General features: G+C 56.1%; 9 protein-coding genes and 2 long non-coding RNA genes across 38 annotated transcripts; 5 read left to right on the top strand and 6 right to left on the bottom strand.

Moving 5' to 3' along the window:
- The first annotated feature begins 15,500 nt into the window (after positions 1-15,500).
- GP1BA (glycoprotein Ib platelet subunit alpha) lies at positions 15,501-17,875 on the top strand. Of its 2 annotated transcripts, XM_089318267.1 has the most exons (2): positions 15,501-16,688; positions 16,911-17,875. In XM_089318267.1, the coding sequence occupies exons 1-2, from the start codon at positions 15,501-15,503 to the stop codon at positions 17,742-17,744; spliced, it is 2,022 nt and encodes a 673-aa protein (XP_089174393.1). In that variant the 3' UTR covers positions 17,745-17,875. The 2 variants fall into 2 exon arrangements, with proteins under 2 accessions (XP_089174393.1, XP_051681879.3); XM_051825919.3 differs by having other exon boundaries at positions 15,501-17,875.
- A 1,869-nt stretch (positions 17,876-19,744) lies between these two features.
- SLC25A11 (solute carrier family 25 member 11) lies at positions 19,745-22,883 on the bottom strand. Its single transcript, XM_002718828.6, has 8 exons — positions 22,659-22,883; positions 21,941-22,093; positions 21,648-21,854; positions 21,062-21,152; positions 20,891-20,981; positions 20,699-20,798; positions 20,569-20,620; positions 19,745-20,444 (listed from the first exon to the last, which is right to left on the bottom strand). Exons 1-8 carry the CDS (start codon positions 22,751-22,753, stop codon positions 20,289-20,291), a joined length of 945 nt encoding a protein of 314 aa, XP_002718874.1. The 5' UTR covers positions 22,754-22,883; the 3' UTR covers positions 19,745-20,288.
- Positions 22,884-23,181: 298 nt separating this feature from the next.
- Positions 23,182-27,116, top strand: RNF167 (ring finger protein 167). 6 transcript variants are annotated; one of them, XM_089318269.1, is made up of 10 exons: positions 23,182-23,214; positions 23,353-23,854; positions 23,939-24,019; positions 24,821-24,894; positions 25,057-25,144; positions 25,328-25,418; positions 25,579-25,684; positions 25,808-25,901; positions 26,455-26,535; positions 26,618-27,116. In XM_089318269.1, the coding sequence occupies exons 5-10, from the start codon at positions 25,129-25,131 to the stop codon at positions 26,929-26,931; spliced, it is 702 nt and encodes a 233-aa protein (XP_089174395.1). In that variant the 5' UTR covers positions 23,182-23,214; positions 23,353-23,854; positions 23,939-24,019; positions 24,821-24,894; positions 25,057-25,128; the 3' UTR covers positions 26,932-27,116. The 6 variants fall into 6 exon arrangements, with proteins under 6 accessions (XP_089174395.1, XP_002718877.1, XP_089174396.1 ...); XM_002718831.6 differs by having other exon boundaries at positions 24,821-24,946; XM_089318270.1 differs by lacking the exon at positions 23,353-23,854.
- A 386-nt stretch (positions 27,117-27,502) lies between these two features.
- On the bottom strand, positions 27,503-30,358 carry PFN1 (profilin 1). The gene is made up of 3 exons (XM_070061276.2): positions 30,063-30,358; positions 28,451-28,643; positions 27,503-27,855 (listed from the first exon to the last, which is right to left on the bottom strand). Exons 1-3 carry the CDS (start codon positions 30,192-30,194, stop codon positions 27,758-27,760), a joined length of 423 nt encoding a protein of 140 aa, XP_069917377.1. The 5' UTR covers positions 30,195-30,358; the 3' UTR covers positions 27,503-27,757.
- Positions 30,359-30,808: 450 nt separating this feature from the next.
- On the top strand, positions 30,809-32,950 carry LOC149121229 (uncharacterized). Its single transcript, XR_016224253.1, has 2 exons — positions 30,809-31,794; positions 32,736-32,950. It is a non-coding gene; the product is annotated as an uncharacterized LOC149121229 (long non-coding RNA).
- Positions 32,951-39,919: 6,969 nt separating this feature from the next.
- ENO3 (enolase 3) lies at positions 39,920-44,732 on the top strand. The gene is given in 12 exon segments (NM_001082085.1): positions 39,920-39,963; positions 40,503-40,589; positions 40,848-40,943; positions 41,056-41,114; positions 41,241-41,310; positions 41,652-41,785; positions 42,938-43,160; positions 43,246-43,443; positions 43,595-43,796; positions 44,204-44,312; positions 44,437-44,495; positions 44,580-44,732. Coding segments are annotated over 11 exon segments (1,305 nt in total). The 5' UTR covers positions 39,920-39,963; positions 40,503-40,504; the 3' UTR covers positions 44,650-44,732.
- A 208-nt stretch (positions 44,733-44,940) lies between these two features.
- Positions 44,941-45,402, bottom strand: LOC138846194 (uncharacterized). Its single transcript, XR_011383638.2, has 2 exons — positions 45,273-45,402; positions 44,941-45,159 (listed from the first exon to the last, which is right to left on the bottom strand). It is a non-coding gene; the product is annotated as an uncharacterized LOC138846194 (long non-coding RNA).
- Positions 45,403-45,747: 345 nt separating this feature from the next.
- On the bottom strand, positions 45,748-49,909 carry SPAG7 (sperm associated antigen 7). 2 transcript variants are annotated; one of them, XM_002718833.6, is made up of 7 exons: positions 49,816-49,909; positions 47,235-47,302; positions 46,979-47,067; positions 46,769-46,853; positions 46,565-46,654; positions 46,315-46,471; positions 45,748-46,182 (listed from the first exon to the last, which is right to left on the bottom strand). In XM_002718833.6, the coding sequence occupies exons 1-7, from the start codon at positions 49,898-49,900 to the stop codon at positions 46,073-46,075; spliced, it is 684 nt and encodes a 227-aa protein (XP_002718879.1). In that variant the 5' UTR covers positions 49,901-49,909; the 3' UTR covers positions 45,748-46,072. The 2 variants fall into 2 exon arrangements, with proteins under 2 accessions (XP_002718879.1, XP_089174401.1); XM_089318275.1 differs by lacking the exon at positions 49,816-49,909 and adding an exon at positions 47,432-49,560.
- Positions 49,910-50,030: 121 nt separating this feature from the next.
- On the bottom strand, positions 50,031-67,041 carry CAMTA2 (calmodulin binding transcription activator 2). 15 transcript variants are annotated; one of them, XM_008270835.5, is made up of 23 exons: positions 66,905-67,041; positions 65,490-65,584; positions 65,251-65,399; positions 64,113-64,180; positions 63,896-64,031; positions 63,315-63,401; positions 62,942-63,095; positions 62,283-62,417; positions 60,763-61,712; positions 59,587-59,713; positions 57,156-57,290; positions 55,352-55,467; positions 54,547-54,731; positions 54,175-54,253; positions 53,797-54,019; positions 53,313-53,605; positions 52,170-52,366; positions 51,774-51,957; positions 51,535-51,606; positions 51,405-51,425; positions 51,111-51,280; positions 50,951-51,025; positions 50,031-50,871 (listed from the first exon to the last, which is right to left on the bottom strand). In XM_008270835.5, the coding sequence occupies exons 2-23, from the start codon at positions 65,518-65,520 to the stop codon at positions 50,808-50,810; spliced, it is 3,651 nt and encodes a 1,216-aa protein (XP_008269057.1). In that variant the 5' UTR covers positions 65,521-65,584; positions 66,905-67,041; the 3' UTR covers positions 50,031-50,807. The 15 variants fall into 15 exon arrangements, with proteins under 15 accessions (XP_008269057.1, XP_008269058.1, XP_008269061.1 ...); XM_008270836.5 differs by having other exon boundaries at positions 63,315-63,386; XM_008270839.5 differs by having other exon boundaries at positions 65,251-65,354.
- Positions 67,042-67,395: 354 nt separating this feature from the next.
- On the bottom strand, positions 67,396-80,244 carry INCA1 (inhibitor of CDK, cyclin A1 interacting protein 1). Of its 6 annotated transcripts, none has more exons than XM_051825308.3 (7): positions 80,106-80,244; positions 76,675-76,759; positions 71,258-71,383; positions 69,338-69,377; positions 68,806-68,999; positions 67,939-68,077; positions 67,396-67,736 (listed from the first exon to the last, which is right to left on the bottom strand). In XM_051825308.3, exons 2-7 carry the CDS (start codon positions 76,716-76,718, stop codon positions 67,590-67,592), a joined length of 690 nt encoding a protein of 229 aa, XP_051681268.3. In that variant the 5' UTR covers positions 76,719-76,759; positions 80,106-80,244; the 3' UTR covers positions 67,396-67,589. The 6 variants fall into 6 exon arrangements, with proteins under 6 accessions (XP_051681268.3, XP_051681270.3, XP_051681273.3 ...); XM_051825310.3 differs by having other exon boundaries at positions 76,675-76,762; positions 80,106-80,240; XM_051825313.3 differs by lacking the exon at positions 71,258-71,383.
- A 331-nt stretch (positions 80,245-80,575) lies between these two features.
- KIF1C (kinesin family member 1C) lies at positions 80,576-108,465 on the top strand. 2 transcript variants are annotated; one of them, XM_002718839.6, is made up of 23 exons: positions 80,576-80,783; positions 82,423-82,543; positions 82,788-82,920; positions 83,345-83,421; positions 83,788-83,967; positions 84,609-84,674; positions 85,785-85,963; positions 86,050-86,161; positions 86,477-86,554; positions 86,705-86,770; positions 86,859-86,934; positions 87,405-87,483; positions 87,645-87,793; positions 89,509-89,678; positions 89,840-89,919; positions 90,033-90,108; positions 94,653-94,732; positions 95,519-95,613; positions 99,915-99,998; positions 100,379-100,565; positions 100,707-100,779; positions 102,472-103,086; positions 105,704-108,465. In XM_002718839.6, the coding sequence occupies exons 3-23, from the start codon at positions 82,815-82,817 to the stop codon at positions 106,385-106,387; spliced, it is 3,312 nt and encodes a 1,103-aa protein (XP_002718885.3). In that variant the 5' UTR covers positions 80,576-80,783; positions 82,423-82,543; positions 82,788-82,814; the 3' UTR covers positions 106,388-108,465. The 2 variants fall into 2 exon arrangements, with proteins under 2 accessions (XP_002718885.3, XP_089174391.1); XM_089318265.1 differs by having other exon boundaries at positions 80,655-80,783; positions 82,437-82,543.
- The last annotated feature ends 13,524 nt before the right edge of the window (positions 108,466-121,989 follow it).

Raw genomic sequence — 121,989 nt, 5'->3', positions numbered from 1 at the left:
GGGAGTGAACCAGCGGATGGAGGATCTCTCTCTTCCTTTCCCCCTCTCCCCCTCTCCCTCCCTCTCCTTCCTGCTCCTCCCCCCTTTCTGTGTAACTCTGCCCTTCAAATAAATAAATATTAAAAAAAAAAAAAAGACACACTGCCTGGGGGCCACAAGCGATGGCTCAGTATTGGGTCCCTCCCACCCACACAGGAGGCCCCCGTGGAGTTCCAGCTCCTGGCCGCAGCCTGGTCTAGCTATGGGCGTTTGCAGAGTGAACCAGAGGATGGAAGAGAACACTGCCTTTCAAATAACTAAAAAAAATTAATGTATGGAAAATTAATAAAGTCTTTAATAAAAAGATCTCAAGTCAGCTTCTTGGGTCACAACTAGTAAGAACACAAGAAGACTAACAGGGCAGAGGAGTCTGCCAATCAGCAGGCACTCACCAACAGCTCTATGCACGTGGCCTTGGCCTTGGCCAATGAGAAGTTGAAGCAACTGGAGACGACCCCGGAGGATTCAGCCTGCACTTCAAGTCCAGGAGGAAGGCGGGGGTCACAGTCAGAAGCTGCTGGGAGCGGTCAGCTCCTACACGCTCGATGGGCATCCCCACGCACAGGACGCAAGCCGCAATCCAACTCTGCAAGAGCCCATCGCAATCTTCCCGGCTCTCCCTCAACGCTCACCAACCACACGTAATAGTCTTACGTTAACAGCAAAAGGCCATTGTTTTTAAGTAATCAGGAATTATAAAATGGACAACCATTTTGGAAAACCTGGTTACTTACAGGGTTAAACACGCATTTCCTCCATGACCCAGGAATTCTTTTCTTTAAAGTGTTTTCACGTACTTGAATGAACTCAATCCAAGTCTCCCAGGTGGGCACCAGGAGCCCAGTTACTTGAGGCATCACCGCTGCCTCCCAGGGTGGGCGTTGGAGTTGGGAGTCGAAGTCACGCATCAAACCCAGGCCCTCCTAGGTGGGCTGTGGGCCCCGCAACCAGAGCCTCAGCCTCCAGCTGACCACCTGCTCCACCTGTCTCCCACCCTTCCATTTCTCTTTGTAAGATTTTACCCCATACTGTGATGAGTTCACGAAAAAACTCTTCCTTTAAGTATTTCTTAAAGTGCAACTATTCATCATGAATATTTCTACTAATGCCATTTTTCAAGGTTCACTCATTTACTTGAAAGACAGAGTGACAGAAGGAGATCTCCCATCTGCTAGTTCATTCCCCAAATGCCAGCAACAGCCAAGACTGGGCAAGGCTGAAACCAAGAGCCAGGAACTCAGCCCAGGTGGCAGGGATGTCGGTATTGGAGTCAGGATCCGGGGCCCCTCAGGTGTGACTTAGCAGAAGTCGGAATCAGGGGCAGAGCTGGGCTGGAACCCGGGCGCTCCAGGCAGTGCCTTAACCACTTGGTCAAACACCCAGCCCCATAACATGTCCTAAACCAATGATGACAAAGCATCAAGGACTCAGCTAACTGTTACTAATTCTGATCTAGGGGGCTGATGTTGTGGTGCAGTGGATGAAAGCCCTGGCCTTCAGCGCTGGCATCCCATACGGGTGCGGGTTCGAGTCCCGGCTGTTCCACTGCCGATCAAGCTCCCTGCTGTGGCCTGGGTAAGCAGCAGAAGAGGCCCCAAGTGCTTGGGCCCCTGCACCCACGTGGGAGACCCAGAAGAAGCTCCTGGCTCCTGATTAGCTCAGCTCTGGCCTTTGTAGCCATTTGGGGAGTGAACCAGCAGATGGAAGACCCCTCTCTGTCTCTCCCTCTCTGTACCTCTTTCAAAAAAAAATCTTTCAAAAATCGTAATTCTGTTCTATTCTTTTTCATGCAAGCAACAGAAAGGTCACACAGACCCCTGTTAAGGTTGAGGACACTCTCACACCTTGGGACAGCGGTCTATACAAGGGTACTTCAAAAAGCTCATAAAAAAATGGAATTAAAAGGTAAGTTCATCTGGTACAAGAAACAAATCCAGGCATTTTCTTTCCATAACATTCGTTTTCCATGAGCTTTGTGAAGGCCCAGGAACGATGGGCGGCCCCACATTCCTCCTCCCCGCAGGGTTCAGGGCAGCATGGGTCCACCCCAGGCGATGAGTCACCATTGGCCACAGCATCCCTTCCTGCCTGCCAAGCACTCGCAGCGCCAGCCTGGCCGGCAAGCCATGGACGCCGTTCCCGACCAGCGACCCTGGGCTAAGTCGGCCGGGCCAGGGGGCTCCTGGGAAAGCTGACTCTGCGGATGGAAGCAGAGTTCCTTAAGGTAAACGGCTCCTGAAGCTGCCTCTGCACGTGGCAGCCATCTTGCAACCATGAGGCTGCCAGCATCATGAGGACAAAGAGCCAGTGTGCTGAGGGCGACAAGCTAGCAGGCCAGGCTCCACGTGCCGCTGATGCCAGTGAGCCACCAGACCCGCCCGTGGCGGCCCAGCTCTGGAGCTCTTGGTGAGCTCCACGATGCTCCTGCGACATGCAGCTGAGAACCTTTGTGCTCATTCAAATGGCTCCCATCAGCAAATCCACCAGCAGCATTAGCTGCATTCGTGGACTACAGAAAAATCAAGATTGTATGATTAGAGGTAGAAAAAAAAAATCTCACAGAAGACAATGCCTAACTTCAATGTTTAAAATCTGAGAACTACAAATGGAAACAAACTCTAACTCTAAAAAGAACATGTATTAAAAAGCTACCATGGGGGAGGGGGGGTTGGTGCTGTGGCGTACTGGGCTAAGCCTCCACCTGTAGTGCCGGCATCCCACATGGGCGCCGGTTCGAGTCCAGGCTGTTGCTCTTCTAACCCAGCTCTCTGCTGTGGCCTGGGAAAGCAGTAGAAGATGGCCCAAGTGCTTGGGCCCCTGCACCCCTGTGGGAGATCTGGAAGAAGCTCCTGGCTCCAGACTGGCTTAGCTCCAGCCACTGTGGCCATCTGGGGAGTGAACCAGCAGATGGAACACCTCTCTGTCTATAACTCTGCCTCTCAAATAAATAATAATCTTTAAAATACAAAAACAAAAAACCCTACAGTTGGAGGAAGATGTTAAGCCTAGCATTTACAATGTCCACGTCCCACATCAGAGCACCTGGGTTCGATCCTCACCCCAGCTCCCGGCTAATGCAGACCCTGGGAGGCAGCAGTGAAGGCCCCAGTACTTGGTTCCTGTCACCCACGTGGGAGACCTGGGTTGTGTTCCCGGTTCCCAGCTTTGCTCCTGTCCCAGTCCCAGCCAGGGTGGGAGGGAGCTGATGAATGGGAGCTTGTTCTCTCTCCCCTTCTCAAATTAGAAAGATAATAATAAATCTACAGTTAACATCTTTAACAATGCTCTCCCTGTAAGGATGACGATAAGGCAGGATCGCCAGCACGGCAGTGCCTGGGGTCTTGGCCGATGGACTGAGACAATGCAATACACAGTCTGGTGACCCGAAGGCAAAGATAAACCTGTGTTATCTGCAGATCATATGACCACCTGCACGGAAAATCAGCAGCAAGAGGCAAACTTTCAGAACCACCCAACAATCAGAAACTTTGCTGGTCGCCAGAAAAACAGATACTGATAACATCCCTTGCCCTGAAATAATCTGGAAACTATAGAAGATTAAATTTATAATAGCGGCCGGCGCCGCGGCTCACTAGGCTAATCCTCCGCCTAGCGGCGCCGGCACACCGGGTTCTAGTCCCGGTAGGGGCACCGGATTCTGTCCCGGTTGCCCCTCTTCCAGGCCAGCTCTCTGCTGTGGCCAGGGAGTGCAGTGGAGGATGGCCCAGGTGCTTGGGCCCTGCACCCCATGGGAGACCAGGAAAAGCACCTGGCTCCTGGCTCCTGCCATCGGATCAGCGCGGTGCGCTGGCCGCAGCGCACCGGCCACGGCGGCCATTGGAGGGTGAACCAACGGCAAAGGAAGACCTTTCTCTCTGTCTCTCTCTCTCACTGTCCACTCTGCCTGTCAAAAAATAAATAAATAAATAAAAATAAATAAATTTATAATAGCAACACATCTATAAAGTATTCAGAAGTTCAATTAACAAAGAAATGTCCTAAACTTTTACGGAGGAAAATTTGAAATGGTTAACATAGAAGTTCAGTATAAAGGGAGAGATTTATTCAGATGAGTCAACTTACTATGTCGTTTCTTCCCGGAGTAATCATTACATTTTGAGGGGCTTGATGAGCTTATTCTAAAATGCATAAGACAGGGGCTGGCCCTGTGGCTCAGTGGATTAAGCCACTGCCTGCAACACTAGCATCCCATATCAAAGTGCTGGTTCAAGTCCAGGCTGCTCTGCTTCTGGTCCAGCTTGCTGTTAATGCACCTGAGAAGGTAGCAGGTGATGGACCAAGAGCTTGGGCACCTACTACCTGTATTGTAGATTCAGATGGAGTCTCTGGCTCCTGACTTCAGCCTGACCCAGCCCTGGCCATTGCAGCCATTTGAACCAGTGGATGAAGATCTCCCTTCCTCTCTTAGTCCGCCTTTCAAATTAAGTAGATAATAAAATGTGTCTAACAGAACAAGGGTCTGTGAAGAGCCATGTCATCCCTGTAAAGTCAAAAGAGGGAAGAACCACACCGCCAGATCTTCTAAAGATCAAAGCCAAACAACAAACAGCAGGCGCAACAAGTGCCGTTTCGTAACTGACCAAACAAGGAACAGAGGAGGACACAGGACCAGCCACGTGCCCGTGGCAGCTTCATGTAGGATAAAGGTGGCAATGACATCAGTGGGAAAAGGTCAGCTCAGCAGGTGGAGTAATGCCTCACTGTGGGGAAAGGAAACAAAGCCTTGGCCAACGCTCTCCCGGGTCAGCGCCACTCCCCAGATAGCCTCAATGCCTAAGGGCTGGTTCAGGTCAAACCTAGGAGCTCCATCTGGGTCTCCTACGTGGGTGCACAGGCCTAAGGACTCGGGCCATCTTCCACTGCCTTCCCAGGAGCATTAGCAGGGAGCTGGATTGGAAGGGGAGCAGCCAGGACTCAAACCAGTGTCCACAGAGGATGTCGGCATTACTGGTAGCAGCTTAACCTATTACACCACAACACCGGTCCAACAAATCAATATTAGTAAGGGCAGGCATTCAACAGAGTGGTCAAATGTCAATCAGGTTGTCCAAATCGCACTTTGGAATACCTGCGTTTGGTACCAACTCTGGCTCCTGACTCCAGCTTCCTGCTAATGCAGGCCCTCTCTCTCTCCCTTGCCCTCCCCCTCCCCTTTCTCTGTTACTCTACCTTTAAAATAAGTAAATCTTGGGGCCCATGCTGTGGTGCAGTGGGTTAAAGCCCCAGCCTGGAGGGCCAGCCTCCCATATGGGCACCGGTTTGAGTCCTGGCTGCTCCACTTCCAATCCAGCTCCCTGCTATGGCCTGGGAAAGCAGTAGAAGATGGCCCAAGTGCTTGGGCCCCTGCACCCGGGTGGGAGACCCGGAAGAAGCTCCTGGCTTCGGATCAGCACAGCTCCAGCCATTGAAGCCATGGAGAGTAAACCATCGGATGGAATCTTTCTCTTTCTCTCTCTCTCTCTCTCTTTCTCTCTCTCTTTCTCTTTCTCTTTCTCTCTCTCTCTCTTTCTCTGCCTCTCTCTTTCTCTGCCTCTCTCTTTCTCTGCCTCTCCTCTGAGTAACTTTCAAATAAATAAATCTTTTAAAAAATTAATCACAATTAGCATACAGAGCATACAACTTCCACTTAGAAAAAAAAACAAAGAAAAATCATAACTTAGTAAAAAGCAAAACAGGAAAAAAATTATCAGCTGACAGGGTTTGAATAAACCCAAAGACACCCAAGAAAGCATCTCATGTCAGGCTAAATCCACGTGTTAAAGAGACGCACACTCAGACTGCACCTCAAGATCGTCCCGCTATCTGCTATTTTAAGACATCAAGGCCGGCGCTGCGGCTCACTAGGCTAGTCCTCGCCTTCAGTGCCGGCACACTGGGTTCTAGTCCTGGTTGGGGTGCTGGTTCTGTCCCAGTGGCTCCTTTTCCAGTCCAGCTCTCTGCTGTGGCCCGGGAGGGCCCAAGTCCTTGAGTCTCTGCACCGCATGGGAAACCGGGAGGAAGCACCTGGCTCCTGGCTTCGGATCGGCATAGCGCCGGCTGTAGCAGCCATTAGGGGAGTGAACCAATGGACGGAAGACCTTTCTCTCTAACTGTCTAACTCTGCCTGTCAAAAAATAAAAAAAATAAAAATAAAAATAGACACCAAAACCAATCTGGTAGAAATCTGGCAAACAGGAGACTACAACGATTGTGACATCAAACTTCTAACATACAGCAACATGAATGCCAGACAAAATAGAATTCAACACCGAAATAATTAAAAGGCAGCGGAGAGACAGATCATCATTATAAAGGTTATAATCCACCCAGAGGCTGTAATACTTGTAGTAGGCTAAAGATGCCTGCCCGAAAGATACGTCCATATCCTAATCCCCGGAACTCGGCAATGTCATTTGGAAAAGCTGTCTCCGAGATGGGAGTCAGTTAAGGATCTTGACAGAAGGCGACCATCCTGGATTACTCGAGGGGGTGCTGACCCTAATGACAGTGTCTGCAGAAGAGACGGGAGGGGAGGCACTGTGACGACAAGGAGAGGAGAGCAACTGCAGAGGAAGAGCCAGAAGCCGAGGGATACCCTTTCCTTGCCGCGGCTGCCGGGGCTGCAGGAACAAGGGGTTCTCTTCTGGAGCCACCAGGGACTCCGGGGCCCCGGGACACCCTGACTCCACACTCTGGCCTCCTGAACCAGAAGCAGGCAGAGTGACAGGGGCTGATGACAGAAAGTTCTGGCATCCTCTGGTTCACTCCCCAGATGCCCAGAACAGCCAGGGCTGGGCCAGGAAGTGCATCCTCCTCTCCCACGTGGGTGGCAGGAACCCGAGTACTGGAGCCAGCATCTGCCGCCTCCCGGGGGCACCAGAGCAGGAAGCTGCATTGGAAGCAGAGGTGGGACTGCATGTCAGGCTCTCGGATACGGGACACAGCTCTGGCTGCTCTGCTTCGGTCCAGTTTCTACTAACATATCTGGGAAGGCAGCGGAGGATGGCTCAAGTGCTTGGGCTCTTGCCCCTCGTGGGAGACCCAGAAAAAGCTCCTGGCTTGGGCCGTTGTGGCCATCGGGAAGTGACCCAGTGGATAGAAGACCTCTCTCTGTCTGTAACTTTGCCTTTCAAGTGAATCTTTAAAATAAATAAATCATTAGTCTTTAATAAATCTTTTTAGAAATTGTCCAAGTTCCTACCCAAAAAAAAAAAAATCATTCACCAAACCAAGAGCCATAATCATCTGAATGGATTGGTGGAGATATTAGCATTATCTGAAAAATATTTTAAAGCAGCCATTAGAGTCCTTTAATAAGAAATTATGAGTAGACTTCAAATATATGAAAAAATATGAAGCCACAGCAAAGAAACATAAGATACAAAGAAAAAACAAATGGAATAGAGAGAACAGAAAAAATAATCAGAACTGGATGGTACAAGAGAAATCACCCAACATAAACAACAGAGAATATAAGCTTTAAAATAAAGAGCCTTGGGCTTACACCATAGGTTAAAGCTACAGCCTGTAGCACCGGCATCCCAGGTGGGCGCTGGTTTGAGTCCTGGCTGCTCCACTTCTGACCTAGCTTCCTGCTAATGGCCTAGGAAAGCAGCAGAGGATGGCTCAAGTGCTTGGGCCCCTGCACCCACACGAGAGTCCCATAAGAAGCCCCTGGTGGGGCAGTAGATTAATCCTCTGCCTGCAGTGCCAGCATCCCATATGGGTGCCGGTTCTAGTCCCAGCTTTTCCTCTTCCAATCCTGTTCTCTGCTATGGCCTGAGAGAGCAGTAGAAGATGGCCCAGGTGCTTGGGCCCCTGCACCCACATGGGAGACTGGAAAGAAGCTCCTGGCTCCTGGCTTTAGATCGGCGCAGCTCCGGCCGTTGTGGCTACTTGGGGAGTGAACCACTGGAAGGAAGACCTTTCTGTCTCTCCCTCTCACTGTCTGTAACTCTACCTCTCAAATAAATAAAACCTTAAAAAACAAAGGAAAAAAAAAAAAAGGAGCTCCTGGGGGCTGGCGCTGTGGCATAGCGCTTGAAAGCCACCATCTCCATACAGGTGCCGGTTCGAGTCTCAACTGCTCCACTTCCAACCTAGCTCTCTGCTATGGCCTGGGAAAGCAGAAGAGGCTCAAGTGCTCGGGCCCCCACATCTGCACGAGAAGAAGCTCCTGGCTTCGAATCAGTTCAGCTCTGGCTGTTGCAGCCATCTGGGGAGTGAGCCAGCAGGTGCAAGTTCTCCCCATCTCTCCTTTCTCTCTGACTCTGCCTTTCAAATAAATCAATCTTTTAAAAAAGAATAGCTGAAAACTTAAACTAAGTAAACCCTAAACGGTATAAACCCAAAGAAATTCATGCCAAGACAAAACAGACCATAATCACATTTTTAAAAACTAAAGAACCTCAGGGCACACATTTGGTACAGCAATTGAGACTGCGTCGCCTGCATCCCATATCAGGTCTCCTGGTTTGAGTCCTGGTGTTACACTTCTGAGCCAGCTTCCTGCTAACGCACAGCCTAGAGGAGCAGGCACTAGCTGAAGTGCTTGGGTTTCAGACACCTGGGTGGGAGACTCGGACCAAGTTCCAGGCTCCAGGTTTCGGCCTGGCCCAGCCCCAGCTGTTGCAGGCATTTGAGGAGTGAAATCAGTAGACGGAAGGCCATTTTCTGTATTTGTCTCCCTCTCCCTGGCTTTCTGCCCTTCAAATAAAGTAAAGATGAAACATTGTGGGGGAGGGGGCAGGGCCCTCACTGTGCAGAGTGGGTACAGCCGCCTGGGATGCTGCCATCCCATATGGGCGCTGGTTCGAGTCCTGGCTGCTTCACTTGTGATCCAGCTCCCTGCTAATGTGCCTGGGAAAGCAGTGGAGGATGGCCTAAGTGTTGGGGCTACCCACACGGGACACCCACAAGAAGCTCCTGCCTCTGGCCTGGCCCCACATCAGCCATTGCAGCCATCAGGAGAATGAACCGGCAGATAGAAAAATCTCTGTCTATACCACAACCCCTCCCACCCCCAAATTTCTTTTTAAGTGAAAAATCTTAAAAGAAGCCAGGAGAAAATGATCCCTTACCAAGGGAGAAAGCCAATTTGAATGGCAGTGGACCCCTTTCCAGAAACCGTGGAGAACAAAGAAGTGGCATGATGGCTGCTCAGGACAGAAACAAAAGAACTGCTGAGCCCGCCTCCTATACCCAGCCCAAGTATCCTCCAGGACTGAGGGAAGTTAAAACCGTCTCAGGTGAAGGAAGCCAAGGATCTGTTCACCAGCAGACCTACATGAAAAAAAGAAAAAAAGGGGGGGGGGTAAGGAAGTTCTCTAAACAGAAAGCAAATAATAAAAGGAACACTGAAACATTAGGAAATATTTATGATTATGGATGAAGGTATATAAAGGAGTGTTGAGCAGGATAAAATCCCTTTACTTGAACTGGTAAAATGACAGCACAGACAGACTGATAATTTATGTATATAAATGCAGTAACTAAACCAAACATGTTATACAAAGAGATACATTCAAAAACAATAGGAATAAAATTGAATTCTAGGCAATATTCAAGAAACCCAGAAGAAAGCAGAGAAGTAGAGAAGAGAAAGTTATAATCTCATAGTTAAGCTCCAAACTATCACTAATTAATTATAAGTTGTCTAGGGGCCGGTGCTGTGGTGTAGCAGGTAAAGGCTGTGCCAGCATCCCATATAGGCACTGGTTCAAGTCTTGGCTGCTCCTCTTCTGATCCAGCTCTCTGCTATGGCCTGGGAAAGCAGTAGAAGATGGCCCAAGTCTTTGGGCTCCTGCACTCACATGGGAGATCTGGAAGAAGCTCCTGACTCCTGGCTTCAAATCGGTACAGCTCCAGCTATTGGGGCCATCTAGGGAGTGAACCAGTGAATGGAAGACCTCTCTTTCTGTCTCTACCTTTCTCTATAACTCTTTCAAATAAATAAAATAAATCTTTAAGAAAGAAAGAAAGAAAGAAAGATAGGTTTTGCATCTGCTGGTTCATTCCCCAAATGGCCATAACAACCAGAGCTATGCTGATCTGAAACCAGGAGCCAGGAGCTTCTTCCAGGTCTCCCACATGAGTGCAGGGTCCCAAGCACTTGGGCCATCTTCTACTGCTTTCTCGGGCCCTAATAAAGAGCTGGATCAGAAGAGGAGCAGCTGGGACTTGAACCGGCATCCATATGGGATGCCAGCACAGCAGGCAGAGGCTTAGCCTGCTATGCCAGTGCCACAATGTGTTTTTTTTATTTGCATTATTCTTTTACTATCATTCTGGGTTGATGTGCTCAGTTCTATTAAGAACTTCTGCATCTGAGCCAGAAAACAGGAGTGGGCTATGGAGTTGGGGGTGTCTTTGTTTTCTTTGGTGATCAGTATGATGCCAGCCGTGTTCTCTGAGACAGAGGTCACAGCCATTGTCTGGCCCACATTGGTTGATGAAATTCACCCGATGCCATTTGGGAGAGAACTCTTCAAATGCCTTTTTTTTTTTTTTTTGACAGGCAGAGTGGACAATAAGAGAGAGACAGAGAGAGAAAGGTCTTTCTTTTCCATTGGTTCACCCTCCAATGGCCGCTGCGGCCGGCGCGCAGCTGCCGGCGCATGGCGCTGATCCGAAGGCAGGAGCCAGGTGCTTCTCCTGGTCTCCCATGCGGGTGCAGGGCCCAAGTACTTGGGCCATTCTCCACTGCACTCCCTGGCCACAGCAGAGAGCTGGCCTGGAAGAGGGGCAACCGGGACAGAATCTGGCGCCCCGACTGGGACTAGAACCCGGTGTGCCGGCGCCGCAGGCAGAGGATTAGCCTAGTGAGCTGCAGCACTGGCCAAATGCTTTTCTAATTGCTACATTGGATGTTTCCACTTCTTGAGTCAGTGTCTATAATTTATTTTTTCTAATAAAATCATCGATTTCATGTAGAAGTCAAAATTTATTATAAGATTGATTATATTTTTATCACTTGTTTAAAATCTCTGTGTCTCGGGCCAGTGTTGTGGCATAGCAGATTAAACTGCCAACTGCAACACCAGTGTCCCAGATGAGTGCCGATTCAAATCCCAGCTGCTCCACTTCCAATCCAGCTCCCTGCTAATGCACCTGGAAGAGCAGGAGAGAATGGCCTGAGTGCTTGGGCCCCTGCACCCACCTGGGAGACCTGGGTGGACTTCTGGGTTTCTGGCTTTAGCCTGGCCTAGCTCCGGCCTTTGCTATCATTTGAGTGAACTCCTTCTGCCTTTCAAATAAATAAATCAATATTTAAAGAAAAATTTAAGATTAATGCACAATGACCACGCAGTGTTAATTCCACGGACTCAAAGGTCTTCAGTTTGAAATGTGTTAACATAATCCAGAAGATTAACATTTGAAGAGAGTAAAACATAGGATCACTCGGTGGGTGCCGGGGTGAGTCTCTCGTCTGTGTGTGGAAAACTCTCCCTCAGGAATCTTTGGGGAAGCTGAACACACTTCCTGTTACAGAAACTGCAAATGCCAGACACTCGCTTTCCCAGACTCCCTTGTGGCTTGGTCATAGGCTCAGGACGGATGAGAATGACGCAGGGACTTAGGAGCCGGCAGCACCAAGGGCTAGGGCTGGGCAGGGTTCCCGCTCCATGCACAGGAGGCGGTGGTGACTGGGTTGCTGGCTCCGCAGCTGGAGCCGGGCAAGCCTCAGTGAGCTGGCACGGCAGCAGGAACAGTGCTGCTACCAGACTGGTTCTGCAGCCTGCGTCCGGGCACTGCTCGGGGCTGCGCAGCTCATGTCTGCTTCTCTAGCCCCCAGCGAGAGGCCCGAGATGCAACCAATGTATTTTTATTTATTTATTTGAAAGGCAGAGTGACAAAGAGGGAGAGACAGAGACAGACAAAGATCTTCCAGCTGCTGGCTCACTCTCTGGCTGAAACTAGGAGCCAAGAACTTCATCCAGGTCTCCGACATGGGTTCTAGGGGCCCAAGTACGTGGGCCATCTTCTGCTGCCTTCCCTGGTACATTATCAGGGAGCTGGGTCAGAAGCAGAACAGCCGGGACTCGAACCAGCACTCCATGCATGCAGCACGGGAAGCAGAGACTTAACCCAAGGTGCCATAATGCCAGCCCCATTTTTTTTTTAAAAAAAGGATTTATTTCTTTATTTGAAAGGCAGAGTGACAGAGAGGGAGAGACAGAGAAAATGTGTTTGTAATAAATTCCTCTTTAGCCTAAACTAGCCAGAACATTTCTGTTGCTTACAAGTGGAAACTTTGGCAGCAATACAGTGAAAGCCAACCCTCGCTCAACAGCGCGGCTTCTCTCTCTGCTGTCTCCCTGACACTGCCACATTTTCTCCACATCTTCCAACGCTCCTTGCAGCTCGCAGCTTAAGTAAAAGGTGGCCCTGTGGGGCCGGTACCGTGGCTCACTAGGCTAATCTTCCGCCTGCGATGCCGGCACCCCGGGTTCTAGTCCTGGTCGGGGCGCCAGATTCTGTCCCGGTTGCCCCTCTTCCAGGCCAGCTCTCTGCTGTGGCCCGGGAGTGCAGTGGAGGATGGCCCAAGTGCTTGGGCCCTGCACCCCATGGGAGACCAGGAGAAGCACCTGGCTCCTGGCTTCGGATCGGTGCGGTGCACCAGCTGCAGCACGCCAGCTGGAGTGGCCATTGCGGGGTGAACCAACAGCAAAGGAAGACCTTTCTCTCTGTCTCTCTCACTGTCCACTCTGCCTGTTAAAAAAAAAAAAAAAAAAAAAAAAAAAAAAAAAAAAAAAAGGTGGGCCTGTGGCTTCCCTGCCTCTGACTCGGGCGTCTGCCCCTTGCGGGTCGCAAGTGGAAAGGAGGCAGAGGTGGGCTCACGTGGTTGCCTGGTGCCCCTCCTGGAGAGCAGAGCGGGGTGTTTCCATCATTGGGAGAGGCAGGGTGGCTGGCTCTCTGGAACAAGCACCCGGCCTGCTCTTTGGAAGTCATTAAAGGCTTTCCAGTGGGACAAACTCTGAGCTGCAACCTGCCAGGTACCCATGAGTTAGGCAGAAACGGGCAAGGGCTGAAGGGAGAGTTCAGGCACAGGAGAGGAAATGACAACCTGGCGGCCAGCGCTGTGGCATAGTAGGTTAAGCCTCTGCCTGTGATGCCAGAATCCCATAAGGGTGCCGGTTCAAGACCCAGCTGCTTCTCTTCTGATCCAGTTCCCTGCTAATATGCCTGGGAGAGCAGTAGAAGCTCTGGGCTTCTGGCTTCAAATCAACCCAACCCTAGTCATTGCAGCTAGTTTGGGCATGAACCAGCAGATGGAAGATCTGTCTCTCCCTCTCTCTCTGTCTTTATAATTCTGCCTTTCAAATAAATTAAAAAAAATAATTCTTAAAAAAAATTTGACGGGGCCGGCATTGTGGCATAGATGGGTTAAGCCTCTGCCTGTGGTGCTGGCATCCCATATGAGAACTGGTTCGAGTCCCAGCTGCTCTACTTCCGATCTAGCTGATGGCCTGGAAAAGCAGTGGAAGAAGGCGCAAGTGTTTGGGCCCCTGCACCAGCACGGGAGACCCGGAAGAAGCTCCTGGTTCCTGGCTTCAGATTGGCCCAGCTCTGGCCATGGTGGCCATTTGAGGAGTGAACCAGCAGATGGATGACCTCTCTGTCTCTCCTGTCTCTATCTCTAACTCTGCTTCGCAAGTAAATAAATAAATCTATTTTAAAAAAAAATTGACAAGCTGACCATGTCCCATTTCAGAGTGCCTGGGGTCAGATCCTGGCTCTGGCTCCGACTCCAGCTTCCTGCCAATGCAGACCCTCGGAGGTAGCGGTGATGGCTCAAGTCCTTGGGTTCCCACCACCCGCGTGTGAGACCTGGGTTGAATTTCCAGCTGACAGCTCTGGCCCCAGGCAGTTCAAGGAGATAAGGAGGCCTGCAGCTCTGAAAGACGGCTCTGTGGGGAACAGAGAGCAGCGGGCAGATGGGCAGATCGGGGCAGCGGGCAGTACGCTGCTACATGGAAGCGGTGGAGGGGACCGTGCTGTAGCTGGGGTCGGGTGGTGCTGGACGAGAGGCGGTGTGAGAGAGGCAGGGACGAGATCAGTGGCACTTGCAGATAGGCTGGACGTGGGGATGACAGAGAGGAGCCAGGGCTGCCTGTCAGGTGGGTGCCCGAGGGTAGGGCACTGTCATCCACCAGGTTGGACACAGGAGGACGCAGGAGAGAGATGATGAGTCCGGTTTGAGACTTCTTTATATATATATATATATATATTTGAAAGTCAGAGTTATATACACACACACAGAGAAAGAAAGAGAGAGAGAGAGAGAGGTCTTCCATCTGCTGGTTCACTCCCCAGATGGCCGCAATGGCCGGAGCTGTGCCGATCCGAAGCCAGGAGCCAGGAGCTTCTTCCGGGTCTCCCACGTGGGTGCAGGGGTCCAAGGGCTTGGGCCATCTTCCATTGCTTTCCCAGGCCATAGCAGAGAGCTGGATCGGAAGTGGAGCAGTTGGGTCTTGAACTGGCGCCCTTATGGGATGCCGGTGCTTCGGGCCAGGGCATTAACCCGCTGTGCCACAGCGCTGGCCCCGAGACATTTGTTTTAGTCCTCCACATCGGCAGTTGGCCAAAAGGGTTTGAGTCTTGGGGGATGGGTCTGGATTAGAGATAAGAATTTGAGGGACATGGGGCAGAAGTGGGGAAGAAAGAACAAGTGCTGGCCAGCGACTGCTCAGGAAGCGAGGAAAAGGGGCCCAGACAGGTAAGAGGAAAACCTGGAAAATCACTGGCAGGTGGCACCTGGGCTGAAGGGAAGCCCACAGCAGAGCGTGGCCATGCGTGTGTGCAGGTGCAGGGCCACAGAGGAGGGGCGCAGGCAGCCCTAGCGAGAGTGAAGTCAGTGGGGTGGCACAGGGAAGGCAACAGCCCAGAGTGAGGCGAGAGGGCGGTGGGGGATGAGGCGGGAGAATTCAATCAGGCAGCGTAGCTGTGAATGGGGAAGGGGTGGCAAGTGGAAAGATGCGGTGTAACAGGTGGCCAGGGTGGGGTTGTAGGAGTCCACCCTGGGCTCCCTGGTGGGTGTGGAAGGAAGGCGGGGGCGGGGGGTACACGGAGAGAGGGGCTGGAGGAAAGTGGTGGAGGGAGGTGATAAGTGCCTGTGTCCGCTCTCCGGGACACAGGGGTCCCTATCGGGCTGGGGTTTCCTCCCAATCCCCACCCTCTTCCTGCCTCTGCCCAGCCTTCCCTGGAGCTGCAAGAGAGAAGGAGCAAGTCACACCGTGGGTCGCACCCTGGATGTCGCCCTGTGCCTGCGGAGGGCTCTCTGCTTGCCTGTAAGCTGGGGTCGGCTGGGGGAGCACTGGGGTCTGGGGGTGGGAGTGGGGTTGCTAAGGGCCTGGGGCGAGGAGTAGGCCTGCGAGTCGTGGAAGGGGCCCTGGGAGCTGCAGGAGCAGGGCTAGGCTGGTGGCGCGGCCACTCAAGCCCCCCCTTGCCCACAGGTGCCCATGCTGCTCCTCCTCTTGCTGCTGCTGCTGCCCGGCCCCTCACACCTCCAGAACAACTGTGAGGTCTCCGAGGTGGCCAGCCAGGTGGAAGTGAACTGTGATCAGCGGAAGCTGAAGGCGCTGCCCCCGGGCCTGCCAGCGAACATGACCATCCTCCGGCTGGGGGAGAACCCCCTGGTCACCTTCTCCATGGACGCCCTGGTGTCCTTCTCTCGCCTCGTTCAGCTCTACCTGCATCAAAGCCAGCTGACGAGTTTGCAGGTGAAGGGGACGCTGCCCCTGCTGGACCAGCTGATTCTCTCCCACAATAAGCTCAAAACGCTGCCCCCGCTGGGGCCTGCGCTGCCCGCCCTCACCACGCTGGACGTCTCTTACAACCAGCTGGCCTCGCTGTCTGCCGGAGCCCTGGACGGCCTGAGCCAACTCCGGGAGCTCTGTTTGCAAGGCAATAAGCTGAAAGCTCTGCCCCCGGGGCTCCTGGCGCCCATGCGCCAGCTCAGGAAGCTCAATCTGGCTGAGAACCAGCTGCACGAACTGCCCCCCCAGCTCTTGGCTGGGCTGGGATATCTCAACACCCTCTACCTTCACCGGAACTGGCTGCGCAACATACCCAACGGCTTCTTTGGGAACCTCCTCCTGCCTTATGTTTTTCTCCACGACAACCCCTGGATCTGTGACTGTGATATCCTTTATTTGCGTAACTGGCTGGAGAAAAATCCCAATGCCTACCTGTGGGAGGCAGGTGTGGATGTCAAGAGCATGACCCGCGACCTGGACAGCGTGCGCTGTGGCAATCTGCACAACACACCGGTCCACGCCTACCCGGGCAAGGGCTGCCCTCCTGTTATCATTGCGGACGACTATGACGATTTCTACCCAGATGAAAAGAAATCTGCAGGTGACGTGCTTCCTGCCACGAGAGTGGTGGACGAGTTCTCTACTGGCACCACCGAAGCCCACACAGACCAGGGGGTCCTCCTCCACTCACAGTCTTCGGCTGCTATGTGGGGTCAAATGTCCTCCCTGCCGCCCACCCAAGAATCCACCAAGAAACACATCACATTCACAGTGAGGCGGGTCTTCCACTTCTCCACAGCCCCAGGCGCTGGAGAACCCACCCCATCCTCCACAGCTCTAACACCCATGGCTGAGCCCACCCCAGCCCCAACCACCCCTGGGCCCACCTTAGTCCCCAAAACCTCTGAGCACACCTCAGCCCCGACCACCCCAGCCCCAACCATCCCTGAGCCCACCACAGCCCCCCAAGCCCCTGAGCACATCTCAGCCCCCCAAGCCCCTGAGCATACCACAGCTCCCCAAACCCCTGAGCACACCACAGCCCCCCAAACCCCTGAGCACACCACAGCCCCCAAAACCCCTGAGCACACCACAGCCCCCCAAGCCCCTGAGCATACCACAGCCCCCAAAACCCCTGAGCACACCACAGCCCCCAAAACCCCTGAGCATACCACAGCCCCCCAAACCCCTGAGCTCACCTCAGCCCCAACCACCCCTGAACCCACCACAGCCCCCCAAACCCCTGAGCCCACCTCAGCCCCGACCATCCCTGAGCTCACCTCAGCCCCAACCACCCCTGAACCCACCACAGCCCCCAAAACCCCTGAGCTCACCTCAGCCCCCCAAACCCCTGAGCACACCACAGCTCTCAAAACCCCTGAGCCCACCACAGCCCTGACTACCTCAGGGCCCAGCTCAGCCCCGACCACCCCTGAGCCCACCACAGTCCTGATGGCCTCGCTCCCTACTGGCTTAGAATTCTCAGCTTTCCCAGTGGTCCATGAGGTGTCTCGAGGGAATTTCAAAAGCTCCAGAAGAGACCCTTTTCTCAACTCTGACTCCTGCTGCCTCCTATCCCTGGGCTTCTACATCTTGGGTCTCCTCTGGCTCCTGCTTGCCTCTCTGGTCCTTATCCTACTGCTGACCTGTGTCCGGCACGGGAAACCACAGGCCCTGGACGCTGGCCAGGCTGCTGCTCCAGCCACAGCCACGCAAATCACTCATCTGGAGCTGCAGAGGGGAAGGCAAGTGACCGTGCCCCGAGCTTGGCTGCTCTTCCTTCAAGGCTCACTCCCCACTTTCCGTTCCAGCCTCTTCCTGTGGGTACGGCCTAATGGCCGTGTGGGGCCCTTGGTAGCAGGCCGACGGCCCTCAGCCCGGAGTCAGGGACGTGGTGAGGACCTGCTGGGCACAGTGGGCATCAGGTATGCTGGCCACAGTCTCTGAGGGTGGGTAGTTTGGGAACCTTGAGAGAAGCTCCAAGGGGCTTTCCTGTCGGGGTCTAGCTGGGGTGGCTGGGTAAGGAGCACACGTTCTGGGGAAGTCATATTTCATCTGAAAACCCCTCTCCACACACAGGCACACTCGGCCCCCAGGTATCAGAAGGGAATGTGGGATGGAGGGCTTGAGCCAGGGCACGGAACAAACACCTGATGCGGGGGGGGGGGGGTAGACTTAAGTGGTTATTCCCAACATGTCGGGGAAGTTCATAGACGAAAGCAAATAAACAGAGCATGGCTCCTACCTGCCTCTGTTCCTAATATAGACAGCAATTTTATCACGATGTGGGCCCTGATTGTCTGGGTATTAGAAATAAGGGTAGTTTTCTTTTACTGTGTTTAGCATTTTCTAGTTTTAATACACAATGCCATCATTGTATATTGTTTATAAAAGAAAAAATGTTTATAGCTGAGTACCTGTCATGAGATGCTTCAAGGTCCGTCCCAATGGCCCCCCACCCTGGTCACAATGACTCAGAGCCAAAGCCTGCACCGCCCCAGGGTGACCACCCACCTGGCTGCCCCAAGCAGCAGATCCAGCTCAAGAACGCTAAGTCTCTCTGGAGTCTGGTGAGGCTGCTGCGGCCTATCTGCCTGCTGCACCTGCAGCTCTGTTCATGCACCTCTCCCCACTGCCCACAGAAGGGCGGGCCCAGGTATCGTGGGCCAGGCTAGGGGTTTGAGTGAATTATTTGGGTTTCCCCGCCTTCCACCCAGGATGTAGGTCCCATGGTTCCACATGCTGTGCCATTCCCTAAGCCACGCAGGTGAGGCTCATTCTGCTGCCTCCAGCCCAAGAGTACGGGACCTCAGACGCTGCCTAGCCGGCTCCATGGTGCCTCCATCCCTAGACGCCTTTGGAAAGATCTTCCCAAACTGAAACTCTGCCTGCATCTCCCTCTTCTGTAAGCCTCTGTGTATGTTCATTTCTATCTGAAAGCCAAAGAGGGGAAGATTTTCCATCCCCTGGTTTAATCCCCAAATACCTACCAGCAGCTGGGGCTGGGTCATGCTGAAGCCACGAGCCTGGGACCCAAGTACTCGAACCATCAACTGCTACTTCCCAGGGTGCAGATTAGCAGGAAGCCAGAAACCAGAGGGGCCCCAAGCAGTGTCTGAACTACTGCAGCAAAGGCCCACCCCTCGTGCTTTGTATTCGTCCCTAGGCCAGCCAGGGGAGCAAGTTCACACCAGCTTCCTCCCTCGTGACAGATGCTTCCATCTGTGCTGCAGTGACCATGAACATCCCACAGATCTGTTTCCCTGCTTCTCCTGCAGGCCGGAGTGCAGCACCCACTCCCCTTGCCAACAGCCCAACTTCTGCCGGGCACAGGTCCTTTCCTCCCAGGCTAAGCCAGGTGCCCCAAGCTCCCCTGCACGTCCATTGCTACACCCCATCTCCCACTGCTCCTGGGTCATCCAAGTAGCTACGACAGCCCAGGGCACCGTGTGCATGGAGGGGGCAGAGAGGCAGCGGCCGGGGAGCGAGGATGCTGGGCTTTCCACAAGGCTCTGCCCAGGGCCCAGCTCCCACCTGCTGCCTGCCTGTCCCCTGCCTGGCACCTGGCCCTCGGGCCTTTGGCTGCTCAGCGCTCCTCCCGGTTTGACCTTCCAATATCCTTTTATGCCTAAGGAGGTTTTCAGGCTCCTTCAGAGCAGGGCCTGGGAACCACACAGCTCCTCAAGAAAGGGACAAGGTAATCACTTCTCCAGCCTGCCGCCAGGCCAGGTCTCTGGAACCCTCCACCCCTCACTGGCCCCAGCCCACAAAGGCCACACTCAAGAATTTCTTTAGTACCCCACCACACGAGGCTGCAGAAGCAGTGACCCCAGAAGCTTTTCCTGGGGATTATGGGAGATGACGTGTGCACCTGCCACCTTGGGTCAGTGGCAGGGAAGCATCACTCAAGGCCTGGAGGCTTGGTGGCAGGAATGACTTACATAGTATTTGCATAAACCAGCAGGGGCTTTTTCTTTAATTAATAATTTGTTAAAAACTCCAGTTCCTGTTCCCCAGGGGCATCAGCCTCGTTGTCCAGTCTCCTTCCCTTCTTCACCTCCACAACTCTCTAGATTTGGGGGTGGTGTCGTCAAGCCAGTTTATTAAGTCCTCAGTGATGGAGGAAGAGGACCATGTCAGTCCAGCGCAGACCCTTGGCCATCTGGATGGCTTCTGCTGTCTCTTGATCCCCCCAACTCTGCCTGGAAGGCCCCCCACTGGGAAGGCGCTCTTCCACTGAAGCTAACACCCAAGAGGAGCCCAGAAATCGTCAGGGAGTTCCCCCAGCTCCTCCCGAGGAATGGGGTGGGTCACACGGAGCAGGGCAAGCTGGAGCAGGGGACAGAGCAGCCCAAAGTCCTTTACCACCGAGGAGAAGACCACTCTGCGGAGGGGAAATAAATAGAGGGGCCCCGGGCGGCAGAGTCCAGGCCCTCCACCTCGCCGGGGCGCAGCCACTGCAGGGGCCGCCGGCTCCAGCCCCCAGCCACCTCAGCCACTAAGGAAGAGGCGCTTGTAGGCCTTGTTCATCTGCTCCAAGAAGATGAAGGTGAGGACCGTGTGGGGACCCAGGCGGGCGTAGTACGGCGTGAAGCCCTTCCACAGGCTGAAGAAGCCCTCGTAGCGCACGACCTTCACCAGCACGTCCTAGGAAGACAAGCAGGCGGGGCGCTGGGGCCAGGACCTGGCCTGTAGGGCCCTGTGCCCCTGACCCATGGCCCTCCCGGGGCATCCGAACACTCCAGCCCAAGCCCCAAGTCCTGCTCCTCACCAGCCCGTTTCTGTACTCTGGCTTCCCATCAATCATGCGCATGTTCTGGATCCTAAAAGAGAAGCAGCAGGGGCATGAGCCACAGAGAGGGGGTCCTCCAGCCCCTCACCAGGTCCGGGCCTGCACGCACCGGGTCTTGACAATGTCCACGGGCATGGAGGCGGCAGTGGTGACGAGGCCACTGATCATGCTGGCGCAGAAGTGGCACAGGATGTTGTCAGAGAAGTAGCCTGGAGGGAGAGAGCCGGGGGAAGGGGATGACCGTCAGCCTGGACGTGGCTCGGGTCAGGCTGGCGGCCACGGGTCCGGCTCTGGGTCTCACCTGAGTCCAGCAAAAACTGCTTGGACTGGGAGTAGGAGGCGAGCTGGGCAGCATTGACGACGACAGCCCGGGCCATGGTGGGGACACAGCCCTGGAGGTGGGGAGTGTGGACAGTCAGAAAGGCCGGAGGCCTGACCCCACACCCGCGAGGTCTCCAGCCCCTTCACTCACCCGCCACAGAGTGAGGACCCCCTCTTCCCGGACGATTCGAACCAAGGCATTAAACACATTTTTGTAGCCACGGCGCTGGTCAGCCGGAAGCCTGGTGGGAAGGCAAAGAGAGGACAGGATCAGCAAGGCCCACCTGGCCCCGTGGGAGCACTGGACTGGAAGCCTGAACAGGTGAGCGCTCTGTTCCAGATCTGGGGTTAAAAAGTGGTCATTTGGGGGCAGGCGTCAAGGTGCAACAGGTTAAGCTGCCGCCTGCAACTCCTCTATCAGCGCCGGTTCAAGTTGCAGCTGCTCCACTTCTGATGCCCCTAGGAAAAGCAGTGGAAGACGGCCCAAGCCCTGGGGGCCCTGCCCCAATGTGGGACACCCGGTGAAGCTCCTGGCTCTGGCCTGGCCCAGCCCTGGCCATTGCAGCCATCTGGGGAGTGAACCAGCAGATGGAAGCTCTTGCTCTCCCTATCTTTCTCTCTCTCTCTGTAACTCTGCCTTTCAAATAAATAAGTCTTAAAAAGAAAAAGAAAAGCAAGTCATTTCATTCTAGATCCCGGGGATCGGGGCTGAGGTCAGGCTCCGAGTTGGAACTCACCGGCCATCGGCAGTCATGCGGATCAGAGCCACCTCCGCTGGTGTTCCCACAAAAGCACCAGTTGCACCTGCGGTCATGCCAATCACAGCCTTTAGCAGAAAGCCAGGGGGTGTCCCATCAGCCCCAGTCAGGCGCTCAAACAGCACGGTATAGATGCCAAGACGAGTAGTGGTGTAGGTGGCCTGGCGCAGCAGGCCAGCTGACAGCCTGGAGAGCAGAGGGGTCAGTGTGTGGGGCCAAGGCTTGCATCTGCCAAACCCACACCCTCCCCCCAACCTTGGAGGCCCCAGTACCCGGTGTAAATGCCCCTTATCCCTTCCGCCTTCAGGATGCTGGTAAGGGCATGGAAGCTGGTTTTGTACTCTTTGGTCTTGGCACCTTCCCCGCTCAGCTGCATCCGGTTCTTCACCAGGTCCAGGGGCTGCACAAAAACCGTAGCTCCCATCCTGGAGGAAGGTGGGAGCAGGGTCAAGGGCCACGTGTGCAAGATCTCCCGCTGCCTACTGCAGCCTAGCACAAGGGGTTACTAAGGTCAGGGCCTGCCTCGGATTAGGGATTAAGGAGGGCTGGTAGGCATGTGTCTGACAGTCTCTGTGTGTACCAACAGCAGCGGGTTCTGGAAAGTCCATTGTCCATTAGGGGTCATGCAATGAAACTACTCCAAGCAGATCCACGGGAGTCCATCGGTGGGCCCGGTGGGCCGGGACCGCATGCAGTGCGACCCAGGGAGCGGGCCAAGGGCGTATCCACGACCTGGGGCACTAAGTAGTCCCCTAGAGTCATGGAACCCTAAACAGCCCTGCGGAACCAAGCAACGGACTGGGGAGGTGCGGGGTGGGGGATCGTGCCAAGACCCTGCATGCAGTCAGGGGCAGCCCATCAGGAACCTCCCAACACGCTGGGGATCGCGCTGACCCTCAAGCAGGCTCAGTTCACTGAAACAGTCCCAGAGATGAACCGGGCCCGTCCGTCCCTTCCTCCTCCTTTCCCATCCCTGGGGCCTGAGCTTACCCGGCCAGGCCCCCAAACAGGAACTTGACGGACTTAGGGGAGGTACGGGGCTTCCCGTCCATCCCGCCGGCCCCGGGACTCGCCGTCGCCGCCATCGCCACTCAATGGCCCTGGCTCCGGGTCCCGAGAGCGCGCGGCCCCGCTCGCGCCCAAGGTGACACCGCGCGCGCAACAGGGCGAGGGCGCGCGCGCACGCCCCTCCGGCTCCCAGGTCCAGCACCAGCTGCAAGCCGGCGCCCGCGCAGGCGCAAAGCGCAAAGGCCGCCGGGAGTAAGGCGACCCTGAAGGAGGAGCTTAAAGGCTGCGTGCGGGAAGGGGCGTGGCTTGGTTGGAAACTGGCGTATAGGCACAGTCTTCACCGACTTGGAATCGCGGGAAACTAGACAAGCTGTTCGAGGTCTCGCGAGATCTAGTCAGTCCGGCTCCCAGAGTTAGGAGGGCTCTCGCGATATGTAGAGCAAGCTTTCGGCAGCCGTGGGGGCGGGGGAGTGGGCTGGTAAGCCTTCTCGCGAGACTTGCAGGTGCGGCGGCAGCGGCGGCCACAGGGAGCGGAGAGGTTTGTAAACAGGGAAGCCCCAGGTTCCCGGGCACTAAGGGGGAAATGATTCGCTCTTCTTCTGGGGGGCAGCCGTGCGCCCTCCGTTTCCACAGACAATCCCTCCATCTCTAATTTTTCTCTTAACCGGCCTTTCAGGACCGGAAGTCCTTCATCTTGAGCGGCCAATGCTGGAAGCGGCCTGACTCTTTGTCGGAAACCTTTTTCCCAGGGATAGGAAGACGGCCCACCTGGCCGGAAGTCCCACCTCCCGGGGCTCCCCCACCCTTCCAGAAGTTTTGCTGTCACCTGTGTTTCCTTCCGTCCCCTCTCCCCGTTTTGTCCCCAATCCAGAAAAGGGTCCATTTAGAGTCTCCGACCCAGCTCCGCTAAACGGGCTTGGGGCCTCGCTCCCCGGGTCGGGGTTCCTTCCCCGGCGCCCCCATGTAGCTGGGAAGTGGGACCTGGGGGTGGTTGGACCCCTGGGATCCTGAGGGAGCGGCGGGGAGGGCGCAGAGCCCCGCTTCTGCTTCTGCTCCCGGGCCGCGGCCTCCTCGGCCTCTCCCCGCCCGCTGCCATGCACCGCGCGGCCTTCCCGCTTCCTGTGGTTGTGGCCGCCGTGCTGTGGGGAGCAGCCCCCATCCGGGGCCTCATCCGAGCGGTGAGTCTGTGGGGCGGGTGGAGGAAGGGCGCCGGAGGGGGGCGTTGCGGGCCGGAGGGGAACGTGGACGTTTTGTGCCCCCAGACCTCGGAGCACAATGCCAGCATGGACTTTGCAGACCTGCCAGCTCTGTTTGGGGCCTCCCTGAGCCAGGAGGGACTCCAGGTGATTGGCGTTCTTTTTTTTTTTTTTTTCCCCTCCCCTCTTTGTCCAAATCCTCCATCCTGGGCGGGGTTGAGGAGCCATGCCCCGGGTCTGGCTGGGGATAGTTAGAGTCCGGTTAGGATCGAAGTGCGTGAACATGCGTGGAATCCAGAATCTAGGGGAAGAAGACAGTGCCCACTCTCCACTCTGGGCTTACCCGGAGACTGCAAAGGCGATGACTGGCGCTCAGCAGTAGGGTCCCCAGCCAGCTATTGGTCGCATGACCTTCGATATCATCTCTCTGAGCCTTTGATTACTGCGAAGTGGGGTGATCATGGAAGTTACTTCAGAGTTACCGTGATTACAATTAGATAAGTTAAATTAGTGACAATTGGATAAGCGGCGTTGCAGGACTTTATTGCCAGGGCTGCCACATAGCAGCTCTCGGTGGGCTGCAGATTTGGGTGTAGATGGGTAGTTGGGAAACTGACTGAAGGGAGGGCAGTGTGGACTGGAGCTGCGAATGTAAAACAATTTAGGAAAACGTGGCTGCGTAGAGAATGGAATTACAATCTGTGGGGAAGCTGAATCTGCGGGACTGCGTCAGTGTAGGTATGGCGTGCAGGCAGGCGACCTGGGACGGGAGAGGCAGCTGTTTGATGTGGCTGCACTTTCAGGAGGCTGAGGGAGGAGACAGACTCTGGTTTGGGTGGGGTGCCGAGACCCAGGAGTGAGAAGGAAGTGAGGACAGAGGCTGTGTGGTATGGGGGGGCCAGAACCTAGAGAGGAGAAACCTAACTGTCATCTGCCTCTCTCCCGCAGGGGTTCCTTGTGGAGGCTCACCCAGACAATGCCTGCAGCCCCATTGCCCCACCACCCCCAGCCCCGGTCAATGGGTCAGTCTTTATTGCACTGCTTCGAAGATTCGACTGCAACTTTGACCTCAAGGTTGCTGAACGTGGAGTGGGAGCTGGGAAGCTAAGGGTGAAAAAGAGTGGACCAGAAATGAAGCAAGGCAAGGCCCATGATGGCTCCCTACCCCTGCCTTGTTTCGCTAGGTCCTGAATGCACAGAAGGCCGGGTACGGGGCAGCCGTGGTGCACAACGTGAATTCCAACGAACTTCTGAACATGGTGTGGAACAGTGGTAAGTGGGTGGCTCTGCGAGGCGGGGTTTGTCGGAGAGCTGACAGAGCTGGTGGGAGGGCTGACGGCTCAGGCCAAAGCAGCCAGTATTTTGGGTGGGAGGGGACAGACGCGTCAGCCGGCAGGGCTCCCCGAGGGCCTGAGAAGTGGAGGGTGAGCCCCCCCAACAGCGTGCTCCTTGCAGAGGAAATCCAGCAGCAGATCTGGATCCCGTCAGTGTTCATCGGGGAGAGGAGCTCCGAGTACCTGCGCGCCCTCTTTGTCTATGAGAAGGGGTAGGACACGCGCCTCCCTCCCTCTCCTCCTGGCCCCCAGCACTCAGCTCAGGTCACTCCTGCCCCGCCCCGCCCCGTGGCCGCAGCACCAGTTACTCTGTCCTGTGTGCTTTGTCCTCCGGCCTTTCTTGCCCCTGTGACACTGTTGTCCCTTCCCTAGGGCTCGGGTGCTTCTGGTTCCAGACAACAGCTTCCCTCTGGGCTATTACCTCATCCCGTTCACCGGGATTGTGGGACTGCTGGTTTTGGCCATGGGAGCGGTGATGGTGAGTAGCTCAGGGGACATGATAGGAAGAGCTGGACTTAGGAACCCAGATTGGAACTGGAGGCAGAGTTCACACTTGTCCGGTTTTCTTCTGAGTCTGATCCGTCCACCTCCCTTCCCCCAGATAGTTCGTTGTATCCAGCACCGGAAACGGCTCCAGCGAAATCGACTCACCAAAGAGCAGCTGAGACAGATTCCTACGCATGATTATCAGAAGGGTAAGGGCCGAGGGGAGAGGAGAGCCATTTTCAGAGCTTACCTGGTTCTGAGTTTGACGTGGGCGATGAGGAGTGAAAAAGATGGCAGTGAGAGGGCCTCAACTGGAGGTGCCACCTTTCTCTTTACCCAGAAAATCAGTGGGGACGGGAGATGGGACGAAAAGGTGCTGGAGTGAGGCAGCTGGGGAGATAATGCAGGAATGGACTTTGCTTATGAGGGAGGAGGTGCAGAGGGCAGAAATATGGGAGTGGAGAAGATGCAGTCAGGGAACGAAGAACCAGGTAAGGAGAGGCCGGGTCTCCTGGCCCTGGAGCCTCCAGTGCCCATATAAGGCCATAACAGAAGCCCGGCCCCATTTCCGCTCCTCCTACCCCCCCCCCACCTCCTCCCTCAAACCCACTTCCCTTACCTCTGCTTCTCTGCTTGTCCTCTCTAACCCCGACTGGCCTCCCCCTGCCTGCTCGGGGCTCAGCTCTGCCAGACCCCCCAGCGTGTGTTCTTGTGAGCCACGGTTCAGAATCACTGTTCAGCACTAGGTCTCTCTCCCTCCAGGAGACCAGTATGATGTGTGTGCCATCTGTTTGGATGAATATGAGGACGGGGACAAGCTGCGGGTACTCCCCTGTGCTCATGGTAAGGCCATCACTGCCCGTGTCCACATGGTCAGCCCGTAGGCAGCAGGCACCAGCCACTTCACCTCATTTCCCCTCTACAGCCTATCACAGCCGCTGTGTGGACCCCTGGCTCACTCAGACGCGGAAGACGTGCCCCATCTGCAAGCAGCCTGTGCATCGGGGTCCTGGAGATGAAGAGCAGGAGGAAGAAACTCAAGGGCAAGAGGAGGGCGATGAGGAAGGGGAGCCAAGAGATCACCCTGCCTCAGAGCGGACCCCGCTCCTGGGCTCCAGCCCTACTCTGCCCACCTCCTTTGGTTCCCTAGCTCCAGCTCCCCTCATTTTTCCTGGGCCCTCAACAGATGCCCCACCGTCTCCCTCCTCCTCTTCCTCCTTGCCCGCCATCCTGGTCTAGTCTTTCCCCCTCCCAAACCTCTGGCGACCTATTTGCACAGGCCCTGTTCCCTCTGCTCTTCTAAATTGAGGGACAGGGGACTTCTCCATTCCGGGTTTCTCCCTTACCCAGCCTCATCCTTTGAGGGGGTAGGGGCGAGGGGACTGGATCTTCACTTCTTGGGTTAATAAAATTGTTTTTGTGGACCAAGGATAGATTATTGTCGCAGAGGTGAACTGTGAAGGGGGCAGGGAGCCTGGGAGGAGTAACCTGTAGTCATAGGGACAGCCCCAGCAGGCATCTGCTGTGACTCAGAGGGGGAGCCCCACCCACATGAGGATGACTCAACTGGCCCTGCCTTACCCGCAGGCTTGGACCCATTCTCCGTCTGGACGGCTCTGTTCTGTCACCCACCAGTTCCACTAGCGTGCCTGAGAACCGAGGCCGTGGAAGGGCTAGGCAGGCAGACCTGAGGCAGAGTCTCGTCCCAGTCTGGGGTTCCGGTGCTTCACCCTCTCCCCAAGCCCAGAGAAAGAGGCAAGACAGTGCCTATCCCTCATCCTAACACCCATGCTCAAAATCACACAGCACCTTGTTAGTAGAATCTTTTTTATTCAGAAAAAAAAAACCCCAAAAAACAAAAAATGTTTTCCAATCACACACAGGAGGGGTATGGGTAGGGGGAGGTATCTGTCCATCCAGCCCCGGCCCCCAGCCCATGTGGTTTTGGCAGCAATAAGGGATGTGGGATAATGGCCCAAAAAATAAAAATGGTGTATGTGTGTATTTGGGAAGGAGAGGGGTGCGAAAGCTGTGGGGAGCGGTGGAGGGGAAGGGGCAGACGAGGTCAGTACTGGGAACGCCGCAGGTGGGAGGCCATTTCATAGCATTTCTTGTTGATCAAACCGCCATGGACACCTTCTTTGCCCATCAGTAGGACTAGCGCTGGAGAAGAGAAAGGAGGCCAGGACCCAGGTGTCAGCCCACCCTGCCAGCTGTTCAGCAGCTGTCCAGCCCTGGAGGCTGTAACCCAACCTCACCCTCCCAACCCCCCACACACAGGCAGGCTGTCAGTCACCCTGAAACAATAGGGCTTTTCAAGGGAGGGGGTGTGCTTAAATGTTGGAGAGGAACAGACCCAAATTTAGGGGTCTGAGGCTCAGGCTGCAGGCTGTGTTCAAGCTACAAATGGCTGTGTATGAGCCTGCCACTTCATAAACTTTTTAAACGAAAGAACCCAAAAGGTGAAAGCTAAATGCTGGCTGAAGACCAACAATCTACACACTCTTACACACGGTTCTAGGTTCTAGTGTGAACAGCTCAAGAGAGGGAGGAACCTAAGAGGTACTGCAGTTCAACTTTGTATCCGATGAGGAACTGAGGCAGAACGGGTGGGGACTAACCAGTGTCCCAGCACACTGGGAGAACCCCGGTCTGACCCTTTCATGCAGGGGAACCACACAGAGAAAGAACCCACAGGACTAGCAGAAGGGGGGCACGCTAAGGATCTCAGAGCTAAAAGGAGTAAGACTCCACTCACTCTTGGCAGTCATGGTGACGGTGACGTTGAAGGTGGGTGCTCCGCCGGTGCTCTTGGTGCGAAGATCCATGGTGAATTCCCCGTCCTGTAGCAGCGAGTCCCGGATCACAGAACATTTCTGGCCCCCAAGTGTCAGCCCGTTCACGAAAAAACTTGACCGGTCTTTGCCAACCAGGACACCGACCTCAGCCGGCTGCAAGGGGGAACCAAGCACCCATTAAGTCAGTGCCCCAAGGTTCCCACCCTGTTGTGAGCCCACGTGCCCTCGACCCCTGTGGGAGCTGGAACCCGGGCTGGGGAAAGGATGAGGTGTTCTGTGCTTCCATCCCCTCAGTGAGACTCTCAGGAGGAACTCCAGCTGGTGCAGACAGATGGCCCTCAGACCCAGCCACCGGGACCAGGAGGAAGGGATGCCACGGTCCCCTGGAGGCTCAGAGCGCAGTGGCTGAATGCGGAGAGCAGACCCAGGGAATAAAAAGGGCCAGAAGGCGGCGAGCAGAGCGGGGAGCCTTTGGATGCTCAGAACTCTCCGTCAGGAAAAGCAGAAGCGGAGAGGGGAAGGGAGGGGGCGGGCGAGGCAGGAGAGGCAACTTTGCCCTTATTTGGTCAAAGGTTCTGCAGGAGTTGTTAGGGGCCCGGACGCCAGGGTCTCCCAGGAACCTAGAGTCGAGGCCTGGGTATCGCTGACCTGCGAGCCGGGAGCAGCCCCCGGGGGCTTTCTGGGGGAAAGTTGGGAAAGTTCTGAAGGGGGCTGGGGGCCAGACTCGCCAAGCGGCTCCCGGTTCTAGATACCCCAGGGAACCTTTCTCCCCCTCCCCCTTTACACCCCAAACCCCCATATCCGGTCCCCTCCCGCCCGGAAATCCCCTTCCCCCCCTTCTGAACTTCCGCTCCCCCTCCCCACTTCCGGGCAGTGTGGCCAGGGAGGTGGCGGTGGAGCCAGCAGTGGCCATCCCTCCTTCCCTCACTCACACTATCTGCGAAGTTCTCACAAAGTTCCCTCGCTCTAGGCCCGGCCGGATGGCGGGAAGGGCGGGCGAGGGGACTTCCGGGACTGGCCTCCCAGGAATGTGGAGCCCAACGTGCCGAGCTGGGGGGGGGGGGGGCGTGTGGCGGCCTCGCCCTCTCTAACGGAGTCGGGAGGGGCAGGGAGCCCACGGTGGACGGGCATGGGACCAAGGCCACGCGCCGGGGGCTCCCTGCCGCATGAGGGGGAACAATGGTGGGGGGGCGCGAGCTGGTGGCCGGAAGGGGGCCCGCGGGGGTCCCCAAGTCCCTCCTCAATCACAATCCTTGGTGAAAATTGCAGCGCGTGCCCGCCCCGCCCTGGACGAGGCGGAAGTGGGCCGCCGCGCCGGGCGGCGCGCCCCTCCCCGCCCTGTGCCCCGGATGTAACGCCCCGTCGCGGAAAGCGGGGCGGCGGGCGCAATGGTCGCCGCCGCCCGGGGTGTAGGACTTGGGCGGCCACGGAGGGACCTGTTCACGTGCAGCCGCCATTCGCGCCGGTCGCGGCCTCTCGCTGCCCTCCCTAGACCGCGCCCGCCCCCACCCAAGTCCCTGCCTCGGGATCCACGCCCGGCCGGTGCCCCGGATCGCGCAGGCCTCTCAGTACCGTAATGTTGACGAAGGTTTTCCCGGGGACGGCGGCCCAGACGGAGGGCGAGTCCTTGTAGCCTACGATGGCCGCGTCCTGACAGGTCCCGTCCGCCATGAGGTTGTCGATGTAGGCGTTCCACCCGGCCATGGCGCTGCTGCTGGGGCTGCTCTCGGCGCTGCTGCTGGGGCCGCGGGCTGGGCTCGGGCTGCCTCGGGCTGGCGGGCGGGGGGAGGCAGAGAGCTCGGGGCACGCGCTGCCGTCCGGACCGCGGCTCTGCTAGCTGTGCAGCAGCCCTCGCACCGCCACTTCCTGCTCCTCCCCCCCCCTAGATTTTTATTTGCAAAGGGCGGTAGGGGCGGGGCCTGCTCCCCATTCCCTCCCTGCCCCCCCCCGCCTTGCCTGCCCAGATACCGAACTTTGCAAATGCAATTTTAAAAATCCCTCCCCCTACTGCAAAATGTGCAGAGTTCGATGGAAAGCTATGTAAAAGGATGGGGCGGGGGGAGGCCGGTGTGATGGGGAGAGGTTAAGGTTAGGGCTCGCTCCGCGCTCGCATTTGCTAGAAGCCACACTTCGGTACCGGCCGAGGGAGTGAGCCCAGAGAAAAGGAAGGGAGGAAAAGAGAGGAGCAAGAGTCAGCAGGCCAGAAGCTGGGCGCAGCAAAGCGAGTGCGGGGAACCCGGGGTTAAACGGAACGACTCCTCCCTCCCCCACCTCCGCCGGAGGGAAGGGGCGGCGGGCGGCGGCGGCGGCGGCGGCGCGTGCGTCCGCGCCTGCGCCGGGCCGGGCGCGGGAGCGCGTGCGGCGGTTGGGGCCGGCGGCCGGTCTGCGTGGGCGCGCGCCCGGCCGGACCGCCTCGGACCCTTGTGGGGAGGCAGGCGCGCCGGGGTGGTGTCTCTCGCCCCGCGGCGTGCGGGCGACCGCCGCTCCCCTCCTAATTTTACTTTTTTCAAGCAATTAAGGAGGCATTTTGATGAGACGTCCCGGTCGTGGTCAGCGCCGCGGTCACCCACCGGGGGGCACTTTTGTCCCCAGCGTCTGGCCGGGCCGCGCCCCGCCTAGCGCGCATCCCTCCCCGGGGCAGCATCGCTTCGCTGGATCCGCCCCGGCCGGCCCAGGGCCTCACCCGGCGGCCTAGCCCCGGCCGGCTCCGGGCCAGCAGTGTGCCCCTGGTCCCGTTGTCGGGGCCCTCTCGGGGTGTTCCCCGCTCCCCCCATCACTTAGGTTGGCCAGCTCTGTCTGGGACAGGCTGCTGCTGACTTCAGGGACTTTAAACTCCGCTTGCTCGACCGCACCCAGAGCAAACAGTTTCCGAACCAGGTTTGGCTTAGGTTGCTCTTGAGAAACGCAGCTGCGAGCCTGAGTTATCTGAATGCTTGCGTGCTGCGTGGACTGCCTTGTAACTTTTAACTTCCTGGTTTAAAAATGTGTAAAAGCAAAGCAGAGCTGAAAATCGGGGCTCGACACGTGGGACGGGAGTCCAGTCCGCATGCGTAATACCCTGTGTGCCTTTCCTCCCCCAAGTCCGAGTGCCGCTTGGTTTTTCCGGTCTCTCGGCGGTCCCATTGGGCGCGTTGGCCCTTTGAGCCATGGGCTCCAGGTCCAGACGCGGCAGCGGTGACCACAGCTGGCCGGGCGGCCAGGCGCCACCCCCTAGGCTTTGAGGGCGGAAGAGTCCGCCCTTCGGCGGCGAAGGTGGCCGCTGCCGCCCACGCGGGCTCCCGGAGACCCGGGACCGTCGGAGCAGGTAAGAGTGCCCGGGGACTGAAGTCTGAGCGGCCGGCCCTTGCGGGCAGGCGGGGGACCCCCTTCCGCCCCGGGAAATCCTTTATTGGATTTCAGGCTAGGTCTGACCCTCAGAGGGAGGGAATGTTTTAGACGCTATGTGTGACTGTACAGCGGCTCCTGGGCGCACTAGTGGTCTGAGTGTGTTTACCCCCCGGGGCAAGCCAGGGTCTCAAGTGGGCCTGAAACAGCGGTTCTGTGGTGCTCCTCACATGGCTCTTAGGTGCGGAAAGGGAGTTAAGGACGCAGAGGCCCCTAAATTCCCGTGAGGGAGGTGGCGGGACAGGTCTGAGTGGTCTCCCATTGGAGGCACCGCCCCTCATTTGTCCTGCAGCCCTGCTCACAGGGAGGTCATAAGATGGGTGGGTCCTACTCTAAGGCCACTGTGCTGGACGGCGTGCTTAAAAACGTATTATTCCTGTTTTTAAGATTTATTTATTCACTTGAAAGGCAGTTACAGACAGAAATTTTCCATCTGCTGGTTCACCCCCCAAATGTCTCCAACAACCCGGGCTGGGCCAAGCCAAAGCAAGGAGCTTCTTCCAGGACTCCCACCTGGGTGCAGGGGCCCAGGGACTTGGGCTGTCCTCTGCTGCCTTCCCAGGCACAACAGTAGGGAGGTGGATTGGAAGTGGAGCAGCCGGGACCCGAACTGGCACCCACATGGGATGCTAGCACTGCTGGAGGTGGTTTAACCTGCTGCACCACAGTGCCAGCCCCCTTCAAAACTTCAAAAAGGGTTTTAGTGAGGATGACGCTAACCCGTGGTAGGCTCTGGACAACTGAATGTCCTTCTTTTAATGTTGGTTGGTGAGGCCAATGCTGTGGTATAGTGGGTTAAGCCTGTGGTGCGGGGGCATTCCATGTGGGCGCCAGTTTGAATCCCTGCTGCTCCTCTTCTAGTCCAGCTCCCAGCTGATGGCCTGATAAAGCAGTGGAAGATGGCCCAAGTGCTTGGACTGCTGCCACGTGGGAGACCCAGAAGAAGCTTCTGGCTTTGGATCCGCCCAGCTCCAGCCGTTACAGCCATTTGGGGAGTGAACCAGTGAATGGAAGATCTCTATCTCTTCCTCTGTCTGTAACTACCTCTCAATTAAATAAAGCTTTTTAAAAAAAAATCATGTTGGCTGGCCCCCCAGAAGATCATTCAGTGACGGACACCACGGACACTGGAGGTGAACACTCGGTGGGAACTCACTGGGAGAGGAGACTGTCATCGTCGTGGGTGTCAGGAAAAAGGGGCCCGAGCATGAAGCCCCCAGAGCAGGTTTACTCAGAATAAAGCCTGGGAGGGGAGCACGCAGAGAGCAAGCCCCTCCCTTACAGACTAGTGGTTTACACAGTACAGAGTGGCAGGAAGGGGGTTGGGGAGAGAGAGGGAGAGCTTGGGCTGGCGCGAAAGGTCCTTTGAGATGCTGAGCTGGGGGAGAACGCTCAGGCTGACAGCTGGACTGCTAGACAGTGATATGTCCAACAGCAGGGGCAGAGCAGGGCTGGTCAGGGCAGGCTGGGGCTGCATTAGCAGCGCAGAGAACTGGGAGCCTGCTTGTTGTGCAGGTGAGAGGTCAACATGGATCTAAGACTTTTTGGTCCTTGTTTCATCCGTGAGGGCGACCAGCGCCCAAACTGAGAAAACATTCTTCAAGGCACGACATGTACCCTGGGTGGCCATTAAATAAATCATGAGTTCCTCCACATCCCTGGGTGCCCTATGACATTCTCCAAGGACAGGATGTCCTCAGAAAACTCGGGGCCCATGGGGCCAGACCCCCTGACTCTGCGAGCAGCCTACCTGGAGACCCTGCCCTTCCTCTCTTTCATGCCGGGAGGATGAATATAAGACCTGGGAGAAAAAAGGCCCTGAAGCCAATCCAGGGGCCTTCCAGAGGGAAAATCCCGGGTCTGGGCTGAGGACAACCCGCCTGGTCTAGCCAGAAACCATGCACCCCTCATAGCTGACCTCGAGCCGGGAGCAGCCCCACACCCGGAGAGGCCAGGGTGGGATCAAAGAACTCATCACCCGCCTGTGAGTCTTGATTGAACGTGCGACTCAATGGCACATTCCGTTGTCCCCAGTTGAGCAGCCAGGAGGTGCGGGATACCAGGCAGTCTGGGACCTATGAGCCATAAACAGCCATGGTCACACCACACCGGCAGTTCCCAACCTGTACACCCCTTGGGGATTGGCTCCACGGAAGGCCCTTTGGTTCACCTGTCTAGATTCAAAAGATGCATTCTTCTCTACGAGTGGCCCCCGTCCACCAGCCACTGTTCGCTTTTGAATGGGAGGACACTGCCAAGGGCAGGAAAACACAGCTCACCTCGACAGGGCGGCCGCAGGGATTCAAAAATTCTCCCTCTCTGTGGAAGCCCTGGCGACAGACCTTGACAAACTTCCTGCAGACTCGCTAAGCCGCAGTTCCACAGTCTGCTGATGGCCTTCCGCTGGCCACACAGGCCGCTTGCGACCAGGAAGCACGGGCCCTCCCAGCGCTGCGAGAAGAGGCAGGCTCCAAAGTGTCCTGGAAAAAGGCCCAGGTAACTAGTCAAACTGTTCAATACCTGGGATTTGGGAGCTCGCCAGGAACACGAGCCCAGGGCAGTGTGCGGCATCCCCAAGGCCAAAGGCTGCACACACGGCCTTGAGCCCCTCGGGACAGCAGGCTACGGCGGCATCGGGGTCCCTGGGTTGTCGCTGGTTGCAAGGCCTCTCTACCAGCTCCTCGTGAGGACTGCATTCTTCCCTTTCTGTCCTCACAGAGGAACATCGTCAGGCCTTCGACACCCATAAGGCTGCCACGTAGACAGCCCCAGCCCTCGGCCTCCCAGATGTGACCAAGCCCTTCAACATTTCTGTACACGGGAGAGGTAAACAAGCACTAAGGGTTCTGACACAACACTGGGACCATGGCAAAGACGGTGGCCTACCTGTCCAAGCAGAGCGACCCAGTCGCCAGCGGCTGGCCATCTTGCCTCCGGTCTCCAGCTGCCTCTGTCCTCCCTGTGCTTGAGGCTGAAAAGCTGACTCTGGGACAGAGTCCACCTACACATTCCCCGTGCGGTGATGACCACCCTGAACCATACTGAGAGTGATTAGTCACACAGCTCAGCTCTGAGCCCGGCAGAGCCCATGTCCTGCCACCTCCTTACCAGAAGAGGAGGGACCCCTCCCACCCCATCGTGACTGCGAGGAGCCCCTGGACGAGGTCTCCTTGACCCGGGCAGACTTAACCGACCAGCCACCCCCCACCCAGCTCAGGAACTCTCCACAGACAGGAGCAGCCTGGCCCATGAAGGACAACAAGTGGCCAGGTACATGGTAGTGACGGCCACCACTCCAGTGGAAAGCAGGTCCGTCCCGGGGACCTGGTCCGCCCAGAGGGCTGAACTCTGGGCTCTAGTACAGGCCCTCCACTGAGCAAGGATGAGTCAGCATCCACACAGACTCGATATGCTTTTGCCACCTTACATGCCGGTGGGGTCATTTACAAGGGGAGGGGCCTTCTCAACGCAAGGGGCAAAGAAATCAGAAACAAAGAAGAAATTTTAAAGTTCCTTAAGGCCATGTGGGATCCCACGCAAGTAGCAGTTACACACTGCTGGGGCCACCAAGCTGGGACTGACCACATTTCTAAGGGCAACGCTGTGGCCGACCAGGAAGCAAAACAAGCCGCCATGACCCCGTGTGGTTCTGCAGCCTTAGAGCTCGCTGTACACGCAAAAGATCTAAAACACTTGGGCACTCCAGAAGAAAAGTGGGCCTGGTCAGAAGGTGGCACAAAAGAACCCCATGGATGTTGGGGGCTGGCCGAGGCATGCTGGGTCATGCCCTAACATCTAGCCCAAGCTTTAGGGCAACCATGTCACCAGTTAACATACCCGGGGAAGACTGCACTCATGGCCGCTCCGACCAAAGACTTCTTTGTGCGCTGCTTATCTGCCTTAAGTGCGGCTGTAAGCGGCCAATGCCACACTTGTGCCAAGTTCAACCCTAAAAACTCTAGGACTCCAACCCCAGGAGTCCAAAGGACATGGACATCCCCTTTGAGGATGCAGTCATTGATTTCACAGAGATTAAGCCCTGTCAAGGGCTCAGGTATCTCCTGGGAATGGTTTGTGCCTTCTCGGGGTGGGTCAAGGCTTTCCCCACTCAGACTGGACGAGCCTGTCCTACGTGATACGCTTCGCCAACATAGGCTTCTCCTGACAACTGGAAGCGACAATGGCCCTGCCTTCCTTGGCCACTGCAGTTGGAACCAAACAAACTTCCCACGGCCTGGAGACGGCAGAGCTCGAGAAAGGCCGAGAGAATGAAGCAGACTCTCAAAAACATGCTAGGCAAATTATGTTTTGAAACCAATTTGTCCTGGGTCAGCCTGCTTCCATTAGCGTTGCTCAGGGTCAGGTGGACCCCCGGGCCGCAGGGTACTCACCTTTTCAGATTCTCTATGGCCGGCCTCCACCCCTGCCCTGCCTCTTCAAGGGCAGTCTGCAGGGGCTGGGTGATAGCCATCCAGAAAAAAGCCTGCAGTCCCTGGGGAGGACTGTCCCACACACTCGCAAAACCGTCTTAGAACAAGCCGCAGTCGCCCTAGGCAGCACACTCACCCATACCAACCAGGTCCCCTTGCTTTGGTCAAAGATTGGGAAAAGGAGCCCCTTAAGCCCTTACGGCACGGACCATATTCTGTTGCGCTCGTTGTTCCCACTGCTCTTAAAATTGCAGGTTTGACCCCACACGCCACCTCAACATCGAACCCCGCCTGTCCAGGGACCCCGACAACCAACCACAAAAGTTACCCCCTCCAGAGGACCCGCCCACCGACACCCTGCTCTGTCCATACACCAGAGGCTGGTCAGTCTACACACATGGAAGCTTGAGGACTGCAGCCCTGCTCCAGGCGCAAACCCGAGAGCCTCTGGTCAACGCCCGGGGAAGCCTGGAGAACTCAACAAGGGACACCTGGGACCAGGGTCCCACCGTCACCCTGCTCCGTTGGTACGAACGGTAATATTGACCTTGCTGTTGTCCACAGATTCGGCCAAGGCAGCCCCAGAGACGTGGGGCAGGCCACAAAGAGTTGTTGTAGCCATGCCCTATGTGGGAACGCTGAGTCCATTAGGAGGAGTCTGGTTTCTTACAATAGAGTGCAGAGTCAGGTTACTCTCCAGGGCACGTGGGCTTTGAGCTATTCCTCTTTGAGGTGATAAACCCCATTGCCTCAGCCACCTGGTCTCAGGGTCAAGCATCCATTAGCCTCAATTTCAATGGGTGTGAACTCCTAGACCTCGCCAAAGATAGCAGCCCCCCCCCCGCTCTTACTTGGGGGGCCCCCATACCAATTACCGCCTGGCTGACACCTACCTACCTCTGCGGTGGGCCCACCCCTACTCAGGCCAATACATGCACCCGATATTGCGCTTCCGGATGGGGTTGCGAGCCCTGGGTTGTTAAGGCCCGGTACTCGTGGGTTCCTGTGTTGGACCCCAAAACCTCGGCTCAACACCCCTATTTCCTTGTGGTGGAATGGCGGGAGGCCACCTTCAAACTGCCAGCAGAATGAACTGTCAATCTCACCCTCACTGTCCTACGGCCCAGCCTGACCTGTGGGCCTCTGGAGTCACCCGCCAGTTGGGCCAGCACCACCCCAGGCCTAATAAGAACCCCATGGTGATTTTCAAAGTGAAATCGCGATTCCTTCCCCAGGTTGTGGTCAAGGACATCAAGCCACAGGCCACCCAGGAGGGGCCCGGTAACTAGAGAGAGACCATGGCTCAGCTCAGACTCCCAAGTGGTTAACTTTACCCATGCCGCCCTAAACCAGCCCAAGCCAACCTGGGGTAGGGACTGCTGGGCCTGTATGGCCCCAGGACCCTCACAGTACCTCGGGTTAGCTGTCAGTTCATCCATAGCCCCCTCCTTGGGACAGGGCTCCACCACCGACAGGATCCTGACAGCCCAGGTCCCTATCTTTGGCAAGTCCCCTATTCTATCCAGGTCTACCAGGGTCGCCCCCAGCCGCACTGCCCTGGCCTCCTTACACAGTCTTTCCTGTGCCTTGCCAGCTAGTCAGGCTCCTGTCCGAGCTCTCTCTGACCCCAGGGTCTCAGGCCCCCCTCCTATCCACATGGACCTAAATGCATTCTGGTTACTACAATTCCCCTGGCCTTGGGGCTTCCGGCCCCTGCCAGGGCTGCTGTGGGGGGCGCCAGCACGGGGCTGTCCCAGGCTCAACACTAGCCTCTGAGGGAACAGATCACCACCGACTCCGCGGACCTCAGTCTGCCCCCCCCCCCCAATACAGATTCCTTGGCCGCCGTGGTTCTGCAGACCCGCTGTCCACGGAGGCCTCTGCCTGTTTCTCCAAGAATGCCGTTTCTATTGCAGAGACTAGAACAACCTCAGGCCAGGCGAGAGGCTGTCCCCACCTTCCTGAGTTCCCCGGTAGACCGGCTCCCCTGGCCATCACCTTTCCCCGGAGTAGGTTTAGCTTAGGTTGCTCTTGCAAAACGCAGCTGCGTGCCTAAGAGTTCTCTGTGTGCTTGCGTGCTGCAGGAACTGCCTTGTTAACTGTAACTTCCTGGTTGGAAATGTATAAATGCAAAGGAGACCGAAACGTCGGGGCTCGACGCCCGTCAAGTCCGCATACGCAATAAACTGTGCCATTCCTCTCGCCTCTGTCCCTGTCCGTCCGTCACCCCGTGTCCGCCGAGGTCACCGGCCGCGAGCCAGGCCGAACTACTTTTTCAGGGCGGAAGAACACCGAAGCTCCAAGGCTGGAAACTTTTTCAAGGAGGGGAAAGTCCCTTCCACTCGGGCCGGTGGAGGCTCTGATCTTTTTTCAGCAAAAACCGAGGCGAAGCACAGCGGAAACCGGGCGGGCGGGCGAGCGAGTCGGCAGCCGCCGCTCGCGACCCCTCGCCGCTTCCGGCCGCTCGGGGCAGGCGCGCCGGGGTCGGGGTCCCCGCGCGGGAGCAGGCCCGAGCGCGCGCCCCCCGGGCCGCGTTCCTCGACAGCCGCGTGGCGGAGCCGCGGGCGGGGCCCGCCCTGGGGCACGTGGCGGCGATGCTCGCCCGACCTCTGGCCTGCCGCACCCCCCACCCCGGGCTGGAAAAATCCCGGAGGGAGCGGCCAGCGATAAGGGAGGAGGGCTCGTGCTGCCGGCCGGGATGAGTCACCTGGCGCGGGCCGCGCGGCGCCGGCGGCGGGGAGCTTCGGGTCGGGGGTTGCAGCCGCCGCCCCCCGCCCCTCGCCGACCCGGAGACCCCGTTCCCTCCCGTGCTGGAACAGGCCGCCGCTCTCAGAGGGCCGCCCATCCATTCATGCGTTCGCCTGCTGACCCAACGCCATTCATTGAGGCACTGGGGCCGCGCGCCAAAGCGCCCACGGGCGGACCCGCGGCTTCCACGGGGCGACATGGGCCGGCCCGGCGCTGCTGGCCGGCGCCGCGCCAGCGCACGGGGCGCTTCTAAATTCGTCCTCGGTCCCCTCCCTCACGCCCTCGCCGGCCGGGGGAGGGCGGGAGGAGGTGGAGGCGCGAGGGGCCGCTATGAGGATCCTGAGAGGTGAGACCCTCTCGCCTTCTGGGTGGGTGGGGCTTCAGTTTTAGACCTCCCCCACCCAGGGCTGAGCCCGGCCAAACGAGCTGAGCATGTGTGGATGTCAATCCCGCAGCCCCTCTTCCAGGCCCCCTCCTCAGCCCTGCAGGGCTCAGGTTTCTCATGGCCTTTTCTAAAGGGCACTGGTTCCTCTTTAACCTTTGCAAAAGGGGAGCAGGATCCCGGAAAGGGGAAAGACCCCCCAATGTGAAGTCCCTCCCCGGCTCCTCCCAAAGGCGTGGAATTAAAAAGCAGGGAGTTTTATTGGGGGACAGAGAGAAAGGGGGTGTGTTAATCCCTGACCTTTGTGAGGGGGGCAGGTGCCCTGGGCCAAAAGGCTTCTGCTTTAGGCTATAGTGGGCACCTGGCTGCCAGCCTGGTGTGCAGGGGGGAGGATGGAGAGAGGGCGGGGCTGGCCGGGGACAGGGTGGCCCGGGGATAAATGCCCAGGCTGAGAGGGGGGTGATCTGACACTGTCCCAGCTGCCACCTAGACTCAGAGCTCCATCCAAACTCCAGCGAAGACATCCCAGGTCTGGTGAACCTTGCAGCCCCCAGCCCGAGGGTGGTGCTGGCTTGGGAGATCTCAGCATGGTTTTTTTTCCCCCTCGGGGAGCTGGCGGGGCTGGAGAGTGTGCAGGGGACAGCAGGGATGGGTAGCCAAGGGGAGTTAGGTGCAGAATCTGGAGCCCGTGGAGATGTTGGGGAGCAGGGGAATGAGAGCCAGAAAGTATCTGAGGTCTAGAGAGCGGCTGGGGCATGGGTCAGCCACCAGTGGGGAGGAAGAAGGCACAAGGGCCGCTTAGGGGAAGGCCAGGGAGCGCGGAGAGGTGCAGTGGAATCCAAGAAGTTATAAAGGAGAGGTGCCTGTTCCTTAATGGCGGGAGGGTGGAACAGGAGCTGTCCCGAGTGGGGGAGGGGGCTGCGCCAGCCTCTTTGGTCTGTGACCTTTTTGAGGGGTATTTTTAGCTCCACCACCTGCCTTCTTGGGGTGGGTTAGACTCTTAAAGGGCAAGGGATTTCTGGTTCCTCGAGGGATCAACTGTCCACGCTCGCACCTCTTGTCCTGCAGCCATGGCCATGCAGAAAATCTTCGCCCGGGAAATCCTGGACTCCAGGGGCAACCCCACGGTGGAGGTGGACCTGCACACAGCCAAGGGTAACACGGGCCCGTGAACCGGTGTGCCTCACAAGACCCCAACCGCACCTGGCCACCGCCACCCCTCCCTGCTTCTGGGCCACATCCTCGCCTGTCTCTGCTCCCGCCACCCCTGCAGACTTCCTCCAGCCTGGCTTGGGGGAGCTGGGAGAGGCCGAGTCCTCTCTGCACTGTCTCCTGTCCTTGGGCACGGAGAGCGGACCGCAGCCCTTTGGGGGTGGGCGGGACTCCCGTGACCTCCTAACGCCTCCTGCCCAGGCCGATTCCGAGCAGCGGTGCCCAGCGGAGCTTCCACGGGGATCTATGAAGCTCTGGAGCTGAGAGATGGAGACAAATCCCGCTACCTGGGGAAAGGTGAGGACAGAGAGGTGCAGCAGGAGGCTGTGGGCATGGGCAGAGGCCTGGCACCCAAAGCTTTGGGAGAGTCGCGGTCCTTGGACTGAGGCCTGATTGAGCTGGGTTCTAGGTGTCCTGAAGGCTGTGGAACACATCAACAAGACCCTAGGCCCTGCTCTGCTGGAAAAGGCAAGTGGAGGAGCCTGCCCCACCCCGCACCCCCAGCGCCCCTGCTGCCTCCCCCCTGCAGCCCCTCTCCGCCTTCCCACACATGCCCTGACCCCTGCCCCACCCCCTGCCAATCTGCCCTTCCAGAAACTAAGCGTTGTGGATCAAGAAAAAGTGGACAAGTTTATGATTGAGCTGGATGGGACCGAGAATAAGTGTGAGTGCAGGGTCGGAGGCTGGGAGGGGAGGCACCGGTGTGGGGGGCGGGAGCCGGACCTGGCCAGCATGACTTCTGTGTCCCACTTTTCGGGGCACACCGTAGCTGGGTGGATTTGTATTCATCCCACAGGCATTTCCTGAGGCCTGCCCTCTGCCAGGCTTGCGTGGGGCTGTGGACGCAAATGTGCAACAGACACAGTCCCCGGGGTGGGGCCCCTGCAGCCAGGTCTCCGGGGAGAGATCTGTTAGAGCTGGGGACTCTTCCCGGGGTGGCTGGAGATCACCCCAATCCCTGCAAGAGACGTGCTCACCCTTTCTTCCCCACTTGCCTCCTTCCAGCCAAGTTTGGGGCCAATGCCATCCTGGGCGTGTCCTTGGCCGTGTGTAAGGCTGGAGCGGCAGAGAAGGGGGTCCCGCTCTACCGACACATCGCAGACCTCGCTGGGAACCATGACCTCGTGCTCCCAGTGCCTGTGAGTGCAGCTTCCCACTCCCAAGACCGAGCGCCCCCCCCCCCCCCAGTGAGGGGTGCTTAGGCAGCCCTTGGAAAATCCACCTTTCAGACTCAGCTCCAAAGAAGTGGTTTCCTGAAACCGAATCTCCCCACCCCTCCCTCTTTCCCACAATCCAAACCTTCCCTTCCCTTGCCATGCAACCCGGTTCCTTCACATTCCAATCCCAGCCTTGCTAACTCTGACCTCATTCCACCCCTGCACCCCATCCCCCAAGTGAGTGCGCCAGCTTCTTTGACATGGATCTTGACATTTCTCTATATCTCCTTTAAAAAGAAATCGTTTTTATTTATTTGAAAGGCAGAGTGTCAGAGAGAGAGTTTCCATCCACTTGTTCACTCCCCTAATGGCTGCAACAGCTAACGCTGGGCCAGGCTGAAACCATGAGCCAAGAACTCCATCCAGGTCTCCCACACACAGGTCAGGGGCCCACGCACTTGGGCCATCTTCCGATGCCTTCCCAGGCCCATTAGCAGGGAACTGGATGGGAAGTGGAGCAGCCAGGACTCGAACCCACACCTTCCCGTGGGTTCCTTATTATTAAACTAATAATAAGGAGTTTAATAAGTTTAATAAGGAGTCCTTATTAAACTAATGACCTTAGTGGGGACCCCTTGAACCTGGCTTACTAGGAGGACTGTACCAGAGCATGGATGCCAGACAGACTGCCTGTTTCTTAGAGCCGTCTCAGGAAGGTTGTGTAACCTCTCTCTGTCTGTTTCCTTGTGGGAAAATGAGGAGTAGGAACAGTACCCGGCTGAGTGATGTTTTGAGCCGGAAATGAGCCAGTGGATGTAGAGCACTTAAAACACTGCCATAAAGTGCTGGCTGTCTCACTCACCAGGCGCATGCTAGGAGCTTCATATTCTGTTTCACTAATGCTATTATTTTACAATTTTTAAAAACATCTTTGTCACTTTTTTCCCACTAATTTTCAGCGACAGATTCTGCAGGGAGGTTATTTACTTCCTCCTTTTTTCTAGAAGTGAGGGAAGAGGCTCTGGGGAGCAAAGTTACTCACGGTAGACCACTTAGCCAGCAAGCCGGAGGCCGGGATTCCACCTCCGCCCCTCCCCCAGCCCTGGCTCAAGCCTCCGCCCCTCCCCTCCTCAGGCCTTCAACGTGATCAACGGGGGCTCCCACGCAGGCAACAAGCTGGCCATGCAGGAGTTCATGATCCTGCCCGTGGGGGCCAGCTCCTTCAGGGAGGCCATGCGCATCGGCGCCGAGGTCTACCACCACCTCAAGGGGGTCATCAAGGCCAAGTACGGGAAGGACGCCACCAATGTGGGGGACGAGGGTGGCTTCGCGCCCAACATCCTGGAGAACAATGAGGGTCAGTGCCGAGCACCCTGGGCCAGACCTCTGGGTCCCCACGGGGAGGAGCCTGAGTCTCAGGTGCTCTCGTGCCCCTCCCGCAGCCCTGGAGCTGCTGAAGACCGCCATCCAGGCGGCCGGCTACCCAGACAAGGTGGTGATCGGCATGGACGTGGCGGCCTCCGAGTTCCACCGCAACGGGAAGTACGACCTGGACTTCAAGTCGCCGGATGATCCCGCGCGGCACATCACTGGGCAGAAGCTTGGGGAGCTGTACAAGAGCTTCATCAAGAACTACCCTGGTGAGGCTCGCGGGTGTTGCAGCATCGCGCCCCCACCCTCTGCCAGTCCCGGCTCTGCCACCTGTTCTGGTCCTTCCCTTCCTCAGCCCCACAGCCATCCCCACCCGAACGCTTCTGACCTGACCCTGAGTCCGCTCCCAACCCCAACCAGTGGTCTCCATCGAGGACCCCTTTGACCAGGATGACTGGGCCACCTGGACTTCATTCCTTTCGGGGGTGGACATCCAGATCGTGGGGGATGACCTCACAGTCACTAACCCCAAGAGGATCGCCCAGGCCGTGGAGAAGAAGGCCTGCAACTGCCTGCTGCTGAAGGTCAACCAGATCGGCTCAGTGACGGAATCCATCCAGGCGTGAGTGCCGCCGCCCCGGGCCGGCTCCCCGCGCCTCCCGCCGCCCTGGGCCGGCTCCCCGCGCCTCCCGCACCTCCCACCATTCCAGGCCAGCTCCCCGCGACTCCTGCTGCTCACCCACTGCAGCTCTGCCTCGCTCCTGGCACCTGACCTGGCTTTCACTAGTCCCTTGGCCTGACTCAGGCCGTCCAGAGCCCATGCCTTTTCTCTGCCATTCTTCCCACCAGCATCTCAGAGGCCCAAACTGAAGATAAAAAAAATCTCATCTCCCACTTCCCAAAGAACTTAGGCACTGCCTTCCCTGAAAAGTGCCCTCTTATGCAGAAGAGAAAGGAGAAGGCCCACCCAGCCCCTGGTTTGCCCACTAAGGAGGGCCCACAAGGCCTCATCAAACGTTCTCTCCCTAGTTGCAAACTGGCCCAGTCTAACGGCTGGGGGGTGATGGTGAGCCACCGCTCCGGGGAGACGGAGGACACCTTCATCGCCGACCTCGTGGTGGGGCTCTGCACGGGACAGGTACTGCACCATCCCTCTCCTGGGGGACGTCGGCTTGGGATCCCAGCCTTTGTCCCAAGTGCAATTTGACTGACAGGCCGCCCCTGGGGCCAAGCCTAACCCTCCAAATCTCTTCCCTTCTTAGATCAAGACTGGCGCCCCCTGCCGCTCGGAGCGGCTGGCCAAGTACAACCAACTCATGAGGTATGTGGGAGCAGGGAGACTTGGGTACTGGGGAGCTGAGTGCCCCGGGCTGGAAGATGGCAGCTCTGACTCTGTCCACTCTAGGATCGAGGAGGCTCTTGGGGACAAGGCTGTCTTCGCTGGACGCAAGTTCCGTAACCCGAAGGCCAAGTGAGAAGCAGGAGGCCCTGGGACTCCACTGGACACACCCTGGCCTTTGAGCCTTTTCCCCTGAAATAAACACTGGTGCCAGTCACGACAGTGGTGTGCTCCTTCGTGGGAGGGAGGGAAGAGATGCTGGTGTCTGGGCTGTGACAGACAGAAGGTGGCAGGTGGGGGCAGGCACAGTCGGCAGAGAGCAGACATGTAACCTGCTGGGCTGAGGAAGCTGCGTGGAGCGACAACAGAGGAGTTCACACTTTGGAAGGAGATTGGGGGAAGCAGGTGCCACATGTGAAATGAAGCTGAAGAGGTGCAGGGTGGGGCACTGAGGGTCCCGTCATGACCAGGAGCTGGGGCACTGTGTGTGGTCAGGGCCAGCGCGTGCCGAGTGCTCTGCGAGTGATGACGAGGGCAGTGACCCCTCCAGGGAGCTCACGAGGGGCTGCAGCTGCTCTAAGTACCTGCCGTCCATGACCTGTGGAATCACACAGCGGCAGCTCTCCTCATTTTGCAGGCGAGGGAACTAAGGCATAGAAGGTGAAAAAATGTCTTACCCAAGGTAGCAGAGTTAGCAACCGGCAGAGCCAGGACTCAAAGCCAAGTCATTTGGCTCTGGCAACTGTGTTCTTAAAATACCTATCTGAGGCAGCTGCTTGGCCTAGCAGTAAGACGCTGCTCGGAATGCCTGCGTCCCGCACTGGAGTGCCAGGTTCAAGCCCTGGCTCCGCTCCGACTCCAGCTTCCTGCTGATGTGCACTCTGGGAGCCAGCAGGTGGTAGCTCAAGTACTTGGGTCCCGGCCACACGCACTGGAGACATGGGTTGGGTTTCAGGCTCCTGGCTTCAGCCTGGCCCAGCCCTGGCTACTACAGGCATTTGGGGAAATGAACCAGCAGATGAGAGATGTCTCTCTCTGCCTTTCAAATAAAATAAATAATAATAAAAAAAGTTTAAATGCTGTTTCTTATAAATCCCTATGATAAGGGCTACTAACTAGCCACCTCTGGCCTACTCTAACAACAATTTCACACTCTTCTACCTTAAAACGATTCCTCTTCCTTTCTGCCAGGAGCTCCAGGACCCACCTTTCTGAGTACAAAAAAATTAGGACGTTGGGTCAAACAGTGTTTATTGAATGTAAAGTAACCCCAGCCCCATGGGGTAGAAAATTCTAGGGAGAACAGAGAATAATACAGATTAAATACCCACCTGCACATTCACTCACTCACTCACACACACACACGCACACACACACACACACCACAGACATGCACACTCCAACAGTGACAGATTAAACACCTGCTCCCCCAAGTCCGAGCGGCAGCTGGTAGGGGGTGGTTCAGAGATGGGGCTCTAGGATGGATTCTAATAGCAGCAGCCTTGTCCTTCCCTGTCCCCCGTCCTCCCCCGGGGGTCAAAGGGAGCCGGGTGGGGTGCCTAGGAGGTGGGTGGCAACTCTTCCCCGCTCTGCCGCAGGCGCTTCTTGGCTCGGATCTCATTCATGGCCTCTTCGATGGAGCGCGTGTCCCTCTTGTTGGCCACGGGCACTGGGGGCAGGGGGAAGGATGGGAGAGCCTAGGAGCCCTGTGCCTCAGCCCCCTCCCCGCCCCCCACACCGTAGCGCTTCTCCCCGCCCTCCCCAGCCCAGCCCAGCCCAGCCCAGCCCAGCGGGGTCTCACCACAGCCATAGGTCTTGTTGGCCTGCAGCATGTGCGCTGCATCCTTGGCTGCTCCCTTGCCAATGAGGTGGCTGTACTTGTCCTTGTAGTCACTGGCGGGGTTCACCACCACGGGTCCCCGCTGAGCCGCCTCCTCCTCCTCCCGCTGGGCCAGCTCCTAGGGGTGCAGAGTGGAGCCCTGGTGCTCAGGGGCCGGACCCCAGACCTGGGCGGGAGGCTGCAGGCCTCTGGTGACCCAGGCACGGCTCACCTTCAGCCTCCGCTTCTCCTCAGCTTTCTGGGGATCCCATTCCTCCCCGCGGCGGTAGGAGTCCAGCTCTTCATCCGAGGGTGCAAACTCCTGGGGAGGAACGGAACAGAGGTTCAGAGGTCACAAACACATTTCATCTCCTTGGCCTCCCAGGGTGGGGCGGGCTGCGCAAGGAGGCGGGAGTGAGGAACCCAGGCCTTTCACCTTTTTGAAGATCATGACATAGCGACAGTCATCATCTTCCCCGAAGGAGAAGGAGGTCAGGCCGGCCACTTCCACCACGTCGTGTCTGCGAGAGGTGGCACAGGGGCAAGCGTCTGTTGGGGCCGCGGCCTCCTTTCCAGGAGCCCCTGTGGCCCTCTCGTGCCCCCCAAGAGACCCCACTTCCTGCCTCCCCACCCCGGTGACACTCACAGTATGCTCCTCTCTATCTTGTTCATTGGCTGAAACTTTTTCTTGATCTGCCCACTGTCCTGGATGAAATCTGACACCTCTTTCTCCATCTTGGGAGAGGGAAAGGGAAAGAGATGTGAGATGACGGCCCTGCCCCAGGAGCCCTGCCCCTTCCCCCGCCTCTGTGCCGCCGGCTTCCTTCCGGCCTTCACTTCAGACGCGTTCAGGACGGCGGGCCCCAGCCCTCCCATCCTCACTCCCCTCCGGCTGTTCTCACCCTTCTACGGAACTCCAGTTTCTGCTGTTTGTCTTGCTCCTGCAGTTTCTTCAGGCGGGCAGCCTGCTCTGGGGGTGAGAAATGGCAGCGTGAGGCCAGGCCTGGGAGCATTGGGGGGGGGGGGGCAGACGCCTGATGTCCTGCGGGAGGGGTCAGGCTGGGAAGGCAGGATCACCATTGACTCGCCAAGCACTTACTGATGGTTACTATGCACCGGGTGCCGCGCGAGGCCCAGGTGCACCAAGATGACTAAGACACAGCTTTGCCCTTCAAGAGCTCCCAGCTGGGGCCAGCTCATGGCGCGGTGGGTGAGCTGCCACTTGTGACGCCAGCATCCAGTTATCGGAGTCACGGCTGCTCTGCTCCCGATTCGGCTCCCTACTAGTCTGCCTGGGAAGGCAGTGGAAGATGGCCCAAAGTACTAGGGCTCCTGCCATCCAAGTGGTAGACCCGGATGGAGCTCCTCGCTTCAGCCTGGCCCAGCCCTGACCACTGTGGCCATCTGAAGAATGAACCAGCAGATGGAAGATCTCTCTCTTTCTCCCTCTCCCTTTCAAATAAATAAATCTAAAAAATAAAAATAAGATCTCACAGTTTAGTGCGAGGGACAGATATTAGATTCATGCGTAACCTATTTCAGAACCCCACCAAAGAACATCTGACACCTGCAACATGGAATGAACTCTGAGGCATGGAGACGGAAGGCAAACAGATGAAGCCCTGGCCTCAAAGGCTTTCATCATCTCACTGTGTACGTAAGAAAGGAGGAACTACTTAACTTCCCGTATTTTCCAACACCCACCCCCTACTTCTGCAGACAGGACGAAGACGAGATGGCTAAGGTGACACCCTTCTCCTGGGGGGTGTAGGGGTCCTCCACGTCAGCAAAAAGGAGCTTCCCCCCTTGGGCCTCTTAACTCTCCTCCCACCCTCCACAGGGGCCTTGGCCTCTGCGGGAGGGGTATGTCCACTCCTCCCATCCTCCCCCAGGTGACTTCACTGCCTCCTGGGGCGCTGGCACAGGCCCCTCGGGTCCTTCCTCCACAGGACCTGCCTGCACCCGGCTGCACTGACCCACTTCCTGTTTTCCCAGTCACCCCGTGCCTCCTCACTTCTTCCTCTGGGCGCCAAGCACCTGCTAAGAACTAACCGGCACTTTGCGTCTGTCTCCCCTACCTGGAAGGCGGGGTCCCTGGTCATCTCCTGTCCCTTATCCTCTGTGCCCCAAGGCCTGCTCGCCTCTGACCTCGTGACTACCAGAGCAGCCCATCCCAGCCAGCGACTGGTCTCTAACTGGTTGTCAAGTCTTTTGTTGTGCATCAGGAGAGGTGGCATTAGATTATGGTTAAGAACAAAGACGTGCCGGCCACACCTGGGTTTGTAACTCCGCCACTTCCTAGCCGTGTGACCTCTGGCAAGTGACTAAACTCTGACACGGGCACTGTCAGCTGCCTCCAGTCATCCCCACCTGAACGGTCACCTGAGCGCTCGTTTCCGGTACGCCCCTTCCTCCCTCAGAGCTTCCCCGAACTCCTATCTCCGCCTGCAACACGGCCCCCCGGAATCAACTATTCGGCTTTCCACTCCATGTAGACCAGATCAGGGCCCCCAAGTACGCTCCTATTTCGCTTTCAGGGCACGTATTAAGCTTCTGCGTGGTCACTTTCTCGAGGCGCGTCTCGGCCCCGACTGTGGGCGCCCTGAGGGCATCCCTAGCCGCCTAGCAGGCGTTCGGCGAAGAAGGCAGCAGCCAGGGATCCCTGTGAAGGCAGCCAGCCTGCCCTGGGTCCCCTTGGGGCTCGTGCACGGTCGCGCCAAGGCAGTCCTTCCGCCAGGTTCATTAGCCCGCCGAGAGGCCTCCACCGCCCGCCGGGCCGCCCAGCCGGAGCCCGCCAGGCAGAGAAGACTACGGCCGATCAGACCCGGCAGAGCAGTCCCACCCCCCAGTCGGCACCCTGGTCCGCCCGGGCAGCTAGGGAACCTAAAGCAACGGACGGGAGAAGCGCCGCAGGAGAGAGGTCCGGGGGGTGAAGAAGATACGGGGTTACAGCCAGCGGGAGGAGCAGGAAGGCAGGCGACCCAGCAGCCAGTGGGAGGTGCTGAGGGCGGGTCCAAAAGGGGCAGAGCCTTGAGTCTAGAAAGCCAATAGAAATAAAAGGATCGTGGTTGGGCGTGTCCTACATCCAATCGGAATACAGATGGAGGTGGGCGGGATGGGGACGCAGTCGAGTACAACATTCTCCAATCCAAAGAAGGGACGAGAGGGCGGAGGGGTTGGAGTCGCGCAACCAATCAGAGAACGCCATCAGCAGACAGGCGGGGCCATCTGCTAATTAGAAACAAGGACTGAAGAAGGCCTTCGCAGGGAAAAGAGGCGGGAGGCCGGAGCTAGACGTCAGACAGCCAATCATCGTCCGCTAAGAACAGTGGGCGGGTCGCAGCCCTTTTAGGGACTCTGAGGGTCTCCGAAGGGGCCTGTGAGGGGTCTTTTAGGGGTCAGCAAGCGGCGTTGTCTAAAGAGGGAAGAGTGCAGCCCTGCGAACCGGGCGAAGAAAGGCGGTTGTGAATGCGGGGGCCTCACCTCTGGCCTTGCGCCGAGTCTCCTGGTCTCCGAGGCTGGGTGGCTTCTCCATGGAGCTCAGGATGGAGCCCAGTAGGTCCGCCATCTTGGGAGTGACTGAGAAGGGGCGGTGCGTCTTAAAGGGGAAGGCGCAATGCCTTTAAGGCCGGAAACGCGTCGGCGGCGGAAAACCCGGCGCCCGCCCCGCCCCCCGTAGACAGACGCCGGAGGCTGGCTGGTGCAGCGATGTTTAATGGCAATTCGTAGAAACCAAGCCCATGCACAAGTAGAAAGTGCTCGTGGAGCCGGCAGGAGGCCCCCGCCGCGCAGCCCTCCCCGCGGCGCCTTAAATAGATTCTTCACTATACTCTGTATGTTACAGTATGTACAGGCCCCCTCCCCTCGGGGGCGGGGGCGGGACTCCGCCGCGCGTTCCTGGGTGCGCCCCCTCCCCTCCGGCCCCGGGCGGCCGGAGTCGGGGTGGTGGGGGGAGACGGGGGCCGCGGGGGGAAGGGCACGGACGCAGACATGCGGAGTCGGGGTCGGGGTCGGGGTCGGGGTGGTCGGGACCGGGGCTGGGATCGGGGCGCGCGCAGCCAGGGCGGAGGCGGGGGCCGAGGCGGATACATTCAGAGACGCGTCGAACAAATAAATAAGGCAAGTCGGGAGGGGGCCGAGTCGGGCGCAGGCAGGGGGGCGTGGAGGTCACAGCGGAGGATGCAGGCGTGTGGGGCGAGGTGGAGGCTGGAGGCCCACGGGGAGCTCCGGGAGCCGGGGAGCGGGCGAGGTGGAGGCTGGAGGCCCACGGGGGGTTCCGGGGCCGGTGGCCGAGAGGGGAGCGGGCGAGGTGGAGGCTGGAGGCCCACGGGGGGTTCCGGGGCCGGTGGCCGAGAGGGGAGCGGGCGAGGTGGAGGCTGGAGGCCCACGGGGGCTCCGGGGTCGGTGGCGGGGAGAGCTGCCGACGGGGGGTGGGGGGCTGCCCCGCTCTGGGAAGCCTCGTCCCCGCGGGGTGGTCAGGTGGCCAGTCCCGGCTGCGGAAGCCCTTCCAGCTCCTGGTTCTGCTTCAGTTCCCGCATCCTGCGGAAACACAAGGAGTCAGGGGTGCAGCGGGCCCGGGGAGGCGCAGGGCCGAACCCAGCGCGGGGCGGAGGGGCACCTGTGTCGGCAGCGCCGCAGGAACCTCATGATCTTCCGGGCTGCCTGGTCCTGCTTCTTGGTGAGGAAGGAGCCTCTGGGGGAGGGAGAGAAGAAATAAAGATGGGGACGCACAGAGCACGCGGGCAGCCCGCGCCCGGGCCCCCGGAGCCCGGCCGTACTTGCTGCGGGCAGGCAGGGCGCCCGCGGGCCGGTGGCGGTAGGAGCGGTAGTGCTGCTGGATGAGCACAGCCGCCCGGCGGCTCTGCTGAAAGCGCTTCTGCTCGTAGTAGCTGCGGAACTTGCTCTGGATCAGGATGGCGGCCTGGGTCATCTTCTTATAGAGCGCGAACTGCAGGGTGGGGAGGAGGGAGAGGGGCTGACTAGGAGAGAGGAGGCCAGGCCCCCGAGGACCACCCCCAGGTCAGGCTGATGCAAGTCTGGACAACCTCACACCCAGGCCTCAGGCCTGATACCTTAAGTGCAATCCAGGTCAGCTTGTGGAGAGAGAAGGGGAGTTAGGGCCCGGCAGCCTTCGCAGTGCTCTGGGCCGGGATGGTGTGTGAGGGGTGGCTGCCCACCAGCCTTGCCAGAGAAGGGTCTCACCTGCTTGTACTTGCGGTAACAGCGCTGGATCACAGCCGCTGCCACCTCCTGCTGCTCCTTCAGCCGCCGGCCCTGCGGGGAGGGAGGGAGGCTCAGCACCTCGCCGTCCACCTGGTGGACATCTGATCTGTGCAGCCTTCCTCACTGGGTGACTGACTGCTCTGTCCAAAGGCCCTGGAAGCCCACCATCTCCCTTCACCCAAGGCTGTGTGAGTCACTGTAAGGACCGTGGCCCCGACCTTGTACTTCCGGAAGGCCGTCTGGATGACTCTGGCTGCCTCGTACAGTTCCCGCTGCTCGTGATCCGACAGCGTCAGCAGAGCAAAGTCACTTTCCATCTTGCCACTGGTAGATGCCGAGAGAAATTCTGCCCAGGAGGGTGCTGGGGGGACAGCCAGGCGCCCTCGCTCGAAGGGCAGGTCACTGCAGGGAGCGGGAGAGGAAGGTCAGGGAGCTTCCAGAGCCCCTCTTCTCCCACCCAGGATGGCCGTGAAGCAGCAGCCATCAGCCAGTCAGTTCCCTTCTCACAGGCCCTGGGCCTCAGCCAAGATGGAGCGTTGGCTGTGGGAAGTCTGTTCCCTCCCCTTCATCCTCCCTTTGTAGAAGACTCCAGGGGCTCTGTCTGAACTGGTCACCTGGGAGGGGCTGAGCTGGGGAAGTGGTCCACGTTCTCCAGGTAGCTGGCCAGCCAGGACATGGTCTCGCTGAGCCCCACAGCCCCTGTCCGCTCCCGCATGGAGGCTCCCACGTCAGGCAGCCCCACGAAGTCCTCACGTTTAATCCGCTCTGGTGTGGCTTCAATGATCTGCTTGGCCAATGAGATCATGTCCACCTGGATGAAGGGACAGGCTGGATGAGCCCTGAGGGTCACTCACTGCCAGATGTTCTGTCCTGCCAAAGCTCTGAGTTCTGTTGGCTCCCCATCTGCCTGCTCCTCTCACCACCAGACGCTGAGGCCTCCGGGACTGTGCCTCTGTTGACCCTGTCCCTGGCCACTGTCCCAGACTCATTCATACATACTTACGGGGCTCCCACTTGGGGGTCCTGCTCTGAGAATCTAGGATAGGAAGGGCGTGTTCCAAATGGGGTTTTGGGAGCTGAGCAGGTGAAGAATTTGCTGCCCTTCCATGCCAGTCACCCAGTGCCCTACCTGGGCCTGCCCCCGGCCAGCTGACCAGCACCTTCTACGTCACAACCCCACCCCCTTCAGCTCTCCAAGAACCAGCCTAGTGCTTGCCAACCACATGACAGCCCGGTGACCGGCTCCTGCCAGGCCTTTGTTCCTGCAGCATTCCTCCTGGAGTTCTTTGTTTTGTACTTACACTGCTACCCAAATACCACTCCGTTAGCCTCTCAAAAGCAGGTGTGTCCCCAGATACTAGGAGAAAGGTACATGGCTACACGTGAGGGTTCACTTTTTCTTAGCCTGTACCATATGCACACCTCTGCCGCCCAGGTCACTGCCAGACACTTCTAACCACCCCTGTCACTCCACACATCTCCAAGCTGCCTCCCAAGGGCCTTATCCCTTCATGGACTGACCAGTTACCCCTATAACAGCTCTCCCTGAAGATATTCCCAGAATTTTTATACTCTTTGCTTATGACTTTTGAGTCAGAGTAAAAGGAGCTAAAACATAGGGTTGCCTGGCCTGTCCAAAATGAGAGGAAATGGCTTGTTCTTACCAAACCAAAGCCAGACTCTGATCCTGCTTCGTGAAACAATCTGCCTCCCCCACCCCGCTTCCAGCTCCCAGCTCCCACCACCACAAGCAGTACCGGGATCACATCCACAGCCCGAGTGCTGTCGGCGTCCTCTGGAGCAGCCCCGTCGTCTACAGCTGGCTGCAGGGCGGGAGGGGAGGCTGGAGGCCCTTTGGGGTTGGTGGCCTCGTAGTCCATGAGGAGCAGGGGGGCCTCTGGACCTCCAGAGGAGAGCTGGCCTGGGACCATCTCCACCATTGCAGTCTCAGAGGCTGGCAGAGGACTGCCATCGGGGGCACTAGAATAGGCTGACGTGACGGAGAACGTGCCATCCGACAGCTCCGAGGGTGAGGACACGCTGCTCAGACCTGTGAGGGGAGGGAAGTAGGTGAGGCAGGAGGAGCCAGCAGCCATCCCTCGTCTCCTACCTCCATCCGTGTCCTCACACTCTGTTCTCAGTTCCTGTTACCACCCCCCCATTCTGTCTCCCACTGTTGGACTTTGACCTGTTCTATCCTTGTACCCACATCCTCTCAGAAACACCAGGGGCAGCCCTCACCAGTGTCCGGGCTGGAGGAAGGTGGTGAGAGGGCGAGCGGGGGCTCAGCTGAGGCCTCCTGTCTCTGCAGTTCCTCAAGGCAGCGGGCCAGACGCACGTGACCACGGGAATGAGCCACGGCCAGTGGCAGACGGCCCAGAGAATCGGGAATGCTCAGTGCTTGTCGGTTCCACCGGAAAAGGAGCACAGCAGCTTCCAGGTGTCCCAGGGCGCAGGCCCACATCTGAGGAGCGAGGCAGGACGGGAGAAGGGGGCATTGAGGCTGACCAGGTCTTCAGACCCTGGCCCTCCCCACTCTCCCCTCACCTCCCTCAAAATGTCTTCCCCTTGCAGTACTGTGCCCCTTGCCCACTGCCTGTAGGCGCCCAGCAACCTCACCAGAGGGGTGCAGGAGAAATGATCCACGTTGAGCGGGTCAACCTCTTGCTCTAAGTCCAAGCTTCCAGTCTCCACACTCCTAGGGGGTTTGGGAGGGGGGCAGCAGAGCCCGGTCAGGGAGACAGAGTGGGAGCATTGAAAGAGCAGGGACCTGGAGGCAAGTGTCTAGAAGCCCCAACACCATGGGACGAGGCAGTCAGAGACTCGGGAAGCCCAAGTGTTCAGTGGGTCAGGATATTAAAATTCCCCAAATCGCCAGTCCTCTCCCAGTCCCTCCCCCTCATGGCGATGACACCAGCTCCCCTGTGGCAGGGTTGGGGGTGTCCTCCATCCCAGTGACTGTCCTACCCCCTCCCTGCTGCCCTTGCTCACCGCCACTGGCTCAGGGTCTCGATGAGGCGGGCGTAGCCCTGGGCAGCAGCCAAGTGCAGAAGGCTCATGCCCCGGAAGGGGCTCCCGTGGGCCAGGCGTTCAGGGCCCCTCCAAGTGGAGCGTGGGATCATGCTCTCCACCAAGACCACCACTCGTGCCTCGAACCCGGGCCCTTGGCCTTCATCCTGTGGTATACACACCCTTAGGCATACACCTGGGCATCTGGTTCCTGGGCTTGGGATGGCCTTGGCCACCCTACATCTGTCCTCCCAGCTTCTTGTTCTTGTCACACTTCTCTAGGTTCCCACCACCCAGACCTCTGGCAGCCCACCAGTTGCCCCAGTTCCATTCCTGGGTGGCCTGTGTGTCCCCCACTCCTCCAGCCAGCCTGGCAGCCAGGCCTCACACACCCTTGCCCACGGCTCAGATTACTGCCACGGCCACATGTGGCTCGTCCCCCTCAGGAGCCAGCGTCTTTTCACAGCCTTTCCCTACCTCTCTTCCTCCAGAGACTCAGGACCCATGCAGCTCTGAGCCCCAACTTTCCTGACCCCTTCCCCCACCCTCCCCTTTACCTCCACCCCTCTTCAGACCAGAAATAGTCTGAAGCCTGTCATGCCAAGAGGGTGCCCAGAATAGCCACTCTTGCCACGGGGTGGGGGTGGGAGCAGGATGACATCAGGGAGAGGGAGGAGGCCCGGCTGGGGACGGCTGTGAGAAGAGGAGAGTTGTCCACTAGAGCTGTTGGGTTTAGGCGGCCCTCCTGGGTCTCCCCGCACAGACCACCTCCCTCCCCATGGAATACCTGGATGGGAGGGGCCTCAGGACCCTGGCAAGGCACCTGCCCGGCTGCTGCGATCTCTGCCATCCGCTTCTCCATCTGCTCCAGCCGCTCCAGGATGGACATCCGGAACTGGTTGTCTGAGGGGGCACGGGTATGGAAGGCTGAGCGGGTGGGGCCTGGGTGATGCCCTGAACACCAAGACTGGACCTGTCCCAGGAGCTTGGAGGTGAGGATGCAGAATCATGTTCTGCCCTCCCTGCCCAAATGACTGCCCCTTTACTTGCTCACCTAAACTAAGCCCGCCAGGACTCATCCTTAAACCAGGCTGCTAATAGGACCCATGGATGTAGAGCCAGGATCCAGAACCAAAGCTGTTTCCTTCAAGACACAGATGGTGGGCATTCCCCCAAAGTCCACTCAGACCCCTACCACCCCAAATCACTTCCCTCATGCCTGCCCCCTGTGCTGGCCTTCTCCTGGGTGAAATGTTCCCACAGTTCTTGCCCTAGACGCTACCTTCGTCACCCATGCTGGGGCTGAAGGGCTCCAGGGTCCCTCCTCTTTGTTAACCACTGCCCAAAAGAGCTCAGGGATGGTGGTTTGAAAAGCACCACCCCCTCCTCCCGGCCCCCAGCAGCTGTCCACAAAGAGGATGGCAGGGGAGGGAAGGTGACAGAGATGGATAGCCATGTCCATTCCTCCTCCTCCCCTCAACTCCAAACACACACGCACACACACCCCGAGCTATATTCGGCCCCTCCCAAGATCAAACAGGGATAAGGAGGGGAGGCAGGAGGGCACCGGGGATGGGAAACAAGCACAGAGACACTGGATAGAAAAGGGTGATGGTGCGGAGGTGACAGTAGGGGAGGGAGTTGAGAATGATGAGCAGAAACCAAGGTATGACAGGGAAAGGAGAGAGGACACCAAGATAAAGTGGAGGAGACCAGCTAAAGGATGAAGGTGAGCCGGGGGAATAACAACAGGCAAGGAGAGGGCGAGGTGAGACACTGGCTCGTGAAGAGATGAGGAAGGGGGAGGCCCACAGGAGAGACAGGAAATAAGGCACTGAACAGTCACAGAGCACACGAGAGTAGACGGAGATGCCTGGCGACACCCCGAGGCCAGCAGGCTGCAGTGGTCAGAGACCACAGGCAGCTCCAAGAGCGAAGCAAGGAGGGCCCAGAGCCCTCGGAGAGAAAGAGTAGGGATGGAAGGAAACAGAGGCCGACCAAGAGGGATGACAGCAGAACTGAGAAACCAGACACCTGGGAGAAAAAGCGTGAAGCAAGGCCCAAGACAGCAGCAGGTGCAGACAGTTCTCCAAGTCACAGGAGAGATCACCCAGACTCAAAATGAATACACTACATTCACACACATCCGTGTCCGTGTGTGCATCTGTGTAACACTGGACATCACAACATCACTTCATCAAAATGGCTACTGCTCAATAGTAACACGAAACTTTCCTTTTCTACTTGGTGTTTCTCTAACTTCCAAAGTTTCCATGATGAACATCTGTCTTTATCATCAGGGAAAGAAACAACACATGTCAATGTGCATGTGTGTGTGTTCATATCTGGGCAGGCACAGTAGCTCTAGACCCTGTTCCTGCACTGGCCTCCTGACCTTCCTTGTCTAGATTCCATAGAACTGAGATAAAGAGGGATCTAAGATACACAAGGAAGAGAAGGTGAGGGAGTTGAAAACGCAGCGGTGAAGTGGAGGCTACGCGGTAGCCATGTGCGCCCTGAGGGATCTGGGAGCATGTCATACTCAAAGGTTGTGGGGCCTGACACTTGGGGTCAGAGGGCTAGATACTCACCATCCAGGGACAACCAGTCAAGCTGAGTACTGGGCAGAGATAGGAACCGGCGGGCGCGATATTCAAAGAGCACAGAAGCAGAAAGGGGTCCTTCACGCCCTGCCACCTGCAAAGACACCAGCCCTACCTCATGGGCTGGGGAGGGCAGGATCAGCGAGAGGACCTCTCTTTCCCTGGCTCTTTCTCTGACCACCTGTGTCAGAAGCACAGTCACTCCATATTGGTCTCCCCCACTCCCCTGCTGTGGGCCAAGAGGTCGCTGGCTTCAGAGGTCTGGGCACTAACTGCAAAGGGGGTCCATTCCTTCAGGAACTTCATGCCTTCTATGGGCCAGAGACCCCACTGGATTCTAGCCCTGTCAAGAATGTTACTCAGCGGGGCTGGCACTGTGGCATAGCAGGTGGGGCTGCCGCCTGCAGTGCTGGCGTCCCATATGGGCAATGGTTCGAGACCCGGCTGCTCCACTTCTGATCCAGCTCTCTGCTATGGCCTGGGAAAGCACTGGAGGATGGCCCAGGTCCTTGGGCCCCTACACCTGCATGGGAGACCTGGAGGAGGCTTCTGGCTCCTGGCTCCAGATCAGTGCAGCTCTGGCCATTGTGGCCAATTAGGGTGTGAACCAGCAGGTGGAAGACCTCTATCTTTCTGCCTCTCCTCTGTGTAACTCTGACTTTCAAATAAACAAATAAATCTTAAAAAAAAAAAAAAAAAAAAAAGAATGTTACTCAGCCACAAGGTTTGCAAGCTGAGGGTCAAGAGACACCTATGGGCTGGCACTGTAGCACAGCAGGTTAAAGCATGGGCCTGTAGTGCCAGCATCCCATATGGGGACCGGTTTGAGTCCTGCCTGCTCCACTTCTGATCCAGCTCCCTGCTAACGCGATTGGGAAAGCAGTGGAGGATGGCTCAAGTGTTTGGGCCCCTGCACCCACGTGGGAGACCTGGAAGAAGCTCCTGGCTCCTGGCTTGGCCTAGCCCAGGTCTGGTCATTGCAGCCATTTGGGGAGTAAACCAGTGGATGGAAAACTTCTCTCTCTGTCTCTACCTCTCTCTGTAATGCTGCCCTTCAAATAAATAAAAATAAATCTGAGAGAGAGAGAGAGAGAGAGAGAACTAAATGTATGGACAGTTTGATGGTGAATAAATTTTTTGATCAGAGTCTAGAGGTCATGACCCACTACTAAGATGACAGTGGGGGCCAGCACAGTGGTGTAGTAGGCTAAGTCTCCACCTGCAGTGCCAGAATCCCATATGGGTGCTGGTTCGAATCCCAGCTGCTCCTCTTCTGATCCAGCTCTCTGCTAGGGTCTGAGAAAGCAGTAAAAGATGACCCAAGTGCTTTGGCCCTTGCAACTGCGTAGGAGACTCAAAAGAAGCTCCCGGCTCCTGCCTTTGGATTAGCTCAGCTACGGCTGTTGCGGCCATGTGGGGAATAAACCAGCAGATAGACAGACAGACAGAAAAGTCTTCTCTCTCTCTCTCCTTTTCTCTGTAACTCTGCCTTTCAAGTAAATAAATAAAATCTTAAAAAAAAAAAAAAAAGACGAAAGGGGAGCTGGCTGTCCAGGGAGAGCTGTGTCCAAGGGTCTCGATGTCTGTGGCTCTAAGGATGGAACCAGGCTCTGCTCCCATGACTAACGGCTGAGACTTGTTCTCACACCCAGCTTCATTCGTCTCCTCTCCTTTCCTACCATATATGGGTGGACGGGGCTGCCTTGACTGGGGAAGAGTAGTCTCACAGTAAAGACATCCACCTCTCTCTCCCGTGGTCCTTGGGGCCCCCATGGTAAGGCCGACTGTTGAAAGCAGGGTAAGAGGCAGGGTAAAGGCAGAAGGGTGGAGATGGGTGTAGACCAATGCTGTCCAACGGAAGTTTACACAGTGACAGAACTGTCCTAGAACTGCACTATCCAACAGGCTGTGCTGGCCACATGTGCTTTTTGAGCACTTAAATGTGGTCAGTATGACCTGGGAACTGAGTTTTACATTTTATTTAACTTCGCACAAATAGAAACATGTGGTTCAAGGCTACCATATTGGGCATCATAGGTCTAGGGGCAAATGTCCTTCAGAACCAAGACTGGTCAGAGGAGACCTACATCTCCCCCTTGTCATTCTCCCCAGACTGGAATAGCCACACAGCCTAGACAGACATTGGTCAAAGCCCTGACCTACAGGAGAGGTGGCCGAAGACCCAACAGAGGAAGAGAATTATCTAAGGTCGCCAGTTCTGGGACCAGGGCCCAGATCTTCCGACATCCAAGCCCAGGCTCCTCTACCTGCTGGGGGATGCCAGCCTCAGGACTGGGAGAGGTCCTTGTGCTCTCAGAACAACCATTCAGCTCCCAGTGCTGCCTGGGAGCCTGGAAACCCTGATCTGCCTTAACTGTCCACACACAGTCCCTTCCCCTGCCACTCCCAATCTCCATACCAGGACAGTAGCAGCGTAAGACACCAGGCTGGACAAGGGAAGCCGGCACGGCGATGTGGTCGAAGACACAGGAGTAATGCTCGGCGGCCTCTGTCCAAGGACCTGTGATGAGCACCTTGACCCCACCCTGCAGAGAGAAGGCAGAGAGCCACGTGATGGGGTTGGGTGTGCTTCCACTCATCCATTCAGTCATCTGCTCAAACCCTAACAAAGCATCTATCTACTTACATGTCAGGCCCTGTGCTAGAGTCAGGGGGGCACAGGGATGGATCAAGACCCTGTGAGGTGATACCAACTCATCTCCCTCCTCCCCAACCTCCCAGCCCAGTGCTAACCTGGTTCTACCAGAATCTTCTGAATCTGCCAGAAATGGGGAACTCAGGGAGTCTCCCCCAAGGCCATCAGGAGGAAGCCCTGCCCTTGGGCTGATTCACCCACTCTACTTCCTCCTTCCCCTCTCAGAGGAGGCGCAGAACAGAGCTTTACTGCTGGTCACTGTCTCGGGGCTACCCAAGGTCCGCCATCACATCCCTGCAGGGCTCTCTCTTCTCCAGGTTGAACAGCCCCAGGCCTCTCCCCCTGAAAAGTCACTAAGGGAATGAGGCCCCTGGGGAGACACAGAACCACATTAGCTAACTGAAGTTAGTTCCTGTGAGGACACAGGAACAGGGAAGCAGCTATGCTCTATGAAAAAACAGAGCCTGGTGGGGCCGGCACTGTGGGTAGTAGTTAAGCCTCCACGTGTGGTGCCTGCATCCCATATGGGTGCTGGTTCGTGTCCCAGCTGCTCCTCTTCCCATCCAGCACTCTGCTATGGCCTGCGAAAGCAGTAGAAGATGGCCTAAGTGCTTGGTCCCCTGCACCCACGTGGGAGACCCAGAAGAAGCTCGTGGCTCTGGACTGGCGCAGCTCCGGCTAGTACAGCCATTTGGGGAGTAACCAGTGGATGGAAGACCTGTCTCTCTGTCTTTCAATCTGTCTGTAACTCTGCCTCTCGAATAAATAACTAAAATATTTTTTAAAATAAGTTAAAAAAAGAAAAATAGAGCCTGGAAAGAGAACTAAGAAGCCAGGGAAACTAGGCCATAGTCTAAGAGCTGGGAGGTCTCACAGTTTGCTTTGGGGAGTCTGAAAACAGGGCAGAGGAACAAGAGAGAAGACAAGCCCGAGGCTCACCTCTGGGTAGGACCACTCTGGGGAGAAGTCCGTGATGGTGCTGAGTGCAGGCGAGAGCTGGGGGTTTGGGGCAGGGACGCTTGGAGCTTCATCGCTGATGAGTTCTCCCATAAGGTCTGGGAATGACGAAAGACCGAAGGGCTCCAGTTCGCTGGCTGTGCCAGGTCCTCCAAACAAGGCCTCCCCTCTTGCTCCCCTGCCTGCTGGCTCCAAAGGGGCAGGTGAGGGGGGGGACGAAGGAGGAGGTGAAGGTATAGGTGGGGCAGGCCCCTGGCCCTTGAGCTCTTCTCCACTGTCATCATCTTGGATGAAGAAGCAGTTTCCTCTTCTTCCACCTGCTCCTGACTGTGGAGGGGGACCCCGAGCAGCTGCCTGGGGCTCCAGGGCAGCAGCAGGCTCTAGGGCAGGACAAGGGGTATGGGCGGCCTCTGCCTCTGGGAAGTCTGGGCTCACTCCTTGCCCCCCTCCATATGTCTGGCCCCTCTGGGGGCTGTTTAGAAAACGATCAGGGTCAAAGGCAGGGCTGGGAGGAGCCGGTGGGGCAGAAGGCTCAGAGCCCACGACCACAGCCAAGCTCATGGGAGGCCTAGGATCAGCCTGGGGAGCCAAGTGCCTGGTGGGCGTCAAGCCCCCAGCACGCTGCTCCAGTCCCGTCAGGAGGAGGATGGCAGTGCCTCCTCTCGATGAACCCCCTCGAGAGGTGGGAGGGCTGGGTCTGACTTCTAGGGGTTCAGCAAAGCCTGAAGAAGAGGAGGAAGTGGAAGAGGAGGAGGAGGAGGATGGGGAGGTGTGTGCCTTGGGGAGCTCTGGGGGAAGTGGAGCTATCAGGGGAGGAGGCTCAGGAGGGTGAGGGTGGGGGATAGAGGTCAGGGTTAAAGCTCGGGGCTCCACTTTGGGAGAGATGATGCGGTGTTTCGTGCTGCTGCATTTGTGGGTAAGGCTCCCAGAACCTGGAGTGGAGAGGGATAGAGAGGAGAGAAGGGGTTAAGAACCGTGCTTCTCCAGACTTCCTTTCCCAGAAGCCTTTACAAAGTTATGTCTTGGGACCTTCCTGTAAGCCAGAGGTGTAGTACTGATTGTGGCCACTGGGAGGCATCAGAAATGCCTTCCACCAACCACCCTACTTCCCCTCAAAACAGGACTGGAGGACAGGACTGGAGGAACAGTGCAGGGGAGGGCTGCGGGGAGGCGCTGAGAGCAATAGGCAAATGCACAGAAAAAGGACAAAGGAACAGAACCAAGAGGGTACCAACAGAACAGACTACAGCTGCTTTTAATTGATGGTGCAGGGACAGGTATGGTTAAAGGTCAGAAAGCACAGATGTAGACTGACGGGAGCTGGGGCCAGTGTGTGCCCAAACGGGAAGGCCTCTGTTCATCTGGCCTTTCTGGGTCATGCAAAGGACTTGAAAATCAGCATGCAAATTCCAGCCAGGCAGATCAAGACAGATATCCCCTGGTTGGAGAAAGCGCAGTGTATCTAGACAGCAAGAGGGCTTCAGGGTCAGGGGGTAACTCACCAAGGCCCCCACTGCAGAGACAGGCATGGGTTCGGGGTGCAGGCTTGGCTGGGTGGGTATCCAAGATCTGCTGCACCAGCTGTTCCACAGAGAACTCATCTGTTCCATTCCCACAGCTCCACTTGATGCCATGGACTGGAGGAGAGTCAGAGGGAGTTGCTGTGGGACTCCCACAAAACAGCCCCCAAAACCTTGAAGTCTCCTTCAAGCACCTAACTTGCTCCAAGACCTCTGGTCAAGCAAACAGGCCAGCAGCCTCAAGACTGCTCAGATGGGGCCAGTGTTGTGGCACAGTGGGTTAAGATGAACCTCTGACACCAGTATCCCAGATGAGCTCCAATTCGAGTCCCAGCTGCTCCACTTTCAATCTAACTCTCTGCTAATGCTCCTGGGAAGGCAGCAGAAGATGCAAGTACCTGGACCCCTGCCACCCACAGAGGAGACCCGGATGAAGTCCCAGGCTCCTAGCTTCAGCCTGGCCCAGTCCCAGTTGTTGTGGCCATTTGGGGAGTGAACCAGAGGATGGAGGATCTCTCTTTGTCTCTCCCTCTCTCTCTGTAACTCTGCCTTTCTAACAAATAAATAAATAAATCTTAAAAAAAAAAAAAAACGCTCAAGCACTTTCCCCTTGGAGCTCTATCCTGGCCTTGCCGCCTTACACATGGGCTTCAGCTGTCCCAACAGCTCCTCCCGGGACCACTTCAGCCACTCTCGCCGGTCGCTGCTGATGGAACAAAAGATGGGGCTGCAGCCCTTTCCACAATCCTCCAGGGCTGGGACGTTCAGGTAGTGCACAAGGACGATGTCGGGGTTCTGGGAGGGCAAGGGAACACACAGCCATGGGGTTCTGGAGGCCACAGGCTCAGCTTCCTAGACCTTACTTTCTTCCTGGGTACCCCCCAGCCTGCCGCCCCCAATTTCAGGCTCTCTCCATCCCTCTCCCCAGAGCCTTTCCCTGCTGGGAACCTAATCATCCTTCCACTTCACCCTTTCAGACCCCAAGTCCCTGAGAGAGTCAGGCAGAGTCCTTACCTGGAGCAGCCAGTAGCAGCGCCGATGGAATGTGGGGACGATGGAAGAGTGAACGTAGCAGCCATAGAGACACTGCCAGGAGACAGGCTGGGGTGGGGGGAGGGCTAGTCTGCTCCCCAACTCTTCCTCTGTTCAGTCCCTTTGCAGGAATCCCAATCGTTCCACCAGTTCCTCTTCAACCTCCTCCCCACCCCCACAGAATCCCCACCCCTTTCAGATCCCAGCTGCCAGAGAATGGGGAACAGTGGGGCCGGGCCCACCGTTTGGGTCCGGGATTTGAGAAATGGGACTATCTAGAAGCCCGAGGGCAGAGAAGAATGCATCTGAGATGAGAGGCAATGATTTGGGGTGGAGAAACCCATGCTTAGAGCATTATTGCTTGGACCCTAAAGGAAATGCAAGAGAAGCGAGGGGGCTGGGCCTCCAAGACCAGGACGGCAGGGTCAGGAGGGAGAATGGGAAGCAGAGAATGGGCTGAGTGAGTGAGAAGGGAAGAGTGAGTGGGAGGCAGCGAGGCAGGGCCAGGTCCAGCCGAGGGTGGAGGGGCGGGAAGGGCGAGGGGCTGGATGCCCGGCTCTTACCTCCATGCCCTGGACCTTGAGCTTCATGTGGTCCTCGCGTGTGGTCTTGCCATCCTTCCGCTTCTTCCACAGGTAACCATCCTTCCGGTACTTCACCTTCTTGCGGTTGTACAGGATGATGGAGCCGTTCTGAGGCCTGAGGAGGGCAGGGGGGGCCTCTGGTTCTGTGAACAGAGACCAGGGCCCCGCCCCGCCTCACCTTGGGGCGCTGCCTCACCTTGTCTTTGGGGCACAGGACAGCCACTCATCGTGCTTCTCAAAGGTGATCAGGTAGGATGCAATCTCCTGCAGGAGAGGAGGCACTCAGGCGCGCAGCCCTTCTCCTGGTCACCCCTCAGGGCCTTACTCTGCTGAGGCTGTGTCCTGAATGTCCTGAACCCGGCGAGGCCGCTGCTTCCCCAGGAGTCTCAGGTCCCACCTCAGACAAAATTGAACCTTCTCTCCTACGCTTCTCTTGAGTGGAGCCTCTCTCTTGGGGCCAGGTCCAAGTTGCTCTTCGTCTCCTCCCCAGCCCCCATTTTACACACTGTGTATTATTTTACTCTCCCCCCATCCCAAGTTTGTGCCCCTTCAATGGTTTCACACTGCTAGGAATTCAAGACTTTTTTTTCTCAAAAAGGGATCAAACAATCTTTCTGTTTATCCATATTGCATGTAGCATTCCTGCCAGGTGGGGGCCGCTGGCTGCTCCCCTCACAGTCACTTCTGGCCTGTTTGTGGCCTACAAGCCTTTAGGGCCACAGGCACACCTCCTGTGTCTGGAAATCCTGGCCCTGTAAGCCACACCCCTTCCCAGAAGCTCCAGAGACCCGAGGAGCACCCTGGCCCCTCTGCTGGAGGCTCTACGGCACTTAGCAGTCTCATCCACACACACCCTCTTTTACAGCCAGTTCTAACAGAAGCCAATGATTATCGACCACCGACTACATCCAAAGCACTGAGCAGTTTAATACAAGGACTGTGCTCTCCAGAAACAGCCAGTAAAAAGCAAGGGCTCTGGAGCGTTAGATAAACTTCAGCACATGAGGGAAATCAGTTTCCTCACAACAACGTGAGAGGAGTAACAGTGCCTGCTCTGTAGCATCTGCAAAGAACTAAAGGAGATCCATGCAGGTCAAGCGCTCACTTGGCACAGTGCCTGGTATGGAAGAAAGACTGTCGAGGCCGTAGCTGTGGTTTTTACCCACGCTGGACACGGCAAGGAGAAGTGGGCTCCCACAGGTTCCCTGCCTTTGGGGCTCTCCCATGTCTCCTGAGAGCCTAGAACAGTCCTCTGCACCCGGGAAGACCCCCACTCGCCCTCCTCCCGCCCCCCAGGCCTTGCTGGACCCGCCTTCCCCAGGCTCCCGAGAAACCTCGTTTGTATTCCACCGTAGCCGCTCTGGAGGCAGCAGCGGGCAGCGAGGAAGACACTCCAGCAGCTTCTTGGGGAGAAAGATCTTCAGGTGGCGGCTGTTCTCTGAGGGAGTTGGAAGGGAGGGCTTCGTAAGCCAGCCCGGCGTCCCTGTGAGGGTCGGCCCAGAGTGTGGGGGAAACAGAAACCAAGGAGAGCAGGGATCCCCAGTGCAGGGACAACAGGGGGCTGTGAACTCACCGGCAACCTCGGTGGTGTCCTTGGTATTCATGGTGAGGGCTCCAGGGGGCAAGGTCACCCCCGGCCTGAGGGGCCGGGGGGAGGGGGAGTCTGTGCTGGGAAGGGAGAGAACAGGTCATGGCAGAAGCCTCTACATCATTAATCCAGGGTGAAGAGCATGAGGCGGGGTGGGGTGGAGTGCAGAACTAGGTCGTGACACCAGGGAAAGATGAGGGAGAGAGAGGAAGGGTCGTGACTATGTGACAGCCATACGTGTGCGGGGAACGGAGGTGAACCAATGTGAGTAGGAGACAGGACAGAATGGCCTGACCAGGAAAAACTGGGGAGGGTGGGGGAAGGGAGAAGGCTGCCGGGGCTGGGGTCTCAGAGGCCCTACAGCTAGGGCTCTTGCAGCCACTGGGGCTGCTGTGGGGTCAGGCCCTGGGAGGAGGGACTCCGGGCACCAGGTCCTTGGAGGATGGTTTGGCCAGAGAGCCTGGATGCTGGGGGAAGGGCAGGAGATTGGAGACAGTGGAGAGCTAGGCCTTAGAAGACACGCCCTGAGTTCCTTCTCTATTTGATTTTTCCAAGGGGAAGGGCAGATCTGATAACCGGTACCAAGCTACTCTCCCTCCCCCAGATTGGTCAGGCCCTGGTAGGATCTGGGTTAGACACCCACAGCTTAGCTTCCGGCTCTCAGGATGACCGCCTGCCCCAAGGCTGACAGTCCTCTCCACACTCCCCCTACCCAAGACCCCTTTTCCCCAAACGCCTCTGCCTCCCCGGGGCCTCCGGGCCTACTCCTTCCCCATCTACGCTCTGGCTCCAGCCTGAGCCCCCGCCCTCCTCGGGGAACAGATGGGAGCCGGAGGAGGCTCTCGGCGCGGGCTCGCCAGGTGTCCGGGATGCAGAGGGGGAGGAGGCCCGGCCGAGCTCGAGCTCGGCTGTGTGCAGCGAAGCTGGGGTTGGGGCAAGGACTCCGCCCCGGGGCGCAGGTGCGCAGTCCCGACTGGGCAGCCTGCCAGGGTGCGGAGCCGGAGCGGGTCCTGGGTGTGGGTCCGCGGGCGGCGCTGGACCCTGACACCCGGAGCAATGGGCGGCCCCCTACGGCGGGGTGGAGGTCTCCGGGGAACCTCAGAGGTGAGAGGGTCTCCCCGCATAGAGGATGTTCAAGGGAAGCCGCGGAACAGAGTCCGCGGGCGCGCTGGGAGTCGGGTGCGGGGTCCCCGGGACGGTCCCCGGCACGCTCAGGTCCGCCGTGGGGCCCTGCGGCGAGCGGCGCCCCCTGGCGCGGGGGAGGAGGACGGAAGCGGGGAGCGGGGGTGAGCCGGGAGGAGGGACGGTGGTCCCCGGCGCGGCGCTGCACGTCGGGAACGGGTGGAGCTGCGCCCCCTGGCGCGGGGGCGGAGAGGCGGGCGAGAAGCCCTGGCTCTTACCTCCCGGGGTCCCGCGGGTGACGGCGGCAGCGGCCATTCTACCCCTCACCGACCCCCCCCAGCGCCGGCTGACAGCGGCGTCCGACGTCACTGCGCACGGGGCGGAGCCTCCCAATTAAGGGGATGGGGGTCGGGAAGGGAACCTGGGGATCAGCACACGTGGGGTTCTGGGTGGGGCGCTGGGCGGAGGGACCCGGCTTCCCGGGCCCGCAGCCAGGCCGAGGGGACAGATCGCTGGGAAGTCCCTGCAGGGACAGGCGCGCTGAGGGGACGGGTTCCGGGGTCCCGGAGGCGGAAGCTCGGCCGACGGACGTGACTCCCGGTCCCGGAGAATGGGGTGGGGGCGGCGGTGCAGTGCTGGAACCCGAGGGGCTGGCGAGGGACCGAGGACGGACCCAGGCCGAGCTCCTGGGAGCTGGCCCTGGAGAAGCGAAGGAGCGCCCCAGCCCTCAGTCCCCGCGTCAGTGCACAGAGAGGACGACGACGCTGGCTCCATTTGCTTGCTCTTTAATAACGCAACAGAGAGAATATGGGCTCGGGGCGTTTTCGTGGGCAGGGCAGGTGGGCGTGGGAGTGAATGGCTCAGAGGACGGGACAGGGCTCCGTGCTGGCCGCGGAGGCGATCGCGATGACCTGGGCCGGGGCCGCAGGCAGCACCAGCATCCTGGGCACAGGTGCTTTCCGCTTACTCCTCAGACTCCAGCTCCACCCCCCAGGGGCGGTTAAAGGGGCTCCTCCTGGCTGTGGCAGTGCTGAAGGGGGCCAGAGAGCTCCACTGCCTGGAGGAGCACGACACCTCCTGGCCCAGGGGACTCCAGGGAGACCAAAGCAGCTGTAGACGACAGAAATTACAGGGGAAAGGATGGGAGAGGAGGCTCAGCGGATTTGCTGGTCCCCAAGCCCGGGTACCCGTCTCCAGCTCTCACCAAGTTTGTTTTTCTTCTCAAACTAGCGCTCCCACCTGGCTCTTGGCTTCTGCTGTCTCCACGCAAGACCGAGGACTCACACCAGCCTCCCCCGCCCCCCAGTCATACCTGGGCACTGTCAGGAGCGAGGCCGTGGTCCTCTTCCAGTTCAGAGTATCCCGCGGTGCTGTGGAATCCACAGCCCTCTCCTTCCAGCACCAGGGGCTCGGACGCAGCCCCAGAGCTGCCCCACTGGCCCCTCTTCAGCCTGCGGAGATGGCATTTAGGAGATGGCCAGGCTTCCGGCCTCTAATCTTCACTGAAACACTGACCGCTGGGACCCAAGGCACTGCCTTTGACCTTCAGCTCTGCACCCGCAGCTCTTCTCATCTAGGACTGCAGTGTGCTCACTCCAGGGACCCAGCAGTGACCCCAGAGCATCCCACACCCGCCAGTTCTATGGTGTATTTTCCTGTCTGGTGATCCCGTTTCCACCCCTTCCACCTCCTGGGGCTCAGCCTCCATCCCTCAGTTCCCTCTGTCTTTCCACATTACAAAAATCCATCCCATTTGGGGCCAGAGTTTTGGCTTAGCAGGTTAAGCCACTGCCTGCAATACCAGCATCTCATATGAGTACCACTTGGAGTCCCTACTGCTCCACTTCCAATCCAGCTCCCTGCTAATGTGCCCACCACCCACGTGGGAGACCTGTGGATGGAGTTCCAGGCTCCAGGCTTCAGCCTAGCCCAACTCTGGAAGATCTGTCTCTCCCTGTTTGTAACTCTGCCTTTCAGATATATATATATATATATATATATATATATATATATATACATATATATATATATATATATAAACACAAACATTTTGATTGCACCAAACCCACAGCTCCTTCCCAATTTCATTCCTTGAAAGCTCTCAACCCCTTCCTTAGCTCAACACAGCCTGCACCCAAACCCTACTTGGCTCCCAGAGCCCACTGTCTGGCCTCCTTACTCATTGATGGTTCTCTGACGCTTCCTTATGTCCTCCAGATGATAAGTGACAGCCCTGACCCGGGCAGGGATGCTCCCAGGTCCCTGCTGCATTCGTTCCAATTGTGGCCTCTTTCTCTTTCTTCTGCAGAGCACCTCAGGGGGTAGAAGTCCTTCCGGGGGGTACAGGCCAGGATGAGAGCAACCAGTGGCTCTCTGTGCCAGACAATGGAAAAGGAGATAAAGGAGAGAACTGGGTCTTGGGAGAGCTTGAACTGAATTAGGGAGCCAAGGATCTTGGGAAGTCTAGCTTTGATCTGGAAGACCCTCTTGCATCCCAGCAGGAGGTATTTCAGAGCAGACAGAACAGTGACAAGAAACCTGGAGTCCAGCCCCTCTCTCCTAAGTCTAAAGTCTCCACAGAGTGAGGAGAGGAAGGCCTGGTCAGCGCCCTTGTTGGTGAACACCAGAGGGAAAGGTCATTAGGAGCTGAAGACAGGTGGGAGAGGGTGCACAGTTAACAGAGAAGTGCTGAAGGGCAGACTTTGTCATACCAGCGTGGGCGGAATGTACTTTTCCTCCATCCAGGTGGGACTGTGAACACAAAAAGGGGGCTAGGGTCAGAGGGGACATGCTCCATACATATTCCTCTCTGATGAGTTCTTCCAACCACCTTTCTGGCACTGGGGGCTAAAATGTCTGTCAGCCGGTAGGAAATTCTGCCCAGGCCTGATTGGTGTAAGAATTTATGGTAGTTAAAAATTATACAGTCTGGGATGGCCATTTGGCTTAGTGGTTAAGATGTCGCTTGGAGGGGCCAGCGCTGTGGTATAGTAGGTTAAGCCTCTGCCTGTGGTGCCAGCGTCCTATATGGGCACTGGTTCGAGTCCCAGCTGCTCCACTTCTGATTCAGCTCCCTGCTAATGTGCCTGGGAAAGCAGTGGAAGATGGCCCAAATGCCTGGGCCCCTGCACCCACATGGAAGATCTGGAAGAAGCTCCTGGTTCCTGGCTTCAGATAGGCTCAGCTCCGGTTGTTGCAGCCATTTGGGGGAGTGAACCAGTGGATGGAAATCTCTCTCTCTCTCTCTCTGTCTCTCCTTCTCTATGTTTGTAACTCCACCTCTCAAAAAAATAAATAAATCTTTAACAAATATATGTTGCTTGGAATGTTCACATCAGTTGGCTTGGGTTAGAATCCTGGCTCCACATCTCTCTCTCTCTCTCTCTTAATAAAGATTTGTTTTCTTATCTATTTATTTAAAAGGCAGAGTGACAGAGATTGAGAGAGAGAGAGAGAGAGAGAGAGAGAAAGAATCTTCCATTGCTGGTTCACTTGCTTAATGTTTGCAACAGGCAGGGCTGGGCCGGGCCAGAGCCAGGAGCCAGGAGTCAGGAACTCCATCCTGATCTCCCAGGATGGGCAGGGACTTAAGTATTTGGGCCATTTTCTGCAGGTTTCCCGGCAGCCAAGACAGGAACCAATGCTCTGATACAGAGTGCTGGCACTGCAAGTGGTAGCTTAACCTACTGAGCCACAGTGCTGGCCCCTGGCTCCACTTTTTTTTTTTTTTAACGATTTATTTATTTGAAAGGCAGAGTTACAGAGAAGGAAAAATAGGCAGGGAGAGAGGGGGAGAGGGAGAGATCTTCCTTCTGCTGATTTACTCTCCAAATGGCTTCAGGAGCTTTATCTTGGTCTTCCATGTGAGTGCAGCCAACTTGGGCCATCTTCTGATGCTTTCCCAGGTGAATTAGCAGGCAGACAGATAGATTGGAAGTGGAGCACCCAGGACTCACACCGGCACTCATGTGGGATACCAGCATTACAGGTGACGGCTTAATCTGCTGTGCTATAGTGCCTGCCCTGACTCCACTTCTGATCCCAACTTTCTGTCAGCAGGTGATGGCTTAAAAACCTGGGTCCCGGGGCCACTTTGTGGCAAAGCAGTTAAAGCCGCTGCCTGCAGTGCCCACATTCCATATGGATGCCAGTTCAAGTCCTGGCTGCTCCACTTCTGATCTTGCTCCCTGCTAACATGCCTGGGAAAGCAGAGGAAGCTGGTCCAAGTCCCTAGGCCCCTGCATCTACGTAGGAGACCCAGAAGAAGCTCCTAGCTCTTGGCTTTGGATCAGCCCAGCTCTGGCCATTGCGCGCTCGCTCGCTCTCTCTCTCTCTCTCTCTCTCTCCCTCTCCTTCTGCTTCTTTGTAACTCTGACTTTCAAATAAATAAATCTTGAAGAAAAAAAAAAAAACACTTGGGTCCCTGCAACCCATGTGGGAGATCCGATTGCATTCAGGACTCCTGGCTTCAACCTGGCTCAGTCCCAGCTGTTTCTGGTATTTGGAGAATGAACCAGTGGATAGAAGCTGTCTCTGTCTCTCTGCCTTTCAAATAAAATGAAAATAAATAAATAAAAATTTAAAAATTGTACAATCTTACCTTCCCACCCACTTTATCCTTCTGTACTCACCTGGGCCTTTGACTAAGGTTCTCCCAGAAGACATCTCCGTAACGCTGGGACATCTCCAGAACCCTGGGTGAAAGGTTCTGGGAAGGTAAGCTGGGCGATGGAGATCGGCTGACCACCCTGGAACACCTGAGGTAAGGACAAAGTAGGCTTGGGCCTGGTTCTTCCCTTACCCAAGCATTCCAGGTGCTCATCCTTTCCATGGGACCATGCAGGTTCCCTCAGGCCATGTCCTCTCTCTGCATTTTAGCTGAGAAAGTGAGGACTTCAGTATGAAAGATTAGAACTAAGGTGGGGATGGAGACTGGCTATTGTTTGAGCCTCAGATCTCACTGGAGCTCAAGCTTCTATACCTTATAGCCTTATTAGCAAGCATGGTTGTCAAAGAAGAGGGTCCTGGCCACACAGGGTGATGTGACATGTTCCTTTAGGTCTATGCAAGGATCCACAAGAGAGAACTCTTTACTCCTACTTTGTGTCCCCATCTCAGAAGTACTAACATTCTGGTAGATAGGGAGGGGTATACAGAGCTTTTTGAGAACAGTGCTCACCACTTCCAAAGTCCCCAGCTGAGTAACCTCTAGGAAGTAGAGTGTTCTAGGGCTTAGACCTGGAGCCCTTTATCTGCTCTGTCTCTCCTTAGATGACCTCACCCAGTCCCATGACTTTAAATGCCTCCAATGTACTGATGACTTCTAAATCTCAATTTCCAGCTCTGGTTTCCCCCTCGGCATCTGCTCCCCAGGCTTCCCAACCCCAAAACCCACTTGCTTGGGCCCCAAAACCTACTATGTATTTACTGTCCCTCATCTCCCATAGTCAGTTTACCAGCAAGTTCACTTGGTTATTTTATATATATATATATATATATATATATATATATATATATAATATGCCCAAATTTGACCACTGCTCACCATTTCCATTCCCACCACCACATCCCAGGTCATTTTGCCCTTCCTGTACTGCTCAATGGCCTCTTTCTCCTCTCCCTGCTTCCACTGTCATCCATGCACAATCTGTTCTGTGCAGAGAAGTGAGAGTAACCTTTTCAAACCATTTGACATGATATAAGGTTTGAGACATACTTCAAAATAATCTGGGGTGGAAGGGGCTGGACAGGTGCAGAGATGATTATCTGTATAATGATAATTACTGAGAAGGGTACATCTGGTTCAGGAAACTAATTTTTCCATTTATGTATTTGTTTGAAATTTTCCATAATAAAACAGTTGAAGAAAAAAATCTGTTTAAGTTGCTTCCTTACTTAAACATTTGACAGATTTCTATTAGATTTTATTTTAGGACAAAATTCTATTTTCTTTGGAATAAAATTCAGAGTCTTTTCAATGGCCTAGAAGGTCCTATATGACCTGGCCTCTGCCTAACTCGTGACTTTTCTCTCCACTTTTCCCTTTATCACTAAGTCTCAGTACATTGGCCAGCTTCCTGTTCCTACAACACACTAAACTTGTTTCCTTCTTGGGGTTGTTTTGTTTTCTTTTTTTTCTTTTTGAAAGGCAGAGAGACAGAGAAAGAGATAGATCTTCCATCCCCTGCTTTGTTCCCCCAAATGCCTACAAGTCAGGGCCCCAGCCAGACCAAAGCCAGGAGCCTCAGAGCCAATCAGCTTTCCCATATGGATGGCAGGGACTCAAGCATTCGAGTTATCACCTGCTGCCTCCCACGGTGCACATTAGCAGAAAGCTGGAACTAGAGGTGGAGCCAGACTTAAACTCAGGTGTTCTAATATGGGATGTGGGCTTTCCAAGTGTTCTTTTTTTTTGACAGGCAGAGTAGACCGTGAGAGAGAGAGAGAGAGAGAGAGAGAGAGAGAGAAAGGTCTTCCTTTTTTTCTTTCTTTTTTTTTTTTTTTTTTGGCAGGCAGAGTGGACAGTGAGAGAGAGAGACAGAGAGAAAGGTCTTCCTTTGCCGTTGGTTCACCCTCCAATGGCCGCCGCGGCTGGCGCGCTGCGGCCGGCGCACCGCGCTGATCCGATGGCAGGAGCCAGGAGCCAGGTGCTTTTCCTGGTCCCCCATGTGGGAGCAGGGCCCAAGGACTTGGGCCATCCTCCACTGCACTCCCAGGCCACAGCAGAGAGCTGGACAGGAAGAAGAACAACCGGGACTAGAACCCCATGTGCTGGTGCTGTAGGCGGAGGATTAGCCTATTGAGCTGCGGCGCCGGCCATCCAAGTGTTCTCTTGACCACTGTTCAAAATGCCTGCCATGGGAGACCAGGAGGAAAGCACCTGGCTCTTGTCTCTGGATCGGCGCAGTGCGCCAGCTGTAGCGGCCATTTGGGGGGTGAACCAACTGTCTAACTCTGCCTGTCGAAAAAAAAATGCCTGCCACCTACCACGCTCCCCTTTTTAAATTTTTATTTATTTGGGGGGCAGAGAGACGAAGAGAGGAAGAGAGCTCCTATCTTCTGATGTACTCCCCAAATGCCTGCAGCAGCCCCCAACTGTGGCCAAAGCCAGGAGTCAAGAACCCAGTCCAGGGTAGCAAGAATTCCTTCAGCCATCATCACTGTCTCCCAGAGACTACACCATCAGGAAGCTGGATATTGAACCTGGATACTTAGATATAGAATATGGGCATCTAAACTGCTATGTCAAACACCTGCTTGTTGAGGTTTTTTAATCTAATACTTCTCCCCCTTGATTCTAATCTAGACTAGCTCCCTCTTATTTGAAGATCTCAATTTGGGGCCGGCGTTGTGGTATAGTAGGTTAAGCCTCTACCTGCAGCACCAGCATTCCATATGGGTGTCAGTTCTAGTCTTGGCTACTCCTCCTCCCATCCAGCTCTCTGGTATGGCCTGGGAAAGCAGTGGAAGATGACCCAAGTGCTTGGGCTCCTGCACCCCTATGGGAGACCTGGGGGAAGCTCCTGGCTCCTGATTCAGAGCAGCCCAGCTCCAGCCATTGCAGCCATTTGGGGAGTGAACCAGTAAATGGAAAACCTCTCTCTCTGTCTCTCCCTCTCTCTGTAACTCTACCTCTCAAATAAATAAATAAATCTTTAAAAAAAATCTTAATTCAAATTCTCCAGAATAGTCTTCCACAGTCATCTTAAGTAACCCTGCATCTTCTAAGACATATACTATATTATAGTATACTCCTGTGTGTTTTTTGTTAGATTTATTTTATTTATATGAAAGTTTGAGTTACAGAGAGAAAGAGAGGGAGAGACAGAGAGCTATCTCCCACCCACAAGTTTACTCCTCAAATGGCCACAATGGCTGGAGCCCAGAGTTTATTCTGGGTCTCTCACATGTGTGCAGGGGCCCAAGGATTTGGGCCATCCTCTGCTGCTTTCTCAGGCACATTAGCAGGGAGGTAGACTGGAAGTGGAGCAGCCGGGGCTTGAACTGGCACTTGTATGGGATGCCAGTGTCACAGGCAGTGGCTTTACCCACTAAGCCACAATGCCAGCCCCTATACCTCTGTTTTCTTAAAAGATTTGTTCATTTGGGAGCCAGTGTTGTGGCACAATATATTAAGCTGCCTACAATGCCAGCATCCCATATAAGCACCAGGTTCAAGTCCCACCCACTCCACTTTCAATCCAATTTCCTGCTAATGTGCCCGAGAAAGCAGATGATGGTCCAGATGCTTGGGCTCCTGCCACCCATTAGGGAGACCCAGATGGAGTTCTGGGCTTCTGGCTTTGGCCTGGCCCAGCCCTGGCCATTGCAGCCATTTGTGGATTGAACCACTGAATGGAAACTCACCAAATGGAAGCTTTCTCTCCTTCTTTGTTGTCCTGCCTTCCAAATAAACAAAGTGAGTGAGAAAACAACAGAGAGTAAGATCTTCCATCTGTTGGTTCAGTCTCCAGATGGCCATGGCTGGTCTGGCCAAAGTCACATTCCCAAAACTTCATCTGGGTCTCCCAAGTGGGTGCAGGGACCCAAGCAGTTAGTCTACCTTCCACTGCTTTCCCAGGCACATTAGCAGGAAGCTGGGTGGGAAGGAGAGCAACCAAGTCTCAAACTGGCACTCTGATATGGGATGCCAGTGTCACCAAGTAAGTGTTGGCTTAACCTGCTGTGTCACAATGCTGGCCTCTCTTGCTATTTTTTTTTCATGGTAATCATCACTAGCTGAAATTGTATTTATTTTATTTTTTTATTACAAAATTTCCAGGGCTGGCGCTGTGGCGGAATGGGTTAATCCTCCATCTGCAGTGCTGGCATCCCATATGGGCACTGGTTTGAGTCTTGGCTGCTCCTCTTCCAATCCAGCTCTCTGCTGTGGCCTAGAAAAGCAGTAGAAGATGGCCCAAGTGCTTTGGCCCCTGCACCTGAATGAGAGACCCGGAAGAAGCTCTGACTCTTGGCTTCAGATAAGCATAGCTCTGGCCATTGCAGCCATTTGGGGAGTGAACCAGCAGAAGGAAGACCTTTTACTCTGTTTCTCCATCTCACTGTCTGTAACACTACCTCTCCAATAAATAAATAAATAATCTTAAAAAATTTTTAAAAATTTTAGGGGCTGCACCTGTGGCATAGTAGGTTAGGCCTCTGCCTGTGGTGCCGGCATCCTGTATGGTACCAGTTCGTGTTCTGGCTGCTCCTCTTCACATCTAGCTCTCTGCTAACGGCCTGAGAGAGCAGTGGAAGAAAGGCCCACATGCTTGAGCATCTGCACCCATATGGGAGACCTGAAAGAAGCTCCTGGCTCCTGATTGGCCCAGCTCTGGCCATTGCAGCCATTTAAGGAGTAAACTAGCAGATGGAAGACCTCTCCCTCTTTCTGTCTGTAACTCTGCCTCTCAAATAAATAAATAAATAAATCTTAAAATTTTTTTTAACTTGAAATCAATTGAGATAGAAGGACGGAGAAACAAAGATCTTCTATCTGCTGGCTTACTCCTCAAATGCCTGCAATAGTCAGATTGGGCCAGGATGAAGCCAGGAGTCTGGAACTTAATTCAGGTCGCCCATGTGGGTGGAAGGAACTCAAGTACTTGGGATATCTCCTGCTGCCTCCCAGGTGGGACATTAGCAGGAAGCTGAAGTCAGAAGCAGCACCATGACACAAACAATGGCACTTGGATAATGGGAGGTGGGTGTCCCAAGCAGTGTTTTAACCACTGGGCCAAATGCCCACCCCCATTCTTTATAATATTATATAATTATATCTTTATATAATTTTATGTTACACATTGTCTTCTCCTTCTGTAGAAAATAGGCTCTATAAGAGTAGGACCCCTGTCTTGCTAGCTACTGCATCCCCAGTGCCTAATACAATGGGTAGAAGATTACAGTGAAAAACTGTTACACAGAGTAATAAATCCCCTGAGATGAGGCCTTGAGTTTCCCGTTCTTTATTTCCTACTCCGGGAAGAGCCAGCCATGCAATCTTGCTCCATCCTATCCCCATCCTCCCCACCCAGTAGGGAGGACTCACTTGGCAAAGGGGATGAGGTTGTCTCCATATTCCTGTACCTGCATGACTGGACTGGGCTGGGTAGTTCAACTGAGTCTCCTCCTTGCTGCTGGGAGAAAAATGGAAAACAAATCACTCACTATGCAATGGCTGTAGGGATGAGACCAATCTAGAGCCTGGAAAGCAGATGTGTGCATCCTGAAAAAGCAAAAAAGAGTTTAAAAGGTATTCCTAATACTCAACTGTTAGCTGAACCTACAGGTGGAAGACGGTAAGCATAGGGAAAGTGGATGTGGTAAGACGTAAAGGAGAAAGTATATTTTCTGAAGTACATGCATGCAGCAAGTAAAATTTGCAGATGGCTTTTAAGTGACTTAAAAGGTAATAGGAGGCCGGCACCGCGGCTCACTAGGCTAATCCTCCGCCTAGCGGCACCGGCACACCGGGTTCTAGTCCCGGTCGGGGCGCCGGATTCTGTCCTGGTTGCCCCTCTTCCAGGCCAGCTCTCTGCTGTGGCCCAGGAGTGCAGTGGAGGATGGCCCAAGTGCTTGGGCCCTGCACCCCATGGGAAACCAGGAGAAGCACCTGGCTCCTGCCATCGGATCAGCACGGTGCACCGGCCGCAGCACGCCAGCCGTGGCGGCCACTGGAGGGTGAACCAACGGCAAAGGAAGACCTTTCTCTCTCTCTCTCTCACTGTCTACTCTGCCTGTCCAAAAAAAAAAAAAAAAGGTAGGTAATAGGAAAGGATGAAATGAAAAGAATGACAGGTGGAGACTGAATGCGGCAGGGGCATTTGGGAGCAGCAGGCATAGACTCAGTGGTTGGGGGCAGGTAGAGAAGTGGTAGAATTGAGAGATAGTAAAAGAATCAGGTACGAGTAGCTGGTGGAAGTATGGTGGTTGGAGAGAGTAGTCAGTTGGCAAATGGGAAAGAGAGGCATTTGGGAATGTCTATAGGAACGGTGAGCAGAGGGGGGCCAGTGTTGTGGCGCAGCATCCTGTACTGGGACACAAGCTGGAGTCCCAGCTGCTCTGATTCAGATCCATCTCCCTGCTACTGTGCCTGGGAAGGCAGCAGAGGATGGCCCAAGTGCTGGAGTCCCTGCCATCCGCATGCTGGAATGGAGCTCTGGACTCCTGGTTTCTGAATGGCCTAGACCTGGCTGTTACAGCCATTTGGAGAGTGAACCAGTGGATGGAAGATTTCTCTCCCTCTGTCACTCTGCTTGTCAAATCAATCTTGAGATAGAGATAGAGATAGAGATAGAGATAGAGATAGAGATAGAGATAGAGATAGAGATAGAGATAGAGGTGTCAGTTGTACAGAGCCAGAATTAGGGGCAGCAAAAGACAGCCACAGTCAGTCAGAATGGGCAGGAAAGGCATGTAAGATAGGAGAATGTATATAGGCTGCACAAGGGACAGAGAAAGCTAACTGGAAACTGTTGGAGGCGAACAACTATTTATCCAAAGGCAGCTGGGGACGGGCTGAGCAAAAAGTGTCAGAATTGGCAGAAAGGGCAAGAGGGGTCCAAACGGGGAATCCTGGGCCAGGAGGAGCTCAGCAGAACCCAGGGGGCAACTTGGGGGGCATTATGACTTTGGAGACTTGGGCCTAAGTGGATGCCCTCAATCTAAGGGGAGGAGTCAGCGCTGTGGTGTAGCGGGTGAATCCGCCGCCTGCAGAGCCAGCAACCCATATGGGCACCGGTTCGAGTGCCAGCTGCTCCACTTCTGACCTAACTCCCTGCTACTGCCTAGGAAAGTAGTAAAAGATGGGCCAAGTGCTTGGGAGACCCAGAAGCAGCTCCTGGCTCCTGGCTTCAGATCGGCCCAGCTCCAGCAGTTGCTGCCATTTGGGGAGTAAACCAGCAAATGGAAGATTTTTAGATTTATTTTATTTATTTGAAAGAGTTACAGAGAGAGGTAGAGACAGAGAGATCTTCCATCTGCTGGTTCACTCCTTAAATGGCTACAATGGCCAGAGCTGAGTCAATCCAAAGCCAGGAGCTGGAGCTTCTTCCAGGTTTCCCACATGCGTACAGGTGCCTAAGGACTTGGGCCATTCTTTGCTGCCTTTTTTTTTAAGGATTTATTTATTTATTTGAAAGTCAGAGTTACACACAGAGAGAGGAGAGGCAGAGAGAGAGAGAGGTCTTCCATCCGTTGGTTCACTCCCCAATTAGCCACAATGGCCAGAGCTGCGCGGATCAGAAGCCAGGAGCCTGGAGCTTCTTTCTGGTCTCCCACGTGGGTGCAGGGGCCAAGCACTTGGGCCATCTTCTACTGCTTTCCCAGGCGCATTAGCAGGGAGCGGAATTGGAAGAGGAGCAGCCAGGACTCGAACCGGAGTCTATATGGGATGAGGATGCTCCAGGCAGTGACTTTTTTTTTTTTTTTTTAATTTTTTTTGACAGGCAGAGTGGACAGTGAGAGAGAGACAGAGAGAAAGGTCTTCCTTTGCCGTTGGTTCACCCTCCAATGGCCGTCGCGGCTGGCGCACCACGCTGATCCGAAGCCAGGAGCCAGGTGCTTCTCCTGGTCTCCCATGGGGTGCACAAGCACTTGGGCCATCCTCCACTGCACTCCCGGGCCACAGCAGAGAGCTGGCCTGGAAGAGGGGCAACTGGGACAGAATCTGGCGCCCCGACTGGGACTAGAACCCGGGGTGCCGGCGCCGCACCGCGGAGGATTAGCCCAGTGGGCCGGGGCGCCGGCCGCCAGGCAGTGACTTTAACCCACTGCGCCAGAGCGCCGGCCCCATGAAGACTTCTCTCTCCCTCTCTCCCTCCGCCACCTCCACGTCTGTAACTCTTGTCTTTCAAAATAATAAATAAATCACGGCCATTTGGGGGGTGAACCAACAGAAAGGAAGACCTTTCTCTCCCTCTTTCTCTCTCTCTCTCACTAACTCTGCCTGTCAAAAAAAATTTTTTTTAAAACATCCAAGGGGCAGGATGGGCCTTCAGGAAACCTGACGCAGGGCAACAGGAGGGCCACGCAAGCCTAGGAGGGCAGATGAGGACCCGAGGGGCCAGGCCGGGGCCGAGTCTGGGTGTCCGCTGGGGAGGGGGCGAGGCCTGCTGGGGGGAAGGGCCAGGCTTGGGAGTACAGCTTGGGCCTGAAGGGGTCAGCGGGACCCTTGCCAAGCGGACTAGGGCTGCCCGGGCCTCCGGAACAGCCAGGCCTGAGGGCGTAATCGGGTGTGAGAAGCCCAGCTCCTGAGGTGGCGGCCCCACACCTGAGGCGGCCACCCTGGGTCGCTGGAAGGGGCAGCCTGGGCCGGCGAGGGCGACTCCGGCCTGAGGCGGCACTCCCGGCCTGAGAGGGCGGCTCTGGCCTGAGGCGGCGGCCAGGGCTGCCGGGGCTGCCGAACTTGAGGGCCCGGCAGGGACACACAACCCCCGTGGCTGCGCCGCCGCCGCCGCCGCCCGCACTTGGCCCCAGCACCTGAGGCAGCTGCGCGGTGAATTCTAGAACGATGAGTCCGGCGGGGAGGAGAGAGGCGGTCACCGGAGTCGAGGGAGGCGCCGGCCGGTGCCGCGCGCTAGGGGCGGGGCCTGGACCAAGCCGCCTCGGGGGCGGGGCCCGACCGGAGGCTCCGCCCCCTCGGGCGCGCCTCCGACGGCGGGCGTGCGCGGGTCCCGGGCTCGGGGAGGGGGGGGTGCCCCGGGGTCCGCCCCCGCCGCGCCTGGCTTCTCAGGCCTTCCTAGGATTCCCGACTCTCGGCCTCCTGCCCACCCTTCTGCCTCCTCCCCTCGGTTGCCAGGTCCCGGTTCGGTGGGCCCCACAGTGCGGGAGCGTTGCCGCTTTAACAACAGTAGCCCCGGCCGCTCCCGGCCCCTGCTCGGGACAGCGCGCGTCCGCGTCCGCGCGCGCGCGCCCGCCCGTCCCCCGCCCCTCGCTCCCCGCCCCAGCTCGCGCTGCCCGGGCGGGCGCCGGCCGCTGGCGCCGCTACTGCTGCCGCCCCCGGGGGCGCGAGTCCGCTGCCCACCGCCCCGGGACCCGGCGAGGGGCGGGGGCAGCCCCGACCCGGTCTCGGATCGCCCCCGCTCCCGTCTCACGCTTCCCGGAAAGTTTGTCCCTCAGCACTCAGCCGAGCTGCGCCGGGAGCCCCGCCGAGACGAGGTGAGAGCTGGGGGGGAAGGGAGGGGACGCCCGCGGAGGAATGCGCCGGGCTGGGGGGCGGGGAGCCGGGGTCCCGATTGCACCGCCCGGCGGGGCCCGGGCCGGCGCGGGAGCCGGGATCATGTGCTGTTTGTCCCGGAGGCGCAGAGAGGTGCCAGGCCCGAGCGGCCGTCGGTGGGCTGGCCAGGAGGACGGGGTCCGCGTGGCCGCCCGGGGCAGCCAGGCGGCGGCCTGGTTGAGAACTGCCGCGACGGCAAGGTGCAGGTGGCCCAAGCGCCCCTTTCTTGTCGGTCGGCTTCGCCCCAGCCGCGGGCTCTTTGCTGTATCCCACTGCTGCTTTACAGCTGCCCCTGTCCCTGCTCCTGTTCCTTTGCGCCGCTGTCCCCCAGCCCAGCCTCCCCGTTCTCTGTCCCTTTAGGGGTAACCGTGTCGCTATCACCACAGGTCCCCGCCGGTGTCCTTCCCCCGGGGAGGTGGGGTCTGGTCTGTTCTTCCTGAGCTGGCCTTAGTGATTTCTGCTACTCCCTTCCTGTCCTGGGACAGACTGACCCCCTCAGCGCTCCCATGTTCTGCCCCGGAGGAAGGTGGTGAGATGAGGCTTGGCATGACAGGGGTTTGGGGTCCTTGGGAGCCACAGGTGGGTGTGCGGCATCCCTGATCCCTCTCTAGAGCCCTCCACCCTGCTGTCCGTGGGTGTGGACTGCTCAGCCTCTCCTCTCAGGGTGTGGGCACCCGATCACCCACATTCCTGGGCTCCCTCCTGGCACTCTCCCTAGGGCATCGGGCGCCGGGCGCCGTAGCACTAGCCCCAGGCTGAGGCTGAGACCAACCTGCTTCCTTTCCCTCCTTTCCCCTTTCGTGGAGGCCCCCAGAGCCCCCAGGTATTCTGGGTCTCCCAGTGGTGGAGCCCTGGGGCTTGTGTGATGGATACAGGATGACCCCACCCTCCCCTGCCCATTGTCCGGGATCCTGAGGAGGAAGTGCTGGGGGCTGGGCAAGGGGTTTGGGGCCCACAGGGCAGGCCTTGTGGATCCCAGCCTGCACTATACCTCCGGCAGTCTCTGCTTCCCTTGGGGAGGTGGTGGGCCACGAAGGGAACAGGCTCCTCCCTTGCTGAGCTTGGGGGAGAACTTCAGGGCAAGTTTCGTGTGGTGGGTTTTGTGTTGGGGGCTCTCCCTGTCTGTCCTCTGGCCAGAGCTGCCTCCTTGCTGGCTGCATAGCTCTGTTTGGTATCGTCTGCGTCTCTCCTTCCTCTCCCCTCCCATCCTCTGCTTCCCAGCGTGACCTCAACCTCGCCTTCCGTCTTATTTCTCTCCTTTCCTTGGTGTCTGTGACTTTCTGCCCCTCTCTCCCCGTCCTGCCTCCCTCCGTCTCTGCCCATGCGTCTCTCTCTCTGAATCGCCCTCTGTGCAGCTTCTCTTTCTCTCACTCTCTCCTCTATCAGAACGTTCAGTGCACTTGCGAGTGACGAGGAATAAAAATATCACTGTCCCTGTCCTTGGATTCACATTGCATTCGGCCGCTGCAGAGGGGCAGCTTACCCTTCCTCACATCCCTCCATCCCTTGCCTGCTCACCGCACAACCCCAGGCAGACCTCTGGAGCTGCAGGTGCCTCCTAACCACTCTTCCCCCAACCAGGGTTTCCCCCACAGCCCCAGCTGGTGTGGCCAGGCCCCAAGTATAGGATGGGGCTCCCCCTACGAGGGCCGGTGGCAGCCAGAACTGATACAGCTACCCTGCTCTGGGGCCAGGACGCCAGGTAATCCTGGGGGCATGGCCCAGGTCCCTATAAACGGGGATTGGGCTGGGGAGAGAGGCTGGAATACCTTCAGGCACCCCTCAAGACCGGGGAGGAAGTCCAGGGGAATAGGACTTGGGGCCTTGAGGGGCAGGGCAAGGGTGGGAGGAAGATTGGTTCCAAGGAGAAGCTGGGAGGCAATGTGTGGGTCCCCCCTCCCCACCCCGCTGTGGTTCTGACCTCCTCTTCTTTCTCTGTCCTCCAGCTGAGGAGGGTGGGAGTGTCTGGAGCCATGGCTGGTGCCTCGGTGAAAGTGGCAGTGAGGGTCCGGCCCTTCAATGCCCGGGAGACCAGCCAGGATGCCAAGTGTGTGGTCAGCATGCAGGGCAACACCACCTGTGAGTGAGTCCCAGGGGCCTGCGTGGGCACAGGCAGGCATGGCCGGGCCCACCACGCGAGCCAGTCCTGCTGGGCCGAACCAGGAGGAGGGCTGTGCCGGGCACAGAGCAGGTGCTGGTTGTAAGGGCGGGGGCTGGGGCAGGCTGGCCTTTCCATGTTCCTGTCCCTGGGAGGGGGAATGTTGGCCTGATGCCCTCCATTGCCCAATCCAGAGAGGCAGCTCCGTGGGGGCGGGTCCTAGGAAGCCAAAATTAGCTTTGGTGGCTGGAGGGGGTGGGGAGTATTAAAGGGGAGAGATGAGCTAGGACAGAGATGGGAAGTGAGATGCCTGGGTTCGGGGTCGAGGGCTTGTAGGGGGAGTGGGCAGAGATTGGGAGTACCTGACGTGGGCGTTCCGTCCTTTGTCTTCTCCTGCCTCTTCAGCCATCGTCAATCCCAAACAAGGCAAAGATGCCACCAAGAGTTTCACCTTTGACTATTCCTACTGGTCACACACTTCGGTGAGGTTGCGGGCTGGGGAACAGCTTAGCTGTGAGGGCAGGAGGTCAGGTCTTGGTGAGGGGGTGTTGCTGGGAAATAGGCCTTCCAGGAGGTTTGTATAAGACCAGACTGGGAGGACTGAGTCCCTGGGATCAGGGCTGGGTGGGACCTGCAGGTTGGGAAGAGGGCTAAGTTTGGGCAGGGGAAGCCCCCTGGGGTATTTAGGGCTCTCAGGAACTAGCTAGGACCTTCAGTGGGAGTGATGGTGGGGGGCAAGCAGGTGGGGGACAGTCGTCAGGGATAGGGTCAGGACTGCAGGGATGGGGACACTCAGGACCAGGTCATCCAGCGTTCCTGTTGTCTCTCTCTGCCCCGCTCTCACTTAGTCCGAGGACCCGCAGTTTGCGTCTCAGCAGCAGGTATATCGGGACATTGGAGAAGAAATGCTGCTTCACGCCTTTGAAGGCTACAATGTGTGCATCTTTGCCTATGGACAGACTGGAGCTGGGAAATCCTACACCATGATGGGGCGGCAGGAGCCAGGGCAGCAAGGCATCGTGCCCCAGGTACACACCTGTGACCCGGCCCTGCAGCCAGGGCAGGGGCGTCTGCTGGAGGTAGCGAGGAAAGGGGTCTAAGGATGACGGAGCAGAGACCTGGCTCTGTCAGGCTGTTAGTGATGGGAGATTTGCTAGGTATAGGGCTTGGCTGCAACCTGGACACCAGGGCCCAGAGAGGGGGTGTCTTTGCTCTCAGCAGAGGCAGCAAGGCTCAGTGAGACAAGCCAAGGCTCTGGCATCAGAGAGCCTTGGCTGTGAGCCCTAGTTTTCCCATGTACTACTGTTTACTGTGTCTCATAATGACTCATGAGTGTGGGTCCTCTCCAGGCTATGTGTACCAATGGCAGAAACAGCCAGTTGTGTATAACTGGGAGTTGGCCATAATTTTCGCCGGCTGTGCAGTGTGGTGCACACTGGCTGGGGGTGGGGGGTGGTGTCAGGACCCCTGGATTCATGTCCACTCTTAGCAAATACTCACCTGTGACCCTGGGCAAGTATGAGCCTCTCTTGTTTGCCCATCTGTCAAGTGGGAATCACCCCTTTCTCAGGGATGTGGTGTCAGATGGGGTCCCTTGGGACAGGGCCTGGCCCAGGGCTGAGCACCGTAGGTGTGCGGTGAGCAGGAGCTTCTCTGTGCCCCCCTGCAGCTCTGTGAAGACCTCTTCTCTCGTGTTAGTGAGAAGCAAAGTGCGCAGCTGTCCTATTCTGTGGAGGTAAGCCCCGGTCTTGGCAGGGGCTGGGAGGGGGCTCCGCAGGGAGGCGGGAGAGTGCAGTGATCTGGAGTCACACAGCCCGGATCCAGTCCTGGCTCGGCTGCTTACTGTGACTCTGGGTGGTGAGTCCACCCCTCAGCTCCTCAGTCTGTTCACCTGGGATATGCTAATGATTGGATCCACCTCCTGGGGTTGGGGGGAGGGCCAGTGAGCCAGTGTGTGTGGAATGCCCAGTGCCAGGCCTGCTTCACATTAGCTCTGTCCTGTGCTATTGCTGCTTTGTTATCCTTCCTTCCTTCCTTCCTTCCTTCCTTCCTTCCTTCCTTCCTTCCTTCCTTCCTTCCTTCCTTCCTTCCTTCCTTTCTTTCTTTCTTTCTTTCTTTCTTTCTTTCTTTCTTTTTAAGATTTACTGTATTGGGCTTGGGGCTGTGGCGTAGTGGGTGAAGCTGCCGCCTGCAGTGCCGCCGACATCCCATACAGGCACTGGTTCTAGTCCCGGCTGCTCCACTTCTGATCCAGCTCTCTGCTATGGCCTGGGAAAGCAGTAGAAGATGGCTCAAGTATTTGAGCCCCTGCACTCACATGGGAGACCCAGAAGAAGCTCCTGGCTCCTGGTTTTGGATCGGTTCAGCTCTGGCCATTGTAGCCATTTGGGGAGTGAACCAACAGATGGAAGACCCTTCTCTTGGTCTCTCCCTCTCTTTGTCTGTAACTCTGCCTCTCAAATAAATTAAAAAAAAAATCTTTTTTAAAAAAGAAGGGTTACTTTATTTGTTTAAGAGATAGAGTTACAGAGAGGGGAAGAGAAAGAGAGAGAGAGAGATGTCTATTTTTCTATCTGCCGGTTTACTCTCCAAAGAGCTGTAATGGCTTGGTCTGATCCAGGCCGAACTCCATCCAGGTCTCACACACATGGGTGACAGGGATCCAAGCGCTTGGGCCATCTTTCACTGCTTTCCCATGTGCATTAGCAGGGAGCTTGATTGGAAGTGGAGCAGCTGAGACTCCCGTTGGCACCCATGTGGGACGCTGGCTTTGCAGGTGGTAGCTTAACCTGTTGCCACAGCACCGGCCCCAGCTTCGTAACTGCTTACTTGCTTCCCCCCTCAGGTGAGCTACATGGAGATCTATTGTGAGCGAGTTCGAGATCTCTTGAACCCCAAGAGTCGGGGCTCTCTACGGGTCCGGGAGCACCCCATCCTGGGCCCCTATGTGCAGGACCTGTCCAAGTTGGCTGTGACCTCCTACGCAGACATTGCCGACCTCATGGACTGTGGAAATAAGGCGCGGTGAGGCAGGCGCGTGGAGCGCAGGGAAGGAGCCGGGGCTGGGAAATTGAGGGACAGCGCCTAGGAAGTGCTCCCTTCCCCCCCAGGACTGTGGCCGCCACCAACATGAATGAGACCAGCAGCCGTTCCCATGCCGTGTTCACCATCGTCTTCACACAGCGCAGCCACGACCAGCTCACTGGGCTGGACTCGGAGAAGGTGGGACCCCCTCGCCCCGTCCCCTGTCCCTGGGGAAGGCCCGTCAGGTAGTGTGCTGCAGTCTCTGCTTATTTGGCTTCCTCATGAGACTTCTCAGGGCAGGGCTTGGATCCTTCTGTGCGTCCCTTGTCTGGCCCAGGATGGGTCTGGAAATCCGCGTACACGAGGAATAAGTGCACGAGGGGGCCTTATCGCTGTTAGAGGTTCTGTCTCCTCCTGTCCTTTCCCTTGGCTCCTCCTCCTGGGTGCCCCCCTGGCTTGCCTGCCTGCCCTCTCCGACCCCTGTCACCTCTTGCCTGTTCCCTCTCACCCCAGGTCAGTAAGATCAGTTTGGTGGACCTTGCGGGGAGCGAGCGTGCCGACTCCTCAGGGGCCCGTGGCATGCGCCTGAAGGTGAGGACACTTTGCTCACGTGAGCTGGGGGAAGCATTGAGGGCTGCGTGTGGAGTCTGTGGTCAAGGCCTGGGACTCTCGCTGGGGAGAGGAGGAGGAGGGTCCGACTGGAAGAGGAGGGTCTTATCCCCGTTCATCTTCCCTTCTCAGGAAGGCGCCAACATCAATAAGTCCCTGACGACTCTAGGGAAGGTGATCTCAGCCCTCGCGGATATGGTGAGACCAGGGGGCTGGGGAGAGAAGGGGCGCAGGAGATGGCGCACGGGTGGCCCACCCTAAGCCCCCTCCCTTTTCCCCCCTCCAGCAATCAAAGAAGCGGAAGTCGGATTTCATTCCTTACAGGGACTCTGTGCTCACTTGGTTGCTCAAAGAGAATTTGGGTGAGGGGCGCCTCCTTCTCTCTCTTTGTTGACCCTGCCATCATCCCACTCACCTCCCTTGGTTCATCTTACCAATACCCTGGCCACCCCTCGAATCCCAAGTCCCCATTGTCCTGCTGACTCTACCCCGGAGCCAGGGAACATCCTTTGAAGATTCCCTGATGCCAAGATCAAGGGCACACCTTCCCTGCCAAGCTGAGGGCCTTGCTGACCCGCCCACCGCCGGCCCCTCCCTGGCCCACATCCCTTGGTTCATCTGTGACTGCCCTGAAGCTCACACGTGTCTGCGGCCCTCGCCCCTCCGGCCACCGGAGTTCCGAGTTGGCTCCTCAGCTCTTAGCTTCACCTGACCTCACACAGTGGCCCTGGCAGACCTTAGTGTGGGCACTGAGGCGCCCTGACCCGCAGTCCTGTCTGGTTTTCCTTAGGACCCAGCTCAGCCAAAGCTTTTCCCTCCTCTGCCTTCACAGGTGGGAACTCCCGCACGGCGATGATTGCAGCCCTGAGCCCCGCTGACATCAACTATGAGGAAACGCTCAGCACTCTCAGGTGGCGCTTCTGGCAGGGGCGGGGTTAGCGCAGGAAAAGAGCCAGGGGCTGGTTCCTCGGGACCCTGCCCCTCCACACTGTCCTGAGACCCGAGAGGGAGGCAGGTGGCAGACCGGGGGCCCCTGTGGCCTCGCCAGTCACGAGCCTCCCTTCTTGCTCAGGTACGCCGACCGCACCAAACAAATCCGCTGCAATGCTGTCATCAACGAGGACCCCAATGCCCGCCTCATCCGGGAGCTGCAGGAGGAGGTGGCCCGGCTGCGGGAACTGCTCATGGCTCAGGGGCTCTCGGCCTCTGCCCTGGGAGGAGGTAGAGGCTCCAGGACAGCTGGGGTTGCCCCTTGGCCCACCCCATCCCTCCTCATTGGCCTTTGCCCAGCCTGGGGCCAGGCAAGGACCGCCCTCCATGAAGCCCTTTATGTCTCGGTGTCCTGGACACGGAGATGGAGAGGGACTTAGCATCTTCACACGTCACAGAGCTGGAAGGCACTCATCCCGGGGAGAAGCCGGGCTCGAGGACCTTGACAGGCTCCTGGAGCTGATAAATGCCAGGAGTAGGAATAACTGGCAAGGCCTGCGCTTACTGTCCAAGCAGTGAATTGTGAAGAAGCCGCTGGGGTGCTTCCTTTTTTTTTTTTTTGACAGGCAGAGTGGATGGAGAGAGAGAAACAGAGAAAGGTCTTCCTTTGCCGTTGGTTCACCCTCCAATGCTGTGGCCGGCACACCACGCTGATCCGAAGGCAGGAGCCAGGTGCTTCTCCTGGTTTCCCATGGGGTGCAGGGCCCAAGCACTTGGGCCATCCTCCACTGCCTTCCCGGCCACAGCAGAGAGCTGGCCTGGAAGAGGGGCAACCGGGACAGAATCCGGCGCCCCGACCGGGACTAGAACCTGGGGTGCCGGCGCCGCAAGGCGGAGGATTAGCCTAGTGAGCCGCGGCGCCGGCCTGGGGTGCTTTCTTGATGGCAGCTTCTGTGAAATGTTGGGGTTTCAGTGGACTTCACCTTAACAGTTAACCACAAATGGGCCCTAGAACAAAGTACTCAGCCTCACTGCTGTGAAACCACATTTGTGGAGAGGGTGTTGATGGGGCAGACGTGGGCCCTGCGTGCAGTCTTGGGGTCCATCACACTGAAGATATTTAGGGTGCTAAGGGGCACAGTGGGAGGAGGAAGGGTATTTCTTTTTAAAGATTTATTTGTGTGGCCGGCGCCACGGCTCACTAGGCTAATCCTCCACCTTGCGGCGCCGGCACACCGGGTTCGAGTCCCGGTCGGGGCGCCGGATTCTGTCCCGGTTGCCCCTCTTCCAGGCCAGCTCTCTGCTGTGGCCCGGGAGTGCAGTGGAGGATGGCCCAAGTGCTTGGGCCCTGCACCCCATGGGAGACCAGGAGAAGTACCTGGCTCCTGTCATCGGATCAGCGCGGTGCGCCGGCCGCAACAGCCATTGGGGGCTGAACCAACAGCAAAAGGAAGACCTGTCTCTCTGTCTCTCTTTCCTTCACTGTCCACTCTGCCTGTCAAAAAAAAAAAAAAAAAAAAGGAAGTGGAGCAGCCGGGACTTGAACCGTTGCACACGTGGGATGCTGTATTGCAGTGATAGCTTAACCTGCTGCACCACAACAACCAGCACCAGCCCCAGTAACCGAATTCTTGGGAAGAGGAGAAAGAAAAGGCAGATGGGACGTTCACATTCCAGTGTTAGAAGGGTTACCATGTAGAATAGTCTCGTGTCCCAGAGAGCAGAACTGGAAACTGGACACACGTGATGTGGGGCTGATTTCATGTCAGCTCAGCAAGTCTTGTAGCAGTGGAAAGAGCAGCTGCCCCATTCAGTAAGGTGCTCTCTTTTCCCAGGGTGCAGGTCAGGATGGGTGCCTGTTTCCAAAGTCTGCTTAGGAGGGCCTCTTGCCTGAGGTTGACCAGATGGATGGCTTCGGAAGCCCCCATGAAGCTCCTGGCCTTGACTGTGGCTCTGGTCAGTCCCATTTTTCCTTAGCCTTGTTCCTATATCGTCCTCCCTCCCAGGCCTGAAGGCAGAAGAGGGGAGTCCTGGAGGTGCTCTGGCAGCTGTATCATCTCCCACTGCCCCAGCTTCACCCTCCTCTCCCCCCACACATAACGGGGAGCTGGAGCCGTCTTTCTCGCCCACCGCCGAGCCCCAGATTGGGCCTGAGGAGGCCATGGAGAGGCTGCAGGTGGGAAGCTGGAGTTGGCAAGGGGAGAGGGTCTGGGGACTGTTGGGCATTTACTTCTACAAAGCCCTGGTTGAAGGAGGAGGAGGACTCCCAGGAGTAGTGTGATCCCCGTGTTAGGTGCTTCTCCCGGTCCTCATCCCTGCCCGTCCCTGTGCCCCCAGGAGACAGAGAAGATCATAGCAGAGCTGAACGAGACCTGGGAGGAGAAGCTGCGGAAGACAGAAGCCCTGAGGATGGAGAGGTGCGAGGGCCTGGGCTGACAGCCCACACCTGGGCAGGGGGCTGGGCCCTGTGCGGTGGGCGGTTGTGGGAGTGGTCACCAGCAGACCCACATTGCCTCTCCTTTGCCCCCAGAGAAGCGTTGCTGGCTGAGATGGGGGTCGCCGTCCGCGAGGACGGGGGAACTGTGGGCGTCTTCTCTCCGAAGAAGGTGAGGAGGCGTGGGCAGCTTTCTGGATGCTTAGGGAAGACGGTTGGAGTGGGCAGGGTAGAACTTCCAGTCCTGACGTCTCCCTCTAGGCTCCCTGACTCGTCCCTCCCCTGCCGCTTCTTCCCTGTCCCTCTCCCTCCATCAGTCAGCCAACGTGTCCTTATTAAACGCCGGTGGCCAAGGACACCAGGGGCCACAGGAAGATGACGGCATTCCTGACTGTGGGGGCATTGCAAAGAGCTGCTTAGAATCTAGGTCTCTATAAATATAAACTCACTCATGTGCATGTGAGTTCTTGCACAGAATTCATTCTGGATTCATAGGAAACCGATCACAGCGATAGCTCAGGAGACAGAAACAGATTAGGAAATTGGAGATTGGTTGGGATAGAGACTTAATCACAGCCTTTGTATCGTTTGAATTTTGGATCCTGAGTCACAATTTCTGTATCATTTGAATTTTGTACCCTAATTCTGTGTTGCCTACTAAAAAAAATTAACTTAAAATATTCAGTCCGTAAAAGGCTAACTTGAGAAGGCAGGACTGCAGGGGGAGAGCAGTGCCTGCAGGTGCAGCCAGGGGCTGTGCGTCCGTGAGGCCTGGGGCTGTTTGGAAAATGGAGTCTGAAAGATGGATGGAGTAGAGAGGACTGGGGCCAACACGAGACCAAGCAGGCTCGGGCTGTGTGTCGGGCAGCAGGTGTTCAGCACTCTTTGTTGAGAGGAAGGAAGGAAATGGAGCAGGAATGTCCAGGCTCAGCTGAAGGTTGGAATGATATTCAAAATATTTAACAGCCAGCACCGCATAGGGACTGACCAGAAAGAATGGGCACCGGCAGCCAGCACAGCTGTACCGCGCACACCACGAAGGGTGATGTGGGGCGAGTTCGAGCAGAGCAGGAACTTCCAGTCCCGCCGGTGAAGCAGCCAAGCCTGTCTGGTCCATGGTGTGAAGCAGACCAGGTTTAGGGCATACATCAGATAAACTGCTTTGGGCCAGACAGGGTCCCTGGGGGCTGCCTGGAAGCGGGGTGTGTTACTGGAAGGGGGGGTGGTCTCTGAGTCAATCCATCAGGAAAACTGTTAGCAAGCAGGGATCACAGAGGGAGAAGACTTTGTCTCGCCCGGCCCAGGCCGCAGCGAGGGAGTGAGAGAGCTGTGGGTGGATGATACAGGGCAGCGAGCCAGGCCGAGGGGCCTGGGCCAGGGCTGGGTATCAAGGGCTTTGGGGTTCCTTCTGAAGGAACCAGACCCTCCTGGGACCCAGCCATGTCTGCAAGGCAGGGGGTACAGAAGGCCTTCAGTGTGGCCTCCAGCCACCTTTGGGTGTACCGGGGTGCTTCCACCAGCATTGCAGGAGTGGATGACAGGCAGAAGGGAGCAGGGAGACTGACAGGGTGGGTGTCCCTTCCCTGGAGGGCTTGGCACCACAGACAGATGCCACCTCCTGTAGCTGGGAGACCCCAGTGGAGAGGGCTCTTCTTTTGCTTTTAATTGTTCCCGTAAAGATAGTACATGCCAGCGAGGGCGTCAGATAGCTCGGCAAGGCGTGTGTGGTGGAAAGTCCAGCTGCTTCTCCCAGGGGCCACCTTCTTGTTCAGTTCCTGGTGTATTCAAAGACAGTCTGTGCGTGTACGGGCGTGTCCTGGATGTGTAATTACACACAGCCACACACATGGCCTCTCTCTAGTAGTCGCGGCTGCAGCCTTTATTTATTGAGGATGCCTTTTTCCCAGCATCAGAGTATCCCATCGTGTGGGTATAGGGTAGTTTATTTCACCAGCTTCCCACTGATGGACATTTAAGCTGTTTGTTCTTCTTTATCCTACAAGCAATGCTACAACACATAGTCTTCTATGTAGGTGTTTTGCCTGTAGAACAGAATCTCCAACAGTGCAGATTCAAGGTCAGGTGGAAGCCACGTGAAAATGTGATCTCGTGCCAAAGTGCCCTCCACAGATTGCAGCTCTGTTGTTTACACCCGCAAGAGCAACCCACAGGAGGCCACGTTTCCCCTCACCCTTTTCAGCATGCTGGGTTAATCAGACTTTTTACTCTATGCCAACATGATGGGGCCAAAGAGATGCTCCAGTCATTTGCTTTTGCATTTTTCTCAAGGTGATGAGAGTGAGTGTATTTGCATGTGTTTAACAGGTGTGCACGCTGCAGGAGGGAGGGCTGTTAGAAACAGAGAAATGGATATGTGGGCGTGGCTTGATCTGGGCACGGTCAGGTAGAAGTGCTAGAGGAAAAGATAGTTTTGTCTCCCAGCGAGCCAGGACCCTTAGAGATGGCCAGCTCTTGTGGGACCCCTACACTCCAGGCCTGAGGACTTCCTAAATCCGTGATTTTCAAACCTAACGCTGAGCTTCCTTCTCGGGGGCAGGGCAGCGTCCAGGTCCCCCACCCCCACCCTGAGCCCGGGTAGCTCCTTGCTTATCTGTTTGACGTATTGGACTTCTAGATAAGGTTTCATTTGAACAAAGAGTTCCAGGGCCAAAGAAAGATTGAAAAGCACTGCCCCAAATCGTGTCCCCTCTCCCCAGGGATGGATTGCTTTCTGCTTCCAGAGCCCATCAGTGTCTGCTGTTGTCCCAGGGAGGGGTGGGAATGTCCCTTGGAAACGGAGCGGCGGCAGCCGGGGTGCCTGGGTGGAAGGGCGGGCACAGATTTACACAGGTTGCACCGTGGACGCAACCTGGACTCCCACGCCGCGTGGTGGGTCCTAGAGAAGCCCACTACCAGCCTCTGCTGTAGCTGTTTGCCCACCTCCATGCTTCTGTCCAGTCTGGAATGCTCTTCCTTCTGCATGCCCTCGGCCTCCTCACCCCACGGACACCAGCTCCTGCAGCGCCTTTCCCGTGGAGCCCCCACCCCCGCCCCAAGCTCCCTGACTGCCCTTGTCCTTCCCTTTGTCCCTCTGCACGTGAGTCCCTCCCAGAACACTGGGCACTCAACTCCCTGGGAACAAGCGAACGAGCCAGGTGAGGGCATGAAACGATCAGAAACTGCCGTGAGGCGTCTGTGTTACGGTCGCTCTGATTTCCTGCAGTGTCCAGGTTTGACTCTGTCCCACCAGGCACCTCGCGGGGTGGGGGTGGGAGAAAGTAAATCCGTGAGTGGAGGCAGTGAGTCTTGTGCTGGGTTGGGAGACTTAGGAAAGCTTCATGGAGGAAGCGGCGTACTGAGGGACCTAATGGAAGTGGATGATTTTGACGGGCGTGGGGGCTGTGCCAGGGAGAGGGAACATGGGGGGCGTGCCGTGGTGTTGCCTTGAGTGAGCAGCTCGTGCAGGCTGCTCCGCCTCCTGGAGCCCATGCCCAGCAGCTCCCTGGGCAGGAGCACAGAGGAGGTGGAAGGGCCCTGGGAAGGGGCCAGGACAGGTGGGCTGGGCCCTGATGTGAAGAAGGCTCAGGGAGGCCAGGGCAAAAGGCAGGGCTCAAATTAGGTGGGCATGGGGTGCCAACCAGAGAGGTCTTGGTGGAGAAGCAAGGACATGGCCTCTGTGTGGTGTGGGCAGGAAGCTGGGAGGCCAGTGGAGAGGGCAGGGTGTTGGGCAGCCAGGGTGGAGCATGGGGAGGACAGGCATAGGCCAAGGCAACAGATGGTAGGGAGAGACGTTCTCCGGGTGTGGCAGCCAGCAGCATGAGCCGGTGCACAGGAAGCAGGGCTTGCGAGATACCCAGGGTTGCATACCTGGGGAGGGCGGAGGTGTCCTCACAGAAACAGGTCAGGAAAAGGTGCTTGGGGCAGGGGGTAGTGCAGGCTGGGCTTTCAGTGCAGAGCAGCGTAATCAGCCAGCTGTGCAGGATGGAACTGGGCAGGCGGTGTGGGGGGGGTGTGTGCTCAGGCAGAGGGTTCTGGGGCAGGGACAGCAGCAGGCAGTGACTAAGGAGAGGCAGTGGCCAGGGAAGTCTGTGAGAGTGGGTTTGCAGAAATGGGTTTGTGTGTCTTGTTTGCTATTTGTTTTTTGTTTTGTGAGATTTATTTATTTATTTGAAAGGCACAGTTACAGAGAGAGAGAGAAAGAGGGAGGTCTTCCATCTGCTGGTTCACTTCCCAAATGGCTGCAATGGCTGGGTCTAGGCCAGGCTGAAGCCAGGAGCCTGAAGCTCCATCCGGGTCTCCCACATGGGTGGCAGAGACCCAAGCACTTGGCCACCATCTGCTGCTTTGCCCGCCATATTAGCAGGGAGCTAGATTGGAAGTCGAGCAGCTGGGACTCAACCCACTGCCGGCCCCATGTTGGATGTTGAACAGGAGCGACACACAGGACAGGGAGCCCGGTGGGGCGAGATACCTCTGAAGAGACGCGGCCTCGAAGGAACGCATGGGTCAGGCCGTCCTGAAGGCGGTCGGTGTGGGAGGTGGGGAACCTAAGGACCAGCGGTGCTCCTGGGCAGAGGGATGATGGGGGCGGGAGGGCAGGCACACAGCAGACACTGGAGGGATGTCTGCTCGTGCTCCTCCCCCTTGTCGGCTCTGGGGCCCGCCTGACCAAGTCTTACAGGAGCCTTCCTCTGACCGGCCTCCTCTCCCTCTCAGACTCCCCACCTGGTGAACCTGAATGAAGACCCCCTGATGTCTGAATGTCTGCTCTACCACATCAAAGATGGCATCACCAGGTAGCATGTACCCGGCGGCCTGGGGGAGGTGGCCGCAGCGGGGTGGTCCCTGGAGGCGCCCCCGGTCTCTGGACAGCTGCCCCGGCAGCCCTGCCTGCTCTTCTGGCATCTCTGGCGAGCTGCTGAGCCTGCCTGCTTGGCGGTCATCCTGCTCTAACCCAACAGCTTGGTTGGGGCAAGAGGCCTCCTGGGGCCAAACTAGGCTGACACTGGCATGGATGGTCTGACTTACTGGGGCGGAAGAATTGCCGGGAACAGCACGGCATTCCCAGTCCCTGACACCGCTACCTTGACCTTCCTTGGTGGGACCCTGTGCGGAGGAGGGAAGAGGGTACAGGGCCAGCCCTATGTGGTTGAGCGACAGTGTCCTGGTGGCTGAGGGCAGGTGCTAATGATGTCCTGGGGCTCGAAGTCTCCTGAAGCTAATGGGGTTCTGTCCCACCATGGGCCATCCTGGGTGACCCTCATGGGTAGGGAGTGAGCCATCAGGGCGATCGAGTGGGGAGAGTGGGGTCCTTGCTGGGGCTCCTTTTGCCCTTTGCTGTAGAACAGGATGACTAAGAGCATGGACTCTGGAGGCAGGCACACCTGGGCTCAATCCCAGCTTCACCATGGCCAGGCTGCATGACCGTGGGCGAGTTGCTGCACCTCCCTCGGCCTCAGCTTCCTCGTCTATGTAATGGGAATAATTATGCTTGGCTCATTGGGTTGGATGATCTCATGTTTAAGGGAGGCTGGGTGAGTGCCTGGGACATTCTCAGAAGACGCTGGCCATTGCTTCCCCAGGGTTGGGCAGGTAGATGTGGACATCAAGCTGACTGGACAGTTCATCCGGGAGCAACACTGTGTGTTCCGGAGCATCCCCCAGGCTGATGGAGAAGGTAATGGCTGGTGGGCGAGAGTACAGTGGCCAGGTGGGGAGAGGGGCGGGTCCTGTGTCCCCCACACAGTGGCCTGGGTCAAGCAGAGAAACGAGGGCTCATTCTCATCTTTGCCCTCGCCCTCAGAGGGGCTTGCAGTCGAGGGGAGAGGTAAGCAGTGAGGGTGCCCCGAGGGCCCGATTCTGTGTCCACAGTGAGAATGCAGACAACTGCAGGACCTGGGCGTGGCAAGGGTCCCAGGCAGGATTGGCGTCCTGGTATTCCAGAGCGTGGGATTTTGGTAAAGGGGAAATCCTGACCCCTCCCACCTCTCTGATGTTTTTATTTTTAGTCTAAAATAGTACCCTGGTCAGGTTTAAAAATTAACTTATTTGAAGGGCAAAGTGACCGAGAGAGAAAAGAGAGAGAGATCTTCCATCTGCTTATTCACTCCCCAAATGGCTGCAATGGCTGGAGCTAGGCCAGGCCAAAACAAGGAGCCAGGGGCTTCATCCGGGTCTCCTGCACAGTTGGCAGGGGCCCGACCTCTTGGGTCATCCCCGCTGCCTTCCCGGGTTCCATTAGCAGGGAGCTGGATGGGAAGCAGAGCTGTGCTACAGCAGCCCCCGCTTTTTTCTTTAAATGAAAACACATATTTGTTTCAGTGATACCTGAAGTTTATCTTTGTGGAAAACCTGCTTCGATGTGGTTATGACTGCAAAGGTTTCTGGAAATAAATGGAAGCATGTATTTCTCTGGTCCCAAAACTTTCAAAGGCTTCCGCCCTTGTAAGGCCAGAGCAGCATTCTCAGGCCCTGGGAATGGAGGCAGTAGCCTGTGCGACATGTTAACCAAACAGTCCTTGGCCAGTCAGCGTGTATCTTTGAGGTCACTACTTCGTTCTGGTTTAGTTACCTCAAAAAAAATGGAATGGTTTGGGTTCAGATAGGCCCAAATATGAACTCTGTGAAAATAGGGTGGTGGTGGTGTGGAGACAAGGAGCTGAGGGGAAGGGCATGGTGTGTGTGAGCTCACTGTCAACTCAGACCTGTGCGCTGTGTGTGCCTTTGAGGGGACAGGGGTGTGCTGGTCAGCACTTAAAAAAAAATTATGTATTTGAGAGAAAAGGAGACAGAGCTGCCATCGGCTGGTTCATTCCCCAGATGCCCACAACGGCCAAGGGCTGAAGCCAGGAGCCGGGACCTCAGTTCAGGTCTCCCATGTGGGTGGCAGGAACCCAGCTACTTGAGCCATCACCGCTGCCTCCCAGGGTCTGCATGGGTGGGAACTGGGGTCAGGAGCCAGAGCTGGAGCTGGAGCTGGACCCAGACACTCTGGTGTGGGACACGGGTGTCTTAACTGCTAGGCTAAACACCTGCTCCAGTATTTTTATTTTTAATTGACACAGAGTGATTGCGTATTTGTGGGATAGGGTGTGACATTTCAGTAACAGTATGTCATCATCAGATCAGGGTCACGGGCATATCCCTCACCTCAGACATACACCATTGCTTTGTGTGGGAAACATGCAAAGTCCTGTCTACCTACAATTTTGAAATATTGTTAATTGTTGTCAATCATAGCATTTATTTGAAAGGCAGGGCTAAAGAGAGATAGAAAGATAAAGAGATCTTCCATCCACTGGTTCACTCCCCAAATGACCACAGCAGTAAGAGTTGGGCCAGGCTGAAGCCGGAAGCCTGGAACTTCATCTTGGATCCCACATGGATGGCAGGGACCCAAGCACTTGGGCCGTTTTCTGCTGCTTTCCCTGGCTCATTAGCAGGGAGCTAGATTGGAAGTGGAGCAGCCGAGACTTGAACCAGCCCTCCTATAGGATGCTAGTGCAGGCAGAGGCTTAACCTGCTGTGCCACAGTGCTGGCCCCTGAGCTCATGGGTTTTGTTTTTGGTGGTGGTTGTTGTTGTTTTTAGATTTATTTATTTATTTGAAAGTCAGAGTTATACAGAGAGAAGGAGAGGCAGAGAGAGAGAGTCTTCCATCTGCTAATTCACTCCCCAATTGGCCATAATGGTCAGACCTGTGCTGATCCGTAGCCAGGAGCCTCTTTCAGGTCTCCCACACCGGTGCAGGGGCTCAAGGACCTGGGCCATCCTCTACTGCTTTCCCAGGCCATAGCGGAGAGGTGGATTGGAAGTGGAGCAGCTGGGTCTTGAACTCCTTTCTCTCTGTCTCTCTCTCACTGTCTAACTGTCAAAAAAAAAAAAAAAAAAAAAAAAAGGAAGTGGAGCAGCTGGGTCTTAAACCAGCACCCATATAGGATGCCAGCATTGCAGGCAGCAGCTTAACCTGCTACGCCACAGTGCCAGCCTCCAAGCCCCTGTTCTTAACGTCAGACTTTAGACTTGGTCAGCAACAGAGAAGACTGGGACACAGAAAAATAGTTCCTGCTCACTGACTTGATGCCTTTGCATTGTCCTGCATAACTTACAGGTGATGGCACTGAGGCCCTTGGGTAAGGTGATTTGCCCAAGGCCACAGAGCTAGGAAATGGCAGGACTGAATTTGAACACAGCATGGCAGGCCCTGGGGGCTGTGCTGTGAGCTCTGCCCTGGGCTGTGGGACTGTTGTATGTTCAAGGGCAGGGAGAAGGCCGGTCCTCTCCGCAGCTGACCCCATTTTCCCTCTGTGACATCTGTGCCCTCCTTTAGCAAGACTTCAGCTGTGTTTAAAATCATCAGCATTAAATTATTATAGTTTATCTTGTTGATTGTTTCTCTTACCAGCTAGAGATAAGCTCTGCGAGAGCAAAGATTTTGGGGCTTTTATTTCTTTATGAGGTTCTAAAACCAAATAAAGCAGTACCTGGCCTATAGTAGGGGTTGATTTTTGTGGAATCAGTGAAAGCATTTTGGGGCCTGGTGGAGATAAGGAAGTAAGGCAGGATAGACCGGTACCCGTCCTAGCCTCTGGCGTCTGGCCCTCGCCCCCACTGCTGTTCCTGGGCACACAGCAATGCCCTCAGCTGGCTCTCTGCCAGTCCTCTTCTCCATCATTCCTCCTCAGTGTGGTTCAGTCTCTCTTTTTATGGATGTATTTATTTGAAAGGAAGAGCAACAAAGAGAGAGAGGGAGCAAGCGCTTGTATCCACTGGTTCACTTCCCAAATGTCTGCAACAGCTGAGGCTGGGCCAGGCTGAAGCCAGGAGCCAGGAACTCCACCCTGGTTTCCCACATGGGTGGCAGGGGCCCCAACACTTGGGCCGTCATCTACTGCCTTTCAAGGGAATTAGCAGGGAGCCGGATAGGAAGCAGAGGAGCCGGGACTGGACTGGTGCTCCGACAGGCGATGCTGGTGTCCCGTGCAGCAGCTAAGACCACTGCACCACGGCGCCTGCCCCTCGCGTGTTTCTGAGTATTCCCTCGAAGTTATCATCTTCACACCGTCCTTTCCAGTCCTCTGTCCCTCAGCTAAGTTCTTCTGGGCTGTCCTTGGCCTCCCACAGGGTCAGCAGTCCCCCCATCTCTGCCTCATGTTCCATTCATTTTGGTTTCTGGGTCTATATTATTTTTATATAATAAATAATATTTATACAAATAAATAATGGTGAAAATTCATGTTTGTCAATTATTTTGTGGTTTATGATCGACCCCTTCAACCACTCTGTAGAGAAAGACATCATTATCCCACTGTTACGGAAGATCATGGAAGTTACGTGACTTGCTTGGTGTCCCTGGCACAGGAGCCACAGAGCTTGGTCTTTGGGACCCAAGGAGTCCCTCCATGATACCACTGCTTGCTCCGCTCCTTTACACACACACACACACACACACACACACCGCCCCAGCAAGCAGCAGGCCCAGTGATTTGTACTGGGGAGCGCATTGGCAGGCATTTCTGCTGGATTGACTTGACATGTCATATGTTGGCTAGGACTCAACATTAGTCAGGGCTAGTTTCTAAGACGCATCAGGCAGAGAGGTGGGCTAGGAGCCTACTGGAAGGATCCAGCTCCAGCCAGGGAGGAAAAGGCAGGCATGAGCACTGAGCCCCTGTCCAGTGGAACGGGAGGAATGAAGCCTTCTGGGATTTACTTGTTTCCCAAGCTGCTGCTGGGGCCGGTGGTGGTGGGTGAGTTGGGAGCCCCTGCAGAGGCTTCTGGCGATCGTAGGTGGGGCTCTAACCCTCCTTCTGCTCTTCCTTTCCCGTGCTGCTTGTTACCAGAGGGGCCGTGGCACCCCCACAGGTACTGGGGGTGAACTGGTGGTGCATGTGTGGCTTTGGGAGGTTCAGGTGGGAGTCTGTGACCATAACTCAGCTTCCCCTAGAGTCAGGTCTTCTCCTTCCTCTCTCCTGCTCAGTGGTGGTCACGCTGGAGCCGTGTGAAGGCGCCGAGACGTACGTCAATGGGAAGCTTGTGACGGAGCCACTGGTGCTGAAGTCAGGTAGAAGACGGGCAGCAGAGTGAGGGTTCTGGGACAGGATCCAGGTGCATGCTAGGGTCGCACCCTGAAATAGATAAATAGCACGAGACTGTGGAGGAGGAGTGGGAAGTGAAGGTAGAGAATTCCCGTCGGGCTTTCTCTTGCTGCCCTTGGGAAATAGGGAGAGGTTGCTGAGCTGCTCTGCTCTCTGTGGCTGGTGGGGCCGGGGTGGTTCCTGGGATCAACCAGGGCACCTCTTGGCTCTGGCTGCCTCAGCCTTGCAGTGACAGGACAGAGGGTGTGAGGGCCCTGGGTCTCTGTGGCAAGGTCCTGCAGGCCTTGGGTGTGGGGATCTGGGGCTATGGGCCAAGACTCTACTTCTCCCCTCCTCCCATCTCTAGGCAATCGGATCGTGATGGGCAAGAACCACGTTTTCCGCTTCAATCACCCGGAGCAGGCGCGGCTAGAACGGGAACGAGGGGTGCCCCCGCCGCCGGGGCCCCCGTCCGAGCCTGTGGACTGGAACTTTGCCCAGAAGGAACTGCTGGAGCAGCAGGGCATCGACATCAAGCTGGAGATGGAGAAGAGGTGCGAGATGGGTGCCCAGCGGTCCCTCCCCAGCCCGGGGTCCCACGCCCGGCATCCTCTTGGTGCCCCACAGCACCCTCCCCACTCCGTGCCCTGAGGCGGCCCCACAAGGCTCTTCCTTCCCTCCCTGCCCGCTCCCAGGCTGCAGGATCTGGAGAATCAGTACCGGAAAGAGAAGGAAGAAGCGGATCTTCTGCTAGAGCAGCAGCGACTGGTGAGGGCAGGCGGGGCTGTGGTGGGGTGGGGGTTCCGGGCAGGGGCTGGGGGACGGATGAGCGGTGGGGCTGCGTCTCGGGACAACTGGTTCAGAGTGTGTTGTCTGAGCCAGCATGGGCAGTGACGGGCAGGGAGGCTTCCAGGAGGAGAGTTAGGAGGGAGATGCCATCAGGATGGGAGAGCCCCTACCCCAGCTGACCCAGGCTTGATCCCACACTGCCTCCATGCCTGTCTGCCCCTCCAAGTACCACCTGTTCAGTCGCTTCCTGAAGCTGTTCTTTCAAAGTGCTTTTAAATCCTTTCTTTTTTTTTTTAAAAAAAAGAGATGTATTTGTTTATTTGAAATGTAGGGTTACAGAAGGATGGGGAGAGAGAGAGAGAGAGAGAGAGAGAGAGAATTTTCCATCCACTTGTTCACTCCCCAAATGGCCATGACGGCCAGGGCTGGGCCAGGCCGAAGCTAGGAAACTGGAACTACCTCCATCTTATTCTCCAAAAATGGGTGGCAGGCACTCAAGTACTTGGGCCATCTGCTGCTGCTTTCCCAGGCACGTTAGCAGGAAGCTGGATTGAAAGTGGAGCAGCCAGGATTCAAAGCAGTGTTCAGATAGGATGCAGATGTTGCAGGTCACAGGTTAAACTGCTGTGCTACTATGCAGGCCCTGAGATTCCTTTTTCTTAATTTTATAGATTTATATATTCATTTGAAAGGCAGAGTGACAGAGCAAAAGGGAGAGACGAGGCGAGCTCTTTGGTCTGCTGGTTTGCTCCCCAAATGTCCACAACAGCTGGGTCCTGGCCAGGCCAAAGCCAGGAGCCAGGAACTCCATCCTAGTCTCCCTCACATTAGCAGGGAGCTGGATCAGAAGCAGAGTAGCTGAGGCTTAATCTGGCACTCTGATATGGGATGCCAGTGTCACATGCAGTGGTTTTACCCATTGTACCCAGTACTGCCCCCAGTCCCTTAAGATTCTGTGGCCTAGCCATCAGTTTGCACAGGTACACTCTGATAAGATGCCTGTCTCAGAGCATATTCTCATTAATTTTTTAAAAGATTTTATTTATTTATTTGAGAGGTAGAGTTACAGACAGTGAGAGAGAAAACAGAGAGAGAGGTCTTCCTTCCATTGGTTTACTCCCCAAATGGCTGCTACAGCCGGCACTATGCCGATCTGAAGCCAGGAGCCAGGCGCTTCTTCCTGGTCTCCCACACGGGTGCCAGGGCCCAAGCACTTGAGCCATCCTCCACTGCCTTCTCGGGCCACAGCAGAGAGCTGATTGGAAGGGGAGCAGCCAGGACCAGAACCAACGCCCATATGGGATGCTGGCGCCGCAGGCAGAGGAGTAACTTACTGAGCCACAGCGCCGGCCTCATCGTATTCTCATTATTAAGCAACACACGGCAGAATCCCAGACTTGATTAGCTCTGGTAATAGAGGACTGCTTTATCTGTACCAGCCACTCTTCTAAATGCTTAATCCTCAGAACGTATCTATTAGATAGATGCTGTCATTCCCCCCATTGTCTGAACAAGCAGAGGGTGAGCAGGCTCCCCAACGGCACACAGGAAGTAAGGGGTGGAGCAGGACTTGGGACCCCAGCACCCTGATGGGGTCATCTGCCATGCCTCTGGGACCCTGGGCCCTGGCATGTGCTTAGCCCCCAACCCACCTCTCTTTCTCTCTGGCAGTATGCAGACTCTGACAGCGGGGACGACTCTGACAAGCGTTCCTGCGAAGAGAGCTGGCGGCTGATCTCCTCCTTGCGAGAGCAGCTGCCTCCCACCACAGTCCAGACCATCGTCAAGCGCTGCGGTCTGCCCAGCAGCGGCAAACGCAGGGCCCCTCGCAGGGTGTACCAGATCCCCCAACGGCGGCGGCTGCAGGGCAAAGACCCCCGCTGGGCCACCATGGCTGACCTGAAGATGCAGGCGGTCAAGGAGATCTGCTATGAGGTGGCCCTGGCCGACTTCCGCCATGGGCGGGCTGAGATCGAGGCCCTGGCCGCCCTCAAGATGCGTGAGCTGTGTCGCACCTACGGCAAGCCAGAGGGGCCCGGGGATGCCTGGAGGGCCGTGGCCCGGGATGTGTGGGACACGGTGGGTGAGGAGGAAGGAGGTGGAGGCGGCGGTGGCGGTGGCGACGAGGGCGCCCGCGGTGCGGAGGTGGAGGACCTGCGGGCTCACATCGACAAGCTGACGGGGATTCTGCAGGAGGTGAAGCTGCAGAACAGCAGCAAGGACCGTGAGCTGCAGGCCCTGCGGGACCGCATGCTGCGCATGGAGAGGGTCATCCCGCTGACCCAGGTAGGCAGGCCCGCTGCTCCCGGCTGCCCCTGCACCCGCCTCCGGCGCCCGCCTGTGGGAACCTGACCCCTGCTTCCAGCCCAACTCCTTCCCCTCTGTCTCAGAAAAGCTCCCTGATCTCTAACTGTGGTGCTCAGTAGAGTCTGTGAACCACATGCCTGGTTGCTAATTAAAATGCAGGTTCCTGGGCCCCCACCCAAATCCGCTTTTCTTTTCTTTCTTTCTTTTTGTTAATTTATACGAAAGGCAGAGTGATGAGAGAGAGAGCACTTCCATGTGCTGGTTCACTCCCCAAATGGCCTCAATAATCAGAGCTGGGCTGATTCAAAGCCAGGAGTTTTCTGTGGGTCTCCCACATGGGTGCAGGGGCCCAAGGACTTGGGCCATCTTCCACTGCTTTCCCAGGCCACTAGCAGGGAGCTAGATCGGAAGTAGAGCAGTTGGGATTCGAACTTTTGCCCATGTGGGATGCCAGCACTGCAGGCAGCACCCTTACCCTCTATGCCATAGCACTGTGTCTTAACCCCTAGTCAAAACATTCATTCCTATGGACACTTATAGTCTCTCTAGCCCTGTGGTTAACCACGTATGCCATGGTAAACACAATATTTAGCACCCTTTATATATATATATATATATATATATATATATATATATATATATCTCCTTTGATCTTCACAGTAGCTCTGGAGTGGTAGGGTTGCCACCTAGCACTGTTTTGTAAGTAGTCACTCAACAGTAAACATGTGAGTGTCTAGTGTGTGCCAGTCGCTGTGTTAGCCACTGGGGTTCCTGAAGCCACACACGGATTCGGCTGTGTCCCAGCTCGCCCCCTCCGGGGCAGTAGCTCAGAGCAAGTTGAAAGGCTCAGCTCCCGGGACACAGCTGCTGCTCCACGCCCCTTGCTCGCTCCACTGCAGCCCCATTGGCTGCCTTACTGGTGTTTTGAACTTGCTGGGCCCACACAATCCAGCCTCAAGGCCTTTGAACCTGCCGTTCCCTCTGCTTGGGACACTTTCCCCCAGACAGCCAAATGGCTTACTCCTCACTTCAGGCCTTTACTGAAACGATGACCTCAGTGAATCCCTTCTTGTCCACTTGTAGCCACCCCCACACTGGCTTCCTGTCCTCTTTCCCTGCTCTGTTCGTCTCCAATTGAAATCCGAAAGGCTGGGCCGGCGCTGCGGCTCACTAGGCTAATCCTCCGCCTAGCGGCGCCGGCACACCGGGTTCTAGTCCCGGTTGGGGCCCCGGATTCTGTCCCGGTTGCCCCTCTTCCAGGCCAGCTCTCTGCTGTGGCCAGGGAGTGCAGTGGAGGATGGCCCAGGTGCTTGGGCCCTGCACCCCATGGGAGACCAGGAGAAGCACCTGGCTCCTGGCTCCTGCCATCGGATCAGCGTGGTGCGCCGGCCGCGGTGGCCATTGAGGGTGAACCAACGGCAAAGGAAGACCTTTTTCTCTGTCTCTCTCTCTCACTGTCCACTCTGCCTGTCAAAAAAAAAAAAAAAAAAAAAAAAGAAAGAAAGAAATCCGAAAGGCTTTTGAAAAGTTTGTAGAAAATGGAACCGAGATATGTTTATTTTAGTGCAACATATTCTAAATGCATACATAGTTCTGTTCGTTATGCACATTTTTCATGATTTTTTTTTTTTTTTTTTTTTTTTTTTTTTTTGAGAGAGAGGTAGGGAGATAGCTCTCAGCACTCTTTCACTTCCCAAAGGCCTGTGATGGCTTGGGCTAAGCCAAGGCCAAAGCTTGCACCCAGGATTTCAATCCAGGTCTCTCACACGGGTATCAGGAACCCAACTACTTGCCATCACCTGCTGCCTCAAGGGTGCACATTAGCAGGCAGCCGGAGCTGGGCTGGAACTCAGGGACTCTGATTTGGAACGCAGGCTGCTTAACTGCTGGGCCAAAGGTCCACCGCTCGAGGACTGTTTATAAGACGCCTCAGGTGCATAGATTTCAACACATTTCGTACCAAAGTAAACTTTTTTTAAAAAAAATATTTATTTATTTGAAAGGCAGACTTAGAGGCAGAGGTAGAGAGAGAGAGGGGGGTCCTCCATCTGATGGTCACTCCCCAGTTGGCCACAACGGCTAGAGCTGTGCCAGGAGCCAGGGGCTTCTTCCGGGTCTCCCACACAGGTGCAGGGGCCCAAGGGCTTGAGCCATCTTCCACCGCTTTCCCAGGTCACAGCAGAGAGCTGGATCAGAAGTGGAGCAGCCTGGTCTTGAACAGGCACCCATATGGGATGCCAGGGCTTCTGGCCAGGGTGTTAACACACTGTACCACAGCACTGGCCCGTAAACTTACTTTTTAATTCCATTATCTACATGTTTTTGAATTCCCCTCATAGAACTTTCTAATTCTTGTTAGCAGCCCTATTTAATGATGCCATTGGACAGATGAGGACCCTGAGGGTCAGGGGGTGCCACCAGAGAGCCCCACCGCACAGCTGGAGAGTGGTGGGCCTAGGGTTGGCACAGACCGTCCTGCTCTGCAACCATGGCTCTCCCAGCCTCCCCTCGCCCAGCGCTCTCCAGAGTCCTCCTGAAGCCACCTGTCCCCTCAGGATGCAGCTCTTACTCCCTTTTCCTTTTCTCTGCCTCCCAGGACCATGAGGATGAGAATGAAGAAGCCAGTGAGGTCCCCTGGGCCACAGAGGGCTCCGAGCCGGCGGAGGAGGCAGCGTCAAGTGACCCCGTGCCTTCGGCCCGGCCCGCCTCGCCGCCCCTGTCCAGCTGGGAGCGGGTGTCGCGGCTGATGGAGGAGGACCCCGCTTTCCGTCGTGGCCGCCTTCGCTGGCTCAAGCAGGAGCAGCTGCGGCTGCAAGGACTGCAGGGCTCAGGGGGCCGGGGCGGGGGGCTACGCAGGCCCCCAGCCCGCTTCGTTCCCCCGCACGACTGCAAGCTGCGCTTTCCCTTCAAGAGCAACCCCCAGCACCGGGAGTCTTGGCCCGCGGCCATGGGGAGCGGGGAGGCCCCAGCTGCACCCCAGCCCCCTGCGGAGGTCACTCCTGCCCCGGCCACCCCTGCCCGCAGGCCTCCAAGTCCCCGCAGGTCCCACCGTCCCCGCAGGAACTCCCTGGACGGAGGGAACCGATCCCGGGGATCGGGTCCCACACAGCCTGAGCCCCAGCACTTCCAGCCCAAAAAGCACAACTATTATCCCCAGCAGCCCCAGCCGTACCCGGCGCAGCGGCCTCAGGGCCCGCGCTACCCGCCGTACACCACTCCTCCGCGGATGAGACGGCAGCGCTCGGCGCCGGACCTCAAGCAGAGCGGGGCGGCCGTGTGAGTCCCGCGGCCCGGCAGGGAGGGCCTTGCTGGGAGACACGCCGCCGCTGCCACTGGCCCGGGAGCCCGGGGTCAGGGAAGGCCGCAGAGGAGAGAGAAGGTTCGAGTAGGTGATAGGAGACTGGGGGTGGCTGGGCCGGAGGCTGAGCGAAGGCAGAGGGCACGGAGTTGCCGGGAGCAAACCAAAGCGCAGGATGAGGGAGGGAGGCCGCCTCGGGGCCGGCCCTTGCAGAGGGCCTGGGTCCCACCAACGCTGCTATGGGTGGGTGGGCGGGGCTGGGTGCCGCGAAGCCGGGTGTTTGGCTTTCTTTTGGAGTGGGTCCGTCCGTCTGTCTGTGGTGGGTTTCTGTTTCCAGGGAGGTGTGGTGAGATCGCCAGTGACTCCCCTCCCCTTGGGGCCTCCTTGCTGTATTGGGTGGGGGGGAGCTGTCTGTCTTGGCTGGAGTTCCATGAGGATGTAGGACCCGTTTAATAAAGGATAGCACACAGGGAGCTGGCGGCTCGTGTTGTCTGGCGGGACTCCAGGGCGCTGGAGGTTAGGGAAGTGGAGGCAGGGATGGAGATGCAGGTTTGAACTTCGCCCTCCTCTCTTCCTCAGGGTGTGTAGCCCATTCTTTCTCCCCTTCCATCATTTGTGCTCACCCAGTGTCTCCATCTCTGCTCCCAAACTCTAATCTCATTGTCCTGGACTTGCAGACAGGGAGGGAGGGCAGAGGGACCACCAGTTGGTGATGCCCACCTGGCGGTTGCTACCAAATCCTTCCCAAATAGAAAGATTCAGGGTGGGCATGGCTTTGCTTCCTTAAATCCTCTAACTTGTTAGGAAGGTCTCCCAAGGAGCCAGTTTCCAGGGTGACGGATGCGTTGTTTGGTCTTAATGCACCTCCCCTCCCCGATTTACTTTGACCCTGGTTGTCGTGGTCCCTGCCCTTCAGCAAGGCGTGATTCAGTATTTCAAGTCGTAGTTTATTTGCCTTAGGCAATGAGGTGCTTTGGGCACTGGGTTGGTGTTCTGGCTTGGAGCAACCAGCCCAGGGCAGAGCCCCGACAGCGAGGTTTTGCAGGTTGGGTCGTACGCCTGCTCTGCCTTCCGCTCGCCCGGCTCTGGAGTCCTGTGTTTTCATCCTGTCCTCAGGAAAACACTTTTACCCACTTTGAACATTTGAGCTACTTCTCGACAACTTCCTGAGGGCAGCCAGTCTTGACGTGCAAGCTGCCAAAACCAGAGATCTCTGTCTCCAGCGCAGCCAAGGGTAGGATTAAGTTAACTGCTGGTTTCATACTCTGCTGCTGGCTACCTTTATTTTGACACCTTGGACCACCAGGTCTTCAGGGACCTGTCGACAGTGACCCGAGGTCTGGACTATAATGGATAGTTGGGCGACAGTGTTTACTTGAAGTTTATAATCTGGCCAGGAAGACTACTTGTTAGCAAGAAAATGATAGAATACAAAGCTGCCTGCAGATGAGCAAGCTGTGTGGCACGGGAGTGCCGTGGGAGTCCTTTGAGGCTGCAAGGGCGGCCTGCTGGTTTAAAACACACTTGGGTTGTTTTCCCCTCGAGACGCTGCCTTATATAAATAGGTCATTTCTACAATTTTTAAAATCCACTTTTCCAGCCTTTTGAGTTAACCTTTAGTAATGTGGACAAACTGTTTAGGCTTTATTCAGAGAAGCGCCCACTAACCTCTTACCTGTGCTCCACGGGCCAGCATTCCCTGTGCTTTTCAGTTAGTCCTTAAATAGCCCTGCAGGGGCAGGCAGTGTGGCTCAGCGGGTGAAGCTGCTGTTTGAGACGCCTGCATTCCATATGGGTTCAGCTGCTCTGCTTCTGATCTAGCTCTCTGCTAATGTGCCTGGGAGGCAGCAGATGATGGCTCAAGTGCTTGAGCTCCTGCCCCCTATATGGGAGATCCAGATTGAATTCCAGGCTCCTGGCTTCAACCTGGCCGATCCCTGGCTGTTGTGGGCATTTGGGGAGTGAACCAGTGAATGGAAAATACGTGTTTCTTTGTCACTCTACCATCTTGAAGTAGATGAAAAGAAATAAACATTAAAAGAAAAAAAAAAACCTGTAAAGTAGGTGTTTTGTCTCCATTTTTCGGACAGGAAGACTGAGGTTTGATTGGATTAACATCACCCATGGTCATGCAGTGACAAACTTAGGACTCTAACCCATGTCAACCTATTACTCAACTTCATTCTAGGACATTCTAGAACATCTGTCACCTTCTAGAATCCACACTGCCTTTTCCCCTTAGTTCTCAAGTATTTCATGAGCCTTCTTCTAGGTTCTGGTGTCTCCCAAAGTGTCCTAGAAAAACTTGAGAGCCACTCACTAGTCTGTGGGCTTCCTCGAGAAGTCAACAAAGCAATCTGCCGGTTTTCTGCCTCACTTGATTTTGACATTTCTACAGTTCCACCCTTGGTTTCCTTGAAATTTTCAGTTTGCTTTTCTTCATTTCTCGGTAGAGATTTCCTTCCCTTCAGTTATTCATTTAGACTTCTCTGATCTGAAATTTTTGTACTTGGCATACTTTTGGGGCTTTCCATACTTTTTTTTTTTCACCCTAATCTTTTAAAAAATACCTTTATATATTCATCACTTCTAATTTGGTTTGGTTTTAAATTGTTCTTTTCCCTTTGAAAGACGTAGTGTCAGCACCCCCCGGATGCGCTCCACTTGCTGTTCTCAAAGACCCACCACTCCTGACGAATCATATAGACTCAGCCTGCACCATGATCTTATTCCTCCAGAGGGGTCTTACAACCCTGGGTGCCCCTGGGGTCCTGCCTCTTGTTCTAGCAGAATTTTAGAAGCCTTCGCCGAGGCAGGCTGGCTTTGCTTACTGTGGCTCAGAGGCTCCCTCTGTGTCCCTAGTACTCCATGGTGGCTCATGAACATCCCCAGCTGTCCAGCAGAGGCTGGCTTTAGCGTTCATCCCTCCAGGTCAGAGGACAGCAGCCTCCGCTTCACCCAAGTCCTCACTCTGCCACGCAGCCTTTGTGTCTTTGGAAAGGCAAGGGGAGACCGGACAGTGTCTTTCATCTGAAGGTCTGGTCACCAGATGTGAGTTGTATCAATTGCTTCTCTCATCCCTAAACAATTCCACAGGGCTGACATTAACCTGCAGTGTCCCTGATGGCCTCGTCTGTGACCATGTCCCCCTCCACTCCTCCACCATCTCCCCCTTTATGCCTGGAGAAGGATGTTTTCAGGTGCCTGAGAAAGACTTGCCCTGAGCTCCTGTACCTCCTGGGCTGTAGCTGTAGGTGTTTGCCTGATACCCCAGACACGTGGACTGGTCGGACAAGTTCTTCGGTGTGACAAGCAACGTGGTTAGGGAGTGACCCCGAACAACCCATTGCAGCTTCTTTACAGCTGACCACGGAAGAACCTGCTCGGTGGCGGCCAAGGGCTCTTGGCTTCTTAGGTGCGGGATGGGGTGCGGGGTGGGGGTGGGGGAGCCCATCCCCAGCGGTGTAGGCTGCAGCCAGAAGTTCTGCACCACACGGACCTGGGTGGCAGGCGTGTTGCTCTGGGTAAGCCATCCTCTCTGGGCCTCGGGGTTTTTCATCTCTGTGAAACAGGACTATTAACAGCTCAGCGACGCTGTGGGGAAGGCTTAACGAGATAGTATGTTTCATGGGCGTAGCGCGCACTAAGAGCTCCAGATTGCCGCCTTCCCTTTTTCTTTGCTCTAAGTTGGAAGTGAAGCTCTGAGGAAGAAGGGAGATTCCGCAAAAACGAGATCACGTCCCGGAAGACAACAGTTCCTCCACCCTCCGCCAAGCTGGGCACCCCACAACCCTCCAAACGTCTCCTCAGGTCCTGTTGTTCCACTATTGGCCGCCAGGGGGATAAAGGGCGCAGGTTCCCGCGCAGGCCCCTCCGCTTGCGCGTTCACAGAGCCGGAAGAGAGCGCGGCCGTGCGCGTCCCCAGGGGCGGGGCCGAGGGCGCAGGCGCAGAAAGCTGCGTGTGATGCGACGCCGGGCTCCCGCGTTTCACTTCCGCGTGGCCGGCAGCGGCTGTGGCGGTTTGTTCTAGGATCTTGGCGGCAGGGAGTGAGGCTGGCGTAAGGAGCCCGGCGAGGGTCTCTTCTCCTCCAGCACCAGCTTTCATTCTCATTTTCCAGAAGCCCCCCCCCCCCCCCGGGTCCCCTTCAGAGTTAGCATCTCAGCCCCATCGAGGGACGTGAAGGGCTTGGGGGTTGCTTTGTATGAAATGTAATAAATAGAGAAAAGTACAAGAATGGGTACATTCGGGCTGCCCTCCGCTGCTCCTCCGACGCGAACCAGCGCCCGCATGGGATGCCGGCGTCCCAGGCAGCGGCTTAACCCACTGCTCCACGGCTCCTGCCCTCCAACTTGGACTTTTAAGGACTGCAAGGAACTTCAGAGAACATTCCCTCCATTGTCTCACTGTATTTTTTTTTTTTTTTTTTTTTTTTTTTTGACAGAGTGGATAGAGAGAGAGACAGAGAGAAAGGTCTTGCTTTTGCCGTTGGTTCACCCTCCAATGGCCGCCGCCTCCGGCATGCTGCACCTGGCGCACCGCGCTGATCCAAAGGCAGGAGCCAGGTGCTTCTCCTGGTCTCCCATGGGGTGTAGGGCCCAAGCACTTGGGGCATCCTCCACTGCACTCCTGGGCCACAGCAGAGAGCTGGCCTGGAAGAGGGGCAACCGGGTCAGAATCCAGTGACCCGACCAGGTGTGCCGGTGCCGCAAGGCGGCGGCGGCCCTCATTGTATTTTAAGAAAGTGTTCGTGGAGGTCCCATTGCATCAGAAGCATTCTGTGCATTTTGGATGACAGACAAAAACACGCAGAAAACCCTGCAGAGCCGGGACTTGCCCTGCCTCTCCCATCCCTTTGCCTGAATTCTCTGCCTCCCACCCAGTGACACAGTGCCCTACCTTTGTGCCTTTCCTTTTCCTGGAAGGTTTTCTAGAAGTCTTAGGGCCCATTGACTGCTCCTACTCACAGCGGTGGATCTCAGCCGAGCTGGGGAAACCCGGATGGTCCCTGTGTCTGGGTTAGGCGCCCTCTTCTGTTCAAGCCCACCCAGGGCCGGTCCCACCTGCTGCACTTGGCCTGTGACAGTGCAGTGAGTGCCAGTGCTTGATGCTGGAGCCCTTGAGGTTAGGGGGTGAACTTTATTTCACCCTTTGAACCAGACTCAGATTTTCCTCTGTTAGAGGTTATAGTCCAAGAGGAGAGAAGACCCCATGGGGCTTGTGAAAGGATCCGATCGAGGTGGGTGGGACGCCTACCAGCAGAAGAGTAAATGGGGAAACGGAGGCCCTGACTTGCCTGAAATCAGCCTTGGCTTCCGGGCAGAGACGGAAGTCCACCCCTGGCTGAAGCAAGTAGCCTGGGAAGCACTGGAAACCAGCCAGGCTGTAGCCTCAGAGCCCAAGAAGGTTGTGGTCGACAAGGTCAGGAAGAGCCTGAGACTGGGCCTTGGGACACCTGGGTCCAGGCTTTGTTCCACCTGCCTCTTGCTTCGGCTGCACTTCAGCAGGGTGTTGGCTGTTGGCTGTTGGCTGCGTGGCCTCTTCAGCAGGTGGACTCTCCCTGAGCGTGAAACGACCCCGTCTGTCGCTGAGTGTCTCCTGGTCAATGCACTGCTCTTTAGGACCCAGCTCAGCCCCTACACCCTGAGTGAGGCCGCCTTCACCTTCCTCATCAAGTGTGGGGTAAAGGGTTCTCATCTGTCTTCTGAACTCCCATCAAAATTTACATGCCTCTCTTAGGAAGCAGAGTCCCGTTCTGCTTTGCTCTTTATCATACGTTTACCTTATTTCCCCTGCTTAATTACCCCCATGACGTTTCTCCCTTCCTGAGGGCAAAGACCACGTTTGCCTGTGTGGCTCCCTTATTACCCAGCCTTCTGCAGACGCTCAAATATTTGCTCACTGTGAGAACAACTCCCTTTTATCAGGGAAGAGCAGTGGCCAAGGGCACGGACTCTGGCGCACTCACTGGCTGTGTGGCTGTGTGCACGTTCCACGCTCCACCCAAGTTTGTCCAGCAGTAAAGGAGGCTGGTCCTAGGGCCCTCACGAGGAACGGTGATGTGAGCACCAGCCCCCATGCACGCCTCCTGCAGAACGTATCAGAGCAGGAACCGCCGGCTTCAGGGCTGAGTCCTGGCAGGTAACGAGGCGTCACCCTCCCCAACGTAGGGGCTTTCTCCTCACCCGCAGATCTCTGCCCAGACCACCGAGGGGGTCGTGAAACCCTCCGTGAGAGCTTTCGTTGTCTTCGGTGTTTATGTGGATTACTTGGCCTGGGTCTGCAGTTCAAGGGTGAGTTCAGATTTACTTAGTGATTTGTGTGTGTTGCCGGAAGGAACACCTCTAAGTGGGTTCCTGATTCTCACCCCCTTGAATAGCTACAACAGCTGCTGTGAAGCCAGGCCGAAGCCAGGAGCCTGGAACTCTGTCCCTATCTCCCACATGGGTGCAGGGGTCCAAGCACCTGGCCCATCTTCTGCTGCCTTCCCACGTGCATTAGCAGGAAGCTGGACTGGGCCTTGAACCTGGCTGCGGTCGAGGGTGCCGGTATCTCAGGCTGTACCCTCTACTTGGTTTTTGTTGCTGCTGCTTCGGCAACAGCTGCAAAGGGGAAGCACTATCGGTCACGTTTTTAGTATCATGGAGGTGTCTTGCTTTTCCCCACAAATCAGATGATTTTCAGTGACGAACAGAAACCTTAGCCCTAGACCAAAAGAAATCTCTAAATGAGGCATCCTGTGAAAGAACCATAGGCTCGCCGTAGGTCTGAGGTTGAATCCAGAGTAAGGGTTAGAGGAAGAAGAGAAGGGAAGACAGGCCTCCAGGAGCAAGGGAGAGTCACATGTGGGGGCTTGTGATCCTCCGTCCCAGCCTGTTGCTGTGCCACGTAGGTGGATTTCAGCTCATGGAAAAGCAGCATGAACACTCTTGACTTTGTAGGCGTTATTTCTCCTTTCTGTCACCCCAAGCGTTCCCCAACACACCCTGCCCACTGTGCTGGCCCACATGACATCTGCCCTGGCCCCCAGTGAAATGCTCGCATCCGAGGCCTGTGCGTGCATACATGTGCTGAGGTTGTCTTGTTGTGATTGTTAAAAATTTTAATTTATTTGAAAGGCAAGAAGACAGAGATCTTGGATCTGCTGGGTCACTCCCCAGATGCATACAGGGGCTAGGGTTGTGTCAAGTTGAAGTCAGGAGCCTGGAACTCAACCTGGTTTCCCACGTTGGTGGTAGGGACCTGAGTACTTAAGCCAATACCCACCTCCTCCCAGAATGTGCATGAGCAGGAAATGGGAATGAGAAGTGGAGTTGGGACTTGACCCTTGGCACTCTGACATGCAAAGAGGGCGTCCCAAACAGCATCTTAACTGTGGCACCTAATGCCTGCCCCTCCTTCATTCTTCTTCTTTTTTTTTTTTAAAGATGTATTTATTTACATGCAAGGCAGAGTTACAGAGAGGAGAGGAGAGACATAGACATATTCCATCTGCTGGTTCAGTCACCAGATGGCCGCAATAGCCAGGGCCAAGCCAGACCAGAGCCAGAAGCTTCATCCAGGTCTCCCATGTGGGTGGCAGGGGTCCAGACACTTGGGCCATCTTTCACTGTTTCCCAAGTGCATTAGCAGGGATCTGGATCAGAAGTGGAGCTGTCGGGACAGGAATTGCCGCCCATATGGGTGCCAGTGCCCTAGTTGGCGTCTGTCATCTACACCACAATGCCAGCCCTCTCCCTCATTTTTTTCTTTTTAAAGATTTGTTTATTTTATTTGAAAGGCACAGTTACAGAGGGGCACAGAGAGAGAGAGAGAGAGAGAGAGAGAGAGAGGGAAGGAGGGAGGGAGAGGTCTTCCATCTGCTGGTTCACTCCCTAAATGGCTGCACGGCCAGAGCCTCACTGATCTGAAGCCAGGAGCCAGGAGCTTCCTCCAGGTCTTCCACACAGGTACAGGGGCCCAAGCACCTGGCATCCCCCACTGCTTTCCCAGGCCATCAACAGGGAGCTGAATTAGAAGTGGAGCATCCAGGACTCAAACTGGTGCCCATGTGGGATGCCAGCACTGCAGGTGGATGCTTAACCCACTACGCCACAGCGCCAGACCCTCTTTTTTGTTTTTAAGATTTATTTATTTATTTGAAAATCAGAGTTACACAGATAGAGGAGAGGCAGAGAGAGAGAGAGAGAGAGAGAGAGAGGTCTTCCATCCGATGGTTCACTCCCCAATCGGCCGCAGCGGCTGGAGCTGGGCCGATCCGGAGCCAGGAGCTTCTTCCGGGGTCTCCCACGCGGGTGCAGGGGCCCAAGGACTTGGGCCGTCTTTTACTGCTTTCCCAGGCCATAGCAGAGAGCTGGATCAGAAGAGGAGCAGCCAGGACTAGAACAGGTGCCGATATGGGATGCTGGCACTTCAGGCCAGCGTGTTAACCCATTGCGCCATAGTGCTGGTGCCTATTTTTTTTTTCTTAAAAAGTGGCACTGATAGGAATTTTTTCCCCTCATGCCTTTATTGACAAAATTAAAAGACAATATTTATATTGGGCAAACTGCAAAATAAAGTCTTGGAGTCCAAGATTTAGATTTTGTGGTTAACACAATTAGGAACAGATGGGTATCACGTAGTGGCCTTTCTTTGTCAACACAACCTGGCCACACAGCTTCTGCCACCTGCATCAGCTGCTTTCCCCCTGTTCCTGTGCATTCAGATCTCACCTGTCCAGGGTCAGCTCAGAATGCTGCTCCAGGAAGCTTGGACAAGTTAAGGAGGGCAAGGTGTAGCTCAGAGACCTGCCCTAGTAGTGTGAAAATGACAAAGGTCACATTATAAAGCAACGAGGGTGTGTGTGTGTGTCTGTGCGTGGGTTGTGTATTATTTAATAAATAGGTATGGGAAGTGCAGGTGGGCAGTAAATGTATGGAAGAAGAGTTCTCCCTGACTGTATGCCAAAAAAGGCCAAATTCAGATGTCAGTGGGAGGTGGGTGTTTAGCCAGGCAGTTAAAATGCTGGCTAAGACGCACATGTCTCACATTGGAGTTCCTGGGTTTGATATCCAGCTCAGTTCCTCATCCAGCTTGCTGCTGTGTAGACCCTGGGAGGCAAAGTGATGGCTCAAGTAGTTGGTTCTTGCCACCCAACAACGGAGACCTGATGTGAGTTCTTGCCTCCCAGTTTTAGCCCAGCCAAGCCCCAGCTGTTCCAGGCATTTAGGGAGTGAATGGGAATGCTTTCTCTCTCTCTCTCTCTCTCTCTCTCTCTCTCTCTCTCTCTTCTTAAATAATAACTTCAAAAAAATTGATGGGAGGAGCTGGTCCTGTGGCATGGCAGGTAAAGTGGGCACCTGCAGTGCCAACATCCCATATGGGTGCCAGTTTGAATACCAGCTGCTCCACTTCCAATCCAGCACTCTGCTGTGGCCCAGAAAAGCAGTGGAAGATGGCCCAAGTCCTTGGGCCCCTGCACCTGCATTGGAGACCTGGAAGAAGCTCCTGGCTCCTGGCTTTGATCAGCCCATCTCCGGCCGTGCAGCCAATTGTGGAGTGAACCAGTGGATGGAAGACCTCTCTCTCTCTCTCTCTCTCTCTCCCTCTCCCTCTCCCTCTCCCTCTCCCTCTCCCTCTCCTTCTCCCTCTCCTTCTCTCTGTGTATAACTCTGATTTCATACAAATAAGTAAATCTTTTTAAAAAATCAATGGGATACCATTTGTCAACTATGAAAAGGAAAAGACATTTTTTGGCTAGTTAGAATTCTGTGAGAGAAGCCGGCGCCGCGGCTCACTAGGCTAATCCTCCGCCTAGCGGCGCCGGCACACCGGGTTCTAGTCCCGGTGAGGGCGCCGGATTCTGTCCCGGTTGCCCCTCTTCCAGGCCAGCTCTCTGCTGTGGCCAGGGAGTGCAGTGGAGGATGGCCCAGGTGCTTGGGCCCTGCACCCCATGGGAGACCAGGAAAAGCACCTGGCTCCTGGCTCCTGCCATCGGATCAGCGCGCTGCGCCGGCCGCAGCGCGCCGGCCGCGGCGGCCATTGGAGGGTGAACCAACGGCAAAGGAAGACCTTTCTCTCTGTCTCTCTCTCTCACTGTCCACTCTGCCTGTCAAAAAAAAAAAAAAAAAAAAGAATTCTGTGAGAGCCTTCAACCCTGCAAGTATAAATTGGTGAATGAAAGAGGGATTCAGGTACCAGGCGAGGAACAGAGGCACTGGATTGGTGAAAACATCAAGGGCGCATTACAAGGTGTTCTTACGTTCGTCTTTTTTTTTTTCCTGGATAAATTCCCAGGAATATGGTGAAAGGGCATGGACATGGTCAGGGCCCCCGAGGTAGGCTGCCGCAATCCTTTCCCAAACAGTGGCCTTGTTAGACCTCCCCCTGGAGTCTGGAGAGTGTCTGGGCCAAAATTCAAAAATGAGAGTTGAAAATTGGAGATAAAATAGCTGCCTATGGGCCAGCTGAAAAACACACAACAGGACTTTGGATATTTAATTTTTAAAAAAAGAGTTACAGAGAAAGGGAGAGACAGAGATCTTCCATTTGCTGGTTTGCTTCCCAAATGGCTGCAATAGCCATTGCTGGGTCAGGCTGAAACCAGGAGCTAGGAGCTTCATCCGGATCTACATGTGTGGCAGGGCCCCAAACACGTGGGCCGTTTTCTGTTGGATTGGAAGTGGAGCAGCTGGGACTCAAAGCAGTGCCCTTATGGGATGCTGGCATTGTTGCTGGTGGTTTAGCCTGCTGTGCCACAATGCTGACACCTGGATATTTAATTTTTAAAGCTTATTTGTATGAAAGGCAGAGTCACAGAGAAAGAGGGAAGAGAGAGAGCTTCCATTCGCCGGTTTACTCCCCAAACAGCCTGGGCTGAAGCCAGAGGCCAGGAACTCCATCTAGGTCTCCCATATGGGTGGGTAGGGATCCAAATACCTGAGCCATCTCTGCTGCCTGCCCTTCAGGGTACACATTAGCAGGAAGTTGGAATCAGGAGTTAATCCAGGACCCAAACCCAGGCACTCTGATAGGCAATGCAAGTGCCCAACTGGTGTTCTAACGACTGCCTCCAATATCTACCCCTTGGATTATTTGTTTTTTAAGGTCTCTGGTGGCGTTTCCATTTTATAACTCTGTCATCACAGCTTCTGTACACTTTTCAATGTTTAGAGCTCGTCGTAGCTGGCATTTATTTGTTGCTAAGGCAAGGCCAAGCTGGCACCCAGCGGGGGGAGCCCTGAGCTGGAACAGTCACAGAAAATAGCTGGTGTTTGCTGATGACCAGACTTGCTCCCTGGGACATGTAAGACAGCCTCTAGGGACTTGCACAAATACTGGGGGAGGCCTTGCCCTGAATTGGCAGATCGCCATTGGCAGGTGTGTGTGGGGGTGAGAACCAGGGACACGTGGCTATGTCAGCATGCCCCAGATCTAACCCCCTTATCCACCCAGCTCCTCACCTGCCAGTGTATCATAGACCCGTCAGTCCCCCGGGCTCACAATGTCTTTTTTTTTTTTTTTTAAAGATTCATTTTATTTATTTGAAAGACAGAGTTACAGAGTGAAAGGGAGAGAGATCTTTCATCTGTGGGTCTCTCCCCAGATGGTTGCAATGGCTGGGGCTGAGCCAGGAGCCAGGAGTTTCTTCCTGGTCCCCCACATGGGTGCAGAGGCCTAAGCACTTGGGCCATCCTCCCCTGCTTTCCCAGGAGCATTAGCAGGGAGTTGGATCGGAAGTGGAGCAGCCAGGACTCAAGTTGGCACTGGTATGGGATGCCAGCACTGTGTTCCGCCACAACGCTGGCCCCCTCAGTGTCTTTTGACTCCTTGCTTCTTTATCAAGTTACAGCTCCAGCCAGCACTAGCGGCTTGTTCCTCAGTAGAGTATCTACTGTTTGCTCAGCCCTGGCTGACTTCTTCCCTCTCACAGCTGTCAGTTCCAGCACCCTCAGCGTGGCCTCGTGATGGCACCGGTCCTTTGAGGAGGGTGCTCCTAAGTGTCTTGACTCCACTGGTCTGCAGCTCCTTCTGGGCAAGGGCACCAGCTCCACCTCTTCCCCAGGAGCCACTTCACAGTCCTGTGGTCCCCCTAGGCCCTCACCCTCTGGATTTGTATGCACCTAGATAGTATGGTTCTAGCTTCTGGGGTTAGAGCAATGAGGGGAAAAAATAAAGACAGTTATCCCTGTCCTCATGGATCTTACGTTCTAGGAGGAAAGACAATAAGAGTGTGTGTGTGTATGCATGTATATATGTGTATATATACGCGTATGTATATATGTATGTGTATATGTGTATATATTTAATGTAGAGGATGATAATTGTTACAAATGAAGCAGGGAGAGGGGATAGAGGTAAGGTGTTGAAATTGGAGGGCTGAGGCCGGCGCTGTGGGGTAGTGGATAAAGCCACTGCCTGCAGTGCTGGCATCCCATATGGGCACCGGTTCAAGTCCCGGCTGCTCTCTTCCTGTCCAGCTCTCTGATATGGCCTGGGAAAGCAGTAGGGTCCCTGCACCCACGTGGGAGACCCAGAAGAAGCTCCTGGCTCCTGCCTTATGATCATCCTGACTATAGCTGTTGTAGCCATTTGGGGAATGAACCAGTGGATGGAAGACCTTTCTCTGTGTCTCCTTCTTTCTGTAACTCTGCCTTTTAAGTACATAAATAAATCTTTTTTAAAAAAATGAGTAACTGAGGGACTGGTGCCATGGTATGATAGGTTAAGCCTCCACTCATGGCACCAGCATCCTATATGGGCACTGGTTCAAGTCCCAGCTGCTTGTGTTCCAATCCAGCTCCCTGCTAATGGCCTGGGAAGGCAGTGGAGGATGGCCCAAGTGCTTGGGCTTCTGCCCCTGCATGGGAGACCTGGAAGAAGCTCCTGGCTCCTGGCTTTGGATCAGCCCAGCTCTGGCCATTGCAGCCACTTGGGGAGTGAACCAGCGGATGGGAGCCCTCTCTCTCTTCCTTTCCTTCTCTTTGTCTATAACTCTGCCTCTCAAATAAATAAATAAATAAATATTTTTTAAAAGTGAGGGGCCAGCGCTGTGGTATAGTGGGTAAAGCTGCTGCCAGTAGTGCCAGCATCCTATATGGGCGCCAGTTTCAGTACCAGCTACTCCACTTCCAATCTAGCTCTCTGCTATGGCCTGGGAAAGCAATAGAAGATGGCCCAAGTCCTTGGGCCCCCACGTGGGAGACCAGGAAGAAGCTTCTGGCTCCTGGCTTCAGATTGGCGTAGCTCCAACCGTTGTGGCCATCTGGGGAGTGAACTAGCGGATGGAAGACCTCTCTCTTTCTGCCTCTGCCTCTCTGTAACTCTGTCTTTCAAATAAAATAAATAAATCTTTAAGAAAAAAAAAAGGGGGGCCTGGCGCCATGGCTTACTTGGTTAATCCTCCGCATGCGGTGCTGGCATCCCATATGGGCGCTGGGTTCTAGTCCTGGCTGCTCCTCTTCTAGGCCAGCTCTCTGCTGTGGCCCGGGAGGGCCGTGGAGGATGGCTCAAGTGCTTGGGCACCTGCACCCGCGTGGGAGACCAGGAGAAAGCACCTGATTCCTGGCTTTGGACCAGGAAAAAGCACCTGGTTCCTGGCTTCGGATTGGCGCAGCGCCGGCCGTGGCGGCCATTTTGGGAGGTGAACCAACAGAAGGAAGACCTTTCTGTCTGTCTCTCTCTCTCACTGTCTGTAACTCTACCTATCAAATAAATAAATAAAATCTTAAAAAAAAAAAGAAACTGAGTTTGAGGCCTCAGGACATGGGCTTATCTTGGACCAGCCACTGTCCCATCCTACGTGGTCTCCAGTCTCTCACCAATCTTGTAGCATTGAGCTGGAAGCCTAGAACAGGGCAGATCCATCCTAACTGACAGGTCCCCTCCATGTGCCTGACTGGTGCTCCAGCGTGCGTGCCGGGGGCGGTTTGTGCCACCCCACCCTCTGGCTCCACGCTGAGGGTTTTGAGCTCCTGGCCTTACCACCCTCAGGCTCTGCCTCTGAGCACGTACAGGTTCTTCCCTTCCACTTTGAAAGGCACCATTTGATTTTTCGTTAGTTTTTGCTCAGTTTTTTTTTTTAATTGTCTGTGTTTCTTTTACTGTTGTCAGTTTCCTATTCAGGTTCACAAATTTGTTTCCTATATATGTATATGTGTGTATATATATATATATATATATTAAAGATTTATTTATTTATTTGAAAGAGTTACACACACAGAAAGAGAAGGAGAGGCAGAGAGAGAGGGGGGTCTTCCATCTACTAGTTCACTCCCCAATTGGCTGCGACAGCCAGAGCTGCGCCAATCTGAAGCCAGGAGCCAGGAGCTTCCTCTGGGTCTCCCATGTGGGTGCAGGGCCCCACAGACTTGGGCCAGCTTCTACTGCTTTCCCAGGCCACTGCAGAGAGCTGGATCAGAGGTAGAGCAGCCGGAACTCAAAGCAGCGCCCATATGGGATGCCGGCACTGTAGGTGGTGGCTTTACCTGCTACACTACAGCACCGGCTCTCCTATATATATATTTTTAAAGATTTATTCTATTTATTTGAAAGGCAGAGTTAGAGAGAGAGGGAGAGATATATATATATATATATATATATGAGAGAGAGAGAGAGAGAGAGAGAGAGAGAGAGAGAATCTTCCATCCGCTGATTCTAATGGGCCGGAGCCTGAAACTCCATTTGGGTCTCCCTTGTGGGTGCAGGGTCACAAGCACTCATGTCATCTTTCTCTTCTTTCCCAGGCACATTAGCAGGGAGCTGGATCAGAAATAGAGCGGCCTGGACTCAGACCGGTGCCCATATAGGATGCTGGTGTTGCAGGAGGTGGCTTAACCTGCCGTGCCACAAGACGCGTCCCTGTTTCCTGTAATTTTTAAAACTTTATTTGAAAGTCAGAGAGTCAGATCTTCCATTTGTCTGCCAGTTCACTCCCCAGACGTCCACAACAGCTGAGGCTGGACCTCCACCCAGCTCTCTCACATGGGTTGCAGGGGCCCAAGTACTTGGTTAGCATCTGCTGCCTCCCAGGTTCATCATTAGCAGGGAGCTAGCTTAGAAGCAGAAGCGGGACTCTGTCCCAGGCACTGATACGGGACGCAGGCATCCCCAGAGGCAGCCTACTCCCTGTGCCACAGTGCTGGCCCTCCTGTACTGTTCTTTTTAAAAATCTCTTATAACTAGAATGTGTTGTTGTATTTCCTTAGATTTTTTTTCTTGGCAGCAAGATAAGCCTGCTGTCGCCCTTAGTGTTCAATGCAGTTTTCTGAAGTTATGGCAAAACATTAAGACTAGAAACAAAAATTGCAGAACTATTGAAATGGAGACAAAATTATTTTTTGAAGATCTTCTAAGTTATACGGCAACACTGAAAATAAGCTAAAACAATATTTACATATAACAGAGCAGAACCAGATAACAAATGGAAAAAAAATTCACGACAACAACAAAAAAACCCATAAAATATGAGAGTACTTCAGAAACTTTCTGGGAAAATGGAATCTAAAAATAAGCTGATTTTTTTTCCATAGTGCACATTTTCCATAAACCTTCTGAAGGCCCCCTTGTGCCCTTGGGTCTGGGCATTTGGCCTAGTAGTTAAGAT

This window comes from Oryctolagus cuniculus, chromosome 17 (assembly GCF_051225735.1).
Source record: "Oryctolagus cuniculus isolate XC-2025 breed Fujian yellow rabbit chromosome 17, ASM5122573v1, whole genome shotgun sequence".
NCBI classification, from domain to species: Eukaryota; Metazoa; Chordata; class Mammalia; order Lagomorpha; family Leporidae; genus Oryctolagus; species Oryctolagus cuniculus.
The sequence above is the reverse complement of the archived record's forward strand: the minus strand, read 5'-3'. Positions and strand labels throughout refer to the sequence as shown.

Excerpts from the sequence above, each read along its gene's own strand:
- GP1BA (XM_051825919.3), top strand. The coding sequence starts at position 15,501 with ATGCTGCTCCTCCTCTTGCTGCTGCTGCTGCCCGGCCCCTCACACCTC.
- SLC25A11 (XM_002718828.6), bottom strand. The coding sequence starts at position 22,753 with ATGGCGGCGACGGCGAGTCCCGGGGCCGGCGGGATGGACGGGAAGCCC. Across the intron at positions 21,153-21,647 it reads CGCATGACTGCCGATGGCCG|GCTTCCGGCTGACCAGCGCC; the intron begins GTGAGTTCCAAC and ends CCTTCCCACCAG. Across the intron at positions 20,799-20,890 it reads GCAGTTTTTGCTGGACTCAG|GCTACTTCTCTGACAACATC; the intron begins GTGAGACCCAGA and ends CTCTCCCTCCAG.
- RNF167 (XM_002718831.6), top strand. The coding sequence starts at position 23,771 with ATGCACCGCGCGGCCTTCCCGCTTCCTGTGGTTGTGGCCGCCGTGCTG. Across the intron at positions 25,145-25,327 it reads GAACATGGTGTGGAACAGTG|AGGAAATCCAGCAGCAGATC; the intron begins GTAAGTGGGTGG and ends TGCTCCTTGCAG. Across the intron at positions 25,902-26,454 it reads TACGCATGATTATCAGAAGG|GAGACCAGTATGATGTGTGT; the intron begins GTAAGGGCCGAG and ends CTCTCCCTCCAG.
- PFN1 (XM_070061276.2), bottom strand. The coding sequence starts at position 30,194 with ATGGCCGGGTGGAACGCCTACATCGACAACCTCATGGCGGACGGGACC. Across the intron at positions 28,644-30,062 it reads AAACCTTCGTCAACATTACG|CCGGCTGAGGTCGGTGTCCT; the intron begins GTACTGAGAGGC and ends TCCCCCTTGCAG. Across the intron at positions 27,856-28,450 it reads CGTCACCATGACTGCCAAGA|CGCTAGTCCTACTGATGGGC; the intron begins GTGAGTGGAGTC and ends TCTCTTCTCCAG.
- SPAG7 (XM_002718833.6), bottom strand. The coding sequence starts at position 49,900 with ATGGCGGACCTACTGGGCTCCATCCTGAGCTCCATGGAGAAGCCACCC. Across the intron at positions 47,303-49,815 it reads GACTCGGCGCAAGGCCAGAG|AGCAGGCTGCCCGCCTGAAG; the intron begins GTGAGGCCCCCG and ends TCTCACCCCCAG. Across the intron at positions 46,183-46,314 it reads CAACAAGACCTATGGCTGTG|TGCCCGTGGCCAACAAGAGG; the intron begins GTGAGACCCCGC and ends CCCTGCCCCCAG.
- CAMTA2 (XM_008270835.5), bottom strand. The coding sequence starts at position 65,520 with ATGAATACCAAGGACACCACCGAGGTTGCCG. Across the intron at positions 65,400-65,489 it reads GGACACCACCGAGGTTGCCG|GGACGCCGGGCTGGCTTACG; the intron begins GTGAGTTCACAG and ends CGACCCTCACAG. Across the intron at positions 64,032-64,112 it reads TCCTGTGCCCCAAAGACAAG|GCCTCAGAACGGCTCCATCA; the intron begins GTGAGGCAGCGC and ends TGCCCTCCTCAG.
- INCA1 (XM_051825308.3), bottom strand. The coding sequence starts at position 76,718 with ATGCAGGTACAGGAATATGGAGACAACCTCATCCCCTTTGCCAA. Across the intron at positions 71,384-76,674 it reads AACCTCATCCCCTTTGCCAA|GTGTTCCAGGGTGGTCAGCC; the intron begins GTGAGTCCTCCC and ends TCCTTACCTCAG. Across the intron at positions 67,737-67,938 it reads TCGCTCCTGACAGTGCCCAG|CTGCTTTGGTCTCCCTGGAG; the intron begins GTATGACTGGGG and ends TGTCGTCTACAG.
- KIF1C (XM_002718839.6), top strand. The coding sequence starts at position 82,815 with ATGGCTGGTGCCTCGGTGAAAGTGGCAGTGAGGGTCCGGCCCTTCAAT. Across the intron at positions 86,771-86,858 it reads TCTCAGCCCTCGCGGATATG|CAATCAAAGAAGCGGAAGTC; the intron begins GTGAGACCAGGG and ends TCCCCCCTCCAG. Across the intron at positions 94,733-95,518 it reads ATCAAAGATGGCATCACCAG|GGTTGGGCAGGTAGATGTGG; the intron begins GTAGCATGTACC and ends TTGCTTCCCCAG.